The sequence below is a fragment of the Drosophila virilis genome, chromosome 3, assembly GCF_030788295.1.
Source record: "Drosophila virilis strain 15010-1051.87 chromosome 3, Dvir_AGI_RSII-ME, whole genome shotgun sequence".
In the NCBI taxonomy this organism is placed as follows: domain Eukaryota; kingdom Metazoa; phylum Arthropoda; class Insecta; order Diptera; family Drosophilidae; genus Drosophila; species Drosophila virilis.
Window position 1 is genome coordinate 14,627,458 of NC_091545.1, and position 130,512 is coordinate 14,757,969.

At 40.3% G+C, this 130,512-nt stretch overlaps 2 protein-coding genes, 1 long non-coding RNA gene and 5 other non-coding genes across 8 annotated transcripts; 6 read left to right on the plus strand and 2 right to left on the minus strand.

The window, feature by feature from the left end:
* Positions 1–492: 492 nt before the first annotated feature.
* On the plus strand, positions 493–613 carry TRNAL-CAA (transfer RNA leucine (anticodon CAA)). The gene is made up of 2 exons: positions 493–530; positions 569–613. It is a non-coding gene; the product is annotated as a tRNA-Leu (tRNA).
* A 247-nt stretch (positions 614–860) lies between these two features.
* On the plus strand, positions 861–987 carry TRNAL-CAA (transfer RNA leucine (anticodon CAA)). Its single transcript has 2 exons — positions 861–898; positions 943–987. It is a non-coding gene; the product is annotated as a tRNA-Leu (tRNA).
* Positions 988–1,257: 270 nt separating this feature from the next.
* Positions 1,258–1,380, plus strand: TRNAL-CAA (transfer RNA leucine (anticodon CAA)). Its single transcript has 2 exons — positions 1,258–1,295; positions 1,336–1,380. It is a non-coding gene; the product is annotated as a tRNA-Leu (tRNA).
* Positions 1,381–16,047: 14,667 nt separating this feature from the next.
* Positions 16,048–81,489, plus strand: caps (capricious). The gene is given in 5 exon segments (XM_070208593.1): positions 16,048–16,598; positions 28,656–28,712; positions 44,282–44,358; positions 62,545–62,839; positions 76,136–81,489. A coding segment is annotated over 1 exon segment (2,502 nt). The 5' UTR covers positions 16,048–16,598; positions 28,656–28,712; positions 44,282–44,358; positions 62,545–62,839; positions 76,136–76,477; the 3' UTR covers positions 78,980–81,489.
* On the minus strand, positions 16,079–17,512 carry LOC138911141 (uncharacterized). Its single transcript, XR_011416509.1, has 2 exons — positions 16,870–17,512; positions 16,079–16,792 (listed from the first exon to the last, which is right to left on the minus strand). It is a non-coding gene; the product is annotated as an uncharacterized lncRNA (long non-coding RNA).
* Positions 42,604–42,675, plus strand: TRNAD-GUC (transfer RNA aspartic acid (anticodon GUC)). The gene has a single exon. It is a non-coding gene; the product is annotated as a tRNA-Asp (tRNA).
* Positions 80,917–86,584, minus strand: LOC6624134 (uncharacterized). The gene is made up of 3 exons (XM_002047443.4): positions 86,506–86,584; positions 81,610–81,979; positions 80,917–81,551 (listed from the first exon to the last, which is right to left on the minus strand). The coding sequence occupies exons 2-3, from the start codon at positions 81,967–81,969 to the stop codon at positions 81,021–81,023; spliced, it is 891 nt and encodes a 296-aa protein (XP_002047479.2). The 5' UTR covers positions 81,970–81,979; positions 86,506–86,584; the 3' UTR covers positions 80,917–81,020.
* On the plus strand, positions 82,201–82,282 carry TRNAL-AAG (transfer RNA leucine (anticodon AAG)). Its single transcript has one exon. It is a non-coding gene; the product is annotated as a tRNA-Leu (tRNA).
* Positions 86,585–130,512: the final 43,928 nt, after the last annotated feature.

A 130,512-nucleotide genomic window follows, 5' to 3' on the forward strand; every position in this document is an offset into this window, starting at 1 on the left:
GCAAATCTGAATGTACTCAACAAAAGTAGCCGTTAAGTGAAAATAATAAATTGAAATATATTTTTTTATAGTAACCTAACGTGTAAAACTTAATTATATATATATATATATATATATATACATATTGGCACATATAATATATGTAATATTATATTCTTATATATTGTGTACACACAATGTTTCTTTTATTAAATTTAGATCAATTCTATGCTTTTTCTTACGATATTTGCATACTTTTGTGTATGTTAACTTAACACATTATCTATTATTTAACATTATCTTTTCTGTTACTACGCTGCGAGCTTTTAACACGCCCACACAACTACACGTTACAACTCGTAATTGTTGATATATAAAACATTTCTGTGTTTGTTCATTTTCTTATCTTAACATTTTGGCGCCCGCGATTGTCGCTTTTTCTATAAATAGCTCGCACTTACAAATAAAACGAGGCAAGTAACAGCTCGCCAGTTGGCTCGTCGGTCGTCACATGTCAGGATGGCCGAGCGGTCTAAGGCGCCAGACTCAAGAGCTGTACTCTTGCCCTCATAGGAGGGTTGTGTGAGCGTTCTGGTCCTCTCTGAGGGCGTGGGTTCGAATCCCACTTCTGACAAATATTAATTTTTTAATGTTTGTTTTTTATTTTGTGCTTTTTATACCCTTGCAGAGGGTATTATTATTAAGTGCATTTACTTACAAGTTAAGTACCTTAATAAATTAATGAAAATTGTTGCTTGCTTGTGCTTTTATTAGCTTCGATTAAAACGATATATGCGTAACGATATTTTTTTATATTATTACTTAATGATCCTTAACACAAGAATGATATGATCTGAAATTCTGTCACTGTGGTTAATCATGTCAGGATGGCCGAGCGGTCTAAGGCGCCAGACTCAAGAGCATATAACTCTTGCCTTTCGTAGAAAGGTGTTTGAATGAGAATTCTGGTCCTCTCTGAGGGCGTGGGTTCGAATCCCACTTCTGACAAAATATTTTTGGTACTATTTGCAAAAATTAATTTATTTTATTTTTTTTTTCCTTTCAAATATGAATATCTCTGCAGTTTAAGATATATTCTGAGCTTATTATAAAAGCAAAAAAAGAAACAAAATTAAAATAATAAAATAAAATATTATATAAGAATATGAAAACCTTTAACAGCATTTTGGGATCTATTTAACTACATATTAATTAATATATGTGTACATTCAATGCTTTTCATCTTTAACAAGCATTTTTCGCTCAGGTTTGCCACGTGTCAGGATGGCCGAGCGGTCTAAGGCGCCAGACTCAAGAGCATTTAACTCTTGCCTTTCATAGAAAGGTGTGTGAGAATTCTGGTCCTCTCTGAGGGCGTGGGTTCGAATCCCACTTCTGACAAAATACTTTTTGCTTTTTATTATTTTTTAAAAAGTAGTTTTATATCCTTTACAATACAATTATATTGATGGGTATTAAACATTTATATTCAGTACTTTCTAGATTACTTTTTGTGGTTCTCAAATTTTAATGCTTCCGCAGCTGCTCTTGTTTTGAATTTCATAAACTACCCAGACTTAAAGCCTGCTTCGCATAAGCAAATTACCCGCTATGCCTTCTTGAAACTCAGCACGCCTGCAACTAATTAGTTTGGATTTTTTTTGTGTAGTTGTTTTTTTAAGACTACCCCAACACGTGTGTGCCTTCGTGTCTACCTTGTGGTATTGGGGAATTTTTCATTCTCTCGACTGCACTTGAATACACTTGTTAAAGTTCTGGGCTGCCACCTACGTTCGGTAAGCCACGACAACAGCAACAGGGGAAACTACAACAAAGGCCCAAGACACGCGTGGCGCAATGGGCACGCAATCACGCCCCTGCTCCTGTTGCTGCTGCTGCCCCTCCTCCACTTCAGAGTGCAGTGGGCAACTCGAAACTCAATTTAAATCCGGTGCATATGCAAAGTGTCACGTAATTTCAATTACACAGAATGGAAAACGCATAGAATAGACGCAGAGAAAACTGAAAACTGGAGAAAAAACTCTCGCTCAGTTTATAAACTAAGCCAAGTGCGACGACGATGTTGCGTTGCATGCCCCCAAAGTGGGCGCTCTCCAGCGCGTGTTGCATGTCAATCAAGAGTGCACTTGCTGCCCCCCTCCTTTAGACAGTAACTGGAGCAAGGCGGAGAAAAAATGTGAGAGTGAGTAGTCTATTGACTTTGGACAACAATGGAGACGCGGCTTAGTGACCCATAATGCGTTTGCCAACGGGTCGAATCTCACTTCCTCCCACACACACACTCTCCCTTTTTCTCTCTTTCTCTCTCTCTTTTCACTTGGCTTGTAATCCCGCGTCTCGCCCACGCATTGTCCGGACTTCAGCGCATTGTCAAAGTGCAATGTCGTATGCTGGTTTAATTTTTGTTGTTGCTCGTTCTGAACTAGGGCATGTTGGTGATCAAATCTTTGATATCCTTTTGCTTATACTTTTTATTGTTTGCACACATTTTTTATATTTTTAAATCTGTTTTTATTTTGTATATAACTTAAATCAACTAAGTAACTACCAAGTATGAAGAAAGGGTATCGACAGTCAAGCATTTCATCTGCTTTATTCCCTGTTCTTGCGTAAACAATTTCCGTTCTTTCATTGAGCAATCTGAAAGGTGACTGGAAATGCACTTGTCCGGTTCGTTGAAGTTTCCGAAATGGTGGTTGATATCGGCGGGTTTTGGCCAGCGGACGCGAGTCGTGCGTCTGCGCAGCTGCATTTTGGCGTAACTAATTTGTTGGCGTTACAAATCCGTTTTAAATGCTGCTTGTTGCTGTTTTTGTTGCTGCCGCTGAGCACTGAAATTGATTTTGGCTTGTTGCTGTTGTTGTTAACTCGCTTGACATATGGACTTTTTGGTGTCGGACAAAAACAACAGGTAGTCATGGCCATGGTGGCTAACCACAAGCCTTTTGTTCCGCACAAAATGTTTCACGGGCGGGCGTCAACGTTACAACGTGTGCCACATGCAACGTGCAACACACCGTTCCGACAGTCCACTACGGGAGCAGCACCTGCCCCATTTACCATCAACAGCTATATCATGTGCCCTGTTGCATTTCGGTGGTATTTAGCGGTTTTCGTTGCATCATTAATTTTGATGCGCTGCCCGACGTAAACCTGACTTGATGTTTTGTTGTCGCTTGCCTGGTTCCACTCTCAGCTGGACAGAGCGGGCAGTTGAGGTCGTCGAACTTGATAAGGGCGATTGCACAGTCTTTTGGTATTCAGTGTTGTAAAAGATGAAATGAGATTATTAAAAATATTAAATATTGTTAAGCTAAAAGAAATTACCTGGCGTTGTCCGGATAAATAAGAAACTTTATTTCAGTGTGGCTGCTAAATAGATTTAACAACAATTTCTTAGATATTTTTAATTATTTATTATTGCCTTTTTATCAAAATAGATTTTCTTAAGTTATGTTTCTTAATGATATTTCATAATTGTAGCGCTTCCCGCCTGGCTTGCTCTGACCTCTGTCGGTTGCTTTGTCTGCCAGTCGAAATTCGCAACACTTTTTCAATAGGTATAACCTACAAAAAAAAAAATTATAAATACATACAAATATTTCTCAACATTTTATGCCACTTTGTGTATGCCACAAATGCTCTCAAATAGACTGCGAAAAAAAAATGAAACAAAAAAATGGGAAAAAATCTTATGCTGACACTGACAAGTCGTGTGAAGCACACCTGCAAGAGTCAAGCGCAGACCGCAAACAGAAACCTAACTGGAACGGGGATTGGGGTCTGGGTGCTGGGTGCTGTGTACGGGGCGGTCTGCAATGCTAAAACATGTTGCAAAATGCAGTCGGGTGTCTGTCCGACTGTCAGCTGCGTCGACGTCGTCGACGTGGCCTTAAAATGAGTGCAACATTGGCTGTCTGACTGTGTGCCACAGGCTGGCGTTGCGCCAAACTAGCAAACTTGAAGTAGCGCAGGCCGTGCAACACAAAAAATAAAAAAAAAAAAACTAAGTAAAGAAAAGAAATAGAAAAACAAATGCCACGGCTTGTTGCAAGCTCCAAGCCTAAGGCCTTTCGCTACTTGAGCACACGCACACAAACGCTCGCACACACGCAGAAGCGGCCAGGTAGCAGACTTGGGTGGTGCTCAGAGCCCAGGCCAAGGCATTGTCCTTTTGGTACACCGCAGGCGCTGCGCGTGCACAACAACCACAAGCCGTGTGGCAACGTCGCGCGTCGGCTATCCGTAACAATGTTGCACACTCAAGACGCGCCCGGTATTCGGTATTCGGCTAAGGCGATAATGTGACAAGGATAACGAGCCAGCCAACCAGAAGGCTTGTTATCATGCCCAAGCTCCACTCTCGGGCTCCTCTTAGTCGCCGTCGATGTGCGTAATGCGCTCATTACGTGACGGCATCGCCAACTTGCAACTTGCAACTTGCAACCGGCAACCGGCAACTGGCAACTGCCGAGTGGCAAGTGGCAAGTAGCTTAGTGTCTGCAGCAATAGGTAGTTGCTGGACCCTGTCGCTATTTTTCACCAGTTTTCGGCATCGGTTTTTAAGGTCCAGCAACGAACACGACATTTTCATTCCAATTGCATGCCTTTCCTATTGGTTTCCCATCGCTTGCTGCTGCAGTTGTTGCTGCTGCTGCTGCTGCTGTTGCAGCAGCTAATTAGACAATTGCCAGTGGACGATAAGGCAAATGGATCTACGCATTGGATTTTTCGGGCTCAACTTCAACAGCTCTGTGTTGTAGCTGTGCTCTTTGGAATGCGAATTTATTGTAAATTGATGGAATTGTTTTGCATGCAGGCGATAGAGTTGACTACTAAAGCGATGCATAAGAGCTTGGGTATGCGAAAATAAATGTATGAGCTTAAGCGAGATTAAAGAAGAACAGCTGGAATTTATACCATTCAGCAATTAAAACTCAAGGAGGCTAAAAATATTTTATGGAAAATTATATACCTAAAAGTCTCAACAGAAAAACTGTAAATAAAGATAAAATAAATAAAGGAATAGAAAAAAATATGAGTGAACAAAATGCAGATAAAATAAACAAATCGCATATCTAAGGAAATTGAGAATTACAATTTGTGAAAATATATAAATGGAGAAAATGCAATAATGAAGGCAATTTTATAACTGGGCTAAAAGATAAAAAAAAATCCTATGCAGTATCACTAAACAAACAAAAAATACTTTTGTTTTGCGTCTGTTTTTGTGTACTTTTATGCTGTATTTTTAAATAACGCCTTACTATGCGATTCTCATATATATATTGACATTCTAATCAACTTTAGCCTTGCTTTATTACTAATCTGATCTCTTTTTTTCCAGGATTGTTAATAAAAGACTTCTCACTCGTACACATGCGACTTTTTAGGTATGTATTTATTTGTACATAAATAAACATATATGTTAATGCGCTTCACACCTGTACATGTGTTATCCCCAAGTAGTTTGTACGGTAAGCGATATGTTCTTTAAAGAAAATCTCCCTCTCTCTGCTTCAATTTAGTAGATCATGGTGCAAGTGCATTGACCGTCACTTTAACTGTCTTTTCACACATCACATGAGGTCTGTACCCCCGGGTTGGTTAAATTAGCATATGACTGAGCCAGAGAACAGCCAATTAACTAAACTGCGCCTAATTAAAACTTAATCGAGCTTGAAAGGCCTTAAAACTGCAGACTGAAGCAAGTCGAGGCAGCTGCACTAATTAGGCCGGCTCTCACCAACAGATTCGACTGTAGTCGTTGAAAGTTGCTGTCACATGCCATAAATTTTCATAATTTGACAAAAATTGCACATTATTTCTAATAGTCGGCTAGGCTAGGCTTATGGCGATAAAAATCGCCTCGTTGCACAATCCTCGAATCAAAGGAGCGCGCGCACTCTCTTCCTGGCTGGTTGGATGGATGGGACTGATTGTGAGAGTTGCGGTCTATTAATTTGAAATGTCTTGAGATAAATTACTAAATGACTACCGCTTACGTGTGATCCATCCATCAATGCCATCATTAAGCCAAACATTTGACAGAAAACGAAACGAAACGACGACGCAGACGATGATGGAGCTGAGAGAGGCGACGGGCTTGGGCTTCGGTTTGGGCTTCAGGATTGGTTACTGAACACTGGGTACGGGGTACTGGGTACTGAACGGTGGGAACAGCAACGGGAACCAAGCCCAGCCCAAGCAGTGCTGCTGTTCAGTTTAACAGCGGCAGCAACGGGGAGGACCCCACAGTGTGACTGTGTGACATGACGACGTCGTCAGCCACATCAACCACAACGTTTAGCTGCTCGTCGCTGCTCGCGGATTCCTAGCTAGATTCGTAGGGTGCTGTCGATGGGTATATAGCCCGGCCTAGGTCTATTCACAAAGGGAGCCGCCATCGCCAGCGGTCGTTGCAAAAATATTTGTGTGCTTGTCCCTGACGGCAGTTGCCGACTCCGCAGATTGCGCCGACTGCACTCAGGCGTGTCCAGGTATTTGTTGTTGATTATGTTGATAAGTGGCCGTCACATATTTCTCAATTGCACTTGTAATAATTTGTTTGCCACTCATGTTTGGTTGGTGTTTTTTTTTTTTTTCTCTTCGCTGCCGCCGCCGCCTGTAATCAATGCCAATGTGAAGTGAGGCAAATTCTTGTGCCAAGTAGCTCGAGTCACATTCCAAACTGGCTGCGGCTGTGGGAGCCACCAGCGAGCGAATCGTCACCCCGATTTCCAGGAAATCTCCGCCGCATCGTTCAACGCTGCCGATTGCGTGCGGTCTTATCTTTTTGATTTATATATATATATATAAATATATATATGTATATATTTTGATTTTAATGAGTTTGCGTTGAATTTTAGCTAAAAAAAAAGGTCTGTTCCTTTTTGTTTATCAATGGTCTTTGGTCGAAGTTTGGTTGTTATTAGCAGCTTTCTGGATGTATTCCAATCAAAGCTTTGATTTTCCCCAGAGATTTGTATTTTGCTAAATTAAAAAACCCTTCGAGAATACGAAAACGCAACTTTGATTACAAATGTGAAATATGCTAATGAAATCACAGATTGTTTCGTTAAAAATATTAATTTTTTGGAAAATACATACCAAACACACAAATAGTATCAATTCATTGCACGACTAAGCCCCTAACTAGAGATTTATAAATTCAGATTGAGAATCCTTTACATTTACAAAAGGATAACAACAAAAAATTGGCATTGATAGCAACAATTCAAAACAGAAAGAATAAGTAATTTAAACGAGATGAATTAATTATTAGAAGTACTCAAACGAAATGCTGCAGCTGGAAATCGTAAATTTGTGCTAATCCCATTTTGCCTGCAGTAATAAAGTAATAAAGCGTTACTCTTGCTGCATCTATCTGCAATATTTCACATATTCTCTGCATTTTTAAGCCAAGAATACACACAACTGAACTGCTTTGCTAAGCACACAAGCGGCCGCTTCACTTATCAGAAATTCCAACTTCTAACTCACCTGACCACATGCGAGAAAACCTTCCCTCTACTCCGCATCTGCCAAACAACCAAAAGTTTAGATTTTTTGCCCAAGTGCAACGTTGCCGGCAACATGAAGGCACCAAGCATCCTGTATGCAACCTGCTGCTAAGTAAATTTTATGTTTTATTATATTTGGGTCAAAGTTTTTAATAGTTTTGCATGCAGCTCAACTTTTTGCTGGCCCATAACAAAGTTGCTTTTATGGATCGCTCCTGGTCCGCTGGTGGGCAACAGAGCTTTTTGTGATGCAGAAGATTTCTTTTAAGAGCTTCAGCCCCGGCTGAGTGTTGGTCAATGCACGTAAGTTAATTAAATGCTGGGGCAAATTTTATTTATTCTATACTCTGTTGTGTGTTCGTTGTCGCATGCCTGGCAAATCAATTACAAAGCCTGAGCCTGCCCCACATTGGCTGCATTTAACCGCTTTTAATTGCAACAAGCGGCACGAAATGTCAACTGCAACGGCGACGCCGACGACGACGCCGACAGCAACGCCGACGGCAACGGCAACGGCAACGGCTGTGGCATATTTTTCGGCCTTCTGCCTGGGTCCGTTTGGCTGGCCTGCAGGTGCCGTTGGCTTCAGCAAAACTTTACTTTTTGCATTCAAACTTAGCTCTGTGGCTAACCTAAAAACAAACAAAAAAACGCCGTCTTTTTAGTTTTGGTTGTTCTTTTTTTTTTTCGTGTACTCGTTCAGGTCTCTTTTTTTCGGTGCCCGCATTTAGTGAAAGGCACAAAAAGCACGTTGACGTCGTTTCTATCGTCCGCGCTTTGAGATTAGTTACACTTGTGCTCCATTTAAATGGCCCGGCAACTAAATTATGCGAAATTCTCTGCATCTATACCCTGCATCTATAAAAGGCGTCAGACTGAGTAGAAAAAACTAAGTGCAAGCGCATGCCGTTGAGGGAAAGTGTTGTATGCCAATTCTGTTATTTTCTGACTACCATTCGGCCTTTTTACGCAGCTCTGTTTAATGTTAATTTGAGATCAAAAAGCTAATTCATTTAATTTTCGCACAGATTCATTTAAGTCAGCGACTTTTTTATAAAGTCGTTTGTCAACACTGCGAGACAAGAGTGTCTTAAACTATTGTTTTTATTTGAAAAATCATTATTGGACTTCAAGATAAAGTTCTGAGTAAGAACTTTTCATATTTTTAATTAGTTTCAGTATTTTATTAATATACAAAGAAAGATGAAATCACGTGGAGCATATCTTACCACAACTAGGGTATACGTTAGTCATGCACCATTTGCTAGAGCATTCTAAGTGTATTTTAATTTTTGATTTTTGTGGCAAGCTGCAGTTGCTGCAGTTAGCTGTAAAGTTTTTTGCAACGACTCAAAAGAAAAATAGAAAGTGAAAGACGTGGCCAAGCCAACAAAAAAAAAAATGCAATCAAAGTATTTTTGAAGTTAATGTCGATGCCGCCCTTTCCCTAGGTGAATGTCGCTCGATCTAGAAAAGAAACTTTCGCCAGGAATTCTGGGCGGGTCAATTGACTTGATATTTGAGAAGTTGCAGGTCTTAACTCTATAAACGTTTTATGTATTAAAGTTTGCCGCTTTGATCATTTGACTTTAAAATATCGATCACATTCTTATGAGGCAATAGAAAATCTATCAAAACAGCTATAGATTCTTGTTGTATGTTGAAAAGTAACTGGAATATCAAAACGTTGACATAAATATATCACATTCTTGTTCTTTTTCTGAAATTTAAATTTTATAAATGAAAATACCACACGACATTTGTTAATAACTCAACCGAACTATAAACATCTGGCCAATGTGTGCATTATAAATCTTTCTCTTTCTCTATCAGCCATTGTTCAACACTTACCGGTTCACAGTTGTGGCTTTCAGCTGGCTACCGACTGGCTGACAACTAACCACCCAGGGCAGGATGTCTGCAACTTTGCAAAAAAAACTGGAGCAAAAATAAAAGTTATGATTTAGAAATTAAAGTTTGGGTCGTAAACTTTACTGTGTGAGGATGCGGGTTTGCATATATGGAAAAGTGGTTGCTGTTGCTGAGTGCAGGAAAGAGTTTTCAGTTGAATACCATACAAAATGGCTAATGACAAAAGTATAAGAAGTCTGGCTGTTGTAACTGATCCATATGGAAAATATGGAAAGTTGAGAACATGTTTGAAACTTTTGCAGACGGCATTTGATGTTCCAGGAAGTACAACTATTTTTATTTTTCTTTTTTTTTTTATCCAAATTGGGTCAATTACAATGTTTGAAATGGGGCAAAAGTAAAGTTACACCTTAACTTTAAAAATGTGTTGTTAAATGTCACAAAATTCTGCAAAGTATGTTTTAGAACACGGTTTTAGATTATCATAAGAATTCGATGCGCATAAAAAACTGTAGCTGCATATTTACGTGTACAGGCACATCAGAGGCAAGTGTTAGGAAATGCCACAAAGCAGCCACATACTTGCATAAAACAATTGCACCTGCATTTAACTCCGTTTCAATGCCAAAATTAATATGCTCCCATAAACTAGCCTGAACGACCGACCAGTTCACAATATATATTTAGAGCATCCGCAATCTGCCCCGCCTCTGCGTCTGTCTTGTCTGGCCAAGTCCGAAACCATCCAGGAAGAACCCCAGCACGAGCAAGATGTAGAAGGAGAGGAACAAGAGCAACCACAACTATGCACATGGCCAGGAATATTCCCTAGGTGAAAGTATGTGAAAGCATGCCATAAATCGTTTGCCTGCTGCTTCAATGTTGTGGGTGGTTATACAAGAGAGATAAACCTCTCTCTATATATTCATGTGTGCATGTGTGTATGTGTGTGTGTGTGTGTGCGTGTGTGAGTTGGTGTTGGCTAAAGCTACAGGCGATTAGAATTGATGTGGGTTACTAAGCAAACATGAAAGGCTATTACGTTAAGCGTTACGTTATGTTACGTTCCGTTGCGGCATTTTACGAGCTGCCTGCAACTTTTATTGAAAGCGAAATAGTTTGGACTCTGGTATGTCAGTGAATTATATACCATATGTGAGAATCCACATCACGGACTTTTCGCGCTAAACCATAAATTTAACAGATTGAAATATTGACTTTCGCTCAGTTTTTCAATTATATCGTTGAGATTTACCAATTAGCCCACGAATTCTGTTGATTGTGTGAAGTGCGAAGTCGAACGTGAGCAAGCTTGGACTTACTTCTGATAAGTCATGGAGCCCGCATTAAGTGCTATGTGATTAATGTAGAACCAAATTATGAGCTTGAAATAAGGCAAAGAAAAATTAAAGTCCAAATTGTAATGATTTCTGCTTGCAAATAAACAGAACAGTGCAACGGGAATATTCCAAGCATAAAGTTCAAATTATCTATTCTTGTCTCTGCCGAGCTGGCTGTAATTAAAATATTTTACTTGCTGTAAGTCCTAAATTCCAAACGATCATAAATGTCATAGCCCATTAAAAAGGCCCGCATAATTTACCAGTGTTGTGTAATAATCAAAGCGCATTCGAACACCTGTTGGAATATGCATGCAGCACACTCCAACAAAATTCCACCCAAGAAGAAAAAGAGTAACACAAAAAAAAAATACACTTTATATGGGTGCAATGCCAATTTGTCGTACATGCCAGGCAACAAGAATTTGTTAAATGTCAAAGAGCATAAAAAATAAAGCTCAAACAAAATTCATATTTCTATGCACATGTAAAAAAAAAAAAAAAATAATATATAAAAAAATAACTGCCGCCAACAACAACTGAACTTACAAGTGTTATAGGTTTATGTCGTTGTTGTTGTTGTTGTTTTTCTTGTCCCCTCCGCCTATGACAGGTCTTTGACATCCAACTGTGATTTTTGGACAGCCCCAAAAGCTTTCCTTGTTGTTGTTGTCGTTGAAGTTGTTGCTGTGGCATATGTAAGTGTGTATGTTAATATGATTTTGGTGTCAAATGTTTTGTTGTTTCGTTTTTTCCCCCCCAATTTTTTTTATGGGCTGCACTTTGCCTGCGCTTTTATAGCGACCGCAGTTTGTACGTCAAGTGTTTGCCACGCTCTGTCTCTTTCTGTGCCCCACTCACTTCGCCTCGCTCGCTCTTCAGCCATGTCTTTGTCTGTGTCAATCGGCTTGATTTGCTTTTGATTGTGCGCACTTATGTCTTTATTGACAACGCCGTTTGGATATGTTAGATAAATAATTTATTTCATGCCAACATTGAGCAATTTGTAATTGAACAAACACACACACACACAAATATCCTATATACATATATATATATATATATATATATATGTATATTTATTCATAGTCGCGCATATGCATGAGAGTGCTTTTGAATATTTTCGATTTCCCATCAAGTGCAATTCAAGAGTCTTGTTAAACAAAAGCTAAGCGCAAACATGTTATCGATGGTCGCGCTGTCCGTAATTAATGCATCAATTTTTTAAATAGTTTTCGCAAATTAAACACCACATAACTCTAATTGCATTTTAATTAGATAAACAACACTGTAACCTATAAATAGAAATGGGGCCTTATCAATTAGTAACAGGAGATTGTTGTGTGCATTAAGCTCATGTTGATTTATGTAAATTTCTGTTGACTATTCATTAAAAAAAAAAAACATGAATTGTTGCATAAAACCTCTCAATAATAAAGTCTTTAATTTCATTAAAGTTCTTTCATTTTCGCAAGCACTTTCTGCGATTATTTCTGTATAAAAATAAATTCTTAATATTGAATTGAAGTTAATGAATATATTTTTACAAAATTAACAAATTAATTGTTTTTAAAAACCATCTTAATAGGTTCAGGACTTTTATGAAACACTTTCATTTCATTATAAAGAATCGTTTCAACATTTTAAATATTTTTCAGCAATTTCTTATAAAAATTCTTTACATTCTGTAAGCACTTTTCACTTTAACTCTTTTGAGTTCCTTTAAAATATTAATTTTTTAACTTAAATAGTTAATTATTAGAATTCCAAAAATGGTGCCTTAAGCTTGCATGTCCCTGACTTTTAAAGGATATTTCGCTGTTCACATTTTGTGTCAGATTTTCTCGTTTGTTCCTTTTTGCAAGCAGCATATAATAAATTATTTTCGGAAGAGCGAGCAAAACAATGTCATTTATTATGCTGCAAATTATTTGTCACTATTTTGTGCACTTGTTATTATATTTTCCGTTTTGTTTTTACTTTTTTTGGCCACATTTTTCTGTTTATCGGCCCGAAACGCGCGGCACACACATCTGAGATCTGGGCCCATAATTAATTTGGCCACAAAGACATTCACAGCCAACTACCGTGTGGCCTCCAAACAATGGCAAACAAATTGATTAATGACAGCGTATTAAACAATAATCGAGATAGGCCGCCGCCGTTTGGGCCCTTAACGGCTTGAAGCGGGGCGGGGTTACGTATGAAACAAAAAAATATGGTTCGCCCACGCGCAAATTTTTTTGCTTACCACACACAGAAAAGGTTTTATCAACGACCAAAAATTTGTTGTTATTGTTATTGTTATAGTTATTGTTGCTGTCCGCTCAAAACAATTCATTTAAATAATAGCCGGTCCACTTCCCAGGCCAAACTGGAGGAAGCACATCATTTTTCATATTCTTGTGCGACGGCGGCTCCAGCACGGAAATTAATAATGTGTAATTAATATTTGCTTAAACGGACTCGTAATACTATGTGCAGGCTTATAGAGGTATTTGTGCCACAGTGAAGCCTAGAAATGGCGACATAAGAAATCTAAAAATTCATTTGAAATCAGTTACTGTAAATATCAAAGAAATAAATTATGAAACTCTTTTGTAATTAAGAGCTAGAATCAACTATGCACAACTTCAAAGGGCGATAGAAAGTAAAATTCAATTGTAATTTTAAATTTAAATACATTTTTGAATTCTATATTCATCTGTAAATAAGATTAGGAATCAACTTTTTGCAACTTTTTTATGTGGCAAAATATGGAAAAATTAAAGTGTAATTAGGAATTTGAATGAAATGTATAAAATTTCAATAGTAAAGTCCAAGATCTCATATATACCCTTGAAGAGGATATTACGATTTTGTCAAGAATTGTGAAACGCATAGAAAGAGGAACAAACATTTTAAATTTTCTAATACTCTTTAAAACCTTTGCCACATTTTCCAATACGTACATTTGTTGTTATTAAAAAGGCATTCACTCATGCATACAAACGCACACTCCAACACATTCATACATTCCAGTCAGTGGCACTCGAACTGTAATTACAGCTACTTAGGTTTGGCAAGCACTTGAAAACTTCCCATTTGCAGCAAAGGATCTTTAATTTCTGCTTCAAAGCATATTCTAGGCAAAACTCTTGTTCCGCATGCATACGGATAATAAATATGTCGCAGACACTTGAGGCACATATAGTCCCCGGAGGCATACTTCATTTATGCAGGCGCACACACACACACACACACGCACACACTTGCACAACCCACCCAACGTGCAACCGAAAGCTACCCCCAAAGGCAAATTTTCAGCTCCCGTTGCCCATTCTCCATTCCCATTGTCGCTCCGAACATGCACTTCAACGTGCCACGGCTTGCACTCTCAATTATGACTTAATTCGTATCTAATGGATATTTTCTGTGAAAATTTCATGATTAATCGCTGCCTTGAGGGCTGCCCGCCAAAAGGATGTCATCGGGGGTTGCTAGCCTGCGAATGCGGCTGAAGCCAAAAGATTGTGACTCTGACTGCGACTGCGACTGCAGTTGTTCACACATGTTCACAAAGAGCAAAAAAAAAGTGTTGCCAACTGTGGTTTGGGGCAACACTCGAACAATGCCCAAAACGCCTGAACCGTCCGAACCACCCGCCCGTGCAATAACTCAGCTCCCAATTTTCAAGTTCTTTTTTCATTTTGAAAATTTGCGATTAATACTCCCCCGCACATGTTTTTCGGGCGGTTGGGGGTGGCAATTGTTGGGGTGTGTCGGCCCGACAACGACAACGACATCGACATCGTTATGCTTTAGGCAGCATATGCGTTAGTCTACGGCGACGTGTTGCAACTTCCGGCAGCCGTAGCGCAAAAAAAAAAACAAAAGAGAACACTTTTTGCCATGCACTTTCCAAGAATGTGACTTTGAGTCCCATTTCCCCTGGATTTTTCACACTTTTCAGTTCGGTTTGCCGGCTTTTTTTTGTAAACAGAAAAAATGTAGAAGAAGAAACAAGCGGCAGCCAAATTCAAAAGCAAACACAATAAAACCAACAACAACAACGACAAACTGCAATCGAAGGCGGCTTTTCTTATCTCTGGCACATCAGCGCCATCTATGTGCGTTTAGCTGAACTAGCACATGCGAGAGGCTTGGGAAAACTTGATGCGATTGCATTTTTATCTAACCGAGCGAGAGAGAGAATTTAAGCTAACTGAGGAGTCCGATTGAGTTGAATGCCGGCAAAACAGAGCAAACTCTCGCACTTTTTACTCTCTCTCCCGCTCTCTATCTCTCACTCTCCGTTTGCCGTGCTTGGGCTCTCTGTTTATCTTTGGCAATGCATTCCTCTTCTTTATAGTTTTGCCGCTGTTGTTGTTGTTGTTGTTGTTCCCATGACCGCTCCCAAAAAATCTGATTTGCATATTGTGTGCACTTCAAGCCGCACTGAATATCTATTGATATTTGCTGATAGAGCGATAAGAATTTATGTTCTATTAACTTATTAGACAACATAACGAGACTCTGTGCAGAAAGTGGCTCCAATTGGTAGATCTTATAAGAGAGTAGAATAGACTTTTGGCACTTAAAAATGAAATGAAAGTAATGTTTACTTATTTCTAGGGAAAACAATCACTAAAAAAGTATATTATTGGCCATAATGGTAATACTTATATAACCAGAAGTTTATTTATTTATGTAATTGTATTAATTTTTTGCAAAACCCAAGTGATCTTTCCACTATTAAAGCCTTCAAGAATGTGTTTAACTATGCCTTTATTTGTCTAGGCTATTCTGCAACTGCTTCCGAATGCTGTAGACTAATTTGTTTGCTTGACAGCTTCATGGAATCAGCGGGCACTTTGTCGCATACGTCGCTTTTGCACACCTGTGCCCACTACACCCATAGCGGGCCAATTGAGCACACACACACACACACACACACACTCCATTGACACCCACGAGTGTCGTAAAAATCAACAATAGAGCACAAAAAAAAAATCAAGCGAAAACAAATGTTCAATGCGAGTTTTTCAACGTTTAGCCAAGTTGCGAACCACATGTTTATCTGACTCAATGAGAGTCCAATTTGAATCCAATTTGAGTACGACACACGCTCTCTCTCACTCATTGCTTATCAGTGGCTCTCAGATACTTTTTGGCCTACCCAATTCGTTGGGTTAGTTTCGTGCGCGTCGGCTTTCGTGCGTTCGTGTTGCCGCACGACGCGAGAGAGCGAGAGAGAGAGAGAGGGAGGGTGAGCGTACGAGCGACCGAGATACTTTAGTTCATAAACAAGTTTCGTCGCGTGCGGTGCCCGCCTCGCTCTCAGATACTTTTTGCCAGTTGAGCCGAGTACGTGAACGTGTCCGGACGTTTTTATGGACAAGCGAATTGAGTACCCCCCAAAAACAGCAACCGAAACAGAAACCGAAACCGATACCGATACCGAAACCGAAACCTAATCCAAAACTCAAACTGAACCGTTAGCCAAAACTAATACAGCTGCCGATTTAGTTCGAGTGCCGCAGTCCAAGTGCTACGCAGTTTTTCGCGCGTGTCCAAATTTTCCGCACCACCCTCTGCCCAATGCACGGGCGGCCTGTTGTATCTGAGCGGTAACTCGTTTTCGGTTCGGCCTGTGTGCGAAAATTAATGAAATGTTTGCGTCGCGTTTATGAATGTAATTTTTTTGCCAATTGCCAATTGTCAAACGCGTATCTCACAGATACATTTGCCATCAATAGAAAACAACAAATCGAGCAAATTTTGCCTGTTTCTTTTGTTTGCCGAAATTCGCTTTTGTTTTGATTTTTGTGTGTCGCGCAACAATAAATTCACGCCAAGTGCTTTCCACGCACAATTTTCCAGCGTAAGTTTTAATTAAGTTCACTTTAAGCCTTATTAATGTCCAACATCTAAAGTTCTAGCTTGGCTTTTGTTTTGTTTTCATTTGTTTTTTCTTGCTGTCAGTGCACAGCTTGTGTGTAATTTATATCTTTAGCTAAAAGCTTGCAGCTCAGGAAATTGACTCAATGAAGTACTGACAGTTCTTGTTGTTGTTAGCTAGCGAGCAGGGCGATCGATAAGGTTTTATGAGTTTTTCGGTTTGTGAAAATTTGTAATCATTAATTATGTCGTACCCAAATTTTTAGATGGTGGAAAACAGGTTTTGCCTTTCGTTAGAAGATCTTAAAGCTTGTGCAATTCCGGGAACTTGTTAGGTGCTGTTGTCGTCCTCCTTGTGGCCGGTCGTGTTTGTTCTCGCACATAGATGTGAATCTCTCTTTTTCAATCTTCATGAATGAAGCTCGATCTGAGAGGTTCAGCTTCGGCTGGAGCTCTGACTGGGCGGCTGGGCGTCGACACAGAAATGTTTGTGTTTTAGGTCTTTATGTGGAAGTGCTTGACACTTCTGCGGAACAGTTACCATTCCCGGTTTGTTCTTGACTGATGGAAGCTGCTGATGTTTGCTGGGCGTGTTCACTGTACGTATGTGTGTGTGCGTGTGTGTCTTTGACTTAGAACAGTTGCTTAATGGCCTAAACGTGAGCTGACATAACGTTGGGTTTGGCTTGTGTTAGCTGAATGTTGTATAACATTTGAAGAACTCAATTACTATGCGTTAGCTGAGGTCTGGGAAATTCGCGTGAATTCTTTATAAGAATAAGAACAGCTTCAGAGATGAAAACCCAAGCAGAAAAGCTTTGATTACATGAACCAGTAAAACAAATGTAATTGTATCTAAAATTTAGGCTAAGCTCTAACTTTTATTAAATGCTGACAGTTAGTTATTGTATTTTGTTTGACATTTTGCCCCAAATTCCATTTAAAGCTCTTCCACTACAAAAGAGCTGCCACCAATTACATCATTTAACATTACACAACACTTGCAAAACTTCTAATGACAGCTTTTAACACTATATAACCCCCACAAACACACGCACACGCACTTTTGTAATCGCATTAACAAATTTGCGCACAGCAAGCAAAACATTCGCAGTTTTCTAATCATTCGGTTGCAACATATGAAAAATGTATGGAAAATTGAAAATTTATGTTTACTATAAACACACACAGAAAGGCACAAGAGATAAACAAACGCAGCTAATTACGTTCCTGTTGAATGGGCACATCATCAATATGATCAAAGAACATATCCAGATGATATTTATACACACATATATACATGTATATATATATATATATATATTTGGGCTTTACATTCTTTCCGCTTGCCACTTGAAAATGTTGCATAAGCAACAGTCAGCGGCAGCCACAAATTTTCCGGCATGTGCCACATGCTTTTTAACCTTGATTAAGTTGACGCTCTAATGATGCTGCTAATGCTGCTGCTTGACGATAATGATGCTAATGATGATGACGATGATGACGATGATGATGGGGGCACCCATAACATCATTAGCAGCTTCTCTCACAGTTCTTAGCAAGACTTTAACACCGGGACGTGAGTCTCGGGTATTTTTAATTGCCGCCTGGCACTTAGCTAATGTAATTTATATTACTCCTTATGCTCTAAAAGCTTTAAGTAGCCAAAAAGAAAACAACAACAAGAACGTCAGAAAACCAGCAGCAAAGTGCTGCAGCAGCAGCCAAGTTCTAAAAGATACCCGAAAATGTTGGGGAAAAAAAAAACTTTTGTTTATATTTACCTAACATTGTACTTGAAAGATATTTTCGTTACTTTTTGTGGCACTTCTCCCACTCCCCCAACTAACCGGCTCCACTCCACTCGGCTCTTCACAGCCTGTTTACGGCTCTTCGTGTTTGTTTATCTAATGGCTAAAAAATATTTAAGCTGTAAAATTGTAGCCGTGAGTTGGCTAAAAAAAAAAGTTGACTTGTGTTGAATTTTGTTTCTGGTATTTACACAAGTCATAAATACATTTTGAGAGCCAAGTAAAAAATTGAAAAGGTTTAGGACAGCCGGGAGCTCAAACTTGGACTTGCATCTGAGCTCGGCTTCTCGTCTCAGCTCGTCTCATCTTGTCTCGTCGTGGCGATAAAGTCGCACATAAAACGTAAATAATACACAATATTCCTCTTGCTATATTTGAAATTTATGTAAATTTTCTTGCTGCCGTCCGACGCTGTCGCCGCTCCAGCCTCCGCCCCACCCCCAGCTGGCAGCCTGTCTCCACAGACTTTCGGTTATCTTGAATGTTTTTCCTGTTGGTAATTAAAAAGTTTTTCCTTCTCTCATTTGCGTCTTGTCTGCTTAGATTAGCTAATGCAGGTTGAAATGTAAAAATTTGTAAATGTATGTGTCTGTGCGTGTAAAATGGCCTTGAAATTGGGCCATAAATCTTGTTAGTTTTGGGCGCACTGATAACATGGAGAACTCCAAATCTTGAGCAGAGCAGGGCTTTAAGTAGCGGCACCTTTGCGTGGCAGTAAGTGGCATTTTAATTTGGAAAGTTAGCTAGAGGCTTTAGCAGGTGCTGCGTGGGAAATTCCATTAATACAGTATAATATTATTTTTTCAGTTCAGATTTTCTTGAATTGAAATAATAGAAAAATTAATTATACATCTATATAATAATGTATATAGTAGAACAATTCATATTTATAATATATATTTATTTCATTTATGATAGAATTTTGTCAAATAATAATTTGTATAGCTCTCTTTCACTAACACCAAGCACAGGGCTTGGTTCATACTTGAGCTAGTCACATAATTTCTGACTTTTAATAACAATCAATAACAAACAATAAATAGATATATATAGATATATCCAATACGAAGGCATTCAGCTATTAACTCAGTGAGTCCGCTCAAAAGCCAAAACTAACCGTCTTTCAAATAAAACATAATTCGAGCTTTGCTTCAGCTGTTTTTTCTTACAGCTGGTTTGAAATTCCGCTTTAGAGCCGGCTTGCAGCCTTGGTATAGACAGCTCTACTTAGTAAATGGTAGCAAGTTTTTCCATATCATATTTCTGCCGTTTGCAGCTCACATAATTACTCAGTTCGGCACATGTTCATCCATTTCTGCGGCTTTTGCTAGACAGCCTGTGTTTAGCGTACATTTGCACATGCCCTCAATCCATATTTGGCAGCACTTCCAATGCTGTAGCTCACACATTCCAGAACCATATCATTTGGTCTATCAATTATGAATTCTGAAATGCCTGCGAGTGGCGCGACTTTCAGCTCGGACTTGGCTGCTAATCAGATGTAGCTGCAGCAGCGGCAGCAATTAATAAGTCCACACACATATTGACGGGGCCCCAAAGGCAGGCATGTTGAACAGCTTCGTATCGGGTTTAAGTTGACGACTTGACCTTGCCGCAGAACGCGGCACACAAAAGATCATTAGTTGGAGCGTCTAATAAAAACGTTTGATTGCCCATAATTATGGTTAAGTTAAAATGACAGAGGAGACGCCGCCGGGTCTCAAGTTGTTAGCCCTTGTGCCAAAATTAGTTTAAACGTCTTTGAGATGAAGGCAGGCGGAAAACTTGTTCGCAAACTTTCATGTAGCATGCATTTTATGGCTTAATTAAGCGGCAGATAGAAATGGAAAACGAGAGAGAGAGAGAGAGAGAGAGAGTCGGGAAGATAGAGTATGTGGAAAAGAGCGAGAATGTCGACTATATAATCGAGATAAAGTGAAATAAACAAGCTGAAGCTGACATACACACGCACACACTTACACAAGGCTATTTGTGTGCTGTGTACAACGCGTCGTATGCATAATATAATTAATAACCATAAATGTTAATTGCGCATACGCCACGTTAGTCAACTATTCGCTACGACCTGTACAAGTTTTACGCTTGCTTTATGCCCATCTCCGTTTGGTATTTGTTTCCCCACAATATTTTGCCAGCTGTGAGCTTGTCAATAAGTTTTACCCAGCCTATTAGTAGGCACGTGTCCTTCGTCCTGTCCTGCCACCCGCAATATATGTTTGTTTGCATTCGCCTAGGTGAAAAGTGTGCGTTATGAAAACATTTTCACGGGCTTCTACCAGTTGCCTAGTCGCACATCCTTTGCGTGTATGTGTGTGCTTTGTGCCGAAAGTTTTTGTCAGTTAATTAAGCAAATATTTTTTGTTTACCCAGTTAATTTGCTTTGTAGACCCAACAGCCATAACCCCCTATCCAGCCAACAACAAATATTGTTGACATGTGCGGGTGGCTTAGTTGTTGTTGTTTTCGAAATTAACTTGGCTTAATTTGGCGAGTGGCTTTGGGTGAAAAGTTTTGGCTAAGATAGTTTGGGCCATTTAATCGCAGTAGCTTAACTATTTAGTAGAAAGCCAAAAGCATTTAATTTAAACTCTTCATTTATGTTGCTTGCTAATTGCGTTATCATATGTAGCTGGAATATTTCAACAACAATGGAACTTTTCTGCTTAATCGTTCAAATATCTACGCTTCTCTTTAAAAGCACATCGAACTGCAGATATAATTATTTGGCATTTACTTCTAACAATATTCCCAATTTGAGACATTTTTCTGAGCTCAATAACTAGTTAAATAAAATCTATAAGCTGGCAGCCAATGCCAAAGATCTTTCTCATATTTTAAGAGTTTGTGGTCTGGCATTTGGAATTTGGTTTTGTTTTTGGTCATTTTGTGAAACTTGGCTGCTGATAAAGCAAATTTAACATTGTCACAAGTATCAATAAACCCATAAATTTTCAAACAGAGCACACACAACTTTACACAAATGTGCTCGAAAAGAAATAAACTATATAGAAAAGAAATGTTTGTTGTCAGCCCATATTTCCTCGCATTTAGTTTCATTTTCATTTCGGTTCATTGTTGTATTTTGTTTTATTTGGCTTGCTTTTATTTATGGAGCGTTTGTATTCCGGGGGCGTCAACTATGTGGCCACAGCATCAGTTAAGTTCTCTTGCTTGGCTTATCTATATTTTGTCAAGTTCGAGTGTAACAAATTTTTGCATATTTTGTCATAAATTTTTGGCCTCGTCAGTCCCAGTGCCATTTTATGAACATGTTTTCGCCCATGTTTGCTCTTTAGTTTTTCCTCATTTTAAATATATTTTTTTTTTGTTTATTTTTGGGCTGGCAATGTTCAACTATTAAATGCCTCAACAAATTTTAAATGTATTTTCATTGTTTTTATGGTCAGTAGTATATTTAGAAATGTTTATTTCTTTTTGCTTTTTGGAAAATGTACACATATGTAGATGTTTTGAGTTGGGCCAAACAATATTTTATATGGTCTGTCTGCCAGCATATAAAATGTGCAAACAGATGGTTGTGGAACTTGACATGCGGCCGTGACATGGGCGTTGCACGCGAGAAGGCGCTTGGGAAAAACTATAATTCATGTGCTGAAAGTTAAAGATTAAAGACCAAATCGAGCATCGAATGTTAATGAGCCATATAAAAAGACATTGTACCAAATGCGCATCAGTTAAATATGTACTCTATATTTTGGCTTAATTATGTTTTATATAAACATAGACCACATATTTTTATTGAAGATATGTATCTATTTGCTTTTTGATCATATTTTCTAGTCTGCTTTGGGTTTAGTTTGCCAACGCTCTGAACCTGATTGTACTTCTGCTGGATGGTCATTCGACCCCGTCCCAATGCCCAATCTTATCTATACATTATTTCTACATTATATTCTGGTTTGCTCAATGCTAAGCCAGCTTTGTGCCTGGTCTGCAGCTGCTTTTGTCGCCTACTGCGCTGCCTAGGCGCGAGTATGCACAAATATTGACCAAGAAGAGTCAACGTCGTCGGAGCTGTATGTGTATAAATATAGGTAAATAGAGTCCATTAGCACTTCCAGAGTTCGATATTTTCTCAAATACAACGCTTGCACAACAATTGCAGTCACAGTTTATAGAAATCAGAACTGGCTGCGCAGCTAGAAGTCACGCCTTGGGGGCTAGCCAGCTCCTCTGCTACACACAACTGGCTGAGTTTATCTTATCGCGGCTGCTGACGGCGCCTTATCAGCAAAAATGGTAAAGGTAAACAAAAGATAAAGCAAAACACGCTGAAACACTGAGTCGAAGTCGACTCATTTGCCTGCCTGCCTATACACAGATATATATATATATAAACATATATCTATGAATATATAGAAATATTCTCTAGAGCAAAATGACGCATTGAATTCTGATGGCCGCCAGCCAAAACATTTAAAAATTTATAAATACGCATAAAATCACTTTAATGGCTAAAAACTCAAGACGTTCATCAAAATGCCAACAAAATTGAGCAAAATTTATTTGGTGCTTAAAATCGTTAACTTATAAACCAATTTCTGGCTATATCAATGTCTATATTTGCAATAAAATGCTCTCTTTACTCTAGAGCTGCCCAATTATAGAAAATCTGGCGACCACAGTTAACCGATCGGTGTGAATGGCACGTTCCAAGTGTTTTTTTCTGTTGTCAAGAATGCGGTTGCGATCTGTTTATGAATGCAAAGGTAAAGGTTGTGCGGGGAACAGACATAAGCACAGGTAAAACTAGGCTGCTTTCGATTTTAAATTAATTTCCATTTTAATGGGGCCAACGTGAGTGCAATTTCCAAACAGACGCTGTGTACGCATGGCCAGCAAATAATTTAAATTTAATTTATAATTGCTTGCAAATTTTTTTAATTGTTAATCGGAGCAACCTGCACGGCTAACTCAAAAATAATAGTCCAAATATTGGGTAATTATTATTGCTTGTCGCTCAGGTTAATGTTTCAGTTGTTGTTGTTTTTGTTGTTTTGTGTCTCCGACTCGGTTCATTTACAGCTGGCGACGTGTTTTTGGATTTTATTTTCAGTCGCTGATTTCATTTTTTGATTGCCTTGTAAAATTAATTACAAAATATGTACTTTTAATAGACTTTGACTTGGTTTGGAGCCCGGTTATTAAACTGATTACGTCTAGCAGAAGGAAAATTGTTTTGACTTTGACTTGTTTATTTGTTGTTGCATGCTCAGAATTATGAACTTTATAAAATTGAGTTTAACTACTGAAATTATGTGAGTTAAGTGATGGAAGTTGTTCGAAGTTTACGGCTGATAATTATACAGAAATATTTGCATTAAAAAGTCAAGGCTTTGGTTCGTGTAATTGAGATAACAAGATAAAGGCAAATTAATCAGTTTGTGCTACAAACAATTGAAACAAAATTAGAAATAATAATAATTGCCATATTATTTACTACAATTATTACAATAACTTGTTAACGTATTATTGTTTTCTCTTTTGTCAACTTAGTTGCAATAGAACTTATTAAGCTTAGTTTTCAAGACCTGTTTAACGGCTTACATCATATCAATTAAATTTGCATAGCCTTCGGGTTTGAACCAGCATGCAAAATAAATGACATTTTCATGTCTGCGCCGTTTACACTTAGTATATCGCATAACACAAATTTGCATTTAGCTTTCAGCTTGTTTTTATTTATTTATTTTAGATTGTTTTTTTTTTTTCGATTTGTTTCGCTTCGCATTTTGCATTAATTTCTGTATTTATTTCTCATGCATGCGAAACGTGTTTTGCAATGCCAAAAATGGCATTCACAGCCATTTGACACAGTATCAAAAATTTCACAGAGTTAGTGCCCCGCAGTCTAGAGTCTGGGTAAATACAAATTTGGTTGCTTTTAACTGAACGCTCTTTAAACAAATGACTTCATTTGATGTTGTTGCTGCTGCTGTTGTTGTGCTTGATGTTAGTTAAGTGACTCGGACTGGGCTGTCAAGGTGAGTCGCGTCGTTTGTATTTAAATAACGAGACCCTGTCGGCTGAGAGAACTTTGCATAGTTAATTAATAATTAGCTGTTTCATTGTTGGACAGGTGGCGTCTGTGCCCGACCACGCCCCTTGGCCGCATTTAACTAAAAGTTGAAACGCCTGCCGCTTGCTTATCGTTAAATATTTAAATGGACTAGATTTTCGATTTCCATACGCACATCGCGCTTTGGTCACACTCGATCTGTACGCAGCGCCCTCCTTCAAGCGTCTGTTTGTCTTTGCCTATTTGGTAAACATGGGATCGACCCAATAATTAGTTGCACTTAAGTACACATTAGATAAGTGTGCGGTTACAACTGCAACGGCCGAAGAAATGTGTTGACATTTCCTATGGTGAAATTGATTAAAAGTCAATATAAAGTTGTATAAAATTATATTTCCGCTCATATACGCCTATCACTAACACTCACTAAAGGGTGCGTTGTCTAAACCACAAATTACACACTAACCACACTGCCGCGAGGCAATTCAAATTGTTCGATTCGATTTTTCGATTTGGGTGGGAGGGAGTCACCCGAAATTATTGATTTTCCCTATGCGAGTTTTGCTGATTTGTTTTGTTTGTCTGCTTAGCGCTGTGCAGCTCGCTGTTTGTTTGTTTGCTTATTTGTTTATTTAATGTTTGTTTGACTCGAAAATTATTTGGGTTAAATCAACAGAAATGTAATCAATGAATAGACGAAAGCGCCGAACAAAACCAGACAAATATCCGTACGCAGAGCCCATGACAAAAGTTAAAGAGTGAAAAACGAAACCGCATTTGAAAATGAAAATAAAAATATTATATTTTTTGTTGGCTGCATAATTGCTTCCCGTTTGTTGATTCATATTGTTGTAGCCCAATTTGTTCAATCATTTCGGCTTTTCAATTTTCTTTATGCGGCAGGCTTCACATATTTGATTTGGCATAAGTTTTTCGTCAGGTAGTGAAGTGAGATTATTAAAATTATTTAAATAAACATAAATAATTATATATTAAGTCTAATTAAAAGTTTAGTTCTATGTTTAAGTTAAGCAGCTGTTGTTGATGTCGGAGAAATACCTGTATATTATTAATTATTAAATTGCAATAAAAATCCATTTGATTGCTTAGAAATACAAGAATATGTTATGAAATATTTAAGTAAAGTGTAAGATGTCTTTATAAGAAGAAAATTTTTGCTTGAGGGATAAATTAAGAGTTTTTAGCAATTTGTGTACTGGCAAACACTGTAGATCTGCCCCTTTTAAAGTCTAAAGACTTCCGCAATCTATCTGTGTACTCACTAAATCTTCCAGCATTTGCTATTCAAAAGTGAGTACATTTTGAATTGCTTAAGCTCGACAGCTCTCGGGCTCGTGTCTTATCTCTCATTGGCCTCTAAGTGCACACACTTTGGCACAGTTGAGTTGTCACAGCTGAGCGGAAACTCTGTGCTGCGGGACGACCCCTCGGGGGTCTACATGCCTGCCTAGGAGAATTGTGCGCCAATTAAAGGCGACCCCTGAGCTCTTAAAGTTCGGCCTCGGGGGTGGCAGTTGAACTTAAAGAGCCGCCAAGTCAAACTAATAACTGGCTTAAGCTAAAGGCGAGTGTGCTAAAAGGTTTGCACACCGTCGAGCAGTGTTGACAAACAGCCATAAAATGCCAGACACGGAGGCAGAGGTTTCTAACAAAGGGTAGCGAAGGGGAAGGGGCTGCTAAGTTTGGGGCACGTAGACAAGGGAAGCACATTGTGTGCTGGCGAAATAAAATGCTAAAATTATTCATTTTGCAAATAAGCAGCGTAAATATTTAATTAACAACTCAGCGCGCACACATACATACATGCACGCTGGAGGGAGTGTAAATGTGTCTCACATGTGCGACGTGGATCTAAGGTTTCCTCGGAATACGTGTGCATGTGTATGTGTGTGTGTTTATATGATGGTAATATAATATTTATTTATATGTCGCAGCCAGTCGGAAGCAGTCACAGTCAGAGTCAGAGTTAGAGTCACCTACGAGTGGAAGACGACGCGTTGTGACGTCACAATATCCCGAGCAATGACATGTGTTGCCTTTGCTTCGGCAATTTTTTTATGTATCGGTTAAGGGTCTCGGGTCGATGGCATTTACGATAACTTTTATCAATTAAATCGATCGCTTCACATGAGCAACTAGTCAAAGGTGATTCAGATTTATAGCTCAGGTAACTCGGCAAGCGATTGCTCTTGGATTTTTTTCTGAGAGCAAAGCATAGCTTGAAATACGACCAGCAGCTATATAAACTGGTCTCAGAACTATGTATTTATATTGGCAAGGTTTTGTATAGTTTATATCCACAATTTTCTAGGCTCTTTTATTTTATAAACGGAAATAATTTCATCAGCAAATTTATTATTTTTTCAAGCTAACAGTTTCCATTGAATATTTTCTTTATTATATTACGCCTTTAAGCAAATTTCTGCTGGCATTCATTTATTTCTCGCACCTTCAAGGAACTGCTCTCATGTGCGAAGGCTTTGGTTAAGATTGTATCGCTCCAAGTTTGATTTCATTAACGCAACTGGCTGCCCAGGTCCAGGGCCTGGCACAGAACTAAACGCTTGATTGGCCCAAAAGACACCGGCTAACTAGTCCTCTTACCCGCTTTCCCCCATGCCCTCGGCTTGTGTGCCCTGACTAATTAAATTAGTGTAGTCTGCAGCAGAAATGTGCTGTTATTATATTATTTTTGTTGTTGTTGTTATTGCTTGGCTTTAATTGCTGCTGTGCTATTGTTGGGCTGCAGAAATGACTTAATAGATTTAATGCCAGGTTTCCGGGGCTTGTTGGTTACGAAAATTTCATTTGTCGGTTGTTACTTTTGGTTCAGCGGGGGCTGAAACTAAAAGCGGCTTTGGGAAAATCGATGCGGCTGATAACTAGCAAATTCGTAGCAAAATAAAGCAATTAATAACAAATATGTTTATGCATTTTATAAGCCATCAAAAGCGGCTCAGCACGTGCCAATTGGTAGCTGGCTGCTTGGACTCGGCGGATTTTATGTGCAGGTGCTTAAATATTCCATTAAAAGCGCGTTAGAAATGAGCCCAGGAAGTAGCTGAAGTTAGCTGGAAGCGCGGCACTCTGGACTCACAAGCAACAAAAAACAGTCGACGGCAGCAGTAAAATGTTGGTTTATTTCATTGTTTCAATGCGTTGCACAAACAACTCGTAAAAGTCAGCAAATATTATTGCCTAGGCTTTGGGGTCGAGCTATTAAAATGTCATCATGCCGGCAAGGGGTGAACGGGGTGAGCGGGCTTAGCTGGTGAACTGTGAATGATAAGTCAAAACACGCAACTTCAAATCGTGCGCCTGCTTTTATTGGCAGTCCAATTCCCAGTACTCCCAGGTTGTCGTATTTATTATTTAACACCTTCCATCAGCCAGAGTGCCCCAGAAGCAGAAAGTGAAACAGAGACCCAAGCGGAAAATACCTATAAAATGTTGACCTTTTTGCACGCACCCAAAGCCGAGACATCGGCCCACTCAAGCTGGGTGGTCTGTATGCTTTTCTTTATGGGGTACTCTAGTTTTTACGAGTCCGTCACACCATAGGTTAAAATATTTAAAAGTGTGCTTAATTATGCTGTGAAAAAATAAGGAACGTTAAATAAAGAAATTCTCAAGACACGACAGCAAAGTCTTTTCAACAATGTAATTTCCATCGCGTGACGTAAGCTTTTCTTAGAAAAGAATAGAACAATAAATCTGCGGCTCACAATGAATAACGGTTTGATTAAAGGCGCGAAAACTTAACGTATCGGTGGAGACATACGCAAAAACTGCACTAATTCTCATAAGTATGATATCTAATATTTCATACCGAATATATTTATGTAGATATTGGTAATTGCACATGTATTAGTGTGCTTTTGACCAAAAAAAGCTCTTAACATGCCATTTTATCTACGATGTGCTTAAAGCTCATAATGTTATAGTGTCCGTGTGATATATGCGTGTTAGCTTAAAGCTTGACCTCACTCGATTATATTTACAGGATTAATTCTAGATACATTTAAGCTTTATCTAACATTTTAGCAATTTATATTCATGCTGCTTACTTAATCAAGCTTATCTTGTATTAAGTGTTTAAATACTTATATTTTCTAACTGTTTTTTTTTTAATTTGCTCTATTTACAGTTAAGAGCCGTAAGGCAGCATTTTCAGCACTGACATCCGCAGCTGCTTACTTTTAAGGTAAGTTTTTCAACTACATATCGATCTAAACGCACAACTCTCCAACTGCCCAAGTGTCCAAGTGTCCAATCTGCTCTGTTCACGTGTTGTTTAACACGCTCTGGCGGCTGCCTGTTACCAATTCCCCCAACCCAGATGTAAACTGTAACCCAAACCCCCCATAGCCCCCAAACTCGTACCCAAAAACGTACCCAGACCCAAACCCAAACCCGTCGCTTGCTATTCATGTACGCTATCATAGAGACTCAAATTGAATTACAACAAACACGGGACTGACAGCCGAATGGCTTTGGATGTTGGCAGCGGTACGAGATGTGCTCGTTCGCATAAAATATGCAATTGCAAGTGCGGACATTGGAGGAAACTATGCAGACGATGGTCGCAGGTCTCAGGTGATATATCGCAAAACTAGTTTACGCAACATGTGGCATGTGCATTTTGCATGCCACAAGCACACACAGCGAGTGGAGAGAGAGGAGCAAGAGTGCAGAGCGAGACGTGCCACAAAAAAAATTGACATTTTGACATGTGGCGGTACCTCAAGATTTGCCACAGATAAACTACAAATGGTCACCGGCGACCGGTTTGTGGCTGTGGCACCAGAGTAAAGCGTATTTTAAATACAAATGTTATCTGCTGACCGAGCCCCGGCGAACAAGCAGCCGAACAAATATCAAAATGTGTGTGCAACCGTACGTGCCACGTTTTGTGGCTGCTACAATTTTTAATGGATAGACGGCAGACAGCGAATGCGCATTAGAAACCGGGCGGGTCCCGACTAGCACCGAGTATCAAAGTCATGCACAAGACATGAGCATCAGTTGAACCCCTTGGACATTCGGCAGTTGTGCAGATGCACTTCCAGACTTGCCGCACTTGCCACACACCGCTTGCCGCCCCTTCAACTGGCTTTGCATGCCAAATTTTCGCATGGCTACTGCAATTTTCTTTCAATAACTGGCCTCGGTCCAGCCAGTTGCCCGTTGGCCGTAGCCCGCTTGGTTAGGCACGTTTCGGGCTTGAAGTATCTGTTGGATACTTGAACTCGGTATCAGTTAACCACTCGCCCGCTCGCCTGGGGTGGGCGCGGGGGTGTCAATGGGCGTTGCATTGAGACTATTTGCTATTGCATATATTTATTTTAATTGCATTCGTTGTTCGCATCGCTTCGAGTTGCTTCTTGAGGTGTTTGCTCGCCGATAAAATAATTTCCAATGTTGCAGCCATGACTTTCGACTTGTTCGGTTTTTGGGGCTCTTGTATTTCGTTAAGCTAATTGGCATATTGAACGGTAGTTTCGAGTGTTAGATCCACTTTTGAAAACGTTTTCACATGAATGGTCTTCTAGCACTTTATGAACATTTAAGCAAGATATTGTTTTATAAACTGAATATAAACTATTTTCTATAAACTATTAACTAAGCGCACTTGTCAGAGAGCAATAAATATTAGTAGATTGTGGAATACTGACTGTACAAGAATTAAACTTGAAATTTAACGTGAATTTGATGCTGCTCAAGAAATGCATTCCTCTGCATTTGTGCATAGCCCACATACCCCTTTTATTTAACCACTTCTATAGTGTCTTAATCTAGCTAACATATTAGACTGCATAGCATCTGTATCTTTATCTATTCCTTTCGCAATGTAAAGTGTAATTGCTACATTTGCAGCTGTCTAAAGAGAAATGCGATTACGAATTGGAAACGTGAATTTTTCATAGAAATAACCAAACATTTTTGTCTAAAAGCATTCTTCATTCTGAGCTGCAGCCGTTTCTCGGCTAGACGTCTGTTTCCAACAGCCAGCACTCGACAACTGCCCAGCCCAGCCCAGATGAGCTCAGCTCGGCCCAGCCCTGTTCCTTCCTGCTGGCTTAGCTCGAGATAAAGTGATATCTGCCTGGCTTATGTCCACTCAATAGGTTAGGGAATCGCAGGTCTCATAATTGATATTCATATGTGGATTTGTGTTTGTCGTTCGGCCGCATCTCATTAGCATCGCATATCCTTGTTGGAAGGAGCCTGGGCTATGTGTCGAGTTACCTGCGCTTATAAATAAGCACATAATCAGGCGACAAAAGCGTCGCCAGCAACAGCAGCAGCCGCGTGCATAAATAAATAAATAATTTGCAACAATTACCATAAGTTGCGCTGACATCTCCACTCGTCGTAAAAGCGTGTGTGTGTGTGCGTGTGTGTGTGTGTTGACATTCAAGTTATGACTAACTTAGAGGCCAGTCTCTGCGGCAGATGATGATGTTGACTATGATGATGGTGTCAGTAGAGAGCTACCAGTCGATAAACATAAATAGCTGCCACGAGTAGCTAGCACTTCCCTGCCTGAACCCCCCCTCCCACAGTCAATTCACCCAGCAGCAGTAAACTGTTCGACTTTATGGCCAATGGCCGATAGACGCGTCTCTGCTACAGCGTTGAGTCTGTGGAGTCGGCTTTAATTAGCGCTCGCCTCACAATTAAATAATATTTTTTCGCCAGCTCTCTATCTGAGCCCTCGCACCGCCCCGCCCCCCTACACTTTGGGTCTGTGATGCTGCCGACTTGTTAACTCGCTGCCTGACAGTCTGCCAACAAGTTTTAATTACCAGCACAACAAAAAAAAAAAAAAAAAAAAAAAACACAACCAAATGTCTCCCGGGCAGTTAGTTTTGATAGTCGCTGCCTTTTTTTAATGACACTCAACTCGATTTTTTTTTATTTTTTTTTTGTTTGTGTGTATGCAAATACTTGCATTTTTTACGTAGTTTACGGCCTGTGATTGTTATCCGCACGTCGTTTTTAAAGCGTTTATTTAGCTTTTGCACGTTCAAAACTGAGTGCTCGGAACTGAGGGCCCAGTCACTCTTCATTTGCTGCAAGGCGCTGTTGGCTTTATATATATATATATATATATTGTTTTATTTGTTTTTGATTTGTTGCTAATTCGAAGAGCAGCCCTTTTTGGTTTTTATTTGTGTTATTTATGCCCATCAATAGAGAAATACGAGTTCTTGACTCGATAAACGAGCTCTGATTATGACACGCCTGTAGGGCAACTGATGCTTCTGGCTGTCGGTTTTGGGGCGTTGATTGTCTCGCTTGACACATTGACATGCATTTTGTCAATAAAACCAGCAGCAGTTTGTCATTTGATTTGATATTTTTGATGAAGGTCGTTTCTGTTAACGCTGTAAAGTGACGGAAATTTTGTGGCGACCTTAGCCAATTTGGCCTCTGGCAGTGGCAGGGCCTGAAAATCAACCAAGTCTGCTATCGAAACGAATAAAATATATTTCAATTTGAGAGTGCTCTAGATTTAGCTAGTAAATATATAAATAAAGCATATATATAAAGCAGTTAAACACATTATACTGTACTTTATGTTATATAAACTACTTTAAACGGGATTTAAATGCGTTTGCCTCGCATGGAATTGACATGTATCTGGAAATGCAATCTCTGCGCTACTTGAGTGTTTAACTCATTTTCCTTGAGCACTTTGAGTCACTTTGAGGGCAGCTCCTTTTAGCTGCCATCACAGCAGCAGGACACGCCCGGCTGACCACGCCCTCGACTCGGGGCATACGGCCCGCAATACGCGAATTGCTTCTCTCTGCTCGCCGGCTTATTTACAACTTGACATTTCACTTGTCGGAATCGCGGCACTTCAATGCGCCCCAATTGCATTTTATGACAGACCAAACTGACCTACTTAAGGGCACTTTCCAGCGCACAGACACAGATACACACACACACGCACACACACACACACACACTAACACACACTGAGAGACACCCTCGCAATGCTGGCGCTTTCGTTGTCCTTTTCAATCGCATTATAAATTTAATGTGTTGACCTTTTTGTTCGGCCTCAGCTCGACCGCAATTTCAATAGATTGGCTGCAGAAATCGAGGCTAAAGTGACGCTTAAAACCCTCGTAAAATTTAACTAAAATGTTCATAAGTAGTTGCTCGGGCCAAGCAGCCGCAAATAGAAACGAGCTACAAGTGAGCAGCGTATTTCAAGCTGCACACTCTATTAAATGTATCTTTGAGATACGCGCGCTTTAAGCCACTCGGTCCAGGGTTGTCGCATTTCACGCTCGCTGCACGCACGTTTGGCCCGCGTGCCCGCCAATATCCTGAGCCATTTCCTGCTTTGTTTTTCGCCCTTTTGTTAGAAGGTCGCCACTTTTTCTTGGCACTCGCTCAAGTCATGGGTTAAAATTTTGTCACAAAAGCTGCGTACCGGGCTTCAGCGCAAAAAAAATACAAGAAAAAAGCGACAAAATTACAAAAAAAAAAAACAAAACAAAACTTTCTAAAGAGTTCTTAGTTTGTTGTTGTTGTTGTTGTTGCTGTTGCTTGGCATTGAATAAAACGTCTTCAACTAGAAGCAAAACATTGTAAATTGTTTTTCTTTGGCACACACAACAACCGAAAGTAGAAGAAAAAATAAACGCCCCCCCTTCGCCCCATCCCTTCACCGATCCGCCCTACACATGTTCGGTGTTATTTTTGTTAAATTTTTCAGGGGCTGTCATCTTTGTCTTTTTCATCCTCTTCTTCCTTTTCAACCGGTCTGGTCATGTGCACTTCAAAAGCAGCCTGGCAAAAAGAAAACTTTTCTTATGCCATTGCATGAGAGGCTACACGTTTTTAAGGACTGCCCCACATATGTGGGTCCTCCACCTCCATCTCCACCCAGTCCCGCTTGATCTCTGTGTTCAATGTCTTTGTAGCTAACCATATCGTGTATTTTTGGTATATTTTGGTAAAAAAAAAAAGTCTCGAGTCCTGGCGCTGCGCTTGACTGATTTTTGCTCGTGCAAATATTTTATTGACTATTATTTTGGCTGTTGTCCTTGCCGTTGGGTACTTTAAAGCTTTGTGTTTATTTTTTATTTATTTCTTGCACAAAAAAAAATCAGATTTATATTTACAAATCTATTATTTTAAAGATGTGCCGCAAAATGGCATATGCATTAAATCTTTCAGAGAAATCTAAAATTAAACTTGAGTGAAATATTTGGAAGTGCGCTTTAAGTCTTTATTTATCTATGGAAAATTTCCAGTGTTAAGTGCAATAAAGTCCATAAATATAAAATATTTAATGTTGCGATTTACCTAATAACCCCCCATGTAGGGGGTAGAGGGTCCGTCAGCGAACAAAGGGAAATGTCTATAAGGGGATTAAGTACTCAGCGTGTCGCAGAAATCCTAACTTTTTCGTTTTTATTCGATTTGCCAAGAAATAATAATAAAATAATTTTTGAAAATATGGAATATAATTAAACGATTTTCAGTAATAGCCAATAGCTATTCGATAAACATTTTGTTATTAATCTATCAAAATGTTAATCATAATAAACTGTCTAAATTGCTGCTAATTTTGAGCGTTTCAAATTTTCGCACATCGCATTTGATCGTGAATTGCGGCAATTAAAACATTTACCACGCATTTTTATTCACGCACACACACGCACACGCAAACACACACAGATACTCAACACAACAATTTGCCATCACGACTGCGAATATAATATTTAAAAAGCATTTTCAATATTTTATTTGATGGGTTTCACTCGGACGGTTCGGACTGCGGCAACTAATTGACTGATGGTTGGGGTCTCATAATTGCCGCAAGGCTTTTTTGAAGCGCTTCAAGCGGCGCGAAACTAATGAAAAAAAAACATCATCAAAGACCAGGAGAAATAGAGAGGAGGAAGAGAGAGAGAGAGAGAGAGAGAGAGTGAGAGCAATTCGTATAATTGCGAAGCGAAGCGAGGAAAAACTGTTGAAAAACATTGCGTTTTAAAGCCATTTCCACTAATTTTATTAGATTTTTGTCCATGCCACGTTTGTTCTTCTTCTTATACGAAAATGATTATTGCAAGCAATAAAAAAAAAAAAACAAAACACAGATACAGCGGCAAGTTGGGCGCACAGCTGGCAGCATTGCGTAAGTAAGCAAAAGGAAACCATCCTTGAAATCTATTGTCTCTCCTCTTGGGGTCCAGAGTCCAGACAATGCAATGAAGCGGGCAAATGGCAAAAAGGGAGGAAAAGAAAGAAAAAAGAAAAGTCGTATAACGGAAAAACAACTGATGCCGCCCTTACATAATTGAAAAACATCAAAACAAACGCCCAGACATCAGAATGAAAATCAAAATATCTGTTAGATACAAGATAAATGCAATTCCCAACTGGAATTTGCGACTTCAATTGGCAGTCTAAAATTTAACTGTTATAGCGCTTAGTAAGGATCCTGTCAGCACAAATATATGTATATATATAATTAGTGCAATAAACGGTTTTATTTGTTGTTTTCCGATAAAAGAAAAAATACAGAATAATGATGATGCTGCAAATGAAAAGAAAACATGCAAAACCATTAAAAATAAACATGCAGCACGTTGCAATAACATTGTTTGCCCCATCGTGCCGCAAGTAAAGCCAAGGCCCACTAAAAATAACAACAGCTATTTAATATAAGTAAATATGTTAAAATAGTGACAATAAGCTGTTAAGCTTCTTTATAATCTGGCAACATTGTATCAGCATAGTACTCATTCTGTAATTGAGTACTTGTTCAGATTTTTGTACTCATGCTTCGAAGTTTCCATTAAACATTTAACCGAACCACTACGTGTGTTTTCTTTATGTGCATCTTAGGCACACTAGAAATCTCCCAACATTGGTTATGGGCCCAGGTCTCGTTGTTTTCGGTTAAATAAGTACACAAAGTGTCTATGGTTTTGAAAGCTTCCTTTTGTTAAATTTTTAAAAAGTTTATTTCGTGCGAAGAATAACGTGGTGAAATTGTCAAAATGAACATGTCGCATCAAATAGAAAAACTTGGTGAGGACAATTATGACGTATGGCATATGGCCATGAAAAGTGTCTTGGTGGTGGCGGACCTATGGAATGTTGTGTGTGGAAAATATGTTAAGCCAGAAGGAAATGGTGAGGATATCGAAAAATGGGTTAGTGTCGACCAAAAAGCGATGGCTTACATAATTTTAAATCTGAAGCCAACACAGTTGATGCATATCAAGTCATGCCCAACATCTGCAGCTGTATGGAAAAAACTAAAGGAAATTCATGTCTCAGTTGGACCGATTAGGAAGGTCCAATTATATCAAAAATTAATACGTTTCAATATGCAGCAGGGTGACGATGTAGTCGCATATGTCAATTCATTTGTTGAGACAATTGAAAAGTTGGCAGAATTAGACATCAAACTCAATGACGAGTTGCAGGTCATCATGTTTTTGAGCAGTCTACCAGACACATGGGAAAATTTTGTAATAGCGATTGAGACACGCGATGAGCTGCCCAAATTCGAAGTCGTCAAGGTTAAAATGTTAGAAGAGGCCACGCGAAAGCAAGAAAGAGCTAGCAGAGACGGCATAGGGACACCAGAAGCAGTGTATACACACAAACATAATGGACCGCGGGACAACAACAGTGTCGAAAGCAAAGGCAGAAAGAATAGCAGTAAGCAGCCATTCCGAGGCAAATGTTTTAATTGCGAAAAAGAAGGGCATCGAGCGAGCGATTGCCGAAATAAAAAGAAGGATGATAAAAAGAGCCAAAAGGACGAAAAGTCTCTATGCTTAATGCACACGTGTGTCAAGGAGAAGCAAAAGAGTTTTTGGTGCGTTGACAGTGGTGCAACATCGCACATGTGCTGCGACCGCAGCATGTTCCTTACGTATGCTGATAAAAAGACGTCGATAATGTTGGCCGCAAATAAGTTTATCGATTCACCCGGCAGTGGCAGTGTTGAGTTGCACTGCAATAGAATAAAATTAAAGCTGCAAAATGTTTTATATGTCCCTGACTTAAGCATGAATTTTTTATCAGTAAGTGCTGCAGCAAAGTTTGAGAATTCTACCATATTTGAAGGGAAAATTGCGCTGATAAAAGACAAAGAAGGCAACGAGATAATAAGGGCAAGACACGAAAATGGTTTGTATGTTTACAAACATAGTCTTGATCAGGTTCATATGCTAAATAGTTCTGATTCATCTTCCATAAAATGGCACAATAGATTTGGCCACCTGAATTTTAAGGATTTGAAATTGCTTAATGATAAGCAACTGGTGCGTGGTATGAAAGTTGAAAATGTACAATTAGAAATAAATTGCGATACATGTAATAAAGCAAAAATTTGTGCATTGCCATTCCCACAGAAAGCGAATCGTGTCTCAAAGCAAGTACTGGACTTAGTACATACAGACGTATGTGGTCCGATGAATGTTAAGTCGCTTGCAGGCAATCGATATTTCGTAACTTTTATTGATGACTACTCACGCAAGATATTTGTTTACCTTATGCACTCAAAAAGCCAAGTTTTTGAAAAGTTTAAAATGTTTAAAACTTTTGTAGAATGCCAAACAGGAAATAAAATAAAGGCTGTGCGCAGCGACAATGGAACAGAGTATGTGAATAAGCAATTCACTGAATTTTTGATCGAGTGCGGTATAAAGAGGCAATTAACAGTTCCTTACACTCCGCAGCAAAATGGTGTGGCCGAACGTGCTAATCGGACCATCGTTGAAATGGCAAAAAGTCTTCTAATTCATTCAAAGCTTGAAGAATTTTTGTGGGCAGAGGCTGTTGCAACAGCAGTTTATTTGCGCAACAGATGTCCCACAAAAGCATTAGAAGGAAGCACACCATTTGAGGTATGGAAGGATCGCAAGCCATCAGTACAGCACTTGAGAGTATTTGGCTCGCGGGCATTTGCACTCGACAAAGTCAGAAAAAGCAAGTTCCAAGCAAAGGGCAAGGAGTACATTTTTGTTGGTTACTCCTTTACAGCAAAGGCATATCGCCTATATGATCGCGAGAAGCGAACAGTTATTGAAAGAAGGGATGTCAAATTCATTGAAGGTGAGTTTGACATAGCAACAACTGATGCATGCAGTATTTCAGACAGAAACACCTTCACGACGTACATTATCCCGTTTGAGTCAAATCATGAGGTTGCAAAAAACCACCCAGAGCAACCTGCCGAGGTGCAAGAGTACAACAGTGACTCAAATGAAGAAGAAGAGGAGGATTTTGTGAGCGCAAGCGATCCAGGAGAAGATGGCAACGATGACGACAATGACCAAGTAGCGCTGCCACAAGTTGAAGCTGTAGTAAAACATGGGCGTGGCAGGCCAAAAATTATACGTACAGGTCAGCCAGGCAGGCCCAGAAAGCAGTACCAATTGATCAATAGTCTTAATCAGATTGAAGACATTGAAACTCCGCAGTCAGTTGCAGAAGCATTACATGGCCAAAATGCGCAGGATTGGGAAAAGTCTATGCAAATAGAGTACGACGCTTTACAAGCAAATGAGACATGGTCAGTGTGTGAGCTACCTCCTGGACAAAAGGCCATTGGTTCAAAATGGGTTTACCGAATCAAGAGAGATAAAGATGGTAATATTGAAAAATTTAAGTCTCGACTAGTTGCACAAGGTTGTGGTCAACAATTTGGTGTCAATTACTGGGAAACGTTTTCTCCCGTAATTCGATATGAAACCATTCGCATGTTATTCGCAATAGCTGCCGAAAAAGAGCTGTATATGCATCAAGTCGACATTTCAAACGCATACTTAAATAGTAAGCTTAATGAAACTGTGTACATGAAACAGCCGCCGAATTTTATTGACAAGCAGCATCCAAATAAAGTCCTCAAACTAGAAAAGGCACTTTACGGGCTTAAACAATCCGGACGAGTTTGGAACAATACGCTCGATGAGGTATTGAGAGGCATGGATTTTAAAAGATGCAAAAATGAAGCATGCTTATACGTCAAGCAAAAGCAACAACAATTCAGCTACATCGCTGTCTACGTCGACGATTTAATCATAGTGTGTCCCAGCGAAGAAGACATAGCCGTGATTAAGAAGAAGATTGCATCAAATTTTAAAATGCACGATGGAGGCCCCATTAGCTATTTCCTAGGCATGGAAATCCAACGCGACGGCGATCGAGGTTCCGTTTCGCTGTGCCAGAAGACGCACATTCAAGGCCTATTGGACAAGTATGGCATGAGCAATTGCCGTCCAGTAAGCACACCTCTTGACCCAGGTTTTCAAGTGGACTGCAACGACGATACTTGTGTAAAGGTAAATATAACGCAATATCAGTCATTAATTGGTTCGCTTATATACTTAGCAGTTTTGAGCCGACCAGACATTTTGCATGCTGTAAACAAATTATCACAAAGAAATGCTAATCCTCATGGAGAACACCAGTCTGCAGCAAAGCACATTCTAAGATATCTTGCGGGTACAAAGAATATGAAATTAGTATACCGTAAAAATGGCAAACCACTAAAAGGCTATGCAGATGCAGATTGGGGCAACGATCGGCTGGACAGGAGATCCTATAGTGGCTACGCATTTTTCCTGGCAGGCAGTGCGTTCTCTTGGACTTCATCAAAGCAAAGCGTTGTCGCATTGAGCAGCACTGAAGCAGAATATATTTCTTTGTCCATGGCTGCCAAAGAAGCAGTTTATCTACGCAGGCTACTTAGTGAGATGGGATGGTCAAAGGATACAGAGCCGTTGACTATATGTGGCGACAACCTAAGCGCGCAACATATTGCGCAAAATCCAGTCCATCATAAGCGCACTAAGCACATAGACATAAGGTATCATTTTATACGTGAAAAGGTACAATGTAATGATATTGCATTAGAATACGTACCTACAAATAATAATGTTGCAGATATACTAACAAAATGTTTAAGTAAGCAAAAGCACGTAGGCTTTGTAAAAACACTTGGATTGAATTAAATTTGTTATTTTGCAACTGATTATAATTAGCTTAAGAAGAAGTGTTAAAATAGTGACAATAAGCTGTTAAGCTTCTTTATAATCTGGCAACATTGTATCAGCATAGTACTCATTCTGTAATTGAGTACTTGTTCAGATTTTTGTACTCATGCTTCGAAGTTTCCATTAAACATTTAACCGAACCACTACGTGTGTTTTCTTTATGTGCATCTTAGGCACACTAGAAATCTCCCAACAAAATATTTATCTCGAAATGTGCTTGTAAACATGCCACTTTGCAAAGTAAATGCATAGAAATGCGAGCTGGAAAATGGAAAATCTCGTTATTTTCCATTGTCAGTTTCAGGAGACGAGGTCAAACTCGACTTCTGTTTGTTGCAAGTGCTTCTAATTTAAAAAAGTATCAATATTATTCATAAATTGAACTTTTTGTAATTAAATAATATTTAATTAACTTAAAAGCCGCTCGCTTCGATTAAGCATGCTGCAAAGTTTTTAAATGCATCTATAGATTTTATAGGGTATGCATATAGTCGCACGTAATTATCAAATTGCCCCACAATCGCTTATTGTTATGTCAGTAGTCATATAGTCATTACCGTTACATTATAATAATGAAAAGCTTTCACTTTAATGCAAAATCCGCAGCTTGTCAAATGCCGCAAGCAACTGTGGTGTGTTTACACTGTGCAACAGCAACAGCAGCAGCGGCGGCAGCAGTGAAAAAGTAAATGCCGCAACTGTGAAATTCATGTGTGTCCACATGTAGGCAGCCCACACACTAACACACACACACACACACACACATGGCAACTACTGCTACTGCTGTTGATGTGTGGCTGTTACTGTAACTGTTCCAGTTACTGCTGCTGCCTGCTGTTGCACGTAGGTTTTGCAGTGGCCATAAACAAGGACACGCACGCAATTAATTGCAGAATTATTACAAATTTCATTACATGCTAAAATATGCAAATTGTTTGACGTTGGCGCTGGGCATCCCCAAAGCTCTCTCCACTCCTTGCTAGCAACGACAGCGCTGTCCATGCAATTAAATGCATTTGCATACATAATAAATAAATAATGCAGAAGCAGCCGCAGCAGCAGCAGCAGCAGCAGCAGCAAATGCAGCAACATTTCGCAGTAACACCGAAAAAAAAAGAGAAATGCTGAAATGCCTTTTAATTATCATTTTAATGTGTTTATGAAAATTAGAAATGCATGCGAAAATTGTTCGTTAAACACGTCGAGCGGAGAGCGGAGAGCGGAGAGCGGAGAGTATAGAGTGTAGACAACAACGCAAGCTTTACACTGTAAACAGTTGAGCGAGAGGGGCAGAGCGAGCGAGAGTGTGAGCGAGAGTTTTGAGGGACAGCTGCATTAAGGGACATTTGCAGTACAATAAATGGCGAAACACACAGCTGCCCGCCCAAAAGCAAAGGCCCATTCAGCTGAGCTCTGCGGCGGGGGTAGGTTTGTCTGTTGCGAAAAAAAAAGAAAAATTGAAGAAAAAAAATCAACCCATTTGCAAAGTAGCAAAAGTCCATTACATCAAAAACGTTGCTGTTATATTTGTTGTTGCGCCCGCCTGTCTGCTGACTGTTATTGTTATTGTTGTAATTGCGCCTGTTTGCAGTTTTGTTGCTCTTGTTGCTGTAGCATAAATATTGCATGTCTACAAAATATTTGGGTTAAAATTTTGCACGCACACACACAAAGGCATGCATATAAAAAATGTTTTATTTGCATGATTGCACACAAAAAGGGAGTGCGAGCGCACGAGCGGGAGAGCCGCTGCTGCCGCTGCCGCTGCTGCTGCTGCCGCTGCCAGTTGAGTGCCAGTTGAGTGGCGTACATGGTGCCAGCGGCGACAGCAGCGTCGACTGCAATCGAATTGTTTGTGTAATTGTTTCTGCTATTTTTTTTTTGTTTTTGCGTGCATTTTTGTTTCTTTCATCCTTTTGCCGGTGGTTTTGCAACAACAATAACACGAATAATAATAACAGCAAACAGCAGAAACGCACCTTGCGGTTTCTGTGGTCGCCGCGTGCCGCTGTTCCCAGCTCACTCGCTCTCGCGCCGAGTGAATTGGACTGTGAGATACCCAACACAGTCGATGTCGAGTCACATGTGGAGCACCGAGAGGCGAGCTTTTATTTTATTTTATTTTTTTTTTCTTATATTCGCTTTATGCTTTATGCATTATGACTGAATGGTTTAGAAATCGTTTTGGGACTGCGTCACTTTGTTGCCAGTTGTTTGATAGTTTCTGTAATAGGTCTCTAAAGAGATGTTATCAACAAAGTTGACGTGTTGACTGCTTTTGAGTGTTGCCAAAGTGGAACAAAGGAGAAGGTGCATACATTTGTGCATTTAAACCTACGTACTACATAAATATAAGTGTCGATTCGGTTGTTTGCAAAAGTGCATCAAAGTGCATACAGAGCCAAAAATGCATTTATATTTAAGTACGTAATATTACTATGGATATATCTATATAGTGTTTGTATTTGCATTTGCGTTTGTATGGGTCTTTACATGCTCAAAAATCCAAATACACAAATATACTTATATACACATAGTTCTTTTGAATGCATGCAAGTTATAAACAGTTTCTCAAATACATTCAATTTCCTCATCAAATCGGAAGTTTACGTTATTGATTTATCCAGCTACGTATTTGACAGCTTAACTCAATGAACCACAACAATTGTGACGTCACGTCTCATAGAAATTCTCTTGCTTTGAGCTTTGCCGCTATCGAAATGCCAAAAGCTAAAGCACTCATAAGCATAAAATCAGCAATGACGTCGCATAATAAACATAATAAAAAGCAAAAGCAAATGGCAAAACTTACGCAAAAGCTTTATTCTCCGTTCAAGCTATTTATATCTGCATAAATACATACGCCCAACTTGTTAGTATTTGTGTGTGATTAATAAACGGCTCACAAACATGAACTTTTGTACCTGCTGCTAACGCTTCCCCCCGACATTGTTCTTGTTCTTGCGTTGCCAATTCAAACGTATTTGTTTTTTGGTAACTGCTGCTCATGACGTTTCATGTTCAGTTTTAGACGTTAGGGTTTTAACGTCCTCGATAGTATAGTGGTTAGTATCCCCGCCTGTCACGCGGGAGACCGGGGTTCAATTCCCCGTCGGGGAGAGACTTGTAATTTGTTTTTTTTTTCGTATTTTTAATTATTAAACTATTTCAATAAAATGTTTTTAAGCACAGACCTTCAATATTTTATTGATTTTTTAAATTTTGTACACATTTCTCCGCCAAACATTTGGCCAATTGCCAATGTCACCTCGGCCCCGCAGGTCATAACTCGCTGGAAAGCTATGCACACAAGGCCGAACAAAAGCCGCACCCACCCACACATAACGACCCCCAAAGAGCGAGTGAAAAGTGCGTTCCGATTCATTTAAGCCTGTAAAAAGTAACCCCAAAAAAAAAAAAAAAAACCCAAGCCAAACAAAATCTGCGCAAAACCGCAAAACAATAGTCGGAATAGTTTGGTGAAATCTATGCCACTGGCCACTGGCTCTCTCCCCTCCACCTCAGCGCCCGTTCGACTTCTGACATGCGGCGGACCTGTGACCAGCGGACCACAAAAATCACGTTATTTCAATTTAAATGCCAAACAATCGCCGCTCTATCAATGGGTCTATCTCCCAGTCCGGTTATCTATTGGGCTGCGTGTGCGTTTTGTGGCATTCTTGAAATGCTGGGACTTGGGCGGGAATTTCGGTAACGCCCACGTGCAAAAATGGAAATAGTCCCCAAGTCGAATGCGTAATATCGCCAATTTATCACCAGGCGTTAGGCTTCCCACAACAACAACGACAACAACAACAACAACAGCAACAAATGAAAGCGAGTGTGGGCAGTTTTTGTGGATAGCTTTATGGGAGATTTGGGGGAGTCGCTTCTGCTGTTTCACTCTCGTTTCGTTACGTTTGGACGCCTCTTCAGTTCCATTATCGGATGCGTGGCCTAATGAAGAATTATGTTCATAATTTCCAAATTTATCGCCGCGACCCTCTGACAGCTTGTACTATGATCATGAAGATGATGATGATGATGCAGGCTGTCGGAGCTCTGTCGAGTCGGCTGTCTAACACTTAAGTGTGTCAAAATGTTGTCGCTATGCAGAGGCTGCCACACACAAATTGCTGTGGCATGCAGGCGGCAGCTCTTCCAGTTCATGCCCCTGCCCCAGCTAAGAGCCATCAGCGTGTCAGTTACAGGGAGACACACTTCGAAATATGTGTATTATTTATATTTATGATGCCTCGACTCAGAGCTCATCCTAACTCAACTGCGCTCATCTCGCTGTTTCGGTTCACAGTTCAAAAAGTCATTTCAAGTTTCTTGTTTCAACAAATTTCAAGTGAAAGTTTTGTTGTTTTTGTTTATATTTTTTTATTTTTTTTTTTGGTATGTCTTCCTCTTCTGATGAAGAGCCCGCTATTAATTTTCACTTAGTTTAAGTTTTCGCTGCGTATTAAATTTCGTTGTCAATCCTTTTGCTTGGTTTAAAACGTAACAGATGACAAAACATTTTCCACATTTCGGTAGCAACATTTTTTTTTTTTTTTTTTTTTGTGTGCGGTTTCGCTTTACTTCGTCAGACCGACTTTAATTGGAAATATTTTTAGATATTTTTCGTATTCGACTTGAACGATTTCATCTCGGTTTTTTAAGTGCAGCGGAAAATTTATGGGACAGCATATTAAATTTATATGTTTGCTCTTCATTACAGATTATACGCAGCCCAAATTGTGTGTGGATTAGTCGACGAGTGGATACACATGTTTGAGGGCTTCAGAAAGTTTATGGGTAAGTGCCATCAAATAATTGGAACCTCTAGAAGTTAGCTTTATATATATATATATATCATATATCTGATCTAAGAAACTCGTGATGCTAGATGGACTTACGTTCAAGGTTTGAGGTCTCTTGCTTTCAATTTCTAAAGCAAATTGTGAAATTAAAATCATAACAGCTTTAAATGTATTAAATTAATATAATTATGTGAGTCGAGCCTATTTCAGTTAAAATATTTCATATATTTGCACCTATCACAAATCAGTATTAAAGAATATCATTTGCATAAAATACGTAAAATAGGATATTGAAAATTGCAAAAATGAAATGCCGCAAATTGCTAACTCAAGCCAAGGCAATTATTTCATAGCGAATTCAAGCTGCACCAAGAACATTATTTAAATTAAATCCAAGCCAAGCTGTGACTAATCCTTAATTATAGTCACACATTAGCAACATTTCAACATTTCAAGGTCGCCCATTAAATTATTTTTGGCTTATGACAATAAAACAGGTTCCAACAGCTAAGTACAAATATAATTTAAGACAAAGGCTGAATAAAAAAGTATCATTGTTTTTTTAAGCTGAGCTCAGACATTCAAATGTCACGCTCATTATTTAAAAGGAAAAAAAAAACGCAATAAAGCAAAAATAAGTGAATTTTCAAAATTCATATAAATATAAAAACAATTTGCATAATGCGGCAAATGTTGCGCTCAATTGGGCATAATTTGAGGCAAAAGTCTGGGGAAACAGCTGAAAGATATTACGAAATCAAGTTGAAATACAACTGCGCACATTTTGCAGCCAAAAAGGAAATGCATTTAACATGCTTACGAGCGCTGCGACTCGCTGAGATACTTTTTGCCTGCCAACCCTGAGATACTTTTTGCCAGCCGCTGCGGCTAGTCAGGACTCAGCTCGACGTTTGCCGTGCACACGAGTATGACAGCAAAATTTGACGGCTCTTCATTTCTTTTTTATTTTTTTTGTTTGCCATTTTGCTGACATCCCTTGTGGGAGGCACTCCCATCCTACCCCTATCCGCTGCCAGAGCCTGCTGCGTAGCGTGTGGCGAGTCGACGCCTGTTTGTTATTTACCGACAACTTTATGGCCACATGTCGACGTCGTCAACGAAAAAAATTGTCATCATAAACAACAGCGTTTGAAAAAAAAAAATCAGACGAAAAAAATTGTTGCTTAAATTTTTGCCTCGTTGTCTGCTTTTCTTTTTATTTTTCTTTCTGCTCTTTTGCTTGCTCCGTTGTTGGTTTTGTTGTTTTTCCTGGCGAGCATGTGTGAAAAATAAGCAGCCGCTTGACTGTTCAGTTGCCCCAGTGGATAATGTTGGGGGCGTGGCACGGCTCGGAAAAGCGCCGCAGCGTCTATTTAATGAAGTGCCAACCCAGCCAATTCCTATGCCCGTTGCCAATCCCCGCCCTGGTCTGGCCCAAGGCCTTTTCTCAATTGTCGTTGCTGTTTGCCACACGATGGCAGTGTGAATTTTCACATGAGACTCGCGGCTGCAGTTGCGGCAACTGTTTTGCTGGATTGCATAAAGAGCCGCCATTCAGTTGTGTTTTTGTTTATCTTACTATTTGCTCAAGGTGCTAGCTTGAGGCGTGGGATGCGGCAAAAATGAGGTTGGCAAAAGGCATAAATCACCTGTGGAAAACTGACAATGCATTCATGTTGATGGGCTCAGGTCTTACCTGCTTGGCAGAGTTTTTTTTTGGGTATCTATCAATTAGGCTTTAATTTTTTAACAAATAATGGTACTCGATATTCAATTCACAGTACTTTTGTGAGCTTCATTAATGAATTTCTTTGAATTGTGAATTTATTTCAATTGTGGACTATTTTTATGATCTGCATACACTGAATATATCTGAATATATCTACATGTTAGAGGCTTCTATTATAAGTCAATATTTAATATTCTAGTGGCGTCCTTTATACTCGCTGGAAGCGATCAGGACCTGACCCGATAGAGATAAGAGAGATTGGTAGAGACTAAGAATAGTTTAGCAACAATATTATGAAGGGGATTAGAGACAAAGCTTAATATCAAACACAATATAAACTCTAATAAGAGTGCGTATATTGTCTTTCTAATATATTTATAGGTAAGGTAAATGATTCGCCTCATGGGCTGTAACCTTTCAGCCAGGAATCTGAAGAAGTTGATCTGACCTCCGACCTATGTTAAGCAGAGATCGTATTCGCTTTCAGAAACTTTTAAATGTTTTATGAAAAAAAACTAAGGTCCATTTCAGCTGTATCAATAGCAATTTTATTTCTGTGTTTATTTTTTTAAGTGTAGCACACGCGCACACACACGGACACACACATTTACTAAATTATGCACAGCTTCGACCGGAGCCTCGACAGGCAATTTGTTTAGCGTACAAATATTTATTTTAATAATTTTTTGTTGAAATTCTTAACATGTAATTGTCATTTTGTCAGACAAACAATAGGCTCAAGTTGCCGAGCTCGGGGGCCCACAGCTGAGGCCGGAGAGCTCACGACCCCACCCAGCACCCGGCAGCAAGTGCTAAGCTCTCCATTGTTTGTCTTTGCTTGGGGACTTGGGGCATACAACAAAAAATGCACAACGGCCGCATAAATAACATGAAATTAGCAGGCAAATATGTCAAGTCGAAGTCGAAGTAAAGTAGGCAAAAATAAGACTTGAGAATAAATCTAGAAAACTTGTTTCTCTTATTTTTTCTACATTTTTTTCTTTTTTTTTTTTTTTGAGTTGGCATCGAAACACCTGCGTCGAGTTGCGGTTGTTGTTATATTTTGGTTCAAGTACTAAATCACCTGCCTGGTAAAAGTTTATTTTTATCTAATTTGAATTTATGCGCGTAGATCTTTTGCGCTAGATCAGAAACAGAAACAGAAACAGAAACTGGTTTCGGTTGGCCCCGCTCGTGATTTATGCCGCACGGTGAGAACTCGCCGCCAGATTGTCACTAAAGATATCGCAGCAATGCGATGCGGCTTATTGAAAATGATATATGCCAGATACCCTGCCATTTGATGTGGATTCTATGTAAATTGTGTCATTCTGCTGACCCCCAAAGTCCGGCTCATTAGCGCGAGCGGCAGACCAAAATGAAGCAACAGGTGCGACTCGGCCTTACGATGAAAATAATATACATATTATATATTTATGATTCTTATGAAAACTGTATGGGCTTTCCATGGCTTACAAATATGTTAATGAATGTTTGAGGAAAAGTTAAAAGTTTTAAGTTTTTGCTTATGACAAACTTGACTTGATTCATCTATATGGAGTTAGGTTGCAAGATTAAGTTAACTGGGCTAAAGTTTTTCATAAGTATACGTAAGATTAATAATACTGCAATGTTTAATCAATTGATTTGATTCAGCTCTTAGCTCGTGGTTTGGCGTGTTTGGCCAACAGCTGAATATTTCCATATTAGAATTTATGGTCTGTCTGGGCAACGCCATCCATTAGCAATATTATTTCTGATTTTCTTGTTGTGCTTGGATAATGTTTTTAATATGCTTGAGCACTTTCTGTTCCACTAATAGAAGAGCAATACAACCAATTGCGATTGAACAAAAGGACTGGCATATTCGCTTTAACAATATTTCATACAATATTTATCCCATTTCCACACACTTCAAACACGCACTCGCTCAAAAGCGAAACTCACATTCAGCCAACCATTCCATTGATTTTGCGGAATCTCTGCTGCAACAACAACAACCGAAACAAAAGCAACAACAACTCATAAAACTACAACATACAACATAATAATCAACAGTGAGTGAAGTAATTGGAGCTCCAGCCGTGCAGAGCTTGTAGAGTTCAACAGCAGAGAATCCCAGTGTGGAGCCGGGGAGTTGGGGGCCGTCCGCGTATAAATCTCGAATAAAAAAGAAATTCATCTTCATAAAACGAAAAAAACATATATGTATAACCGGCAGCGGCTGTTAATGCAGCACTACCAGAGACCCGAGACCAGAGACCCACAGACCAGCTGGGAGATAGTTTACTCACGATAATCACACCAATCCAAAAAGCCACACAGTTGCCTCAGTTGCCACAGTTACCCCCGGTTAAGCCCGGACTCGTTCCACTCGTCCCACCCTTCCAGAGCTCACCATGTAACGTCATAAACACTTGAAAAACTGTTCAAATTTGATGTGCACCACTTGCAAGTCGAGCGGCGGCCGACAGTTCGATTTATGTTCTGTTCCATACCCTGTGCCCAAAAAGTACACCAAAAGGGGTATATTCATAACGATTGTTACAGGCAGCAATTGCTTACAATAAGTCCAGCTTCTTAAGGGGTATTTTAACTTCGGCTTACTGAACATAACTCTCTTCGCTTTTCCCCCCTTTTCATTTTTATTGACAACGCCTTTGGATTTGAGGCGGCTTCTTTTGGTTTGGCGATCTTGGGAAGCCGCTGTTGCGGCCCCCTCTTGCCACTTAATGTGTTGTTGCACAGATTTTGGCTTTCTTTACTTATTTTTTTTTTTAATGCTGTCGATAGAGGCGTGAACCTGTTGAAATACATAGCCAGAGATTGTGTGTGCCCATAGTCCAGCATCCGTTCTGGCCGTGGGCTGTTTGTCGGTGTGCCGGCCGTGCCGGCCAGAACTGATTTGGCCAACGCATTTTGATTTTGTTGTCTTGGCCCACATCAATAAAACAACATAATTATTTATTATTGCGCTCAGAACCTGTCGATTTATTTCGATTTTATTACATATTTCAACGTATTTTGCTTTAGGGCTGGCAGCTTGTCGACCTTAATCACATTTGAAAGTTATGACCAATAGAGAAGATTGGGTAGTCGCGTCTGATATCTGGGATTTGTTAATTGCCCGTCTGTCCACTGTCAGTTAACATTCGGACGGCTTTCTTATTTTCACTGCGCACTTGGTGTTTGTTGGCTACACTGGGAGCTCTTGGCTAATTGCCATATTAACCTATGGCCTCCATCCGACCGATGATGATGATGATAATAATAATGAAGATAGCTGCGTGCTCGATTTGTAAGTGCTGCTGCTGCTGCTGCTGTTGCTGCTGCTGTTGCTTATTTGCAAGATTGAACTCTGCTCGACATTCTGGCCAAGTGAAAGTAATTAGTTTGTGTTGCCTTCGGGTGAAAGCTGAACCTTTAATTGTTTTTATTTTCCCCTCTCTGACTGCCCTATAATCAATCAATGCTCCAGCATTCGCATGACTTTTGTCGGCTAGTCCCCTGCGGTTTTTTCTCTCTCTTTTATTTTGGGTGTGTCTGGGGTGGTGAATGGGGTTTGGTTTGGTTGGGTTCAGCGAAAGTGATGTTAAGTAAATTCTGTGTATGTGCTGGTGATCTTACAAATTTGTAGTTAATAGAAAAATTTACATAAATCAGATTGTGTTTCGGCTTGTTAGCTAACAATATGTACAGCTAATGATTATTAAAACAAATTATAATAAATGATGGCATATCGCAATCCATTTTTAGTTATTTTTTTTTTTAAATAAATAGTGAAGCTATTTGAATTTCATAGCAACTTTTCTTTAATTATTTAGAATTTGTAAAATAGTTTAGTTAAAAGTCAATTCAATGATCAGATAAGTTTGTGATTAATTTTTTTCATTTACTTTGAACCCAAACCAATTTAATTAATTTGTTTCTGGCTCTTAATTTATTGTAGTAGAAATCTTGTCACTTAGGGAATGGTATTTCTATTTAAGCGACAGCTTCCTTAAATTCTAAAATAATTACTTACTAAATATGGCCCATACGGCCAGTTGTTAATATACTTAAAAAATAAGTTTAAGCCTTTGATAATGTGCTCTAATTGCTTAACGTAACTCTTTGGTTTGGCCACCCAGTTGGCTCTTCAGTAATTTGTCTCCCATCGTTCGCGCTCTCACGCTACAATGTTCTGCATATATCAGATAACGATCCTGCGCTGGTAGAATCAACCCCCAGCACAACATTCCGAAGCGTTTCACGGCAAACTGTGCCAGCTCAGTCAGGCGAGAGGCGACCTAACCAGGCCGAGGCCTGCACATGATCAACGATCGGGCGATCGAGTGATGGCCCCATACCAACATAAACATTGCAACCGATCTGGATCAGCAGCGGGCATATCCCGAAAGGAGCGCGAAAGGGGGCAAGTGAAATGAACATCAAGCAGCCGCTGATTGTCATAATTAAAGATGTTGTATGTTGGCATGCCAGACTCTGAGACAGCACAGACGCGCTCCACTAGAGGCACTTGGAAAACCAACAGATAACCGTAAGAACAAGTTTCGAAGCTGAAGCTGACAGAAGAAAAAAGAGACCAAGCCAAAGCTTCCGGTGGCGGCTGTGCAGGTTTCTGCCTCAGCAAATTCAAGATCAGCCGCAACATCTCATAATTGCAGTTAAGCAAAATTATATACCACGGGCAGGCAGGCCGAGATCTTCACAGATCTCTCAGCACACATAACAACGCATGTGTCATCCTCTCGAGGGGCCAAAAGGGGCAGCGGCGATGCCCTCACTTCTCGTCTTCAATCTGACTCTGACTCTGTGTCTGTGTTTATGTTTCTGTAAATATGCCGGCGGTGCAGATCTTCGCTCAGCTGCGATCCACCACAATTACTCAACTCTTCTTTGCGTGTGTGTGTGTGTGAATGTGGTTGCGGCTATGGACAGGGCTGTGGCTACGTGGCAATCTGTGGCCAACCGCTTGCCGGCCTGCACTCGAGACAAATGTATATCATTCATCAAATTAAAAGTTCAACAGCGTTGCAGTTGCCAGTTGCCTGCCAGTTGCCGTGAGGCAACATTCAAACGGGGGTAGTTCAAGCAATTTGTAGGAGAAACCAAACAGAGGCGATTAATTAAAAATGGAATGAATTGCTTACCGTGTTTTTTGTGAGCATAGAGAAGACAGTTATCGAGAATGAATCCCAAATGTGAACTTATTTTACATTTTATATTTCATATTATTTAATATACAATATAATACATACAAAAAGCTGAATTTGAAAAAGTGAGATCAATCGCGAAGTTTAAAAGCAGCCCTCGCTTATGTCAGCACAGCTAAGCGACCGCAAGTCAGAGTAACTGACAGAGCAACTGTTGCTCTTGCTCTTGTTATTCTTGTCGTTGTTGTTTTTGTTGGTGTTGTTGTTGCTGTAGTTGTTGCAGTTGTTGCTGGCATTGCTCTATTTTACAGCCGGTCTTTGGTTAGGGGTCTGGGACTGCCAATCATTGCCTGACTGGGCCTGACGTCTGTTGCTCATCTTTGGACTCCATTCACTCAAACATCAGCTGAAGAGGCTTCTCTCACTAATTCCCTGCTGCAGTGGCACCGCTCCCCTCCGCGCACCAGCCAAACTCGGCCACTTGTTGGCACTGCAAGCTAAGAACCCAGCTGCAGACCCCGGGCCAATGCTTATTAAGAGGGCTTTTCAACTTGAATGGTTTCCTGGGCCACTTTAATGTAATCGGCATACATATAAATATGTACATGTATGTATGTGGGCAAGTCGAACTTTTGCCCTTTGCTCCCGCTCCAAGATTTGTTGTCTGTATTTTAAAATAGCATTTATGAGCTTAGACGGCTTAAGAAATTTTATTGGTTATTAGTTTGTTGCCAGAATTTATGTCTCTTGGCTGGTTTTATGTGGCGCTCACAAAACTTTGGCCATTGCCCGGTTGAGACTTGAGAAATCAAAGCATCTAATGAGCTTAGCACGTGTTGGTCATCCATTTCAGTGCCCCCTCAGCTTGTGTCCTGGTTAGTTATCTAGTGTACACTTGCCTCGTTTCTGTGTTGTGGTTGTTGTTGTTGTTGTTGTTGTTGTCGTTGTGGTGAGACTTTAATCTTTAATTGCTTTTTGGGTTCCGTGTATGTTTGCCTTGGACATGCAAGAATTTCTGTGTTGGTTTTTGTATTTATAATGCCGAAGCAGGAGTTGTTGCAATTTAAAATAATGCTTCAACTGAAAGTAGAGCACAAGTGCGCTGGCATCTAGTTTCAAATGTTTTCTAATTGGAAATATACTCTATTTAAAAACACAATCACAAATATTTTAGTTCTATTTTATAAATTTGTCTTGAATTTTCAAACTATCAATGCCATGTATTCTATTTTGATTTTAAAGCTTAAAATTGTTGCAGAGTCTTGCTGCCTGCTCCCTTTCGAAATTAATTTTCTGCAATGCCAAAAACAATAAAAACAACTTTTGCATACTACGTCTGTCAGTTGTATATCCGCAACATACACTAAAAAATATACGCAAAAGTTTTGCGAGCTTACAACGATTTCCATTAGCAAATGCAACCGAACTGACCACAAAAAAAACTGTTCAGAGTATTTTTATTTATTTTTTATTTTGTATGTGCTTTTTGGCTCGCTCTACTAATTTTCGTCTAATAATTTGCACTTAACTGTTAGCTGAACTTCGGGTCCGGGTTTCAGTTACTTTCATAGAAAATTCCCTTTCATAAACAAATTTTCAACTTGGGCCGCAAATTGAGAACGCCAACTGGCCATGCGCCTGACGACGAAAGTTTTTGCAAAAATCCACAACGAATCCACAAACAGCAGGGGAATAGATATATATGGCTAGGCAGGATTGCGAGGCGAGCAGTGGGGCAAGTTCCGAGTCCGGGGCGGGGCTGGCTTAAATTACGTGCGCTGCACAATAGTTCAATAACGGACACGGCACGGCACGGCATGGCATGGCACAAAAACCCACAGACAGGCATCCAACAGATACGCGCCGGCATGTTGAAATATTGCAAAAATACTGAGATACATCGTTGGAGCTGTAGAGAAAACCAAGTTAAGGCCAACATACAAAAAGACAGCAGCTACGAATATAATAATAACAACAACAATAGCTAGACTTTTTTATTTACATTGGCCAGCATACAGCAGACACAACTACTAAAGTACAAATACTGGAGCAGTATGGCAGGAAAAGCACACACTGAAAATATTTCCCGTAGCGCTTACGGCTTTTTGGCCTGACACCACACATAAGTTATTATTTGCCCTGGCAATAAGTAAAAGGTAGATCTGATGCGCGGGGAATGCGGTGCAGTTCCTGCCAGTGTCCAGGATGTACAGCTCCAGTTTGCCAGTCAATTGTGGCGCGGCCCCTCGCCAAGTTGTTGTCGTTGTTGTCTTGGCTGTCTTGACTGTCTTGACTGTCTCTCTGACTCTGTATCTGTCGCTGAGTCTCTGTTTCTGTCGCGCCCGCCTTTCAATACAACTTTCATGGGCCACCGATTGCAGTTGCCGCCGGTTGTTCGATAAGTTTCGGAAATGAACTGATTTAGATGACGGTCTAGGGGACCGAGCGTCGAACTAATAAGCGTGAAGTCGCCGGTTGAAATCATGCAGAAACAAAAGACTCAAACGTATTTTAAATGAAAGGAAATTGTATTTTGAAATATTTTCTCCAGCCAGAGTTTCTCATTTTGGAGCAAACTCTCTGAGGCACATCTCGCACTGGCCTTACATTGTTTTTTGCTATTTGGAGCTGGCTTTTGTTTGGCACTCCTCTGCTGGTAAATAATGGTTAGTTTTTGATTTCAAACAATAATTCAATGGCTATAGCAGAGCAGAGCCAACTGTGTAGAAAAGTATCTACGAGTTGGTCGCATCCATTGCGGGGCCGGCAGTCAATTTGGTGGCGCTTTGCTGACCATTTTTGGGTGGCCACCAGTTCCAAACGATGCGACGCCTCCTCTGGAGCCGCACGCGTTCCAACTGATGTCGTTGTTGTTGTTGTTGTTGTTGTTGTTGTTGTTGCTGGTGCTGTGGCTGCTGCTGCTTTTGGCCATAAAAAGTAAGACAAGTTCCAGAGCGACGCGTTGCCAGGCTGTCGCCTCAGTCGCCTCTTGGCCGGGCCTGTCAGCTGAAGCTGTTAGATACAATTACAGTTAGCTGCCGACGATACAGACGAGACGTACTGTAACTACAGATACGTAGTGTCGAGTTTGGCGGCACTTCTCAGTGCCTTTTGATGTCTAGATGCCCCTCCGGCTTTTCTTCTAAGTCATGTGCTTTCTCCATCTGCAATTTCTCTATGCCACATGTGTGTGTTTGTGTGTGCTTATTCCATCTGATATGAACGCCTGTAAGCCGAGACAAAGAGCCAGTTCAGGCCAGATTTTATTGTTTCAAATGATTCGCTTATCGTGCCTAGCCAGTATCTGTATCTGCATGTTATGCTTGTGCAACTGCAGATACGTTGAGTCAGCTGCCACCTGCCTATGGCATCGCACAATTTGATACAAATACAAATATACCTGAGCCGTGTGAATCATCAGATACGTTGCTTGGTAAATGCACATTAAACTGCGACAAGTGTTTTTGGTTTGTAGAAAATTGCATAATTGCCCGCACCGTGGTCAGCCCATATAATCGTTCCATGATTCATCAGTGTGCACACACTTAAGAGTTTTTCTGACTCTGATCTAATCTTAAAGATATGCAAAGAAGTGGGCAAAGTTGAAGGCAGTTCACACCACGGGACCAATGAGAAACTGTTCTAATGGTTGGGCTATTGATTGCATCAGTTTGCTTTGGAATTTCGGTTAGAAACTGTTTCCAATCATGACAAATTTTGCATTTTACGAATCAAATTTCAAGATTGAGCCCCATCTAATGTGTTTATTATTTAAATTTATAATTCTTTGGCCTAAATATATGTGCTGTTAAATTTTGTCTTTACTGGACTAACAACTCTTCATAAATAAGATTTAGGCATGTCTAACTGAAGCAAGAATAAATATTGATGTATGAAATGCAGAACTAGAACTTAAGGGTTTTCATGATTGAATGTGTTAAATTGGCTGATGTAATGCTTTTGTGTGTGTGATTGTGTATGATGAATATATATATGTGTATTAATGTATTTGTTTGCATGTTTTGTCATACTAAACATTGACTTAGTTCACTTCCTGTTAAAATTAAATTAAGATAACTTATCCATTAATATTGCCCTATTTTGCGATTCTCATAAATTGAAGCAGGTTTTCATGCTATGAATATAAGTGGTTTCTCTGTTTGCTTTCTAATCGGTGTATTTAATTGGTAGTTTTTCGTATGTAGGGGTATGTATATTTATGCATGTATTAATATTAAAATATGTATGTGTCTAGGCGTATACGTGCTTACATATGTATGTGTATAACTCAGTCTTCTCCTTTTTGTTTTAGTGAAAAAAGGATTGTCTCCCCTAAACTAGTAGATGACAATAAGGTTATCCTGCGTATGATTGTAAATTTTTGTGTAAGTATCTATTTACATGTAATAATATATAAGAACGATTATATGTAAAGACAATTCAGACTCTTCGGCAAATTATGTTACTTTACCATATCACTTCAGAAACAATGCTCGGATATCTTATGAATCCCTAATAGCAAATAATTGGGAATTATATCACTTCTTTTACTCAAAATAATGTTTCCTTCCGTTTTTAAAGCTAAATGTGTAGCATTTTTGCAAGAATCCAATCAAACCTTAACCGGGCAGAAAATAAACAAACATTATAAGAGTCAAAAGATGGCAGCGAAAGCCAATGGGAAATATGAGAGCGAAATTAATATCATGCTAGTAACATTTTTTTTTTTGCATCTTTCCATCTTAAATAAAAATCAGACAAATTTTGTTCCCAAGGGAACTGAAATAATATTTATGCCATTTTGCTGTTGATACAAGAGGATGTGAATGTGCCTCAATTTCATTTAAAATGAAGATATTTACATGAGGACTGAAATGGAATCGCTGTTAATCGCCTTAAGGGCTGTAAATATTGTCAAAGGCAACAGTTCTTAACTTACGCCTGCACAAAATCAATTGATTTCTTATTTATAAAGTGAATGCGAATGCCACACGTTTCAGGTCTAGGCTGTATGGAGGGCAGGAGGGCTTCTAGCTAGAAAAGGAGCAATTCCACATAAGGGCTTTGGGAAGCCAAAAACCGGCACCTTCTAAGCACTAGACAAACAAGTCGCAGTACACAGATGAGCAGGGAGAAGCCTCGCAAAGAAGTAAACAAACAAGACCATAAATAAATTATTTACATTGGCCCAACGTCAGAGTCGGGCGGCGTTTGACTACGAAACTAGGCAGCCCCTCAAGTTGGGGAGGTGGTAAACATTTTTTTTCGCTTATATTTTTTTGCAAAATCAACAAAACTGAAATGACAAAAAGGCAGTCGGCCGGCAAAAGCTGACAATGCCATAAGACCAAGGCGTCTCGGGTCTACTACGTGGAACATTATCAAGGCAAACAGAGGCATAATGGACGCGCATAATGGAGCGTCCAGGACTGGGCAGCAGCAGCAGCGGCAGTGAAAAAAAAACAGACTTAAATTGAACAACTAATAGTGGCAGCAAAAACAGCAAAATCCCAGCTAGGAGGCGATGTGTGTGGTCTGGCAGCGAAATTAAATGAGGCAAGGAAATGACCGGAGGAGCTCTAGGAGAATAGGAAAGGGAATAGCTCGGCCAGAGTATGCCGAATAGGGCTGGCTCATTGTGATAATAAATAAATAAATAGCCGCAACGCTGGTTGCCTCGCATCGATTTGACTTACGGGCTTACGGGAATATGCAAAGGGAAGGGGGGCAAAAAAAAAGAAGGAAATATGTACAATCGCTATAAATACAACAGAGGGCGTGGCTGGGCTTAAATGCTTAATGCGCTGGGCTTAAAGCTATCCCAACCGAGCATTAAAGCTAATGCAATCGCAATGATTTGCATTTATACGGATTATAGAATAAATTGGCATAGGAAATGAACCATTTGCTAAACAATCGCTAATGAGGGACATTTCATATAAATTTATACTTATTTTTTTGTTTTTAGACATTTTTTTTAAACAACTTGATTCAGTCCGAAAATTAATGTGCCAAAATATACTACATTTTTATTAATAAATACTTAACATAAATTATTATCGCAAGCTGCAATTTGCAGACAAATGTGCGAACTTGTGAAACCTGTTGCTCTAACAAATCAATAATAAATTGTTTTTTTCCGTCTGAAAAAACATTTGTTTGTGAGAACTTGCAAAATTGAGCGTTAGCCTGAAAATAATAATATTCATTTCAAGCAACTCGTTATCTCGGCTTTGTCTCTGTTGTTTCCTCGAACACAGCTCAATGCGCAGCAGGCCCCAATTAACCTTTAAATAAATTTACAAACATAAATAAAAAGTATATTTGTTTTGGGCGTCGTGCGATTATCAATTGAAACACGTTTTCCATACCAAGCTGTATATTTAATCATAGACTATATATATTAGTATTAACATATAGGTATATGCATGCATTTCCATTAGATAATTACGCTAAACGTTATGCGCATTTATTGCACATTGATATTATTTAATTTATTTTTGAAAAATGTTTGGTTTTTCATTGCTTTTCTTCGATTTTTTACGTGAGTGTGGCTGGCTGCTTGTTAAATATGCAAATCGTTTCGTATTTAAAATGCATTTTAAGTTAAATATGCAGCTTACATAAGACCGAACTAGTTAGCCAGCAACATTTTATAGAAATTGACCAAATTTTTGCATAATGCGCCAAAAAGCTTTTCGAACCAACCGACTTACTGACGGACTGAGGTTTTTTTTTTTTTAGCTTGTCAGCAAGATTATATGGGCATAATGAATGAGCGCGACCCGGTGCTCTGACCTTAATGAGCTGCAGTCGCTTAGGACAACGTGCACAGCGTACGGACCATCGGATGGTTCAACTTAAAAGCGTTTCTAATCAAATTTGAATACGAGCTGCAGTTGGCAACAGACGTTAACAATTTCAGATTCGCCTCTGATGATGTCATTAAGTGACCAGCTCCTCCTTCCCTCCAGTTGATATACATTGACCCAATTTGTTTATTTATTGAAATTGCATTTTATTTCAATAATAACAAGTGAGAAATAGAGCAAATGAGTGAAATATAGTGAATGTGTGTGAATTCATGTGTTTTTGTTTGCATTCAATTGCATTTTGCCTCAATTATTATTTAATTTTGCCTGCAATTTGTGGGACATCTCAATTTGTCACAGTATTTTGCACAGATTGGGGAATTGCTTGTGTGATATGGCTGTTTAGGTCGTAGCCTTGCCAGTTTACCATATGAATGCGATTTGATATTCAATTCAAAGTGGCCAAATGTCACGATGCCGACACATTGAGGTTGGCCAGAATTGAGCACGCATAGAAAGTGGATTGCATTTTCAAGGCCAACTGAAAGTTATTCATGTATAATGTCATTTATTCTATATTCAAATTTAAGCAGCTTTTCATTGAGGAGAGGGCATTAAGGTCAATGGTTGCCTGCAGTTAGTTAATGACAATATATTAAATTGATTTTCCAATATGTTTAAATTACCAGTGAAAATTGTATTCAAGCATTTTAAATATATTTTAAATACTTATTAAAGACACTCTTCTTCCAGTAATTTTGATGGAATATTCGCAAAATTGTATACCACAAGAACCGAAAACCTTTCGATCTATTAAAAAACCCTCACATACTAGCCGGGCAGCTTATATGCCGCTGGCCTAGCTCAAATCAGTATAAATTACCTAGAGTTTCAAAATTTATGCACGCACTTTGTGAACTTAAAAACGTTTTGTGTGCTGTTTTTCAATGCGCCGCCAACCGCTGCCACCAGCCGCCCACCCTCCCTCTCCGCTGTCAGCCACGAGTAATGTCGCCTCTGGGCGCACAAATTGTGCGTATTCCCCAAGTTTGTTTACATTTTGGATGGTTTGTTGTAATTGCTCAGCGTAATTTATGCGAGCGGCGGGCCAAAGTCAATGTCGTGCCAGCCAACAACAACAATGCAACAAAACAACAAAAATAAAAACAAAATGAAAATGAGCAACAACAAACGCGAAACGAACAAGAAAAAACCTACGAAACCAAGCGCAAACACACTGGCGACAGACACGGAAAACCGTTTATCTGAGCAAATGTATCTCAAGGCAGTAATTACAATTTATTGTTGGTAATTATGTAATTTCGTGTGGGGCGACAGCCAGAGATACGAGATAGTTGGCCAGCGCGATAGACTGCCGAGACCAAGTTACAAGCCGGCGCTGTGACAATCCAAGTGCGTGTATAAACCAATTGCTCCATAAGTCGAGTGCGTGTCTAGGTCAGTGTTGGTGCCCACTTACTGACAAACATGCAGCTAACCCGCTGCCATTTTCATGCGTGCGCATTCAAATGAGTCTGTAGCTGAAAAAGAAGTGCATTGGAAAAGTTGCTGCACTGTGCAAGTCGGGGAGGGGTCGTTGCAAACGAAGAGATCAGCAGCTGCTGCCACTTTTCTTGACGGCTTGTTAGCTTTGGGTGGCGTGTAACGGGTGGCGGGTGGCTGAGGGGGAGTAGGAGGAGCCCAGCACGTTGCATGCTGCATGCAAGCAGCTATATGATTGCCATGTGTTTGAGTGGCCACCGTTTGCCGCCTGATCTTCCACTCTGGCCAGTTAGCTGTGGCCGGCTAGCCAGCTAGTTAGGTTTTTCTCTTTGGGCTTCTTCATTTTTTGCTGCATGCATCCGAAAGCTGTTTGATTGCCTGCACTTTGCTTGTTTGTTAGTCAACAATGTCGTCATTTCCTGTTCACGCATTGTGGCTTACTTTCTTGTCAACTTCGCTGCGTAATACACGCATTTCCGGTGGCTAAGACGCAGCTTGAGAGATTTCTTGATTTTAAAAAACAGGCAGAACTGGAATATCTTAAGCGTGTAAATAACTTATCATCGAAGTCAATTTAGAAATACTTGAGACTAGTTGGACATCAAGCCATAATTTCAAGCAATCATTAACAAAGCATTCATTTTAGCCACAAACACGTTTAACTTAATTTAATTCCATACGTCTATCTAAATCGCATTAGTTTTAATGGCAACAGCTGCCCAGCACAGCAAAACCCAACACTCAGCTGAGGGTTACGGGCCCTCAAAGTATTTCCGTTAAAAAATTTAAAATTGAAATTTAATTTACGCAAAAAATTCAACAACAAAAAAGGGAAACACAGCTTCATCAACGGCATTAGTTTGCACATATTCAAATCAACTAAAGTTTTTTCACTATTTGCTTTTTTCTGATTGAAGCGCAAAAAGAAAAATATCATTAAAATAAAAACAGCAAAGTGTTAGACCAGTACAGAAAGACAGGAAATAACTACGTTTGGCTAACTGAACAAACGTTGCCAAGGGGCGGGACGTTGGGGGATGAATGTAAAATAGAAAAAACCTGGAAATCATTTGTTGGCTTCGTTGGAGCCCGTTGGATCATTAACATACATTTGAAAACGCAAATTCCTATGCTGCAATGACTGTGTGTCTTGTGTGTGTCTAACTTGGAGCCGGTGGCTGTGCGGCCGCCGCGACGTCTCTCCCACACCCCCCTTTGGGTGATAATGTGGTCTTGGCTCTGTGGCCGCCACATGAAAATTTGTAAGTATGTTAGACCTGTCACTTGCACACTTCATGCCCATATTTGTCACATTTGCGCCATGTTCGCATGGGCTCGGGCTCGGGCTTGGGCTTGGGCTCTGGCACTGGAACTGGCACTAGCTCTGGCTCGGGCCCGTGCTCGGTTCCGGACACAAACGCAGAATGGCCCGCGGCACAGCGTCCGGCCCTGGTCCTACATGGGTCCTAGTCCTTGCCCGTTGTCAGCAATGTTGTCGTGGTTGTTGCTCGTTAGTTGCGCATCTGATTTGCCCAACTACGACGACAACGACATGGAAATTCGTTCGCTCTGCGTTTTCTTTTTCGCACCTATATGGGGTATGCTGCAAACAGCAGACCATTTCGGGTATATGGTCAGTCAGTAAGAAGAAAATATACGACATAAAGAGCAAGCAAAGGTCGCTTTAAATCACTTTGTTATATCAGAAATGATTACGTTAAACCTACTTCAGCTGCTGCTCCTCTGAGTTTCCTCAATAGAAGTCGCATTGCAGGGTATCTGTTAGTCGTTGGGTTGTGTGCAATTTCCTTGTGACTTGTTTTATTGTTTTGCCTGCTGCTGTTGCGGTTCCTGCTGCTGCCGTTGGCCATATTTGTATGAATAAATGCGTATTTAAGCACATACTTACAACACTTGCCATGTACATATGAAACAGGCCCAGACTCAGTCCCAGCGCCAGTCCCCGAGCACCGAACCATACCACGTCACAGTTCCAGCTGTGGCAGTCGCAGTCTCTTGTCGCAGCCTCTCCAGGCGCGCGTTTTGCATTTCCCTTTGCGCTTTTCCATTTCCACTTCTTCAACTCTTGCGGTTTTTGTCGTTGTCACACATTTGCTTTATGCTCTTTATGCCTTTTAGCTGGAACCTGCTCGTTTTTTGTTTAAATTTGCGGCATATTTTAATGTTTTTTTATGAACCTCATGCAAAATAGTTTATTAATTATGCTCGCACAAATTTCATAACTATTTTTTAAATTTTTTTTTGCGATTAATTCAATTGCAAAATTGCTCTTGCTGTAGTTAATTGCATAAAAAATAATAATTCATGTTTGTTCGTGTGGAAATCAGGGCATAAATATGTTTTAATTAAAATAAATAAATAAATATTCCCTGACAAGTTAAGAAATATGTTAGCTATTTAACATGACACTTTTGATGTGCTTATGTAAGTTAATATGCAATTATAGAATTTGTAGTACGTTATTGAATGCCTGCTAAAGGGACTTTTTTATACAGAATATTAGCATATGATTTTGCAGTTTTACTTTGTGTTGTATTCGTAAACGTTTTGTTTTTATACATTTTTCTAGTATTATTGTTTTTAATATTTTTATTATTTAGATTATTATAATTATTATTATCATTATTATTATTATTGTCATTATTATAATGATGATCGAGATACTTTTACTGTTTATCGCAAAGATAGAACGCAATACTCTTTTATATGTAGTCCATTGGGCCATTAAAAATTGACATAAATTATGGAAAAATGTTGAGTGCAAAAGCATAATAATAGTAACAAAATGTGTTGCTGCAAGCGACCATTTAAAATATTTTTTTAATGGACATTTTAAGCTCATCATAAATTGTTGGCATCAAACTGTGACATTATTAACAATTTACCACTGCCGCAGCTGCAATTTGTTGTTGCTTCAATAATTTATATATTCTTTTTTCTGCATTTTCATATCATTGCAGGCGGAACAACAAAAACAACAACAACAAAAACAAAGAAATAATATAATGCAATATGTTTGACAACAAAGTTCCGGCATTGAAACTGAAATTAACAAAATAAATGTTTTAAATTAAAAGCAGAAACAACAACAACGTACGCGCAGAAGTAGAGTGAACCACATTTTGAATTGTTAATGGGCCACAAAAAGTGTTAAATGTTGATGACGTCGTCGTCGCTGTCGCCGTCGCCGTCGCCGCCGCTGCCTCTGCCGCTGTCAGCGTCGATTATTCAACAGTGCTGAAAAGTCAATTACAGGTAATCAAATCGAAACTGATTGCATTACAATTCCAACTATAATCACAAACAATTTTAATACCCATTTATAATGTCAGTTATGTCATTTGCTAAATACAACAATTAATTTGGCCAGCAAATTTCGCCGCGCGCTTTCCGACACCTTGAAATTGATAGTTAGAGGTTTTTGGCGGTCGCCAAATCGTTTAGTAAACACTGCGGGCTTAGGGGCATGGCAACTGTTTGTATTTAAATATAAGTATTAAAAAGCTCAAACTGCAAATACATACATACACACATGCAGCTCAAATATTGCTGAGGAATTTGCATTGATTGGTCATAAAATCGTTTTCTGCTTTGCAGAAACTTGACCTTTTATTTGTGTATTTATGCTTTCGACTTAAATCATCAATTTTCTATGGTTTCTCGGTAATTTGCTGAATTCGAGCGCATAATTAATGCGTTGTTGGCATTTCAGCTGAATCGAGTGCGAGTCCTATCAGGGCGTGCCTGCAGCAGCAGCAGCATTTGTAATCATATACAGAAGCTTAATGAAAGCGTGAAATTACAAGAAGCTTTATAGAATTGTAAGTTTATACTGTTGACATTTAATTCTCTGCATACCCTGCACTTTTCTAGCACAATCACAGCATTATCAACTTGCGTATTTCCTAGAGCTGTAAAGCACGTCTTGTTAGCGTCAAAGAATTCGATGCGTTCTTTGTGAAATATTCATTTTGGGCGCGTTTCTTACGCGAGCTGGTCACAGAAATTAGCTTCCGCATTGATCCAACAACGAAGGCCATTGGCCCCAGTCGGTCTGCCTGGGGCAATTGCGTGACAATTATAACAGCTGCCGCTGAATGTGCGCCTCTCTATGCGCTTCTCAAATTGATTATGACTTTCACATGCCGCCGTGTCTGCACACGCACTACGCTCCAGTTAAGTTAATTAATACCAGACCGTAGCTCAATAAACTATGAGCATAGCAACAGATCTAACAGTTTGTCAACTTTCTTCATTAATTTAATTACTGTTTTCAATTGACGCAACACACAGTCAACGATGCGCAGCAAGTGCATAAATCAATTGATTTGGGTCGTTCTGATGGTAATCGGTAGATTGCCGCTGCCCAATGCACCCTTGCAAATAATGTTGAAACTTCAAAGCAGCTTGCAAGTTGTGTCAGGCACATTTCACATTTCAAATTCAGAGCCACATCATTCATTCATTTAAACACTTGTACATCTGTTCGTTTATCAATTATTGTTTGGTATGCGCCACTTGAGAGTTGCTTTGGGGTTCGCAAAGTCTCGGCGACGTTTTCCACAGCACAGTTGACCGACTTTGAGTTATTGTTGTTGCTATTGTTGCAGTTGCTGCTGCTGCTGCTGCTGCTGTTGTTTGTGTGTTTGATTTTCATTAAGTCGCTCCCTTGTGCCATTCAATTGTTGTTGTTTCTATGCTTGAAGCTGCCCACAATCCCCAGCTGGCAACTGGCAACTGGCAACTGGCAACTCTCAACATGCAGCTTGTAGCTTGCAACTTGCAACTCGCCGTACAGTTGCAATTACTTGCGTCATTAAACCAGCGACCAATGCCGGCATCGGGTTACTTTCTGAACCTTTTGTGTGATTTATATTACTTCCACTTTTAAAGTCACTAAAGATTTTCAATTGAGTTGCCGCTTGCAACTTGCAGCTGCAACATTAACAACTTGCAATTAGTGTGTACAGCCATTTCATTGCATGTGCTCGCCTCTGCTGCTACGGGGTGACCCCAAAACAAACGGCACGTAGCCAAAACCCAAGACAAACTCCAACTAAACGAGCTTAAAGGATACAATAGATGGTTTGGCAAAACAAACGATAGTTTTGGGAAACTTGGCAGAGCGTATAGAAATGAAATTACTTTGGTCAACAGAAGTTGTGGGGAAATAGTTAAACAAATAACAATAATAGAGTTATTTATGCGTATATATTCAATTTGAATTTAAATTAAAACCCGTTAAACAAAGCCAATCATGTTTAATCTGTAAAAGTAGGTGCAGTTCAAGTTTTGAATTCTTGAAAATCTCAGAGAGGGGCGCTTTTTTGAAAGTGCGAAAATCGTGACAACTAGAGCGAGCCAGAGTGAGAAAGAGGCTAAAATAAAAAGCCAATTCTTAAAGCATTTTCGTACAAGCATTTTCCAACAGAGGGACAGCGACTGCTCAGCAGAAGGGGAATAACTGTGAAACATGTCCGGCCAAGGAGGCAAGAGGCCCACCTGATAATAGTGCCTGTTAGGAGAGTTTCCTCTGTATTTCTGATACGCGTCTCAGCTTGGTTGATTTAAATTCCATGCATTGTATTTCCAATCGCTGAAATACACAAATTCACTAACTTTGATAAAATCACATATCGATCATAATTTTGGGATAGAATCCATTCCCCGTTGAATACCGACGAATCCTCCATTGTGAAGTCTGCAAATTTTGCACATGCCATGCATACATCATCATATTATTATTAATATTGTGTTACTCACTTTCGTTTGGTCTGTGAAACTCATTATTAAATTAATTAAATTCTTGCGCCTCAATTAAAATCTTATTAAGTTTTCGTCGTCGGCTTATGCGCAGTTGCGTTTCTTTCGGGCAATGAATAATGCCTCGAAGAATGGACAACTGGCGGGTGGACAAAAAAAAAAAAAAGCATCTGCCAAAGCTTTCTTATTCACACTTGGATATCCGTTGCACACAGGCGAACAGGAGGACCACGGGGCCGATGCCTGAGCCTGGCAAATGCCTTCTTTCCTGTCTTCGCTCTGTACCCCACCAGTCCGCTCGCTTGCCTATAAACATTTTTTCAAACAATATAGCATAAAAAGTCCTGGTAAAAAACGGCGCCTGGGCTTGCCTTGTTGGTCCTTTTTGTGCGCGGAACAAAGTGCGCCATGTGGTCGGGTTGGTTTGGATTGGGTAGCACCGCTTTGGCTCTGTTCGAGTGCGACTTGTTGTTGTAGTTGCTGCAATTGTTGTAGTTGTTGTAGCTGCTGTTGCTGCTGCTGCACATATTGCTGCTGCATTCTTCGCATAAATTTTTCCAACGCACTTAACTCACGTCGGGGTCTTGACGGCGCAAGAGTCTTTAAATGAGTCTGGCCCGCTCTGTCTCTCCCCCCTCGCTATCCTTCTCACTCCATCTCCTTTCTCTCTATCTCTCGCTGCCCCGTCTGTGCATAAACAATGGCACTGTTTAAAGCAAAAACCTCGGCTATCCCCAATCTCTGGTTCCCCGAATTCCCGGACAAGTTCCTCGCACATGTGACGTTTCTGCTGCGGCTGCGGCTGCTGCTGCTGCTGCTGCTGCTGCTGCTGCTGCTTTCATGTTAAATTCAGATGCTGCAGCTGCAGCGGGGGTAAGTTGAGCGGGATGGCAGTGCAGTTGGGGGCTGAAATTGAAGGCCGACTGTAGGCAAAAGTTTTGCAGAATGTTGAGCCTGGAAATTTAAAAGCGAATGCAAACATTATAGCGCAATTCATTGCACAGTGGTGTGAGCTAATGAAAATGAAAGCCATTTCAGATTAATAATTTGTAGCTAGCCAGACTTTTAATAAATACCAATTACTTTAGGCATGCGAACGATGAATCAACTTTAACGAATTATTTATTGCCCAAAACCTTTTGGAACAAACTTACTGGAGCCTTAAGTTTCATTAAACTCTTTCAAATATAGGTAATATTTAAAGGAGCACGAGTTTTGAGTTTGAAGATTTTTAGAATGGTTGGCATTATGTAAGCAAGATATATTTGTAGGTTGGTGGATTGTCCAGCCATAAACTGTCAGACTCAATATATGATTCAATCTAAATAATAAATTTCATTTAATTAATCTGCAGAATACCAAATCTGACATTCGACTTGGCAGCCGACAAGTGTTTGCCAGCCAAATTTGACCAATTTCAGTGTGATTTCTGAACGTTGCTTTAATTTCTTTAGTTTCAATACTTAATGTCAAACAGTGTTAAGCTTTCATAGCCATGGCTTAAAGGCTAGAATGTAATCAATAATCAGCTAAGTGTCAAAAGCTGTCTTAAAGCTCCTTTCGGCTCACTCCTCGCACGCTATACGCTGCCTTGTCCCCCATTTTGGGTTTATTGTTTACTCCGGCTGACCTCCATTGCTATCCACAACTGAGCTGGGCCACAGTTTGGGGCAACTTGAGAGAGCAATGGCCAACTAAATCACCGCAACTGTGCAACTAAATTTCAAGCGCACTAAATTTCGCACACGCCAACTGCAACTAAACCGACTCCGAGCATGTGCCGTGGCTTCCTGTTGGCCAACAGCAGCAGCAACAATGTTGGCTGCCCGTTCAGAATCGTGTCTAGCTAGGAGTCCCTCTTCTCGCTCTGCTTGGCTGCCTGGCCACACTCGTTCCGGCCCTTTTGTTATTTCCTTGCCGTGCAATTTTCGCCATTTTGTGGCGCACTTTGCGCCCGCCGCGATTTGCAAAGATTTATGGCGCTCGACATGGCGGCGGTCAACGTTTGGCTGGCGCTACTTAGTCCAGGTAGCTGTTCGCTGGCACAGACTGTACCCACCTCCTCCCACCCACTTCTTCCCGCCTATTTTTGTCTGCCAGATTGTTGCAGTTTTCGCGTGTCGAGTCAGCAACAAATGCAGCCCGTTGTCTGCTGCCTTCTAATGCCTGTCAGCATTGTCGCAAAGACGTCCTAAGCCCTTGGCCAACTGCCGGCGGCGGTAAATCCTTTACGCGCTTTTAAGTTGGCCTAATTCTCGTTTTCATTTCGTACATTTCCCTACTTAATGCTTAATTTAAACACAAATCCGATCTGCTGGCTGACTTTTTTCGATAAGCAGCCTAAATAATAGCAAAAGTTGGCAAAGTTCCCAAGTGGAGAAGGGGCCAGAAGCGCAAAAAATATTTATATATATGCATGTATATTCGACGTTACCTAGCAATGGAAATTTAATTTGCCGCAGCAACTTTTCTGCTTACAAAAACCTGCCTCATAGCTTTAACTGATTTAGGCGATTCAAATTATGCTCGAAGTTTGCTCCTCAAAAGCAGATTTAGCTTTTGAATATACAATGTATCTAACTCAAACTTCTATAAGAACCTTGTTGTCTGTACATCACACGAGTCACTTTATTTGAGCCGCATGGAAATTTCCCTTTTCGACATTCATTACATATTAAATATAAATATTATTAAATTTTTAGTTTTTCCCTTTACTAAATAGTCTCTAGGACAAGGAGCAAATAAATTATTTACCCTCTGAGAATTAATTGGGGACCATAAAATGTAAACGAAACGCATATCTCAAAATTCCCAACCGATTGTATATAATCGAGTTTCCCATTCTCTTTCTAATCGAGTCCGACTCTCTTTTTTGTCTTCTTCATAGATCCAAACTTAAGTTTTCTTTTTATTCCTAGCTTATTCCCAGTTAGCTCGCATTAATCCAATCTTATCTTCTCGGGGTTTTAACCCTTACCGTGCCCTCACTTCGTTCCACTTGGGAATTTATAGTTCCATTTTAAGTTGCTCTTAGGATAAACATTGTAATAAAAATTTCGTTGGTGCTTGGCTTAATTTTCAACTCCGCTGCACTAAACGTTGCCCCAAATCCATGGCAAATCTCCAGCCGTGCAAGGTTTATGTTCGACATGCTCTTGCGATGCCATACGCCCGTTTATCAAAAGCCACCCAAGGGTAATGGAGGGGAGTTTGAGTACAAAGGGGGCTGCCTGGCAAAATGTGGCAGTATATTGCAGTGGAGCCAGCTAGTTTTCCGTTTGCCATATAAATTTGTTTAAGACATATAGCAAGGATCAATAGCAAGGATTTATTGTCTGCCACACATAACTTTGCCTTGGCTTTAAAGTTCCAGACGGCGGCGTCGGCGACAACGTCGCTCTGGGAAGCTCTAGGAATGCGTGTGGCAAGGTCGCCGGCTAAACTTTGTTACCTACTTTTGGCCTGTCGCCGTTTTATGGGCATGAGTCCAAAAAAGAAAACCCAAGAAACACACACACACACAAAAAAAAGAACAGTTATGGCTAAAATGGCGACGTCGTCTAGCCCACACCTCTCTGGATTCGGTACTCTCCAAAGTGCCTCGACTCTGACGTCTGCTTGCGGTCGTTTATATGTAAAATATTTGGTTTGGTTTATGACTGCTTTGGGTATTACTCTTTACTTTCTGGCCATGCCAATTCGCAGTGCCTTTCGTCTTTCCTCTCTCCTATTTCCTCTACACGGCTCCTTCGCCCAACCAGCTCGACAGTCAAAGTTTTTGGCGTGGCCGTAAAAACAAAAAGACGGCGCTAGGAATTATGCCATAAAAGCGTCGTCGTCGTCGTAGTGCCAAAGTCACCAAATTCTTGGCTAGAGCTGCAACAACTGGTACGCCAAGTTCTCGTCGCGCCGTCGTCGCTTAGTTGGTGTCAATGTTCAAGGGACACATAAAGTACATTTTCGGCTAAAGCGTTGTTCTTCGGAACGGTCTTATGGGGAGTGAGATATTACGGCTTTTATAAAAATGAAAAAACTTACGAAACACACTTGGCAGATCCTTAAAGCTCATTTTTGGTTAGCTAAACAGCCAAATCAAATGAGAATTGTAATAACTATACTTAGAAATAATTATTGTTAAAAAAAACTCGTATAACGTGAAATTAGTAAACTTTGAGCCAACTTCATGCTATAGCCATATACACCCTTGAATTTCCATATCTTTATTATTGTTTTTTAATAATGGATCAATTTTTGTGCATTTGAACTATCGACCTCTCGTTCGCTAGTCCAATGCTGAGCTTTGAACCATAGAACTCACAACATTAGTTTTATGGCTACGTTATATTTGAGGTTTTTTCTAGAATTTCTCGCCATCATTTCCTATGTTTTGAGATCGGCCTCTTCAAAATGCCTTCGTAATGCTCATTTTCGATCCGAAAGGAATGTTTTCTTGGCTATGCGTTGGTTGCAAAAGTGTCCCAAATATATAAAAATGAAGCTCCTATAGGAAAAATTCTGGTTTTAGTAGTTTTAGAGATATTAATTTTTTGGGGGTCTCAAATAGTTTATAAATAAATTCTATAAAAAGTTTTCTTCTGCTAGATTACATTATTTAAGGTTCTTTTATTTGTTGATTTTCATATAATTTGAAATCATGAACGGCTTTCTCTTCGGCATTATTCTTTATGATTAAAGCAATGCATTCTTTTTATAACTCTGTAGCTTTGTGGTTACTTTTACAAATCAGCCACAGCTCGAGTGTTTGGCAACAAAATGTAATGCGCTCTGCAACATTCAGTTTAAAATGCAAATCAATTGCTAGGCAAACTCGGAAAGCTATCCGAAACTGGCAAGTTGCAATTTGCAAGTTGCAACAACCATGCCGATTACCATTACCAAAAATTGAAGTAACATGTGTGACGACAACAGCGACGACGACGATCGCATTGCAATTGTAAAGCGCCCCCTGGCGGTGGGTTGAGACCAAAGCTGACTTCTCTCGCTACGCCCAACCGAATGGAGCCATTGTTTCGTTTTCTATTTCACAGACGACTGACTGTTGGCTCCTGGCTGTTCGCTGCTTGGCTGCGACTTTCACTGGCACACAGCCTTCAGCCGGGGCGTTTGGGTGGAGTGGGAGCAGTTTTTCTCTGGGAAGTGCCCCAAATAACGCTCGCTCAACTTGCAACGTGCGTGAGCTTCAAGTAGTCCGTTTTTTTTTTTTTTTTTTTGCAATTGTTGACTATGGTTGTTGTTATTTCTAGAGCATTGCAAATATTTGACTGTGCTTGTTTAGCAGCAAAAAGTATCTCATAGATGCACACGCGAAACTCAAGTCGAAACTGTAAACTGTGCAAATAGTGAGCTGGCGAGTTAGCGGGGGCGCACGGGCCTGATTCCTCAGCGGAAACTGTGCCAAAAGACGTATGGCACAAAGCAGGATAAATTTGCCAAGTTTATCATAGCAAAATGTTGGTGCAGCGGGTTGGGGGGCTGGGAAGTTGGGGGGTTGGGGCGTAATACGTTGGCAAAACATGAGGCAAAGCATGAGCATAAAATATTGTCAGCGATATTTTAACGCGCGCTCAAGCGAAATTGTCATATAAATAACACCAGGAATGGGTCGAGGGGGCAAAGGGGGATGAGCGAGGATAAGCCGTCCCCCTGTCAACCCATGGAACAGGAGACAGCGGATATGGAAAGTGGGTTTTGGGTTTTTTCTATGCTATTGGTTGGCGTTACTTTGAAATATTAAACATTTGGCAAAGAACAACAGACCAGTTGAAGTTTATTGCCAGCGTTGATGGCCAGGCGGTGACGGGGGGCGGCATGGGCGGGGCTGGCAGTTAGTGGAAATTGGAGCAGCTCAAAGATGGCTGCGAAATTAATAAAACTCGGCAAAGAAAGAGTTGAGCACAGGCGGGCGTTTGATTTCGTTTTAAAACTCAGCAGCGCAAGCAACTTTTACCCAAGACTTAAATAAATAGAAAAACTAGAGGAAAACTGAAAACTGGGCACGGGTAATACTCTCCTTTCTATTTTTCTCTGGCTGCTGCTAACGCTCTCGTATTAAATCAGAAACATGCATTTATTTAGCAATTTCCTGGCAATGGGAAACAAAAGAAAAACTGTTGCAAAAGTACTTTTTTCTTGCTTTTATTGTTTTTTGGCAAATTTTCAAAAACTCACCCGACTAAACAATAAGCACCAACAAAGCAAAAAGCTGCAGGGGCAGAGCGGGCAACGGGGCCGAGAGAACAAAAAACGGAAGTCATAGCGCAAGCGAAAGCAAAGCTTGGCCAGCGGCCGGCGGACCAACAAACCGACACTACTAGATGGAAAAGGCTGCGGGCCAGGAACAGGGACTGCAGCGGAACCAGACAGACACATACAATAAAAGAGTTTTGTGCCATTTTTTTATTTTTTATTTTTACTTGTCTTTCTCTCTCTCTTTTTGTGGGGCACGGCCGCAAGGCTACACAGCCACAGCTGAACTGACAGCCAAACATTTATAACAATGGTCAGTTGGTGGGCGTTGGTCGGACTCGGACTCGGACTCGAACCAGCACACTGGCTCGGACATGGTCAGAACTAATAAATGAGTTCAGCAAGGGGGCAACAGTCGAAAAAGGTTTGCTGGATGCCCAAAAACCAAATAAAAACGTCTAAAAAAAATCTCAACGCTCATGGCGGCGGCTAGCTATAAAATATTTAGAGCATACTTTTGAGCTGCAGACACGTCAGCTGGACTGGGCGAGGTCGGTTGACAATTTAAATGGTGTTGACTAAAGAGTGAGGTCAGAGCTAAAACTTAATTTTGCCGTTGGTTTTAAAGCAGTTAGCAGAGGGTGTTTGGCGAATGGAGCCAGATAGAGAGGAGTTGAAACGAGCCGTACAATGCAACGAGTAAAGGTGAGCCAGACCAGTGTTGTATAATGCCCATATAAAGAAAAGAAAAGTAGCGAGTAGAAAGAGTAGTTTTAAAAGGCAGCTAGGCAAGGAGTCGCTATTGCAAGTCGAACTTTGTTTAAAGAAATAAATATTAACCTAAAACAAGCTCAAAGTACATGAACGCAGTGATATAAAATGCGCGGATAGCATCAAATACAGATGAATTAAAACAAAGATCCTAAAAAAAAAGTCAGTAGGAAAATGTGAAAAGTTAGGGTATGCCAGTCTAGTGTTGTAAAATGCATGAGCAAGCCAAGCCTTACATATAAATATCTCTAATAAAACACGTTAAATGTTAGCTCGTGTCGGAGCGTCACTTTGAGCTGATCTTTTACCAATAGTTCGTATACACATGTTATCTGCTAGCCTGGAGCAGGCTCTGCTCCCTGTGTTGGCTTGGGCCAGGTTGTTGTTTCTTTATGGGCCAGCGTTAAGTGTCTTCCCGTGAACAAATTGTCTCGCCTCAAACAAAACAGACTGCTAACAGCCTCCATTTGTAGGGACTAAGCCAATAGAGCCCTGTGCAAGTCGGGTCATGTCCTGATGCCTGCTTAGGGGGCTATTCGAAGAAGCTGGCCTGCGGATTGTTTTGCCCATTTAGCAGAATTTCACATTTCAGCAATTTAAATTTGATTTTCCAAGCATATGCAAGGGGGCGCTTGTTGTCAAACCACCTCAAAAATACAACGCCAAACTGTGTGTTGACTGACTGTTTAAGCAGCTGCTACCCACACGCAGCGCACATAAACGAGTGGCAGTCACTGACAGGAGTCGGTGTAGAATGAGAGGTCCTTTTAGCTGTTTTGCTTGTGCTTCATGGAGCTGCTGTCAGTTGGCTGCTTCTGTGTTTTTAAGCTGCCAAATAAAAGCGAGCGGCCGCTCAGTCGCAGCCTCAACAAGTCGCTTTATGGCATATGCATGATAATGATGAGAGACTGCAGGACCAGGGACCTGGCGCTCCATTTCTGTGGCGTTCTTTCATATGATTGCGCCCGAGTCGCTCCCGGGTGTTTATGTGATATTTACATAATAAAAACGAGAGTCAAGTTGGAGCTGTGTCTCGTCTCGAGAGTTGCTGCCAGCAGTTATCCTTTTTGGCGTAGCACAAACAGCACAAAGCCATCAGTTGTCTGGCCCGCCCCCGCCTTATCCCACCACACCCCATGAAGTATGACCCACATCTATGATTATTTTCATGACGCCTTCGGGGCCGAAACATTTCCATTCCGAACAATGCGTAAAGTTGAAAAATATGAAAAAGGCAGCGGCAAAGCCAAAGCCGAAGCCAAAATGTGTAAGGGGCGTGGCCGTGCTGCTGTGTTTTTCTTGTTTATACGCGCTGTGGGCAGACCAAAAAAAAAAAAAATCAACAAAATAAAAACAAAAATTGTATTCACTTTTTGTTTTATTTATTTGATAGACCATTTGGGGTTGCGCCTTTTGCCCATATCCTTTCCGGCATCCTTGAACTTCTCGCAGTTGTGCGCTAAATTAAGTTTCCTTTACCATTTTGCTCTGCTCCCGAACTGATAAATGTCCCCAAAGCATACAAAGTGCAAGTTGTTTTTCAAGTTTCGACCAAACTAAACTATGTGGCATATCTTTGGCCCCGTCGCCTTTGGGGCGCTGCCATCGCCTGGCCATTGAATGGGCTTCGACTTTGGGGACTCTGAGGCTGTGGCACAAAGGGTTGGCTCACTTGCTAAAAATCCGATAACAGGGCAGGGAAGTGAAGTAGCAGGGCCAAGCAATTTTGTGTTTGCCACTGAGCTGTGGCATGTGGCATGTCTTAAATTCTGTCACGTGCTATGTGGGTTCACTGTAGCAATTTAAATAGGTAATTAACACTGGATCTTCTTTATGTATGTCTTACAACTTATAATAATTTTTAGGAGAAAGGGGTATAAAAGTTGTATGTCTTTAATCTTACACTAAATCTCTAAATTAACTTTATTAAAACCTGAAGCTAAGATGTTTGAATATATAAAATGTTCAGTACCTTGTGTAAGCTTCTATTTTTATAACTCTGTTTTCAAATCATACAAAAAAATAGAGTTGAGAAATTGTCTAAAAGAATGGCATTTCTTTGGCTCTTGATAACCTCTTTTTATATCAAAATTGTGCATGAAAATCCAAGTGCATAACAGTACATTAGAGTGGCAGCTTCGGAGAACAGTCAAGGAGACTCAAGGATACATAAAGTATCAGATCCCACATCTCTTAGATTAACTATTAAGAAACAATCTCTCGGAAGGAACATATTAGAGTCTACGGCATATTGGGCGGGAAAGAAGGCCATCAACCAAATTCTTCCAGAATATTCAAATAGGCATCTGAGATATCAGATCTCACATCGCCTTCTCTCACATAACGGGGAAATCTCCCAAAAAGGAACGGATCATTGTGCATTGCGCAGTAGGGATTCTTACATCACCCATCATCATACCATCATGTCAAACCCCACCAAAGGCTTCCATAATGTCCAAAAATGCTGCAGAACAATATATGCATCTTGAATATCAGATCTCACATCCCCCATCACCATTCCATCATGTCAAACCCCATCAAAATCTTTCACAATGTCAAAAAAGAGAACACTGCAGACCAATATATATAACCCTCATCGGCATCTTGGATATCAGATGGCACATCTCCATTCCACATCACCATACCATTGTGTCATACTCCAGGATGTCCTCTCTTATAGGCATATTGGATATTAGATCTCACATCTCCCAGATCAAACCTATAGGATAAATCTTCCAAGAAAACGGATCATTGTGCGTTGCAGAGAAGGGAGAAACGACCTTAGCTTGTACACTATACACCATATACCATACACTATACCTAACGCTCATGAGTTTATTGGATATCATATGTCACCTCTCCCAAGCCCCTTCACAAGGGAACGGATCATTATTCATTGAAAACACAGAATATTGTATGGAATTCCTTCATGGCATATCTCATCAAAAGCTTCTAGAATGTTCAGAAACAAAGGACCTTACATTCTCTACACCCTACACTCTCGTTGGCATCTAGGATCTCAAATCTCGGTCCGGATCAGGGAGGAGAGACAAAATTTTTTTCATCTGAGTTACAAGCCCAGGAGCTCTTTTGGCGCTCCATAACAGGATCGAAACCCAAGCTGATGGCAATAATTTTCAACATGCCGTGAAAAAATATTCCCTGGAATTTTTCGGAAATTGTTACGCACTGGGCTAATATTCTCTAAGGGACAGGACCCCTTTCTCAGGCGAAGTTTTTACAACTCTGCCATCCGTGGCATTCTAAAGTTGTAAATAATTTGCCTTTTAAAGAACAAAGCTTAGATATTTGGCAGTTATTGACTGACTTTACCTAGCTATCCGATCTATGGCTGCTCCATGTGCCCTGCCCTCCCCCTTCCTGGTCAGCGGTTGCTCGAGTCTACTGCCCGATTAAAGCTGCATCTGCCGGACCCCGTTAGACTCGAATATAACCAGCTTCCATTTGGCTTTGCCACTAATGCGAATGCCGTTGGTAATGTTGCTGCCGTGGCCATTTAAATTGTCTTCATTTGTTTACTGCCAGACAAAGAATACAAAATAGAGTAACAGATACAGAGGTAGAGTTTGGAGGAATTGCCGGGGACATAAACGTGGATACGGGGCAAAGGAGGCGGAAAATAATCCACAAAACTACCGATTAACTTGCCGGGTAGCCAACGGGAAGGCGAATGCAGCTGCCAAATCCAATGAAAATCCAAAAGCCAAGCAATTTTGAACTCTAATGGAAAATCAATTTAAAGCGCACATACTAAAACCCATTCCCCCTCTCAATTCCTTCCCTTTACAGGCTAAACAGCAGACAGAACTACACGAATGTCGGACGCCAAATACGAAAGCCATTGGCAAACTTGGCTAAAACGTATTTAACCCAAAATAAAGCGAACAACAGAAAGCGTGAGAGAGACAGAGATAGAGAGAGAGAGAGAGAGAGAGAGAGAGAGAGAAGAGAGGAGCAGCTGCACCGAGAGACAGTCAACGTCTGGTCACAGCAAAGGCAACTAACCAAACAAACCACACCACAGACTAGGCTCACGAAGGGAGTAAAGCTCCAAGCGGGCTTGCAAACCCGTAGACAGAGAAAGAAACAGAGAGAGAGAGAGAAAGGAACAAGGACAGAGACAGGGACATAATGAGCAGACGAGGGTCGTCGGCAATGGCAGCGGCAATTACCATGTCGCCGTCATCGTTGCTGTCGCTGTTGCTGCTGCTGCTGCCTACATTGCTGGGGCTGCTCGTGCCGACAAATGGCCTGGCAAATTGTCCAAATGGCTGTGAATGCGATGACGAAACTCTGAAAGTCAACTGCGGTGTGGGCACGCTCGATGTGCTGCCCATCGCACTGAACCCGTCTATACAGCGGCTGGTCATTAAGAACAACAAGCTAAAGACCATCGACTCATCGATGCAGTTCTATTCACAGCTGCAATTCCTTGATTTATCCTACAATGATATGGTTACGATACCGGAACGCTCGTTCGCCTACCATGCCAAGCTGCTGGAGCTGCATCTGAATCATAATAAGATTGGGCAAGTGACGAACAAAACCTTTACGGGCCTAACCACAATTACTGTGCTCAATCTGAGGGGTAATCTGATTGCCGAACTGGAGTACCGCACTTTCTCGCCCATGGTTAAATTGGTGGAGCTCAATCTTGGCCAGAATCGCATCAGTCACATTGATCCGCATGCTCTGGACGGACTGATTAATTTGAGCATATTGTATTTGGATGATAATACACTCACTACGGTGCCATCGGAGCTGACATTCCAAGCGCTGCCCGGCCTGGCGGAACTTTATTTGGGCACCAATTCATTTATGACTATTCCGGCGGGCGCTTTTCAGGATCTCAAGGCCCTGACGCGCCTTGACTTGCGTGGCGCGGGACTGCATAACATATCGGCCGATGCCCTGAAGGGTCTAGAGGGCATACGTTTTCTGGATCTCTCTGACAATCGCTTGCAAGTCGTGCCCTCGGCTGCTCTGCAGCGTCTGGCCCGTCTGGAGGAGTTGTCGTTAGGCCAAAATGACTTTGAGGTGATCGCAACTGGCGCCTTTGTGGGTTTGCGTGAGCTGCGCCAACTGGAGATTACAGGAGCTCAGCGCTTGCGCCGAGTCGAGAGCGGCGCCTTCACGGACAACACAAATCTGGAGCATTTGAATCTCTCGGCTAACAAGCAGCTCAATGAGCTGCATGCGAACACCGTGGGCGGTTTCCCACACCTCAGCACGGTAATCTTGAAGGAGAATCATCTGAGTTCCCTCTCGGAGAGTCTTTTTCCCTGGTCGGACTTGCAAACGCTGGATCTGTCGGATAACCCGTTCGTCTGCGACTGCCAGCTGATGTGGCTGCGTAATTTGCTCATCAGTAGGAATGGCAGCAATCAGTATGCTCCCGTCATCTGCTCCTATCCAGCTAATTTGAGGGATCTACCGCTGACACAGCTTGCAGAGCCGCTGCTGGGCTGCACCCACGGCACGGGCAACAAGCAGGCCATTATTGGCATCATGGTCGTCGCCTGTGCGGCGCTGATAACCACCTTGGCACTGATAATCTATACGTGTCGTCGTCGTATACGCGAAATGCTTAAGGGCCACTCGGCGCTGGGGCGCAAGGAACGCGAGTATCAGAAAACCTTTTCGGATGAGGAGTACATGACGCGACCGCCGCCTGGTTGCGGTGGTGTGCATCCTGCTTCGGGATATCCCTGCCCTAGTGGCATCAATTCATCGCAATATTTGGGCAGCCGGTCGATACCAGTCACAGAGCTATAGCTAGAAGCTCCACCCCCACCTCAGCTGCGGGGTCGGGGTGGTGCCCCCTCCAGTCATAACGGTCCAATGGCATCCACAACCTCAGGAACGCCGCTGCAGCAGCTGCAGGTGCCCAGTGCTGTTGATGCGTCGCATGCCCCCTTCGCCCAACTCAGCCACATCCACTACATGACCAACAATCCGCAGTCAGCGGCAACAACAACAGCAACAACAACACCCCGCTCTCATCACTCGCAACAGGACATGCGACTGCTGGCCAATGGCGGCGGCAAGGTACTCGGCCTAAATGCCTCCCTGCCCCGACACATGGCAGGACGTCAGTGCGGTGTGCAGGAAAGCACCCTGTCCCATTACAGTCAACCACTTGCCAATGGCCATGCCGGCATACGCCTCACCCAGGATCACTTCAATCACAATGGCATCGGCGGCGGAGCCGGCGTCTATGCCAAACCCTGTGATGCGATGGCCGAAGCTGGATATATACACAACAATTCGCACTATTCGTTGCCGCTGGATCATGATATGCCGCCCAGTCCGACACCCACACCGCCGCCGCCAGCGCTGCCGTTGCGCAATGGCATGGGCATGGCTCTGGTGCATGGCAATACGACTGGCAGGCGTTCCTTTAATAGCAACAACAATAACGTGGCAACTCTCTCAAACAACAATCACAATGGCGTCGGCGGCGGTGCAGTGTTGGTCAATGGCAATTACAACACCAACGGCAGCAACAACAACAATAATGGCAGCCTGCGTCGCTATCACTGATATACGCTTAAATCGTGCGGCACATTGGGCCGCACCAAGCCGCAGCAGCGGGGCGGGGATATTGAAATGTACCACTTCTACAAGGGCTGACGAGGAATAGGATCACATTGTGTTACTTTAACTATGCATTAATTAATATTTATGTATTGTATATTTAGTTACTTATATTCAGGCGAAATCATTTTGTATAAATTAGATTTTAGTTTAAAAAAGAGAAGAGAAACAAAAGGCAGCAGCAAATGAGCAGAGCTGATATGTAAATACAGTTTGACATGCATTGCATTCTAGATAGCGCATAGTTTGGTCTTAAACTGTTGACATTTAGCAATACAGTTTTAACAGCTGCTGACGTTTACCAACACAGCGCACTCCTTTCTTTTGCTGCTATGTGCAGGGTCTTTTTCGCATCCAGTGATTTACCTAATAAGTTTTACTTAGCCATTTAAATGCATGTAAATAATTAAATGCTATGCACAAAAACTAAATGAATATAAACAAAATAAAGACAAAATACTAAAAAAACAACTAATCAATTTGTATACAAATAATTTACGCTTTTAAGCACAAGTCATTAAAAATATATATGTATTTAGCATAAAATATTGCAAGAAAAAGAAAACACAAAACTAAAATTCAAAAATAAATATATATAAAATACAAATGAAACAATATCTAAGCCGAACACCCTTAACAAAGTTTATGCAAATTATAAGCAAACTTCATAGAAAAAAGAGTAAACAGAAACATTTTTGTAGTTAATAAATTCAATATAAATAGAACACAGAACGTAAACTTAAATTACTTATTGAAATAATAAATATTAAAAATGAAGAGGAAAAAAAATGCAAAAAGTTTATAAAATGCAGCGAAATAGCTACAATTATGCAAAACTACACACTATTTATAAAGAAGGTACTACAAATTGACACAATATGAATACAAAAGCAATTTATGCCACATAAATAAATACAAAATATGTGTAAATAAAAAATGTATGCCCGAACAAATTTAATTTTCTGTTGTTTTTATATTTGGCCATTTGGCTGATTGCTTTCTCGTTTATTTATTTATTTTTTTTTTTATATTTATTTGTTCATTTTTGTATCTGTTTGTTTCGGTGTTTGAGTCGGTGGCGTTTTTTAGCGCTTTTGAATAATTGTACATATTTAACAATTTAATGGAACAAAATGCAAAACACATACAAGGGAGTTAAACGTAACCTAAAACTAATAAGTAAAAAATGAAAAAAAAAAAAGTAAATATAACAAATTATAATTGAAAAACCTATTCAAACGTAAATTCATATTCATATTTCATTACACAACAAATCTCTCATCTAGTTATATACAAACATTTATATACATTGAAAATAAATAAATTAAATTTCATAGACCTTAAGCAAATTACAAGGGACACGTTTAGCTAAAAGAGAGCGTTCAAAAACAAAAAGAAAAATAAACAAAAACGATTAACAAGGATTAAGAAAAATATAAGGAATGCAACCAAAAATATGATCATAATCTAATATTGTACGAGTATTAATAACTGCCGTTAAGCAGGACGAACAAAACAAAAAATATACGATCCATGCAATGAATTCTCAAATGCTAAAGACAGAGAGATTATATGGATGGCAATTTGGATAAACAATTGCAAACTGTTCAAGAACTAGAAGAATAAATCAAATAAACGACAAACTTAACTGAAAGAAAAAGGATATTTCCTGTGGATCTAATACTTCATATTATTCAACGATTTCGAAGTATATCTGAAATCTGCGACTTATTTCTTTTTCGTAGGCATCGTAGAAGGTGGGATTCTAGCCAGATAAGACAGATAGTTTTTTTGCTGTCTACTAAACTGGGTTTATTATTGCTGCCCATTTTTGTGGCGGATCCAATTATTATTGGGTTATAACTGCACCCTGTTACGGGTAATATGTTGTGCCAGTATTTGATAAAATAAATCTATGGATCTGAATTGGTTTTTAATTTAATATTGCAACTAGATGCATGAAAAAAAAACGGTTTTAGGAATGGTAAGCTTTATTTATAAATCATCTAAAATGTTGACTTAATGGGGAATACTCATATCGTAACCCTCTTTTTTTTTTGCAAAAACAAAGTCTCATTTAGGAAAATATACTCATGGCATTAGCGTTCCTTTGGCCATCAGCGATCTCTAGATTTCCGTCTGAATCGGTCGTAGCATAATTGCAGGCAAACAGGAACTTATGCTCATTATTTTGAAAGAATCTGGAAGCAGCACAGCCCACTGCGATATGTTTGCCGTGTCCCACATTCTGATAGTTGCTAGCTTTGTACTCGTTCCACCACGAATGAAGACACGACTTTACCAACTCGTTATCCGATCGTGCATTCAAATTTCCGGTGTAGCTACTTAGCGCTATGTTCTGTGCGGACCTCTTGTACTTCACAGACGCACATTCATCATGGACCACCTTGCACTGCATAATATTACCTTCCGCTAAAGTGGCCAGATCTGCGTTCCAGCGAAGCGGGAGCACCTTTGGAGGTGCACCTCGTCCCAACAATGATGAACTACGTAGGTAGTTGTGTAAGGTCAGAATATAATTAATCAAGACTGGAGTCATGTTAGCCTTAAAGGGCAGCGGAGAAGTCGGGCAGTTGGCGGCCCATTCCTAAAAAAAAATTAGTAAGTCAGCTGATTCAATATACGCATTTCATTCAGCTCCTTACCCTGGGTAGACAGGTCTGCTTGGTGGTGATCTGTTGGGCGTTGGAAGGTGACTGTTCTCCATTGTTAGGGGTCTGTTGTCCGTTGGAAGGGAACTCTCTGCCGCTAGAAGGGATCTGTGAGCCGTAGGGAATCAACTCCCTGCCGTTAGGAGGGAACTTTGGGGTGTAAGGAGGGAACTGTTGTCCGTTGGGGAGGAACACTTGTTCTTTGGGTGCAGACTGTTGTAAATCGGGTAGGAACCCTATTCCGGCGGCTAAAAATCCGGTGGGGTAAAAAGTTTTTCCGGTAATTTTATCCTCCTGTCCAAAAACTATCCCCAGCATCACGATAAGTGAGTATAGCGATAAACTAGTCATCATGTAGAAGTAACTGAAAAAAATAATATATATCAAAAATATACTTAGTAAGTAGATACCTATTTCAAATTAGAATATTCGGTTGGTTTTTATTTTCATCAGTAAATCTATATATAAAAAATGCCAATGAATATTATCTGATTATGAAAAGTTTAGATATGTTCTATGAAAATCACACTAACACACTTTTTTTTGTCTACTCATATGCTTTCATTGTTCATCTGGATAACATGTGGTAGCGTGGCCGAGCGGTCTAAGGCGCTGGTTTAAGGCACCAGTCTCTTCGGAGGCGTGGGTTCGAATCCCACCGCTGCCAGGGTGTGAACTTTTTATTTTTTCTTAGTAAAATGTACGTAAAAAGAAAAAGCTTTTTTCCCTAAACATTGCAATTCCAACTGTATGTTAGTCCATATGTCAAAGTTGGCCAGCTATTTGTCAACACGAATATGTAAAATACGCAAACGCTTTTCTATGCAATTTGTTTAATACGCAACAGCAGCAGCAGCAGCAGCAGCAGCATCAACAGCCAGCGACATGTTGGCACTCATCTGCATAATTTAATTACATTTAACAATAACAAAGCTCGCACACACACGCACACACACGCACACACGCGCACAGCCACGCGGTGCGTGCAGCGCTTTGTACACATAAGTACGAGAGCAGGAGGGAGTACTTCCTCCCTTCATATTTCCCATTCCCTGGCACTCTCATTCTCACACTGTTCCTTTCTCTGTTTCTCTTCTTGCAGTTGCCGTATTACTTGTCAAGCAGCACAACAACAACAACAACAACAACAACAACAACAAAAATCTCAAGTGTAGAACGCGAGCGATGCTGGCATAAACAGTTACACATTTGCATGACACGCCTGCTGCGCCCGACTTGTCCCATAGGTGTTGCTGCAGCTCCTGCTGCTGTTCCTGCTGCTCCTGCTATTGTTGTTGTTGCTGTTGTAGTTGCTTGTGCATATGCGACATTAGCGCACGCAAACAACGTACACACAATTAGAAGAATTAACAGTAGTTAAGGCAGCAACAACAACAACAACAACAACAACGACAAATGGCTGCCAAGTTGCGGGCATGCAGTGCGGCGAATGAGCTGGGAGTGTGGGACAGGGGTAAGTAGCTGCACCGAAGTGCTGCAGGCTGTTATTGTTGTTGTTTCCTCAATGCTTATAATTTAGTTTTCTTGCACAGGGGGGGAAAGGAGAGCGCGTTGCACTTTTCATACTTCACATAGTTTCGACTTTTACAACGGCCTGTCGTCTGCCAGGACACACTTGTGTGTGTGTGTGTGGCACACGGGATGTCGCCTTGTTTTGCTTAGGTGAGCCGTGGGCTGGAGGGGGTTATTATGCGGCAACTTATTGGCCACAACATGCCAACTTATTAGGCAAAAGCGCAAAAGTTATAAATTGTTTTACGAGGCGCACATTGTTGCGGGTATAAATATGAGCATAACATAAGGCAAAGCAAGCCGAAAAGTTAGACTGCAAGGCCAGACAGAGATGGCAACAGCCGAACAAAGTTACAGCGACGAAGAAAAACAATTAAGGCTTTAAAACGGGACAAAAACAAGCTATTAGGTATTTTTTTCGAATTTATTATGTGGTTAAGGTTAGCTTAGTGTCTCAAAACCCTTTTACTGGGCGAAGAAACTTAAATCAAAAGCTTTGCTAACGATACGAGTAAATTATATGAAAAATATTATTTCTGCAAGTTCTGATAACGGAGTAAACACCCAATTTATTTTGGTAGGTACTCAGAGAAAGTCTTTAAGGCAATAATTCTCCGGTTTTTTTTTCAGCTAATTTAAGCCACTTCCTTTGCCTTCCAAGTATCTAACTCAAGTTTTAATTTAAAAGTTTTTCTTTAAACTTTCAACAAATGTTCAAAAGTTGTTAGCCTGGCTTTTAGTTACGGTATTTGGTTTTCTAGTTGACCACAGCTGACTGACCGGAAATCCGCACAACAAGCGCCACAAGCCAAAAATAGGTGACGTCCCGAGTCCACAGGATCTATTGTGTAATATCCGTTGACTATTATTCTAATTTGTGTCGAAAATTAAAAAGTTGCCTATGAGCAACTGCCCAAAGCCACCCCCCCGTCTCTCTCTCTCTCACTCACTCTGCTGCGGTCTCTTTTCTGGTGGCTTTTTGTGTGTGCTCAGCAAAATTTCATGCAAAATAGAACCCAAAAGTAAAAAACAAAAAAATAAATAAAAAGGAAAAACAACGGTACGCCTTTTTCAATAGGGACACCAACGGCTGGGATCCTTTGCTGTTTTTGTATTCGAAATAAAGCGACCGCATCAACAAAAATACCAAAGCAGCAGAAAATACTCATAATATGCACACTATACGAAATAAATAGAAATATGAAAAAAGAGCATAAAAAAATTAACATATAAATTAGCACAGCAGACAAAAAGACTGAGCGAAACGAAGGGATGGGGCAGGCTTTTGTTTTGTTGCATAAATTTGGCAATTAAAAATATTTTTCGTGCTACACTGTTCTTTCCCCTCACTCGACCGCATTTCGTGGGCTGTTCCAGAAAAACTTTCATTAAATGTGCCAGCAAATGTTGCCCAACACTATGTTTGGGTAGTGTTGAAGAAGCACAATTGTTTCCTTTTAAATTGCTGGCCCATTCTTCGAGTTGCCTGCACCCTAACCTAACAAGAGCTCGTCAGCCGGCATCTTCGCATCATTTAAAAGTCGTCTCACATTTCCTCCTCCACACACACACACACACACACACACACACACATACATTCATATGCAAACTGCTGACACCTTTGAAACATTTTCACGCTAATAAAATACAAAACATGCCAGTCAGAACTGAGGGAGATAGCGCGAAAAGCGTGACCCAGCCACACACAGAGTGGGAGCGAGATACAGGCGATAAAGTCAAAGCATAAAGCTTCAACGTTGACAATTCTCGGCTGCGGCACTTGGTCAGGGGATAGGGCAGCGAAGGCAGGGGCAAAAGCCAGCAAAAGCCACGCAGCAGAGGAGTATCACTCCCCAAGCTGATGTTTTGTACTTTTCGCCTCATTTTTGTCAGCCACACAACAGAAATGAAAGGAACGGAATCGTACTGATGAGCGAGCGGAAGAGAGCAGAAGAGAACGATTTTTCAGAAATTTGTTTTAATGCCGCGCACATTTATGCTTTTCTTTACAACATTTTTTCAGTTTTTCTTTGCCCCTTATTGTGTTACATTTGTGCAGCGACAGCACTAAAAACGCTGCCTTTTCCGTCTCCCGTCTCCCCACTCCCCTCCCCACTCTCCACTCTCCACTCACCATTCCCCTTAAGCGAACCGCAACTTGTGCAACATCATAAACCCATTTGCGTTTTTAATTAGTAACAGCGCGTTGCCAGAATGCCAGGACATTGGTCAGGGATATGCGTGTGGAGCGGCGCCACGGGTGGCGGGACTTTCACAATCTAGATGTCACACAGTCGCAGTCGCAGTCTCAGTCGCAGTCCCAGTTCCAGTTCCAGTTACTTTGTGTGTGCAAAAAAATAAATGACCATGCAAAATTTGTGCTGGGGCGACAAGACTGTAGCGCAGCGAATGGCAACTGATAGGAACTGGGCGGGGGTGGCAGCTGCGGGCGACGCGGAGAACACTCGAAAAGTGGAACAAATAAGGTAAAAATTTTTAATTGCCGCAGCAAAAGAGAAGCAAACGCAGAAAAATTGTTGCAGCTAAAATTATTATTAAGTTGCGGTTTTTGTGGTCAGTCAGGTATGCGAGCAGAGCTGCTCACTCAGTCAGTCAGTCACTCAGTCAGTCAGTCAGTCAGTCAGTCAGTCAGTCAGTCAGTCACTCACACAGTCACACAGTTGGAGTCCACGAAACTAGCCGGCGGGAGAGTTGGTGCAACCTGCGCTGCAGTGGCAACAAAGTTGAATAGTTAAAAGCGCAACTTTTTTCGTTCATGTGAAACAGTTTTTTGAATTGATGGCCAGCAATTTGGGGCAACAACCCCTGCCGGCAGTCGGATAGCCAAAAAGATGTGCTCATATAAAGTAGTAGCTGATGATGTTATCAGACCAAGTGCAGGCTGTCAATGAAATGGTATTTGCTTGTTTCCTCAATCCATTTACTGGAGTACTCAAAACGAGCTTAGAATTGAACTTAAAGTAATTGCGGAATGTATGGATCTTTCTATCACATAACTACGATAACACACAATAAGTAGGGGGAGTCATCTAGTTGGGACTAAATGATAGATCGATAGATGAAAACATCCTACAGGACACTAGAAGGAAATATTTTTAAAACTTGAATTCTCTCTCATAGTTATCGAGATCGAAGCGAATGCATCTAAATATATATACAAACAGACGAACGGAAAGACACACATGAAGTCGCAGTAGCCGCGATTTCTTATGCTGATTAGGAATATATAAGAGATGTTTCCTTCTGCTTAATACATACACTTGCACAAAACCTTTTTACCCTTTGTACCGTTAAAAAACAAAAACGACTGTCCTTCCTTATTTCAAGTAGTCTTACCAATTGATTTCCTGTTTATAACTATATATTCAGACCACAGCCACAGCTCAATAAAAACTTATGCAGTTCCACCCAAGCGGTCCGTCTTATAAAAAATTTAAACTCCATATCTAATCGAATATTTCATCCTTTGGTTACGTATATTTAATGCAGTTATATTCAGCGAATTGGTTTCACCTTCGTAATATTAATTTGTAATTTTCTTCATAGGTACATGCACATCTGTATATATTAATATCCACCTAGAATACTTTCACATTCAAAAAGACATATTCCTAAGCTAATTAGTTTCGGTTATATTTTAAGGCCAACACGAACAGGTTGACAATGTAGACTTGTATAATCTCTATATGTAATTATGTTTCTTTAATAATTTAGGGCTCCCAAATGACCAAGTCCATTCAATCATCTATATATATATATATTTGTAAATATTTTTAATATTGTCCTTCGCTGCGATTATCATAAATACAAGTATGGTCTACTGGCCTCCGATTTGTTGTATGAGTCTTTTTATTAATCTCGAATCTTTTGCAGTTTGCCGCTCTGCCTCGCTCTCCCCCTCCTCCTCCCCACCCCTCTCTCTTGCTCTATGTGTCAAAATGTTTTTTATTTTCTATCTTCCGTTTATCTCTTAAGCTAATTATTTACCTTTTTTTTTCAGTGTTATTCTTATAAAATCCTACTTTAATAATTAATTACATTATAAAAATCCCGGATGATGATTTGAGTTTTTGGGTAAGTAAGTACACATATACACATATTTATAAATAAATATTTTAAGGCTATTAAGAAGAGCACAATTTTTTTTATAACAGTTTTGGTATAGTTGAATTGAAATTGTAATTGATATTTTAGGGGACATTGGCGTGATTTATGGGCGTGCTTGTCATTTAGAAATTTGATTTTTTGATAAAAGCTTGCAATAAATAATTGCATTTGATTTGCGAAAATTCGTAAAATTGTATATAAGAACACAAGTTGAAGTAATATTAATACTATTCCACTCGTAACCTAATCGATTAGCTACGGTCGATTTCATAATTTTATAAACAAATTTAATCGCGTAGCCCTCGCAGGGCTCAATTGCCTTCGCTTTGGTTCTTTGTTGTTTGTTGCTATAGCCTTTTGGCAATGTATTGAAAAGTAAATAATGCAATTTGCTACGCAAAAATCGCAGCCACGGAGAGTGCGGAGCTCGGTCTGAGGGAGAGCTCGGGGCATTGTTATGGTTGTCTTTGTCTGGGCTGCTGCAGTCAAGCAATTATGTAATTTTTAATAGTCGTCGACATCGGGGCAAAGCGTTACGCAATTTATGAGGAGGGACCTGTACGGGGCGAGGAATGCTTGTAAAAGTCAAAGCATAATTTATTATTGTCAGTCGGAGCAGAAGAAAAGTGACGAACAAGGGCAAAGCCACCCTCAGAATAAAATGATGAAAAACGATTAAAATGCGTCAAAATGTAATAAAAGCAGCTGCAACTGGAGGCCAGCAGAGGGCGCATATGTATGTGTGTGTGTGTGTGTGTGTGTGTAGGTGGAGCAAAGAACAGGACACAGGACACGGAGCACCGACCCGTCGACCCATGCACCCCACGAACCAACCTCGACTGAGAACTGCAAGCGAGTGACTTACTTGACGTCGCTGCTGATGTGACACGTGCAACGCTTCACGGATTTCGCAGCGCACTCACGTCCCGGACTCTGTACTCGACTCTGGACTCCATCCCCGGCTCAGTAGCGATTCCGGGTATTCCGGCATGTGTTAATTGTGATGCTGTTCTGCAGGCTGCTGTCAATTGGCCCTTGGCGAACACAGCAGCACGAAGAGAAAGGAACTCCTCTCACACTCTCCCCTCGCGCCGATCTACTCGTACGTGCAACGCCCCCGCACGGCGCGGAGCGTAGTACTCGAATAATATATGGCTTGTATATTGCGCCAACAGATGGAACTGGGAGTAGGACTGGGACTGGGTATGGAGCTGGCGCTGCCACTGGGACGGCTGGTTACCGGCACGGACGCATAAACTAGCGGAACTCCGGGCCGGTGCTCGGAACTGGGGAGAGTATTTGCGATTGCCGGGCAAAGCGTTTAGTGCTCCACATTGGTCATGTCCATAAAGTTGTGAGTTTAATAGCTGCCAAATAAAAAGCGTTGAAGCGTTTGGCAAGAAATTTTATATATATATACATACTGATTTTTTTACGATTGCTGCTTTTAATGATTTCCATTTCAAAATTGCAGCAATGGTAAAACTGCCATGGGGCGAAGGGATGATGATTTTCTTATGATTTTTACGGTTTCCTTTAAATTCCATAAGTTCGTGTATTGACAAAGTGAAAAGTAATGCGAATTATGTAATTTAAGAGATTCATGTAAATAATAATAATAAGTAATAATAATTTTTAAATACTTCTGTAACAATCGTAAAACTGTAATAATTTGTATTATTATTATTATTATTCATTTTAATTTGTAGAATTTTTTGAAAATTCTCACAACAGTTATTAAATATTGTTAATTATAAATTATTAATTATTATTATTTTAACTGACTTCTTATAAATCGCGCTGGCACTATGCATACAGAGCCCAAGGATTCGAACCCTGGACACTCTTGCTAGTTTGCCTATAAGCAATCTTTCTATCGATAATATGCTAGATATTATTTGTAGTTAAATTTAAATGTTATTAGTATAAGACATTTACTAAGCTTTCTTTGCATGTCAGCGTTTTCGTTGAACTTTTCGAATTATTGAACACTTATTCATATCTTCTTTGGCGGGTTATTACGCTGCTTCAGTTGAAAAGGCAAATTAAACAATTTCGTAGAAGTTCTCTATTCTCGCTTGCTTTCGCTTCCTGGATAAATAATCAATTGCGTCGCTTTGATTTAAACTTCGATGCGTCCAACAATGCCCTTGACTTTTCTTTGCAACGGCACAAAAGCCCATTTAAAGTTTTATTTCTGTTTACATCCACATAACTTGGGCGAAAATATAAAAAATGTGGAGAAAATCGAAAAAGAGGGAGCCCCATATAACAATATTAAGAACTATAAGAACAACAACAACAGCAGAAACAATAACTTTTTGTATACAATCGAATGCCAAACAGACGCACTCCCTTGAGAAGTTGCCCCGTTGATGCCAAATGGACGCTGGGAACTGGAACCACACAAAGTAATTGATTGTTTATAGCAATACAATTTATGTGGCACAATTTGATGTGTGTATGTAACGGTCTCTGGCTGCTTGGCGGAGCAGGGGGAGGACTGTTACAAAATATTGACCATTTGCTAAACGATAATTCAAAATGTTAAATCGACAATTTCAATTTGAAGCGAACAACTCACCGACTCCCTGGGGCTGAGTACACGTACGTACATATAGAATCAATGTACATACATATTTATATTTATATACATACACACACATGTGTCTGTCTTGTAAATATAAACATAAACTCTACACTTAACAAAGGCGCGTAGATGTGCCCCACACTTGGTCCCCCATGCTCAAGAGTTTTAAAAAATCAATCGAACGTGTAATAAAATGCATTTTTGCAATGCTTCCTTCCTTTGTCACTTACCGCACTCCTCGTCCTGCATTTCATTAAAAAAGAAAAAAACATGAAACTGAGAGTTCGTTGGCAAGCCGAAGATTCTATACCCTTATAGTCATATGCCATAGTGTGGCTCGTAAGTCCTAAGTTCGATGATAATATATAGCAGCTATATAATATGATGTATATAATATGTGCTGCCTGCAACAGAAAGGCGAAGCTATGCAAAATTTCATAAAGGTAGCTTTAAAACTCAGACTCTAGTCCGCGTAGAAACAGACAGACGGACGGAAGGACATACCTACATCAATCTGACGGCTGATCTATAATATATGTGTGTGCACTTATTGGGGTCTGAGATGTCTCCTTCTATGCGTTACACATTATATTACAGAACTATAAGAGCCTGCAAAAGGGTATAAAAACACACACACATGTGTAGACTTAGCCGGCACCCAATCAGTCCCCGCCTAGTCCCAGTCTGAGACCCCGTCTGCCTATTGGGGGCATGCATTTACCCTTTTGCACTTTGGGGTTCAATTGCTGTATAAATGTTGGCCAGTAGTCGTTGTAGTCGTTGGGGTCGTGGCTTGTAAAATAAAAAAATGAACCACACAGTTGCGAGCATTAAAAAAAATAGACTCCATGTAATGGTCATTGTTGTTTTTGTTGTGTATTTTTACAAGCAATTTAAACAATCTGTTTGCTGCGGGTTTTAGCTTAACATGCATGTAAACACGGCGCAGGGATTTTAAAGCTCAAAGCTGTTGTGATTTTAAATTTATGCAATAAATAAAATATTTAAATTATGCATTTTTTTGCTGCATATTTAAATTATTCATTTTTTTCTGATAGCAATTTATCAATAACAATAGAAGTAATATCAAAATTTATGGTAAATTTGATAAATAAAATTAAAATAAAATAATGTTAGTCTTGAATACAAATATGTTTGCAATTTGCCTTTGGCAAAAATAAATAATTAACTTAAAAACACATTTTAATATTGATTTTGTATGATAAAACTAATTAATAAATACGTTTAAAATATTGCAATTAAACTTGTTATTTAAGTTCATGTTACATTTTTTTGAGCAGGAAGTTGAACATAAATAATATTATTTTTTTATAAGTATTTTAATTGTTTCTGTTGTGATAATTTATTAGTCTTATTTACTCGGGGCGAATAAGAATATCTTAAATATATCTTTTCACTTAAATATCTAATAGCTTTTCATCTAGTCAGTTTTTATTTTTATTCTACAAATAAGAATGTTAACTATCATCTAGAATACATCTTAATTGTTGTCTTAAGCATGTACTATCCGCGGCCTGTCTTGAACCCAATCAGAAGCCAAAGCTATTCACACGCTGCCTGTTAACTGATATGGCAAGTTGGTAATTTGTTTATGCTTTTCCCTCTACGCATAATTATGGATTATTAAAACTCAATTTAATGTTGTAGCTTTTTTTTTGGCAATGACTGAGTTGTGCACGTTTCTATTTTTATAAAACCTAAAAGAGGCGCGGAGCTTGGGTTGCGGGAGGCACCCACAAAAAAGCTGGCCAAGCACCTGCCCCCCAACAGCTGCTGACTGACCCCAACCTGACCAACTGGGCAATATCCAGTCACATATTTTGCTGCTGCTTTTGGGTTTCTTTTAGTAGGTGTGTGTTGCGTTGTGTTTTGGAGCTTTGATTTCGCTGTGCTTCATAATTATTATTTAATTTTGATTAATGATTTGTGTAATGCGGCGATTAAAACGTGACTTTGTATGAAAATCACAGGGCAGCCAAGTTCGACTAGCAGACCGACTGATGAAAAAGTTATTGGACTGTGAAACCGCCAGACGATGGATTCATAGAATCGCAGCGAGTCGGATAGGTAGGGGGATATTTGCCGGAATAGGAGCAGCTTTAGTCAATATATACTGCTGTTGTTGTTAATATTGTTGTATTTTTTTCCTGCTGCCTCATTCGTCAGCGTCGCCCATAAAGTCTATAAAACGCTTTCTGATTGTAAACAATACAGACGATTTAATATTGCGCGCTCGTTGACTCGACTCGACTTGACGATTGGACTCCCTAGTTCCACTCGATTCTCCAGCTCCCAGCGGAAACTTCAAATAAGCAAACAACACGCTGAGCACGCCGCGTACCAGGAATCAGCACAAAACATTTTAGATTAATGGCGTCCGACTAACAGATACCCTGTTGTCAGGTTTCTTTGTTATATTCGGTGAAATTGAAATAGATTCCTTCTCTATTTCTACCCCCATATAGTTGGATCGAGTTCTTTGAAAAAAATAAAAATAAATACAAGTAATATTATATTGTTATTAACTTAAGCATGTCACAAGCTTACTAAATTGTCGATCATACCCTCTTCACATGCACGGTTGTACATGGCATACAGAAATGAACAAAAAGTTGAATTGAAACGCATGTGCGCAGTGGATTCACAAAGGGAAGGGGCAGAGTTTTTCTGTGTATGTGAATGAAAATGAAAAAAGTTTAAGTTTAATTTGAAATGGCAAAAAACTCGACAGTAAACGAGCAAACGCTGAAAAAATGGATAGGTTAAAAGTGATGAAAAGCCAGACCCTGGGCTAGAAACGCGAGCAAGAGGTATGCGTTGTCAGAGGGCTTATTGGCAGCTGGATTTTAGAAGTATTTAGCAATAACAATCTTAAAAGTCAGCCAAGAAGAGTGTTGAGTGCCACTAAAAAGGGCAAAACAAACAGATGAAAATGGTAGAAAGAGTTTCAAAATTGAGCTTAGAGGAGAGATCTTATTTTAGTAAAATATAAGCAATTAGTTATACGATATTAAAGAATATATTGTGGAAGGCTTTTGATAATTTGCCTAGAGAAATTTGCATGTAAATGTACATATATGTACATGTAACTATGAATGTAAAATCACCTTATATGATTTAATGTTTGAATTTATTAATAACAACTAAGTAAACCTTAGCTGCATTAGAAAAATGTAAAAAAAGTTGTATTGCAGCCTTCCTATGCGTTTCTCATGAATTGAAGTAAGGATTTAAGATTTCCATGCTTTGATTTGAAGTGCTGTGTGTTTCAATCGTATTAACTTTATTGTTGAATGTATATATATATATGCGTGTACGTATATATTTGCATATGTGAATATGTCTGTATGTATTTGTATATTTGTGCCTCAACAATAATATCCAGCAATAGGTTGTATAGATTTCATTTAGTATTAAGGGACCTGATAGCCTCATAACGAAAATAGTTTTCTTTGCTTACTTCCTGCTATCGATTTGAGGCTCTGGGTCCATATTTTTTGTATATTTCTAACTGCTGGCTGGCATGCGAAGAGGCAACTTGCAATCAAAGCAGACCATTAAAGTGCACTTTAAGACCGACTGAGTGCCGTTCGGTCGGTTTGGACTTTAAGAGGTTTTAGCGTCTTTTGGCTCTTGGTGAGCCATAAATAATAATCATGACAATATTTAGCCCAAGGCAATGTGAACTGTTCGCTCGATTTGAGGGGCTCAGCATCTCTTCTAGGCACCGACAACTGTTGAGGCGTCTTTTGTTTTTTGCCGCCGCGCCGCCGTTGACAACGGCCAAGTTTCGAGCTGGGCCTGAGAGCTGCAGGGCTTGTACTAGAATTTTGAGCCTGCTACTGCCTGCTTATCAAAATCGCATTGCTGGCGCATCAGAGCGAAGAATGCTAGCTAAAAATTGTTGGGAGAATAAAAGCAACGTGAAACAGAAATGAAACTTACACTTTTTAGCAACAAAGCAATGGCAGCAAAGCCAACAGCACAAAACGAGACACTAACAAAAAAAAAATGCAGTTTGGTCGTCGGCATAGCCACAATTCTTGACATTCGTTGGCGAGATTAATGCGCCTTTGGTTGCAGCCGCCAGTTGCCAGTTGCCAGCCGACAGTCGGAAAGGGCCTACAGTTCAGTGGCCAGTTTCCCCTAGCCAGGGCCAGAGATGCTGGCCAAAGTTTTTTTGGCCGACGCTTGCATTGTCCGACCTGCGGCCTCGTCCTCGGTCATGGGCTCTGGTTGCGCAACACGAGGAAGATGAAGAAGCAGACGGGGCTGAAATTGCCGAGAAGAGAGAGTGAGAGGGAGACACAGCCTTCCACAAATTGTTAAAAATAATTTATATTAAAACGCAGCATAAAGACAGAGCAATGAAATTGTGCAAACAATTCAAAGTCGCGCCGTGCAGATGCACTGAGAGATGTGCAGCCAGATGCAGTTCGGATAGATTTTGTTTGTACGGAGGGTAACCGAATCTCAGCGCTGGCCTGGAGTAGCCGCAAACAAATGTCCAAATGATATTTTGTCATAATAAATGGCACAACTATGATTATTTATGACTCCGAGCTGCAATTCCGAAATGCGATCGCTGCTCGCAGTCAATTTAAGTCTCATAATCAGCAAAAAACTGCAAACAAGCAGCAAAACAACAGAACAAACAGCAAAAAAAAAAAAAAACCCAAACAAAAAGTGGAAAAAAACTTCGGTCATGATTTCGATTTCTTGCTTGGCTCAGCTCAATGGCATAATTTATAGTGCCCGGTATATTGAATAGCGCTTGGATGAGTTGCACTTGGGCCTGGACTAAGGCCGTAGCCGATGCTGCGGCTGCTGCTGCTGCTGTAATCAAACTAGAGCCGGACCGGAGACGGACACGGAGATGGAGACAGAGCTATAGTTGAAATTGTGACTTAAGCCACGAACTTGGTGCACTTCTTTGCCGTGCTTTGATTTGGCCAGCTAACGTTTCTTTTAGTACAGCGATTTTATTGCCAATTGCAGTTGATTGTTGTAAGACATCATTAGAGGCACCTAAATCAAACAGTTTGTGCACCACAACAATTTGATTGTTACCATAATAATGCTGCACTACGTTAAATCAATGCAACTAATTCGCAAGGCATTTAAAATGCATTTAAATGTTGCATTTCCGTTGTCTGATTTGAAATTCCTATACAAAAAATATGGCTTGCCACGAAAAAAAAGAGAAATGCAATATATACATATTTCAAATGATTTTGATAATTTATCTAAATTTAAATTGTATTTTGCACGATTTTTTTTAGCAACTGAATCTTTTCACACTCGTTAATTTAATTTTTTTTGTTTGCCATACTTTTATTACTTTCGTTTAAATTTATTTAAATTGATCTTAAATTCTTTGTACTTTTATTATACTTATTATGCAAACTATTCGACAGTATTTCAAAACCAATCTACGTAAAATCGATTGAAAACTCATCAAATCATAAATACTTCTACCAAAAATAAATCTATAATTATAACACTTTCCACGCGAACAGCCGCACAGAAACAACTCACACCCCCGACGGCATATTCATCCCAATGTCTATGCCGGATTGGTCCCAACTAGAGCCCACAAAGCACGCACTTCAAAAGGAATTCGAATTATTTATTATTGAGCGCTAAGTGGAGAGAGGCGACGGCTCATAACTGTAGTAAATTACTTGGCCAGGTTGTAAATATTAATAACTCGAGTCGAACTCCACGAAGGGGGCGCCACACTCGAATAGAGGCTGACTCGCTGGCAGCAAATGGGACATAATACCCCCAAGTTGAGGAACCAATTAAGCGCATTTCAAGTGCTACGAAAATAACGCCATGTAATAATAAGGTGACGATGCGTACATTTTGAAATGAGGGAGCCCATCAGCAGCAGAATCCCAACTCAAACCTTTCTTCCATTACATAATATAGACAATGAGATGGGCAACAGCATTGGGACAGGGCAGGAACTGGAACAATGGGAGCTGACATTGAAAAGCGACGCGTGCACCAAAATTAAAAATAGACAGAGGGAGGGGAAACGCGACTCACTCGACGCCATCGGCAACATAAATTAGGCGTTCCCATAGGCATGGGGTGAATGAGTTGCGGGCGAAACGAAGAACAGCTGCTCTTTAGAGTGTGTATTGAACTGCAGCACATTTTAATTAAAAATGATTTTAAAACGAAAAAGAAAAAAAAAGCAGCATATGGGAAAGTCGTAGCAGTTGCAAGTTGTTAAGCGCTTTGATATAGCTCACAGGCTTCCTTCAAAAACCAGGTGAATGCCATTGTAATGCGGAAAGTGAACTCTAGTATGTGCAGCTACATACCGCAGCCGGCGCACACATTGCCAACCAAAATGAAAGTAGATTCTCATGTCCAAGCTAAGGAAAAAAAGACGCCAAGAATAGGCAACTGAACCCGCACATGACCCAACAAATGTGCCACATCTCAAAAAGTAGGAGATTCGGGCGAGCAACGTAAAAGTTAAATTTATAATATCACGTCCACTCTGTCCAGGGCTCAATTCTCTCAAATGTATAGGAAAATTCTAAAAGAAAAAAGAGAAAAAACGGCTGGGCTTGAGCTTGGCATGCGAATTGCATGCTGAAACTTTGGGTCGCGGGTGGGGCACAGCTTAGATTTGGAAGCAAACTGCACGACTCGAACGGTTTTGATGAATGCGACGGGACGGTGCCCAACAGAGCCGCCCAACTGCAAGTCTGGCTGCCGCCTGTGGGACTCGGGTCTCCAGAGCGGAGCATTCGCCTGATTGCTGAAATTCACGCGAACGGACCACAGATCCCGAACCGTTGCGACCGAAGTTATGAGCTTTAGTTTTAGTTTTAGTTAAAAGGTTTCGCTGGGCCTCATAAACAAATTTTGCCGGTCACAGCCAAAGCCAAAGCAATGGGAAAGTAATTTAAATGCAGCACAGTGCAGGCAAATTGTGGCCATTTAATGAGCGATTAGAGCGGCGTCGGCGGCAGCGGCGTTCGCCACATCGATGGCGACCAGGCACGACAACGACAACGACTACGACAACAACAAATGACTGGGGTCCAGGGACCGGGAGAGACAGCTGGACGACCCGGACGGAATGTTGGCGAGCCATTTGGCAATAAGTTCGAGTTGCCGTTATGATTTGAGTTAAGGTCTCACTCGCTTGTGGCTCTTGCAGCTTGTCAAATTTGTTGCAACGCTTCGAAACTGTTTACAAGTTATGCCACATCGAAGAGCTGATGAGTGCAGCGTTTTTTTTCAGCCGTTTGCCAAAAATTTGAATGTATGCCGTTAAGCCCCTATTTAAATATGATTCCAAAAATGTATTTAATTAAACTAGAGACAAGAATAAAGCTAGTAGGAGTAAGAGGACATGAAAGGTGAAAGCAAATCTATTTAATAACTTTTATTTATCTCTCAAGTATAACTAACTTCTTATGAACTAAAAAGCTAACTAAAAAGGCTTTGCCTTCAAAAGATATAACACCTTTTCCCTGAGTTAAGTTTCAAGACGCGTTTGTCCACATCTTAGCTGTAGTTGTAGCTCTTTCCAAGTCAATAAAAATCTATTTTGACGTTGGCTCTGATTGGCAAAGCCCTTAACATGGATTGTTCCCATGTCGCCGCGGTGGCTTCATTTGCCGTTAGCTGAACCATTAAACCTCTGGTTGATTGCCACGCCCACACAAACACGGTGGGAATGAGATTGAAGTTTAGAGAAGCTGCCATCAGGCGCATAGCTCAATTCTGCTCCGTTCAGGCACCACACACGACCGTCTAAATTACCAGAAACAGCTACGACACGATGAATAAGAAGCGGCAGAGGACAAGAACGTGGCGCACTTTTTAAATTAAAAACTAAAATCGATTGACATTCAATTTAGGAAGGCAACAGCTCCCGACAGACTGCGCCTTGGCTTGAGCCTGGAGCTTGGCGTATGGAGCACTGCGAATAAAGAAATGGGGAGTGGAGGATGTCTTCGTCGTATCTCAAGTCAACATTTGTCGCTATAAATTTGCCACTGCGCAACTTTGCACATTTCCTTGACTTGGCCGTCGATGCGTGTGCGTGCGTAAGATTTAGCCGAGAATCGAAGAGCTTCAGCGGTGCAGAGCTGACGAGCTCTTAGCTGTTAACTGGAAACTGGTAGCAGTCAGTGTGTATACCATTTCCTTCCTAACGACAACCTTGCCAGCAACCGACGACGACGACGACATTCAATACACGCTGACATGTGTTCCAGGCCAGAAGTTGCCTGTCTGCCTGCTTCACTGGGTCTTTACTGGGCATGTGTATCTTTTGCCATGTGGCTTTCCGCCAAGTCGCGTGCAAATTTTGTGACACTTCACCCACGGGAGTGCTGCCAGTCTCTAGCTTCCCGCTCTATTAATGTTGGCTGACGCTACACTGACGCTGACAAACTGTTCGAGAATCAATTTTGAAGCAAGTAACTTTAAGCTAAAATGACACTAGCTGCAAATACATAAACTTTTTACAGAATTTGGCGAACAGTCAAAAAAAGTTTTGAAAGCACATGAATTCTTTCATTAAATTCATAACAAGTTCATGTCTGACTAAGCCCACGATCAAATTTTGATTAAATAGTGAACAGCAAGGAATTCTATGAGATTAACAGAAATGGTAAATATAATGTGCTTGCTGACTTTATGGAGTAACGCTTTAAAAGCACACGAGAGCTTGCATACTAACTAAGCCCACAATCGGACATTCAACGTTAAGTGAGCAGCTTTCAACATATATAATAAACAATTACCAACTTTATAATTTACAAATTGTTCTATGTTTCAAAACACTAGAATTGTACGTAAGAGCCTTAAAGGCAAATGAAAGCTCCAATTGATTTCACACGAATTGGGATTCCATTGGACCTTTATTATAAGTTTGAAAACGTTTACATTTAAAAAGGGTATAAAAATGCGTACTTTCCGAATTCAAATTATAACTAGCTGAAGTTAAAACAAACTACTTTCTTCAATAAAAAGCTTAAACAACTATCTGATATTAAAACTCATCTCTTCACACAGAGTCATTTGAACTTAGCGTAGCTAAAATTGTCCCGTGCATAGTGACAGGAAATTGCTGATTAAATTTCAACGCAGTGTCTGAAGAGGGAACAGGGGGAGCGGGTCAACCCTTCATTGGGCGCGACTCGACCCGCTCATTAAAGTGGAAAAATCTGCACCATGGAGGCGGCGCTGGAGGCTGCATTCATTAGACAGCCACTTGATGGCGTGTGCATAATTTGCAACTAGAGTTGAGTTGCAAGAGTTGAATGCAGTGTAAGCAACAAGCAACAAGTTGCAGCCGCTTTTAATTGATATTAATTTAATTGACACTCGAGTCGAGTTTAGGCCTCTACATTCACTCTGTTCTCCTCCCTTGCCACCGCTCCAGCGGGCTTTGACTAATCGACTGACATCGCGTGGGCTACTCGGCCGCCTGGAAGCGTTGCATTTACAGTGGCAGCTTCAATAAGCTTAGCATGTTAACTGTTTACATTCTGGGGCGGAGCAGGGAACCCTGCATTTGGCGGGGGCGTGCTAGGGCTTCCATTTCAAAGTGCATTTTATGAGTTTCCGTTTAAGTTCATTTATGCTGGGTTTGCTTTGCTTTGATGATTAGCATAATGAGCAAGTGGCGTGAAACGAGTGGAATCAAGTGGCCTGAATAAACTTAGCCAAAGGGGGTGTAGAGTGTGGGAATCAGCTTGCAGGCAAAAACAAAAATTCCTATCTCTTTTATTTTGATACTTTGAATCAAACAATTTACTTGTCTAACTTCAAATATATAAATTCTTTAAATAATGTTCAGAATGAAAGAACGATTTACTACGTCACGCCAATGATTTAATACCCTTGGGAAACATTTCTTAAGGCTTTGCAGATATGTGAGCTAAATTGTGTAGTGCATTATATTTGGTTCATTTGTGTGGAGTGAGAGAGTGAGTAAGTGAGTGAGTGAGCTCTTAATTGTAAAATTTGGACAAGATCATGAAAATATTTTTTCATATAATGTTAACAGGATTCTGCTTGGACTTAGTTTAAACTAAGTAGTTTGTTAGTTAGTGTTTCCGAGTATGGTCGAGATGTCTTCAAAGACGAAAATGGATTTATGCAAGATCATGGCTGCTATACGATATTGTAGAACGGTTCGGCTGACATATGTTTTCCTCGCAGCAGAAAGGGGAACGGTTAGCCAGAAACACGCAGGCTTACAGACGGACATGGCTATGTCCCCTGGCTTGTGGTACACATTTTTTGACAAAATTATAAAATTATACATTTTAAATATTTTCAAAGACTAAGCATATCTACCATTAACTCTAAGCTGTTGATACATATTGAAAATATTAACTACCCTTAGGTCTGAACGTTAATCAATTGCATTTGCGAATGTCAAGCACATAATTAAACAGCTCAATATGCACAATGTAGAGCTAGGAGAAACCTTTGTTTAATAATCATAATTAGATTAAACAGTCTGTGAAATCTAGTTGAGATCAGGTGCCAGGCATTACCACATCAATAAAATATTATCTGTATACTCTGTGTGCCCTAATGGGCATGATTGGAAGGAGGAGGCGGAGGAGGACGTTTAGTCAGTTGACTGGTGTTAATGCGCTGGCTAAACGGGTTTGCAAATTGCAGCCGCATTAAATCCACTTCCGGCTGGGGCCACGCTCGGCCCGCTTCCGTTGTGGAGACACACTTCGGAACAGGTGTAAACTCTGACGCCCTGACAGTGGGCAACAACACATTTGGCAGCCATTCAAGTGGAACAACAATAGGGAAGGGGAGGCGCACTGCGTTGGGCACGGGCATTGGGCAAAACAAAAGGCAAGCACATCAAATTGAATAATTGTTGCATGGACGTGCATGGAGATTGAGTGGACTTTAGATAGCTGGAAAAACAGCCGGACCTGTGATCGGCAATGGCAATATGGCTAACAAGCCTAGGCAGCAGCAGCAACAAAAACATTGATGCGATGCTAAAGCGACAGAAGCGACTTCAATTCAATCAATTGAACGTGCCGCGAATGGTTAGCAACAAAATACATGCATAGAGCCTCGTCCTGCAGGACGCATTCAGACTCACAGTAACTGGCGTGTGAAATTCACAATGTTGTAGGTATCAGGCAAAAATATTGTTGCACGCGACAAACGACCAACATGTGAGATTAACAGGCACACACATGGGCACACACAGACACACAGCTGACACGTTCCTGTTCCATGTGGCCATGTGCCTGTACGCATGTCCGTCCGCCCAGTGTCCATTGATTGACTAGGATACACGTCATTCAGTTGCCAGCTCGTTTGGCTCACCATTGTTGGGTAAATTTGTATAAAAATGCGAAAGCGCCGCGTCGAAAATCAAGCAAATAAAATCTATTTAGCTTGTAGACAGACGTCGGGCTGTCGAACTGGCACTGGCCGCGGCACAATGATGCCAGTGATTTTCAATATTTGCAACGGGTTGCCTACTACACATGTACGCAATACCTTATAGCAGGTGTTGATATGTTTATCGAATGGGTTTTGGGCCCGACGTGCGAGCTACGTGCGTGCAATTTGCACAAATTGATGATGGCCACAGCCACAAATTGGAGCAGAGACGGCACGAGGCGGCACCAGCTCAATTCCCCGGCTCTGTCTGGCCAGCTGCTGCTGTATAGGGTTTCAATTAAACAATTAGTGGACTATTATTTGAATAGACGTAGGCGGCCAGGGGTAACTGGAGATAACACTGCGCACCTGGGTCGCTTCAGAATGCAAAGCAATTGATAATTGATTGGTTTTCAGCTGAAGAGATTGATGTAGCTATGGGCTAAAGCCGTTTGGCAAGCCATTCTGCGGGGAGTTATAAAGAGATACGAGAGCATTGCAATATGAATCAATGTTTAAGAAATCAATAAAATTAAATCGACAAGCTTTGTCTTTAATCGGTCAAAACTATTTTTTTTTTTGACCCTGCTGCCAATTATCTTTCTAAAAAAAAGGACATATTGTCTGGCTCTATGAACCGTCAAACTTTTTTCTGACATGTTTGTCAAGTTTTTCTTTCTCGATAAATAACGGAAAATAAAACTAACAGACCTAATAAAAATTGGTCTTTTCTAATCTTTAATTTCTAACCCCTCAATAATTCACACGAAGACGTTTGGCGAATTGAAAAAAAAAATTGAAATATCTGTGCCAGATAATTTTCTGGTCCGACCAACTATAACCAACATTGGGTCCGACTTCATTATAAAATTATCTGCCAAGCAAACGAGACCAAATACTGAATTCAAGCTTGCAATTATCACTCTCAATTAAATATTCAGGTTTTCGAAATTTGATGTAATTTACAGATCTTCTGTGAATTATTTTCATATTAAGTGTTTTTGTAAACAATATACTCAGCTCTTTCCACATGTCTAAACCTTGTCATGAGATCCTGCTAGTGAGTTCTTTATGATCTACGCTGAAAGCTAACAACCCAACCGACAAGTCGACTTGTGTCCATCCTCTTGCTCCTCTTAAACTTTATGACCAGCTAGTGCATATTTTACACGCTGCTAATTTCCGCCAAGGCGGCGAGCGAAGCTCTAAGCCCAGATGGAACTTGTGGAGATTTCCCCTGGCACAAGCTCTCTTGAACCTTAACAAATAGCGACGAAAATTGCAACAAATGTGTTACGAATGGTTCGTGATCGTCATGACAGAATGTCGCCAGCAACAACAACAATCAGAGAATAGTGGACCAATGAGGAAATCGCTGCCTTGTCTTGAACCACTAACATCACGAGTTGAACTCTTAACAGCCTGAGAGAGTCCAGGTTTGAGGCGAAGATGCTGATGATGAGGACGTTGCCGACAACGACGACAAACACAACGTTGGCTAACTTGACAACAACAACAGCAACAACAGCAACAGCAACAACAAGATTAGCGCGTTGATGAGGCTGCCGAAATGCCAGAGACCAGATACTCTGTACTCAAGACTGGACTGAAAACTGAAGAGGGAGGACCGAAGACTCTGCAAACTGAGGTGGATTGTACTTCGGGCTCGTTTAGCTGGTAGCCTTCCGAGCTGCTGAGGTTGCTTGTTTTTATTTTTTTTATTGTATCTCTAGCGATTACAACGTTAGCGAATGTTTGTTGTTTTTGTTGTTGTTGTTGTTTTTGTGTCTGATGCAATAAATCGCTGACATTGTTGTGTTAGGGGCCTGCGATAAAATTAAATCGTAGCAAGCCAAGATCGTGTCGCTTCCAAGGGCTGGCCAATTTTTAGGATCTGGCCATAATAATGTAAAATCTGGTATAATTAAAGTTCAGCCCATGCATATTACTGTTTCTGTGCTTGGTGGCCAATACAAATAATTAGAATTGTTCCCAAGTAAAACCTAGTCAATATTCAGCTTTATACATAGTATAGTCAAGACCGGAAATGCAGAGGAAAAGAAAACTCTGCATTCTTTGGCTAAAAACTTAAAATTTTAGAGTTGTTTTTTGAAAATTCTTGCTAAGCACGCAACCATTACATATTCTCCATGATTTGAAAGCAGTTGCTCCTTACAATTTTGCTCCAGTTTGTGCTTTTTCCCACACGCTGAATGTCTTATCAATTTCATATTGCCAAACCAACACGTAGAAAACTTTTTGCACAACTCGTTGCGTATCTTTTGTGTGTATGTGTGTGTTTGCGTGGGTGTGTGTGTGTGTCCATGTGTGGGATGGGTAGGGGGGAGGATGTTGCAAACTTCTGATGTTTGGCATTTCGAGAAACCCCAAAAGCGTTGCGTTGGCGTATTCTAAACTTTGCGCCACTTTTTGCTCAGCTAAAGTCATTATCATTAAAGCCATACTTTTTGGCCAAGCAAAAACTTTCACTTGTAAGCGAGGTGGCGGCGAAAAATATTGTAAATTGTATCTAACAGATACTTTATCGAGCCGCAACAGAAACTTTTGCCATTGTCCGCGAGCGTTATACTGACACACACCAGCATGGGAAACTCTGCATGAAAGAGCTGAAAATTGCACATCTAACATAATGAGAATGGGAGGAGTTTGTTCAAGGGCGTGGCAGGTTCTGAGACAAACTTATTCTTTAGTGCGACTCGCATGGCAAATTATGAGCAGGTTGTAAGGCCTCTGCTGCTAGCTGTATGTAGTTGTATTTTTTAATTTGCTTAATGCGCAATTTAGTAAATGAATAAAAAGAAATAAAAATTAATAAATAATAAATATGATCATAAAACAGTAATTGCCCTTGCTAATTTTCTCGCTGCGAAATAATTGTACGCAAATCCATTTCCCTTCTAATATAAAGAATCTAGAGCCACGGGGCAGCCTCACGAGACCCAGGTTCACAATCATAATATGTCTTCATTGGCCAGGAACTGACAAGCCCCAAACATAACGATCGAGTCATAACCTCGGGCCATGGAAATCAGCGTCGCGTTGTTGCCATTAAATTATAGCAATGCAGCGCAGCGACAACAAACAACAAATCGATGCCAAAGATGCCAGTGATGGCTGTGCCAGGCCTGTGCCGAGCCAGGCTCTGGCTCGTATCTAACTGTAGCAGCGGAAGAGTGAAAGGCAGCCAGAGTAGATGCTGGAGGAGAAGAACATTTGGTACCAGCTGGTCGAATTGTGGGTCCGCCTGTCAGTCTCAGCCTCAGTCCCAGTCTGTCTGCCTGCCTGTCTGTCTGTCTGTCGTTTGGGCTGGTAACCTGATTCAATGAGTTAGCGAATCTATCACTTTGCCTGGCCTGTTGCTGTTAGCCCCATGCGGGCCTTTCTTTTTGCCACATTTCTTGCACTTTATTGCAAACTAAAACTTGATTGACCAGCCGTTGTTTTCTTTTTCGCAAACTATTCTACATATAAAAACCTTTACACTCGTACTCGTACTTTCTAAAGCAACCAAAGCTAGCCCGCAGTTGTTTTATTACAAATTGGAAATTTGTCTTAAATGCGCTCAAAGGCGCAGCTTCAAATGCTGAATGCAGTGGCTGGCAACAGGATCTGTGGAATGATTGCGAATTGGCCAACCAGCTGCGGAGAGTCACAAAAGTCATGCGAAATTTGCATACGACTCAGTTACAAATTTGTTTGGCGCACTTATCGCCTTCCAAATATCTCAAATGCAGCCACGACAAATGTTTAACTACTTTTGTTTAGCATTGACTACATTCACTGTGATTTCTGTTTGTCTTAGGCAAGCGCTTAATTAGCCACAGAAAACAACAAGCTAAGTACTGCAAGGAAGGCAGCCACAGAAAAGGGCAAAGCCATACTGGCTGTAGGAATGTAGAACACACACTTTCTATCTATTCAAAATGCTTTAATCGAAATTTTGAAAGGCACTAATAATCCTTTTTTAAATTTTACATATCAAATGGATATTTCATTTATTCACATAGTTGGTTTTCATTTCATATTTTAATAATAGCGAAATGCATGAACGCATGTGAAACCAACTAACCAAAAATTTGCATCTAAAAAATGTTTATTGCCTCATGATTTTAGTGCGCTTCACAACATACCAAATGCATATTTTTAATTGGTCAGCTGGCATAAAATATGAATATTTATCAATTTTTACTCGTTATCTATGGCAGGTTTTAACAGTGCTTAAGGATTAAATTTAAAACTAGTGTAAATATGGTTTTGTTAAACTTACGTATTTTATCGTTTGCATATTTGATGATTATTTGACGCCGTCTGGCGCATATTCTAATATCAGCAAATGCTTCGTAGATAACTTGCATACTTACGAGAGCAGAGTAAAAAATAATATTCCCAATTGATTACAGCCTAAAAGCTTGCTTTAAGTTTTCCTTGATACTTTGTAATATTATCTTTTGCTAGCCGCATATACATACACAAATTTATTTTATCGTTCACAGGCTAAATCGTAAGATCTAGGTAGGGTTTTTAAAAATTTCGTCCGCAACTATGCGAATTTTTACTTTTGGTTGCTTTTACGCACAATCTAATTTTTCTCTCACCGTCTATATGTCCCTTCTCACTCCCTTTCGCCGTCTCTCTCTCTCTCTCTCATTTTCTTTTGATCTTACACTAACCGACTTTTTCTTTTTTCAGAAAAGTTTCATATATACGTCCTACTAATCGATGACAATAAAATAATTGCACAAATTTTTGGGTAAGTGCCCATTTAAATATATATTATACATATATACAATTAGGAATATGTTTTTAAAGCAATTCAAACCAGTTAGTATTTAAATATAAATATAATTACATTAGCTAAAATCAGGAATACAAATCCATCGATTATCCTCTCACTATACGCAACAGACTTTGTTCTGCAGCTGCTTACTTGCCACGTTGCACGAAGCTACCACGCAGCAATTGTGACTATTCCAAGCAACTGTATTTGCAATTAGCAGCCCAAGATTCTCGTTTATTGTTGCTCCCGTTGTTGTTGTTACTGTTGTGACGGTTGTTGTTAGTAGTGACAAATGCAGCGCCATATGGCGGTACAATGACCCACATTATGTGGCGCTGTTATTAGACGACAGCTCGCGATGCACAAAAACAAAGGGACCCACAATAGTCGCAGACAATAGCCATAGGACGACAACGTTGTCATCGTCGTGGCACACACTCACACAAATGCATACAGATACACAAACTAACATTAAGACAATGCAAATGTGGCACATGGCATGCACAGGACATTAAACTCGCAAAGGAGTCGGCAGAGCAAATTCAAGGCATATGTGCGTCTGATTGAAAAACAGAAATCTTAGAGTTCTGTGTGGCAAATATTTGTTAATCTATAGAGCAGGGTTGCGTAAGGATGTATTAATCAATAAATAGATTTCCTGCTGGTAACTATGACAAAATATTCTTGATATCATTACCAGAAACAGTTTCAGAAGATATTCAACTTCTTCTAGATAACATCTATCGATGAGAAAATCTGAACTTTCAAATGTTGGTGAGGCGTTGCTTTGCTTATTAATGCCGAAAATAGAATAAAATGATTGAAAACTCGTTTGCCTTTTACCCAAAATCATAAAATAAATTAATATGTTCTTCTACCGCAGCCTGGAAAAAAGAAAAGTTTTCTCCCATAATTTAAAGAAAATTGGCCCCTTGCAGCACCAAGGGACAAGATTGATTTAAACTTGTGGTACGGCACAAAAATGATTATATTAAAGGGCACAGAATTTTATGTGAGTCCTTGCGAGGAATGTCACATAATAAAAAACAGCGTCATCAAACGTTATATCGACATCCGTGATGTCACTTTCCCATCAAGTAAAATATTTTGCCAGCTCTGCAACACATTTTCGAGCCATGTTCGTATCCTTAAAAGGGTACTCCCATTCACCATTGCGGTCTGTTGCTTGTATTTTTCCCAGGGCATCTCCTGCCTGCTGCTGCCCACTGTGGTCATTCGTTTCCTAACATGCAATTGGGCGATGTGCGTATGCATAGTGCTCCTGCTGTGCAGCAAGTAAGTCTTGTCTGCACATTTCTGCATTTGTCGGACTTACTGAGAGACTTAATAATGTTTTTCTACTGGCCTAGAAAAGGTACCACACATTGGGGCCAGCGGGCATTTTACTGGACATTGGAGCAGCGCACACATGGGCGGCCATCTCGACATATATCAGAGAAGTCGGGCAGATTTCTGCCATATTGATTGCGACGGAGATTGATGTAGTTATTCCACTATTTTTAGGCATTTTTTACTTCACTTTGGCAATCCGATTGCCAGCATCGGTAAACACAAATGTCTGGCACCATATGTTTCTTATGCAGTAATTGAGCAATTGAGCCTAAAAATGTAAATATATTTGTATTAAACTACGCAAATTCTATCTGTTCAAATTAGCCATAAAGTGCTACAAAAGCTGGGTAGATCAAGGCGATATTAATTAAAAAACTTAAGCAGGTAGCTTAGCCATCAGCTTTCGATTTTCGAATCCTTATAGAAACACATCTCATTGAGCTCATGCGCCAGAGGTAAAACTAATTTTGGGCAATATCATTTGGCCTGTACCCCAAAGCTTTCATAATTGCATTTATGATGAAAGTCACCCCCAATGGCAAACAAGGGGCATCAGTTAGGTGAGTCAACCACGACAATGACAACAATCATCAGCAGGAGCAGCAGCAGGAGTAGCAGCAGCGGCGGGGCGCAATACCGCACATGCCGGCAGTAAGCGGCAGTTGCAACAAAATGGGGCCAGTTAACTCGTGCAGTTAGACCAGTTGGCCTGTGGCCAGGTGGCACAGCTTGCAGTACGCAGCACGCAGCAGATAGCAGGTTGCATAGCTTCAACTATGCCCTGGCCTTTCCATGTAATTATTTGTAATTTGTTTGCCAAAGTGCAGACACCAAGCGCCAGCTGTTGGCCCCCATATTGTAGTCTTGTTGTGCTCAGATTTAGTTAGTTAGTTAGTTGTTGAGCTTATGCTAACTGTTGTGCTCTCTGTTAATTTAAATGTGCTTATTATATGGCTGCTAATAATGTGCTTAGAGAGAATGTCGTAATTGTAAACGCCACTTAAAAGATTTTCCACCCCTCGATAAGCAATGTGAAGTCGCCAACGCTTTTGTATACTGATTCAGATTGATGATACCATCACATTCCATTGACAGTCTCATGGACAGAGGAAACGGAAACGGAAGGGCTTTTCACTGACAGACGACATTAAGAAATAATTAACGAAACGAAAAGATGGCCGAAGAGTTTCGGCTTCACAAATGCCTCCGCTAAAAGCCTATTGCGTAATTGTCTAATGGAGTCGAACTACGGTATAAAAAGGCACCAAACGTCCATATTTGGCAATGGAACTGAGCCCATTAATTATAAGCGACGCACAGTTAAGCCAAGGACAAAGTCTTTAAATGGCTGTTGATGGGCCTAGTTCGAATTCTATGGCTAATTTGAGGGCTTAGCAGAGTTCGGTGCCAAGAGCTAATCAAAAGGATACTTGAAAGGCGTTGGGAGCGTATTCAATTTACGCAGAAAATGTTTGAAAATATACGCATTGAATAGCTGGTCTCAGGCTTTTAACATATAATTCTTTTAATATATTCGAAGTATCAACCTTAAGCTGGAAACTACGGTTGTCAAAATTTGTAAGACAAAGAGAAATGACATCGCAGAGTCGGAAAACCAACCGAGAGTTCGCTAGTTTAAATCGATTAGAAACTTAAAAACAAAAAAACATATATGCCAAATGAAAAAACCGTAAAGTGCAAAGACTTTTACTAAGAACTTGAGTAGCTTTGTATCTCCTTAAAGTTGTCGCTCTTTTGTAATCTGGGCGAAGCTGGGAGATTTCTTTAACTTTACTTTATAAAATGATAACGTCTTGTTTTGCAATTTTTTTATGATTTTATGATATTCAAGCAAGCGTCTAAAACCATATTACGTGGCATCCCTAATACAAATTCTTACGGTTACGAGCATATAAGAACCTCGCCACTAAGCAGCATACCTTTTTCATCCCTTTTCTTTTCGGTTTCATGGAATATATTGCGATGAAAAAATTTATTTTTTTTTTGTGTAAATCGAATTATGCGCAGAATTTAAGTGGAATTTTTTGCACAGCTTCGCGTAAATTTGCATCAATTTTTCTTAACATAAACAGGCATAAACAGAATTACAGGGCGGTAGGGGGATTGGATTTTAGGGGTGCTTCTTTCTGGGCCATAATTGAGTTAATAAATCAGACGCCAGCTTCAATTGCCGCTCCACACACACACAAATCCAAATACGCGCGCTTACCTCAGAAATGCGCCCAGTGAATGAGTGACAGACTCGGCATTGTTGAGGTTCCCCTGCTGGAATTTTGGGCAACAGCTACTTGAGAAAATGTCATTACCAGCCACTTGAAATATTCAATTTTCTATTGAAATGCTAAATTCGTGCAATATTTCAACACGGAGTCAGTCTGTTCTTTGGTTGTTGTCTGTCAAATCACATACAATTCGCGTGTTTAGCACTCGCCTCCAACGAGCAACGCAATTGTATTCTAAAATTGAAGATTGAGTTGATCATTGACTGAATGCTATCCGTTTAAGTGAAGATGAATCTCACAACAATCATTCAAATATACATTCCAAGCTAATTTATTGAAACAGACTTTAAAGAGCTTTTTACTATTGACAGGATTCGAGTTATCCAAAAACTGAAATATACCCAAGCTTTGTGTACCTATAGCTAAAAATTATTCAGAAAGCCCTAGAATTCATGTGACAAAAAATTGTGACGAGACGATAGATCGACAAGCGTGGACTCAACTTGTCATCCTGATCAAATTTCGATATATTTAAATAGTTTGGAGTTGCTTCCTTCTGCCTTTTACACAAAAATATGTCTTTGTGTTGCTTCGTGTTGTAGTCATCTGTGAAGCAAACAAGGCACGAGTCCAACTAGGCCTGAAGTCAGTTAATGGCTGGTTTCTTAGGCCTTACAAGCAGCCCATACAACAGCAACAACAATGTGTCGAAGGCAGAGCACAGGCCAACGTGTAACTGCTTTTTCTGAATGGAAGCACAGCGTGAACGTGCGAACAAACCGGATATCCGTTTATGGAACGGATGTTGCCTGATCTCCGGTTTGTTGACAGCAGACGCTCCCCTCACAACGGCTGTCCTTGTACTTGTTGTTGTTCTTCTTCTTCTTGTTGCTATTGCTGTTGCTGTAATAATTTATCTTCACTTACATTAAATGGCGATTTTGAGGCTGTCTTCTCGGTGGCAATAAAAACACAATTCGCAATCCGTTGGACAGCCGCTGGCAGTCTGCATTTGTTGTGCCCGCATTGTCATAAATCAGTTGGGCGGAGTGCGTCCCCCTAGAGCAGAGGGTCAGGCACGGTAATTGCTTTGGAAAAGTGGGTTAAGCTGAAATTAGTTGCTTAGCAGGCTCAGATACGAATCATCTTCAACTGCTGCACTAGTTGCGGCTCATAGAAATTTTGATTTAGCTTTCGATGCGACGCAGTTGCACAGCAACAACTTTTACACAACGACAACTGGCACAAGCATATTTCATGCGGATGGCGGAGTGAAGGCGGCGCGTGAAGCTGTGCAACTGGAACTGCGACTGCGACTGCGACTGCAACCGAAACTAAGGCTCTGTTTCTGTTTCTGTTTCTGTTTCTGGCAGCAGGAACATGCACACTAAATTTTCATTTGCTGGACAGCAAGTGCCAGCAGTAGCTGCAGCTACAGGCGGCTCTTAGTTTGGGGTCAGAGCAGCGAAGAGCAGCAAGAGATGCACATTTAAATATGTGTTGAATTATTGTTCTGTAGCCTGGGCAGCAGGCACCAACTACATGCAATACATAAGTACAAGGAAGTTTCACCCAGTTTATGGGCGAATTTCATATAATGCACAACTTCATTCCCACTGCCAGCGTCATCCGATGCTTTGTATCTATTAAATTAAATTGCTTAATTTTCTGCACTGCACACTGTTAAGAGAGGGGGAAAAATGCTGACTGAGAGAGAGATAGGGGGAGGGGTAACATGAAACATCAAAAATTACAAAACTTTCATCATTGTATGACATGAAATTATTTGTTTGTTGTCCTTGTTCTCTTGCTGCCAGGCAACATTCATTTCAGTTGTTTAGATTTTATGCTATGGAATTTTATTTATAGCAGCGAACTATTCCTCCCTCCAGCCTCATGTGTAAGTTCTCATTATTTACATACGTCTGCGCTGCTCTGCTTTGCCGCTCAGTTGTAAAAATAGTGTTGCGAATAGGAACACGAGTACAAGAAAAAGTTTGAGTATGTTTTGCTTGCTTCGAAATAATAATAATAATAATAATAATAATAATAATCAAAACAAATGGTCTGTTGTGAAGTTGTAAGAACAATGAAGCACGAGCAGTAGATAGTCAAGCAATCCCTAGTGCATAAACAAAATCGAAATACATGTACAACAAGAATAGTTTTGACGGGGTTGTTCAACTTTGAGATACCCTGCACTTAGTGAAAAAAAAACACACTCGTCCCTCGGGGAAATGCTTGCGTGATATCCTTTGGTGTTTATTCTCCGATATTTATGACATTCTGTGGAACCCTCAGACTAGTTGGGCTCGCTCAAAATTAAACTTTTTAAGCTTTGCCTGGAAAACGGGAAAACGGGTAATCAAACTTGTACTACGTGCTCACTAGGAGGTCCCACATTTAACAATTTATCTATTCTCTAATGGACTCTATGACAGATCTTCTTATGGATATGGGAAGATCGACTCGGGTGAATGTAGTAATGACTTTTGAGGTCGGAAAAGACTCGTGCTGATTTTTACCCAGGTTCAAGGTATAAAATAAAGTAGTAAATTAAATAATTTTCAGCGAAGTATCGAGTTATATTAAGAGAAGATTTAAACAAAACTTGCTAAGCTAATCAGCAGCTTAATCGGAAATAAGGAATGGCGCTGGATGAGTATCAAATCCGCATCGTAATCGCCATCGTCAGTATTATCTCGCACATAAATCAGCTTTAGCGTGTAGAAGAAGCGAACTCCCAACTCAATTCGACTTGAGAAACTAGCCAAAGGAGGCGAAACAACAGACGAGCCCAAATGCAAAGGCAAAAGGCAACGGGCGAGCCCATAATTCATTAAGACTTTGAGTTATTCACTACTTTTTCCACTTTTTTCTTACGGCATAATGGCACAAGGAGTGCAGTGTGAAGGACGTCTGGATGCCGCCTGTGGACAGGACTGATAAGGAGGTCTGCCTGTGGCTCCCAGCTGGCTGTGGCAGATAACTATGCAGACGTTAATTTTTTTTGCCCTCCCGTTCAAAGTCGACTTGAGCAGGAGAACTTCACTTCTTTAAGGTGTAAATCGTCGAAGTCGTAAACAAAAGGCAAAGGCTTCTTCAGCTTTCCTGCAGTTCGCACTGCGCTTTTGAGCTTTTGTTTGCACGCCTTGAAACTGCTGCATTGTGTATATTTGCCAGGAAGCTAGCTCGGCCCTAAGCCAGTTGGTCAGCTGCAGCCTCAGCACTGGCCACGTTTATGGCTGAAGCCGTCGACGTCATCGTCCCGGCTGCTAGTGCACAAAATGAAATTGTTTTGGCTCGTCGCTTGGGTTTTGAGTCCTTTTTAGTATGCCGAACAGCTGCTGCTGATTCTGATGTTGCCTTTGGTCATGGGGGAGAGCGCAGCAGCAGCAGCAGCAGCAGCGGCGTCCTGGCCACGGACAAGGCCCTGGTTCAGTGCGCCGCGTTGCACAGAATTTGTAATTGCAATGTCGGTTAATTAAATACAGTTTTACGTTATGCTACCCTCCGACACCGACACAGGGTCGCTCTGCTCCGCCCGCCCCTGCCATCAGTCTTTCTTTCTGCTATTGTGTTGTTTATCTTTTGTGTATGCCACTTTTTTTATATTTTTCACTTAGAGCCTAGTGCAGCACACAATTTATCACTTGGACCGTGCTGCAGAAGTACAATTTCCAGGCTAACGCATTGAATTATAAGCTCTGTCTGCGGAAGTTAACAGTTCAATGCCAAGAGCAGCAGACGGGAAGATACGAAAGCAAAAAAATAAATATACTGCCAATAAAAAGCCAAGTAACATAATTAAAATGTTGTGGAACTAAAGCTTAAGAAAACGGGCAAACCGACAAGTACAAGCTAGAGAATGGGATAAAAGTCTAATCATTACCGAATTACTTTAGATTCTCCGAATATACAAAGATGAAGTATGATTACACGATTTTTAGCTTTTACCAAAGAAGTTGAAGGCTATTAAAGACTGTAAAGCAAAATTTGGGTGGCGTCTTTTACCAGAATGAGAGAAAGTTTAAACAAGTGCTCAGGCGATCGCTAATGCATAATTTATATTTATTTATTTTGCTTTTAACGAGTCTATTTAAGACTTTAAAAAAGAATTTTGTACAAAATCATTTAATTTACTGTATACAAAGACGTATATCCTGAGAGCGATTTAATTACTATCATCTAAACTGATATTAAGACAGAGTACCGTTAATTAAAGTAAACAGATCTGTGTCCAATGGCACACTTTAGAAACGGCAGCTTGTTTGAAAAATCTCTCTCTTAGCACGGTCTTCTCACATTTTTCCACTTTTGCCTCTCTATCTCGTCAGTTAAACTGCCACAGCAATTACGGAAACATATGTTGGACAATTAAAAATGTTGCTCATACGCCCTGTGTGGCCATTTTTTTTTTCTTCTCATTTCGCTCTTTCGGTGAGTTTTCTTTCTTTCAGTCCTTTTCGCATACAAATTTGTCAAAGTTGAATTTTCCTTTTTTTATATTTTCTCTTGCGGAATATTTTCTTTGGTTTCCCCTTTTGTTATTGTTACAGTTAAATTGTCTTCTTTTCGCTTTGCTCTTTTTTGGCTGCTCTGCGACATTTGTTTTCGCACTGTTTTAATTATTTCTATCTACGATTTAAATTGTTTAGCAGCAAGGCGGAAATTCGGAAACTCCTTAATTAATCGAGATGCTTTATGAAACTAAATACATAACAAATATGTCGCGACAACTTGAAATTGAATTCGATCTAAGAAACAACTCGTGTTTTCTTCAAGACCTATCATAACTTGTACGTTCATCGTAAGCAAATGTCATTGAGATATTATCAAATTGTTATAGCTGCTGTTGTTCAGCCACATAAACATGGACAACAATGTTATATGTGGAGCTTTGTTGGTTCTGCCTGCTTTGTAATTCGTAACAGCAATTTAAACAATAAGTCAGTGCGACTAAAATATATACTGGTTGGGTTTGAGCAATCAAATATTATTTATTTGGCATTTATACATTTAGTATTTGCCATATACTCATGTTAAGTAACATGTGCCCCCACCAGTTTCCTTGTCAGGCCCGAGAATTTATGTAAATTGTGCGTTTCTTGGCTAGAATAGCGAACATGGCGCATAAATTGGCTTATTACGCTATAAATTGTATTTATTTTGATGAAATTTACACAACGCATAAACGAAGCGAGAGAAGACCGCCCCGCCTGTACTCCCCGCATTCACAACAATACACACACAAGCCCACACACGCATATGTACAGACTATATGCGGGTAAACGCCTTAAAGCTTTAAATCAAGCGGCGCTCTTTATAATGAATCGCAATATCGGGACGCCCAATAACAAATTAAATATGTATGTACAAGAGCGTGCGAAATTTTTTGCGGTTATCGGAAATGAGATACACCAGGAAGAGATCCCTATCCCTAACGCCCGTCCGCCCGCCCGCCAAGAAGCAAGCATTAGCCTTAGCCCTGGCCCCATTGATTTCGCTGCTTAGCGACGTTGATGCTTATGGAATTTGATTGGCGCTGTGCGAAAGCTGATGCCAGGATAAGCACGCTCCCATGCACAGCACAGTCGATGCGGTGCGAGTACGATGAGCGCGACTTGTGGAACGGGGAACGGGGAACGGGGGATAGGACGACGCATTTAATGAATATCAAAATTGCCAATTTCAATATTCGAGCGATTTGCACGCTACATGAGCTGTGTTATGCCCGATAAGATTGCCAAGATGTGCCATATAACGCATAATGCATATGGGCATGTATATAGCCATATATATATATATATATATATATATATATATAGATACAAACACCCATATAAATATACGTGTGTGTGTGTGTAAATGTATGCAAGTATTACGCTGATTTCAAAGTCATTGGCGTGTGAATTATGCCAGTCATTGGCTCGGTTGCTGCGATTTGATGGCGCGGAAAAGTAAACCACAGCCCAGTGGCTCATAAATTAGCCCAGTACAACAAAACGAATGTTACTCGTACAGCGAAATGCTGGGCAAGATATGCAAATGACAATGCAGTTCAGTCACAATTTGGTTGAGGACTAGATATTGTGGCTCTATCCGGCTACGAATAACTGCTAGCTTTTGTATCCAACATGCACATAGAACCAAACGAGCATCAATTAAAATGTAGAATTAGTCAGAAAAACACGACACAAGCTGGGTGGAGTTGGGTACTCGAATGGTATATTCTACACAGCCGAAAGTTTTCAATATAATTGGCCAGAGGGTTACACAGTTGCGACTGCCACTGCTCTGAAGGATGTAGCTGCTGCCGTAGCTAGGGCCTGGGGTAGCTTTAGTGTTATTGCAGTCATTTCTAGTTGGCCCAAAACTCATAAAATCAAGTCAAGAGTTGTTCTCGTTGTTGATATTGTTGTGTGGAGTTTCAGTCAGTTGTTGGTTGTTTGCGTCCAAATGAAGCTGAATAGGGCAAAGTCTGGAGTACTACTGCCTGGTGGTGCCTGGCGAGTTTTGTGTTGCCTAATGAAATTTGCAACCACCAAAATGGACTAACTACATAAATGTGAATTAATTTCTAACGGCAAGACATTGCAAATGGGGGCCGGGAACCAAAAGTAAATGTGAACAACAAATGGGTTTGGCCAAGAATCATATTCAAGTAAATTGAAAGCACGGTTCGGCGGCAATCAAATTAAATAATGTACAAAAGAACAAAATCTTAGCCAAATAAAAGGGTAAAGCAGCCTTTGAAAGGTTTTATAAAAAGCTAACGCAAAAGAAATGTATGGCCTGTGGGCATATTAGGGGAGAGTTTCATAAAAAGTTGTTCTACAAAGAATATAATTGGTATGAGGAATATTGCAAATTAATTAAAGCATGTAAATAAAATATTGCAGTTTAATATATTTTTATTTTCACGTTCGATCAAATTGTGTTTAAAATTTCGGAAAATGGGTAATATATCTGTCTGTGCTTTTAATATTTAGTATACAGCACAGTCGCATAATATCAGCTTCCTTTTAAATGTAGCGCTTGACTATCTTGCATTGGGTTAAGAAGAATTGCATTATTTATATTCCATTCAAACGAGCAAAGACATAAGCTAAGCCTAGCTTAGTTCTCCCTTGTTCAGAGCACTCTGCTATAGTTGAATCCAGCCCATGGCGTTGCCTCTTCACTTCAATTCATTTAACTGTGTTAAATTAAATCACAAATCAAAAATCAATTACAGTTATTACGACAACGACTGCTACGTCGACGATGTCTGCGATTTCCAATCTCTAAACGAGCGCACGACCCCTCCCTTGGCCACCGTGTGGCAATAGCACCCCAAGTGCCAATGCCAGAGTTCCCAGCTGTATTCCCCGCCTATGCCCAATCCTCCGGTCGGAGGAAGTTCGAGCCGTAGCCGTGTGGCTGTGGCAGCTGAGGCACATTCCTGCAATCTGTTCGTGCGGCGCACGCTTTGCTGCCTTTTTGCCATTTGCCGGCAGTGACTTTTGTCCTGCCACAACCCACCGCCTGCTCCGGCAACCCACGGCTTCATCAATAATGATGTTATCGGTTACGGAGCAGACAGCAGAGGAAGACTACGTCGACATCGCCATTGGAAACGGCAGCACACGCTGCATATTTATTTAAAGTTTTATGGCCAGACCCGAAGGATGGCGCTTTCCAATAGAGCGGGAGTCTAGTTTACAGTGTGTGTGAAAGTGCGCGCGGGGGTCGCAAGGAAGCAATTCAAACTGGTTTTTAATTTCGATTTGATAAAGATTTTAATATTGTTAGCAGAGCAGCAACATGGAATTAATGTAACGGATGTGGATTGCTGCCAGGGCAAAAGCGATTAACTTTGATGGATAATACTTTGACTAAAAGAGTTTGGCTGCATAGATCGAAGCTTTGAAATTGTACAGGTAAATTTCGCAATAAAAACTGAGTTTGTCCAAGAATGGCAATACATATTCATATTCGAGGAGAAAGTCTTAAGAATATACTTTACCACCAGAGTTTATTCTTTTCATCTTTTAAATGATAGGGACTTTATTTATCAGAAATTGTTTTACTAGGGTTAATTGTTCTCTATTAGTCTATAGTATTTTCAGTGCTCCTTTTAGACCTAACTGCCCATCTCTTGCTATATTTTTGGAGGTTTCTGCCCAGTCTATGTAGGTGCTCAGCGAGTTTGCTTAATGGTTATCTGTGTACTTCACACTCTTTAGAAATGTTCATTTGCTGTCCATTGTTTAAAAAGCAACGTGCCAACGCTTAAGTTAGTGAAGCAGAATCTTTGCCAGGCAGCTGACATCTGCTGCATCATCGCCGTCTGCAGTTCGCGCAACATTTAATTAATTGTCCTGCCAGACCATAGTGACATACAAAGCAAGTAAGTGAGAGAAAAAACGCTAAAGCCAATTGCGTCGAAAGTGCGCCATAAATGCCACAACTTGCAGTACCCAAAAGACGACGGCGACAAAGATGATGGTGATGATGATGACGATGACGATGAGGACGATGACGACGACGAACTGCTGACAGCAGCCGACAATAATAACAAAAGCCGCATCCGTTGCTGCTGCTGCTGCTGCTGCAATGGCCTTAACTTGACGTTGATGATGAGTCCAAGATGCCTCCAAGTGCCCAGCGGGCAGCAGGCGGCAGCACTCACTGCAGTAGCAGCTGCTGTCAGGTACTAGAAAGCTGCAGTCCCAGCAGTAAAAAGGACATCGCTACAAACGCTTTGACTGCCGCTGCCGGCACTAGCAGCAACAGCAGCAGCAGACGTTCTTAATGTCCAGTCAAGAGGTAAACACTTCAATAAAACGTGTGTGTTGTCTCAGTGCGCGTGTGGGGCAATAAAGCAATTGTCTGTCCATCGTTAGTCGCGACGTATACGCAATTCATTCCACATACGCCACGTGATCCTGCGACGCGCCAATTTAGCGCGTACGAAAGAGCGCGAACAAACCCATTTTTTGGTATCTGAGAATTGCAAAGATATGGAGCTTAACGCTATTAAACTATTATATAAAATTATTCTTTTGCCAAGTAGAGTTAATGGTTATAATAGATTTGTATATATTTTAAAACAAGTGAGTGAAGAGGGCTTCTTCGATTTGAATCGAAATATACTGACAACTAGTGATGTTAAACGACCCAGACTTGACCCTTGCCGTGCTTACTGTAATTTTCGGTACACAGAAATGACTTTATTTCCATTTCGGTCTCGCAAAGTTCTGTTAAGCTGGTGGCGCTTTGTTAGTACCCAGAGCTTAAGTGCACGAATTTGTAATAGGGTGCTGTTTAGCAGACAGAACCGCAACAACAACAGCTGCAGCAGACACACAGCATTTGGTTAAATAATATTTTATTTGAAAATGCATGCGAAATGAACTTTGACCTTAAACACCCAAGTCTAAGCTGTAGCACATTGCAGCTTTGTGGTCGTCTGCTTTGTGGCAAGTGGTTTATAAATTATTTCATTTGCCTGCCCCAAAACAAGGCGGCACAATTAAAAATCAACAATACCTTTACTTGATCAAAGTTTTTAGTTTGCCAGCGGCAACTCCATCAACAAATTTCTATTACATGGCTGGCCAGCAAGGGGATATTCATTTAAAACGACTATAGGCCTGCACAAAGAGCATCTGAAATGTGCAAAGGAATTTCTCAGTATTGAAAACCAGACAAAGTCGAAGATGTAGGCGAATCCGGCAAATGGCACAAGATGACCTGCAGCTAGAAATTTCCAATTTCACAAATGACAAAAATTTTTGCGCAAATTGATTGCATTGCTTTGAAGCCAGTCGAGTTAAATGGGCGGGGCAGTAGTGGGTGTTGCCGTTAAGCAAAATAGGTTAGGCAGCAAATGGGCAAACTAAGAGAGAGCAAGAAGCTTAATCACATATCATTTGTAAAAAGTCTTGTAATATATGAGTACACTAAAATAACCGACTGACGGACTGACTTACTGACTGACTGACTGATTGTTGACAAACGTAAAGCTGAATTTTTACTGTAATATACTTTATGTGATGTAAGTGCATGCGGAGAAGAAATAGAAAAGTAAAGTAGATTAGGAAAATCAACACGCAACTCTTGCTAAATTGATGGAAAACGGTTGCACGAAACTTCTGAGATCGCCTACCAATTAATTTTCTAGTTTCCACTTTGGAGGTGCTTCGTATATTTTGGGAAATTCACTCCTAATTGAAATTGATTTTATGATTTAATTTTAAAACTCAGCATATAAAAGCTATAAATATTTCCTTTCTATACGATCGATGCTCATAAAATTACGTAAGACCCATTCATTATTGAAATTTATTAAAAAGTAGTTAGGGCAATCCAATTAACTTGATGTCTAAGACTTATTTACTAATCAACTTCCAAACTCTTATTTTTTTCAGAGATGTGAAGATGTATTTTGGGTAAGTGCATATTGTTTTTATATACTATAGATATATATATATATATTACTAGCGAGAACATATGGGCATACGGCCTGTGGTATGTTTGATATAAACGAAAAGAACCATACCTCGTAAAAATCGGCGTCTATATATGAAAAGAAAAGTGTTGCCAGATTAAGATTCAAATTTGATCAAGAGATCAAATCATGAATAAAGAACCAAATCTTATAAAAATCGGTTGAATTTCGACCGAGTTATGGGAATGGCCGGTTTTTTGCCACCTTATCACAGTTACAGGTAGAATTTCCAATATCGCTGAAACACGTATTCACTAAGTTCTTATGTAGAGCTCCGAAAATAGGTGTGAAGCAAATCGAACGCAGCTTAAAGCTTCAACAGAAAAAATCGTAGAATCGCACTTTCTCCCGAGGAAGCTTTGATTTGGCGAGATATGTGAAACACGTCTCCAATGTTTTTTTTTATCGACTCTTTCAATTAAGCTTAAGCAATTTCTGAAAAAAGCGTTTTTAATTTAATAAGCTGATAAATATTTAAAAGAGCAAATGCCAGCGTGCTCACAATTTAGCTCGGTTGTTGTTCTTTCAAATTCTGTTCTCCTTCGATTACCGATTACCCAATTCTATACCACTTCAAACTCAATTCCATTTATTTTGAGACTACCGTCGCACAATCAATGCATATTAATTTGTCAGTAACGCCCAAAAATAGTTGCCATTGGAAATTATGTGCTGAGCTGGCAGCGACTGGCGACGATGCCGCAGACAAAGTGACGACAACGCGACCAGACAGACCATAAAAGGCTGCGATGCTCTGGGCTGGTGATGGTGCTGTAGCTGGTAGTTCTGATACTGCGGCTGCCTGCAGCAATAACTCAAATGATAATCATAATAAAGAGAATAAAAGAACGTAACGACTCCAGCCACAGCCACAGCCACAGCCACAACTCTGGCTACGGCTACGACTTCAGGCCTGGCGCACGTAAGTATGCAACAAAAAACTAAGGCGCGTCGCGGCCGGAGAAAGTCAATTTGTTAAGCTGCAGCAGAGAGCAAAGGGATGGCGTATGCGTCACAGGCGAAAGGAAAACCATGATGGTCAGAAGCCTGGCTGGTTTAGAGCAAGCCAAAGTGGAAAGAAAATATGCTGGGGCCGCACACGATAAACTAACCGAGGAGCCGCAACTTTTCCTTCACTTATTTTATTATAATAAAATTGATTTCTTGCGTAGGGAGGAAGCATGCAGAACGACAGCGGCGCTGGCATAAAAATTAATATAAAATGAAAAGTTTGAAATTTATTACAAATTGAATTGATTTATGCAACCACCATGCTCAAGCCCAGCCAGCCGCCCCCAATGTCCAATCGCCCAACGCCACGCCTGCCACTTCCACTTGCTCAAAAGGTGACAAAGTGAAAACTTTTGCCAGTGCCGGCGCTCGTTGGCAAATTAAATTGGAACGGCGCTTCGATTGAAGGGCGCGGCTGGGATTTATGCGTGCGGCGTTAATCAGATAAAATGACTAAAGCCAGTAAAAATCTGCGCATGAATATGCAATACGTATGCCCATATTCCCATTTCCTGTGTCGCATCGGATTCGAATTCTCGAATGTGAATGCAAATGCGTCGGGCGCGCCTAAAGTTATGCGCCCACACGCGTCCTGTGCAAAGTTCTGGCGCATTCTTACTTGCAATTGTGAAACATTTCTGCCATTTCACTATATAATGTTGTGCACATATATACCTTATATAGTGTAAGTGCTATAAACAAAGGTAAATAACAACAACAACAAATAACAACAGAAATTGTTGTGCACGCCGCAGTGCACACAATTAAAATAACACTTGTTAAAATATTTATTTTATGTAGCGTGTGTAACACACGCACACACACACACACACACACGCAACTCAAACAAAAAATTAGCTGTGAAAAAATTAAAACGCTGACCCTGGCAGAAAGAAGTTTATGTAACCAGCTACATGTAATGCAGAGATTGCACTTTTTTCTTCTTTGTTTTTTTTTAGTTTTTAATACGCATAATATTAAAATTCAGTCGAATGGGACACAGTTTAATGTGCTGGGGAGCTAATTGTGATGAACCGACGAGATCCGTCGTTTAATTATTAAGTATATAAAACATTCGGACAAAAAAGGCTGCCAGCCATTTTCTATTATTTTGATAGAGCTCCCTTATGTTTTTTTTTTTTATTTAATCATTTAGTAAATAAAAACTTATACATATCTCTTGGACATTCGTGTGTTTTAGCGCCTATTTAATTACATTCAATCACATAGGAAGTTTAAATTAAACTTGTGGCTTCAACATGCCATTGTTTTTGTATTATCTTATTTTTTTTTTTAAATTGCCGGCACTCAATGAAAAACTCAATTAAAGTTAATAAAATTCATTTCAAACAACCTTTGAAAAATTGCACGTGACGATGCGTGATGGACAGTTGCTAAAACGAAAAAAATAACTTTTTGAAATATATTGAAATCAAATTATTTACTGTACATAAAAAAGGCATATAATAAACACAAGCAGACCCATTACAAATTAGCAAATATCAAAAGATTTTTTTTTTTAATTAAACCTATTGAAATTCAAATCAATTAAATATGCATTTAACAATCAAACCAAATGCAAGAGTACAATGCAATTAATATGTACAAATTATTTTAGGCAATCGAATTAGACGTCAGTTAAATGCATAGACACATTTTTTTATTATACGAACACAATTACTTTAAAAGTTAAATTCAATAAGTTCGCTTTGGTGACTGCTGGTCTGAAGTCTTGAGATCGGTCGCAAACAGGAAATGAAAAGCCCGTTTGTAGAGCGCTGAAGCGAAATAAAAATCAACCTGCGCTACATTTGAAACGGAAATATGTTCAATTTAGAGAATATCAGAAACACACGAACAGAGAGACTCTGCTGCCGATTGACTGATGCACACAACAGGAACTCTGGAGAACTATTTTTTAGCACATGGAAACACGAATACTCTTGGAAAGTGTAATTCATTTTAGGAATATTGCAACTAGGAACAACTCCAGAAGCAGGTTAACATTGCTTCAATATTATTTTAATCATAGAATTGGTAGTGTGATTGAAAGCAATTACCCTATATTTCGAACTGTCACAATTTAATAAGAACAACTAGAGTGTAGGGTATTAAACGAAGTGGCATCATGCAGCAGTAGGGGCAATAGCAACAGCAGAAGCAGCAGCCAAAATAGCGCAATGGCAGAAAACGTAATAAAACCAAATGCAACAAAACGAAAAAAAAAAACAATGCAACGAGCACATAACCAAAAGCAAGCGAAATAAAAGAAACATTTCTGTTGTCGAAAAGTTAACAAAAAACTGCACAGCAACAACAAATAGGGCAGGCCTGGCCAGCAATGTGCAAATGGAGATGAAGAGGGAACGCTCAAGGACCAGTCGAGTAGGAACTGGTAACAGCAGCAGCAGCAGCAGCCAAGTGGCGGTCATTGTGGGGCTGACCAGAGACCTGGAGCTGCAGCTAGAGCTGGACAAGCGTCAAAAGGACAGGCAAACAAACGCCAAGCTTGGAGACGACCACACGAGTTGGACGCGGGAATGGCAAAGGAAAAAGACACGAGGTCGTTTCCATGGATCAACATCCGCCGCCTGTCCGCTTAGAATGTCAATTGAATCATCGTTGGGATCTTTTGCATTGCATTGCCAATTGAACTTTCAGAAATAGCTCGGCACTAAATGCAATTAGGATGACCTTTTTGTGGCTTGTAGTTTGTTTTAAACTAATTCAGCTGTTGTCCCTTTTCCGCTCCACAGTCTCATGCTGGGCATGTGTGTCAGGGTGTGTGTTAAAATGGAAAGTGTCAAACGCAGCATTGATTGTCATTCATTATGCAATCAATATTGATTGCTTTGTGGGAACAGCAACGCGACAACCACTGAAAAGTGACTTGCCAATCTTCAGAGGCGGAAAATAGAAAGGTCCTCTCCAATCAATAGTAGATGGAATACCCTTCGTTGCCCTGTAAGACAGGAATTCCAATAGAACACTTATAGTTCTTGCAAATGTTGTCTTTCTTAATAATATGATCAGACTTAGAAAATTTTTTAAAATGAACGATGTTTATTTTTAGTTTAAGTAAAAGATTACAGCCTTTCATTGTGCTTAATATAGTTGATACGAGACTCTTGTCGGTTACAGGGTATTTAATAGTCTTGCCTTCAATTCATTTCTATCTTTATTTGACTTTTCCTGCTGACATTTTTCATGCAATGTCGCGCGCTGATTGATGAATGAATGAAACATTGTGTTGCTTTAGCCGACAGATTTTTCAGCCGTAAAAATATGCCAAATGGACAGCGTCCATTGTCCCTGCGCCCGATAGCATGCTTGAAGCTTGTTTTATCCGAAATAAATCACCTTTCTATTTTAATTCCTATTGTGCTTTTTAATCAAAATCACATGTGTGTCACAAAAAACCAAAAAGGAAAAAAGGAGCTTGGCGAAACTAATTTCCAAACAATACAAAAGGAAAATAAAACTTTTTGTGGGCACAAGATTCGTTTTGCAGCTGCGTATCGGGCCTGGCTACAGCTGAGTCAGCGGCCAGGGACATAAATCAAACTTAAAGTAAAACAAACGGGGACCTGTGGGGCGTCAGGGACGCCTTGACGACATTAACTAATGGTGGACGCCAGTAGCAAAGCGCCTGCTGATAGGGCACCAGAATGTTATATAAAAAACTGAGCAATAATCAACATGTAGCCCGAACCTGAACCCGGAGCCACAAGGGCTGGTATCTGCGACGAAAAATTGCAAGAATATACAAAAGTAAATGTTGCATCATTCAACATTTAAACATGCTAAAATCATTGTGCCAGCCCCAACCGTTCCTCTTTCACAACACACGTGTCTCTTTCCCAAGTATCTGCGCTTGTCAAATAAATACACAATAAATGACACACTCACTCAAACAAGTCGCGCAACACAGTGGGGCACCACACGCAACGTATATGTGTAACCTTTGGACTTCTCAAGTGTTTTGGGCATGTGGCCTCCTTACCCACCATGCCAAATTTAAGTGATTGAAAGGCAGTCTTAGGTTTGGTGTGCGACTGTGTGAGACTGGCAGACACACATTCTGACACACCGTTTCCCCCCTGCATAACGATAACCGTCCTCTGGCTTGGGGCATAGCCCATATAGCCCACGCATGCCACGCCCTCAATTGGCGCACTTGAAATGCTCTTAGTGCATTTGGTTTTACGCTTACATTATTTGGCATAAAAGGCGCGGCGTGAAGATGTGAAGCTACTTGAAAGCATACAAATGCCGTGTTTCCACTGGCATGCGGCAAGGCGCAGCAGCTTTAAATATAAACGATTGTAGTATTGAAATGCCACGATTTCAAATTTAAATAATAGCTTTTCTATGTTTTTTAAGTGCACAGTAATTTATTACATCAATATAAATATGAGTCGATATTAACATTGACATTGACATTTTTCAATAAAAATCAAAAGTAACTCATTCAAATTTTTATTTAAAAATCACAAATAATAATTATCAAAATACTTTTCAATTTTTAAGTTAGTGTGAATAAAAATCAACTTATATAAAAACATGTTATAGATTCTAATTGACAGCGTGTTTTTAAAGATCAGACTTGATTATTATTATTTTCTTAGTTAAATTCTATGCAACAGTTATATTATTATTACTTGCAGAAACTTGTATTTATTTTTATGTATATACAATTTCATAAATTTGTTTAAATTGAAACAGATCTTCAACCTAATATTACATTTGCCACCAAATGTGACAGAGTGGAAACAGCTCAAAAACACGTGTTGGATTGTGTAAATTGTGTATGAATATCGTGCGCTAAAGTGTTTGCACAATGTGTTTTCATTGTGTGTGTGTTTGTGTGAGGTGAAGTGTCTGTGGGTGCCTTTGTGTGTGTGTGTGGGTGGGTGGTAGTTTGTTTTGGTGGAGGCGTAGCTGCAATTGTTTGAGCATGACTTGATTACGCGCCAGGTGAGAGTTGGCAACTGATTGGAACTCGCGTTCGCCCACCAAACCTTTAATATACACGTTTTAAGAGCGGCTGCCGCTTCCCCAACTTGCAGCTCGACTGCCATTAAGTGGCCATTTCTGTTGCTAATGGCTGGGGTGGGCTTAACTCTAGACCCGGATCATACATCATGTTAATGTGCGAACGTTTAATGCAGAAACAGAAAGAGAGAGAAAGAGGCCTGCCCGTCGCCTTTTGCCTGAGCATCATCAGTTATGGTGTCAAATCGAAATACACCAAGGAATCGAAGTCGGCGTGCGGCTGATAGTACACGAGAGTGTTTATATGGTATATATATTAAATGCTGAGGGACTGTTCTGTGCCATTGAGCATAATGTGCTAGAATTCAATTTGACAGCTGACAGGACAACAAAGCCTGAACAGACAGACTAAACGAGACGCTCATGAGAATTGGAATTGGCTTCAATACCACTGGCTTTGCTTTCGATTAATTTAATTAAATGCAGCTGGTTGTCTAACCAATTAATGTTGGGTAAAATTTAAAAATTTAGCAGCCTATGCAGTCGCAAGTGACATTTGCCAACGCTTCTCGCCTCAGATATTATTTCCTGCTTAAGAAAAACTTTTGCACATCTTGCCAACTGTTTTTCTTTGGCCGTGTGACACACGCTGTGAGTGCTCAAAAGTCCGAGTCGGCGTCCGATTCCAAGTCCAGACTTGACTTGCAGCTTATCAACATTGCCAGCTAGCTGGTCACTATTTCTCCCCCTGCAGCCTCTCCCCAGTTGGTTTTGCTGCTTTTGCTGCTCTGCCACTGTTCCGTTGAGTGCATTAATACGCTTGCATAATACTTTAATGTTGGATCTTGTCTGTCGTGACAAACGGAAAAGCTGCTGCAGCTAGAAAAGCTAGAAAACTCTCTCGCACTTTGCTTGCAAAACTTTGCTGTGCAGGAAGCGCAAGAAAATTAAGAAAATACTCATCGTTCTCAACGCCGGCATCTTCTTCTGCTTCTTATGCTATTTACGACAGTCCACATTGAAATTATACGAACCGGACTGCACTGCCCCGCGGTCGAGCGGTGCCCTGCCTTCGTTGCCATTTGCTAAAGTAAAAGTCAACATGATGCCGGGTCTAAGCCAAAAGCAAATGTCCAAAGAAATTTCAAGTGTTGTAAAATGGCAACATGGATTGTTGAGCAATTTGCGACTGTGCTTGTGTGTATATGTGTGTGTGTGTGTGTGTGTGTATGTGTATGTGTGTAAGCCTCCGAAAAAGTTTGAGCCACACACAAATGGCCAGGCAAAAACTTTGACTCTGCTCCACATTCAGGAAAGGGGCCTTGAACGGGTCTTGAGATATGAGCACAATTAAAACTTAGCGCAAAGGCCAGTTCCCGTTTGCCGCATATCAAAGCTGAAGCTTTGAATGATAAGCCAAATGCCGACAGTTTACTAACTGAACCAAAGCAACTCAAAGTGGCCTTCAAGCCGCTTTACCAGAAGTTTACAAACAACTTTGCCAAGGTTTCGCTCTCAGAGCCAAAGAGAGGATCCTGTTCATAATTAGCTACTAATTTTGGGTAAAACTTTAAAGCATTTATTCTCCACATTAACAAGGCTGCAAGCCTCAATAAAATAATCGTTGATTCGGTTCACGGTTCACGGTTCGAACCGAATTGTATTCAAATAAAATTGAATTCCTGGAACGAACTGGCAGCTTAAATATATAATGAATAAAAGCTCGGGTAGAACACAAAAGGCAAAAGCCTTACAGCTTTCAAGACAGAGTCGCCACACTAGACTACTCTTCTAAAGATCAAGACAAAAATATTGCGGCTACCCCCAGGCCGCCCTTGCCTCATACAACCTTTGTTTATTTAGGGGTTCGCGGTCAAATCAAAACTTTTTAATACAAACTCAAAAAGTAACTGACGAAGCTTTGGTCATAAACAGGATTCAATGAGCAGTAAAGCGGCAATAGATTTGAGTTATGGTTATTAATAATGGCACAACAATACGGACAGGGCGAGAGGCTATCTCAACAGCTCATCAGGATAGACAGTACACAGAGCGGCAGACAGTGAACATGGCGCATGCAGCAATGCAGACTTGTCTGGTCTAAAAATACAATATAATATAATGGCGGGCTGTTGTGTAGCACATCATGTCGCTGGGCAAATGAAAAGGGGCAGCTAACAGCTAACAAACAACAATAACAGGGAATGAACAACGATATACAAGACCCCAACGCCCCTACCCAATCTGTGCTCCCACATTACAACGTGTGAATCCAATATATTGGTAGCTCTTGGTTCTGGTTCTGGTTTTGGCTCTGGTTCGTCTCTCTGCCGGAAATGCCTTTGTCTGGCTTCATAATATTTTGCTCGTTACTTTTTAATATGACTCACAACAACATCCGCAGCATCCGAAGCCAGACAGACGCTGACAAACAATGCAAAAGGCTGAAGGCGAAGCCGGAGATGGAGATGAAGCCGAGGCCGTCGCCGTCGCCGTCGCCGTCGCCTTTGCCGTGGCTGTCCCCCACATACACATTATCTACTCTAACGACAATGCAAAAATCTATCCAGAAGTGAGAATTTTATTACCATTGCCAGGATAGTAGTCGGTGATGCTGCGTAATCAGTGCATGTCCTTGTCACCATCTCGCATCCCGCTCGCCCACCTTCTGGCTGGGCCTGGAATGAAAAGAGTGTCGGGATTACTCATAAAATTGCGATATCTTTTGTCACCTTTGTTGGTCCGCAGCCGCAGGGGTTGAATTATGTGCCACATCTGTGAGGGGTAGTTGGATGCAGGATTATTGTTGACATAGCTGGTTTATTTTATTTTATTTTTTTTTTGGGTTGGGGTTTTGGTCGCCACTGCAACTAATGGATGCTTTCCCCAAGGACCATGCAAGCCCCCAAAGGCAAAGCTCAGCCATTAGCATTTATTGCTTATGATAAGCTACCCCCAAAACAATTTATAACTCCTGCTAGCTCCAGCCAGGCAACTGTCGAAGGCTATCTGTGCCACGACTGCTGCTTCGATAACAATTGAATTTCACTTGAACGAAAATGTTTTTGCTTACGCATCAGTCAGTCATCCGATTGCACTCCCCAATAGCACACAAATTTTATTTAAAGACATGCTTGACCGCACTTCAAATGCAAAGTCAACAGGCAACAACAGACGGCGGCATTGAAAATCAAACAGTTCGGATCATTTGCTGAGCTATGCGCTATCAAATTTCAAATATTTCACATTATTTAGAGCTTCTTTCCTTGTCACAGACACTTCAGTCACACCTGCTGCACCTGCTGCTGACTGCTGTCTGCTGCCCTTCCCTTGAGTTTGAGTCTCCGGCTCAAAATCGTGTTCGTTTGCAATTGAATTGCTTGCACACACACAACTCACATTGAATATTGCGGCAATAACCAAAAAAGCGACCATGAGACACCCTTTATGCAAAACACCCAGACAAACATTTGCTTACGATATTCAATTTTGGAGCTTAAGAGCTTTCTGCTGACTGTTACATGCATACGCATGCATTTGGTATAGCCTTTTCGGCGACTTCTTGCATAGAGGGTATAGGAACTTTAACACAATACAATATTCGTAATGCGTTAACAACACGACAACATTTGACATTTCAATATTGCAAATATTGGAACCTTTTGGTTGGTGACACGTATTAAAAAATGAAGTATCCGCTGCGATGGGAGCGATGCGACGGCTGTTGCTGTCCTGACAGATAGCGTGCTATCTGACAATATCAAAGAAGTCTAAGAATATGGGCTGCACTAGGTGACAGCAAATTATTAATTTGCGGAAAAAGAAACCTAAAGGGAACATGAGCTACTTTATGGTATATACGATATTATGAGTATGACAGATTATTTAAATATTGAAAGCCTATTTATACTTGGACACGCAGTGCTATGGATATTGATCAAGAGTAAATATATTATTATTATTGATTAATAAACTTTTGCTGGCTGATTTAGTCAAGAGTAGTGCACACAAATTGTTTAATTTTATATTTATTCATGTTTTTACATCCTTTTATTTGCTGTCTGTCTTGTTGAGTTAATTCGAAACTAATCACATTAAAATATATAAAATATCTAAAATACAACTACAGCATCGCAGTTCGTCTAACGATTCAAACTATATCCCAGAGATCATAATGCCACAAGCAACTATTTAGCTTGTAAATAATTGCAATATGCGATTAGTTTCAGATATGCAGCTTTAAATATTTTGCTTAATGTTAGCTAATAATCTTTAGAAATTGTGTTAAAAATAAACAACTGTTGCACAGTTGGCG

Coding starts and splice junctions, on each gene's coding strand:
- LOC6624134 (XM_002047443.4), bottom strand. CDS start 81,969: ATGATGACTAGTTTATCGCTATACTCACTTATCGTGATGCTGGGGATA. Junction 81,552..81,609: donor AGCAGACCTGTCTACCCAGG/GTAAGGAGCTGA, acceptor ATTTTTTTTTAG/GAATGGGCCGCCAACTGCCC.